This window comes from Sciurus carolinensis, chromosome X, assembly GCF_902686445.1.
Source record: "Sciurus carolinensis chromosome X, mSciCar1.2, whole genome shotgun sequence".
Taxonomy (NCBI): domain Eukaryota; kingdom Metazoa; phylum Chordata; class Mammalia; order Rodentia; family Sciuridae; genus Sciurus; species Sciurus carolinensis.
In genome coordinates, this window is record NC_062232.1 from 40518060 (window position 1) to 40655154 (window position 137095).

Sequence of the window (137095 nt, forward strand, 5' to 3'; positions counted from 1 at the left end):
AGCCAGACAGCCATCCCTTATTTCTGAGACAAATTCTTGCTAAATTGTCAGGCTGGCCTCTAACTTACAATCTTCCTGCCTTAGCCTCTGGAATAGCTGGGGTTACAAGCATGTACAACTCTGCCCCACTGACAATTGCCTTTTTAAAAATAATTTTTTCTTGGTTGTAAATGGACACAATACCTTTATTTTGTTTATTTATTTTTATGTGGTGCTGAGGATCAAACCCAGTGCCCCACCCATGTGAGGCAAGCACTCTACCACTGAGCTGTAGCACCAGCCCCAGCCTAACAATAGCCTTTTAAAAATATAATTACTTGGAAGAAGCAAAGAAATTTTACCTGAGGGGCTGAGGTTGGAGTTCAGTGGTAGAGCACTTGCCTCCTGTGTTGAAGTATTGGGTTCAAGTCTCAGTACCACGTATAAAGAAATGAATAAAATAAAGTTCCATCAAAAATTTAAAAAAAGAATTTTACCTGAGTCAGACAACACTGTTTACCACCAGGCAAAAGTTTTGGGACTAAAATAGGGGCAAGTGAACTGGATCCTTTATAAATTAGAACTCACACATCCAATCTGTGGGTAGAAGCCTACCTTCTTGACTTGCATCAATAATTTGCTCACATATAACATATATATATACGTATGTATATATATATACGTATATACACACACAGCTATATATATATATACACATATATAATCATACACACACACACACACACACACACACACACACATACACACACACGCACACAGTTTGCTGAGGATAGTTTCTGGGAATCTGTTCTTCACCATGAATCAAACAGATTCCACTGCTACAGTTCTCAGTGTGTTAGTCAGTTTAACCACCACTATGATGAAATCCCTGAGATAAGTAACTTATTATAAAGGAAAGGTTTATTTTGGCTGTAAGTTTTGGAGGTTCCAATCCATGACTGACTGCCTCATTGCTTTGAGCCTGTGGCAAGGCAGCATAACATGGTGGGATTATATAGTGGAGCAAAACTACTTACCTCATGAACCAGGAACAAAAGTGAGAGAACAGGAGACTAGAGTCTCACAATTACCTACAAGGGCATGCCCCCAATAACTCAAGGACTTCCCACTAGGCCCCACCTCTTAAAGGTCCAGAACATCTCTCAATAGTGCCACCCCAAGCACCATGTGTTTAATGCATGGACCTTTGGGGGACATTTAAGTTCTAAACTGTGGCACTCAGGAAGTTGTTCAGAGATGTAGCATTACAGATTCCACAGTGTCTGTCAGGGGACACACTTCACAATTTCTATATTCCAGAAATGAATTTGTGATTGTTTGGGTCATTTAAGTTGTCTACTGTACTGTGAGCAGGAAGGTGAGGCTGGCAAATGAAATGGTTCCTACCTCAGTCAGCAAGGTTTCCACACTAATTTCAACTTATAATTTCATCTACTAAATATTTAAAATGGTTTTTATTATATATTCAATTCTGGTAAATATTAGGTTTGTTTCCAGATTCTCTTCTGGTTCATCCATCCATTCCCCTGTCCCTGCCCTGCAGGACTGCACCGCAAGGGAGAATGAGCAATTATCTTCTTGTATTCTTGAAGGCAACTTCATCAGACAGTACAAAACTGGCAACAGCCTATGGGTTGGTAGTGGTCCCATGGGTCAGTCTTCATCTGAGTCACTGGGGCCCATGTATTGACAGACAGCGTCATAGTGTAGCTCTACCAACTGATTATCTCTCCGCAGTTGCACCAAAGCCCGGCTCCTTGCTCTGTCTCGGCCCATCAGGTGTCCCACCTAGAATAGTTGTGAGATGAAGTCAGCAAGACCAGCCTAGACTCTGGGACATCCCTTGAATGACCACCAAGACTCTATTTCCAGTTTTGGGACTTACCCTTCCAGCCTTTGGCCCCAGTACCACCATCACACGGTTGCCTTCTACCTTGGGGACCAGGGTCTCCAGCATGTCTTCCCTCAGGCCTGCAGATGGGGGGAGAGGGGAGTGAGGCCTGCAACAAGGGCTAGGCCAGCCAGGTCTACCAGAGAGGTCTTTTCCATATTCCCTAGAGCCACTCTACACCCGGTTGACAGATGAGGTCCCACCACACCCAGTGAACAGGTGAGGAAGCCTAGGGAGCAATTCATAGAAATAACTGTGAAAAGGCTGGGTGCAGTGGTGCATGCCGGCAATCCTATTGATTTGGGAGGCTGAGGCAAGGGGATCACAAGTTCGAGGCCAGCCTCAGCCCCTCAAAAATAAAATCTCAAAAAATAAAATAGTAGAAAGGGCTGGGGATATAGCTCAGTGGTAAAGTATCTGTGGTTTCTCCTATGTTCATATATGAATACATAACCAGTGTAACTCCACTCCACATCATGTTCGACCACAAGAATAGGATCCAAATTAGAATAAATTATATTCCATATATGTATAACATGTTAAAATACATTCTACTGACATGTATATCTAAAAAGAACAAATAAAAAAAATTTTTTTAAACTCTCTGGTTTCAATCCCTAGTACCAAAAAAGAAAACAAATAACTGTAAAAAGGAGCGTTTATATACAGTGTGTAAGACAGTTTTATTTGACTTTTTAGTACTGGAGATGGAACCCAGGGCTACATCCCCAACCTTTTTAAAAAATTTCACTTTGAGACAGGGTCTTGCTAAGTGCCCAAGTTGGCCTCAAATTTGAGATCCTTTTACCTTAAGACTTTGGAGTAGTTAGGATTACAAGCATGTGTCACTGTGCCTGGCTACAAATTCTGTTTATTGTGGGCATGCTGTCAGCCCTGCACTTGGAGCTCAATACATTCCTGTAGGCATCAGTCAACAGAGGAAGAAATAGTAATTTCTATGCTAACTTGACAGGTGGGGAGAGCTGGTTTCATATAATCACTCTCATGAAATGCTGGGCCTTTCCAGATTTGTGTGTGTGTGTGTGTGTGTGGTGTGTGTGGTATGTGTGTGGTGTGTGTGGTGTGTGTGGTGTGTGTGGTGTGTGTGTGTGTGTGTGTGTGTGTTGCTAAGGGTGGAACCCAGAGCCTTGCTCATGCTATGCCTGGGCAAGATTCTTGGCCTCAGACACTCTTCTTGATCAGCCTCCAGGATGGGACTGCCCCAGCTGCCATGGCTCACACTCACCTTCCAGGACTTGGCCTTCATCTGTCCGACACACACAGGTATCTGGGCTCAAGACATCTTCAATTGTCATCTAGGAGAAGGGTGAAGGGAATGAGAAATGTTTAGAGAGTTAATGGGCCCAGTCCCTGGGTGAGGAATGGTCCTTAATCTGTGGGCTTTTGCACCTTGGTGTTGTAATACTGGCCACCCTTGTGCAGCTTGTCCACAAACCGCACACGTAGGTCCCTGTGTAACCAGTGCTGAGTCATGGGGGCTGCTTTCTTATTCTTGGCTGCAGGCTCATCCTTCCTGTGGAAAAAGGGCCAGCACCAGTCTTAGCTCTTTATCACACACATTCCAGCTACCCTACCTTTGCCTGTGCTGTGAAACCCACTCATGTTGCTAGTTGCTAGCTGCATCTCTGTACCCTCCTCCTTGCACCAGAAGCCTTCTCTGTTTGCTCAAGCCTTCCCACAACCCTGCCTACTTCCTCCTCCCCAGATGCCCAAGGTCCCACCAGTCTGGAGGGTGTTTCCGCTTCCTTTCTGAGTCTTCCCACCGGACATGGAGGTCTTGATTCTGGAGGGCCTTCCATGATGAGTTTGTTCCATTCTGTTGTCCCAATGAAGTTTTGCTCACCTGGCCTGTTCAAGGGGGTGTAGGGAAAGCCAGGAAAAAGCCTCAGTGTCTCACTTTTATTTATTTTTTTTGCTGGTAGTGGGAAGTGAACTCAGGGTTCTTTACCACTGAGCTACATCCCTGTCCTTTAAAAATTTTTTTTTTGAGAAAGGGTCTTGCTAAGTTGCTGAGGCTGGTCTTGAACTTGTGGTTCTCCTGCTTCAGCCTCTTGAGCAGCTGGGATTATAAATGTAAACCACTGCACCCAACTCTCACTGCCCTTTCCTTCCAAGGCCACATCTCACCCTATGGCCATCTCCCACCTGCTAAAGCACCCCTCACCCCACTGTGCCTTTGCCAGGACTATGAGAATGCTTTTCCCCTTCTGCTCCACTGTTCTGGCCTTCTTCAGGAAACTTCTCTCAGCCACCAAGCCCATGCTGAGCGCTCATCAGAAGTAGCCACCTAGTGTGCACTACAGAGTCTTGAAGAGCTATCTTCATCCATCTGCCAAATCCCTCCTACTGTCAGCCCTTCCCTGGGCTATTCTGCTGGCCTCCTTTTGTCACACCTTAACTGTAGGTCTCCTTTCCTAGCAAAAGAGAGCAACATCATCCCAAATAGACAAGGACCTCCCAAGAGTAGGAATTGTTTTCCACACTCATTTCTTCCCCCTTAGGGAGAGGACAAAGAACCAGGGGCACTAGATCAATCTTTCTTCAATCACATTGAATAAACTGGGCTGAGGGTGTCACTCAGTGGTAGAATGCCTGCTTACCATGCAGGAGGCCCTGGATTCCATCCCAGCACTACCAAGCAAAAATATGAGTAAAATCCTCATGTCTTGACCTCTGATCAGAAGTAAAACCAGCCAGGCAGACCACTGGCCATGGCCCCTACAGATCAAAAACCCACCCCACAAGACAGGCCTTGCCCTCCTCCAGTGTTCCTCCACATCTCCCAGGTATGAAAGTGGCTCACTCACCAAGATGAAGGGAGTTTGTGTCAAACTCTTGCTGGGAAACAGGCCGCAGACAGTATTCACTAACAGTCACCATGCGGCTGCCCACTGCTAGACGGACCATGGCCCGCACATTGTCAGGATCCAGGCCTTCCACCTAGAGTCAGGGGAGGGAGAAGACAGAGAGGGGTTGAGTGGACTCCATCCACATTCCTAGGATCAAGCTGTCCACACCTTACCTCCAATAGGCTTGAGCCCTGTGTACCTCTTCCACCAGGCTATGACCCTTGAGGGCTGAGAGCAGGTCTGGTTCCTCTGTCTCTTCTAACTGTGACCCCTAAGAATTGGCTGGGTTCCTATGTCTGTCTCAACAGACTGTATGACTCAAATATTCTTTATTTAATCCTCAAGTACCCTGTGGCATTTGATGTTTCTCTCTCCCCTTTAGTTGGGAACTGAGGCTCATAAAAACCTACCAAATGGTCCTGAGTTACCTAGTGAGGCAGTGGGCGAAGCAGGCCTGAAAGACTAACTCTCAGCCTTTCTACTCCAAACCCAATTCTTCCTCCCTTTGGCCCTCAAATCCATCTCCCCTGCTTAGCTTCAGGCATATCTTGGTTCCTTACCTTTCCATAGAGACCTCGGTGAGGGCCAGAAAGGACAACCACAGCTCCTCCAGGCACGAGCCCTTGAGGCTGGTCTTCCTTATCTTTCTCTTGCTCCCCATCTGACCTCAGTAGGCTCTCAGAACCAGTGGAGGTCAAGGCCTGGGCCTCAGTCAAGTTTGCACCCAGCCCTAGCCCCTTGGGCCTCAGTGAGTTGACACGGGGCTTCACTACTCTGTAGAAAGGAATATAGACTTGTTGGAGGATGCAACAACCTATAGTGCTTCATTTTACTTTCCATCATCCAAGCCCACCCCATCCATATTATCAACAATGTCCTTTTGTTTGTTTTTTGCTACAGGGCCTTCTTGCACATGCTAGGCAAGTGCTCTAATGCTGAGCTACATCCCCAGCCTGTATCTATATTTTTATTTATGTAGTGGTACTAGGGATTGATCCCAGGGCCTCATGCATGCCAAACAAGTGCTCTACTTCTGAGCTACAGCCCCAGCTCTAGGAATATTTTTTAAGGTTTTTAAAACAGCTTTATTTATTTATTTTTAATTTAAAAAAATTTTTTTAGTAGTTGATGGACCTTTATTTTTATTTATTTACATGTGGTGCTCAGAATCGAACCCAGTGCTACACACATGCTAGGATAGTGTTCTACCACTGAGCCACAACCTCAGCCCAGGTTTCATTTTTTAAAAGTTAATATGTGCATTACAGGACCTAGGAATTTTTTGATATATAAAAATGGCAATTTCTTTTTATCTATTTGTGGTGCTAGGGATTGAATCCAGGGCCTCATATATATTAAGTACATGCTCTATCACTTAAATACACCCTAGCACTCAAAATGGCATTTTCATTTGGTTCAACCTAATAACACTGTGCATATACCATCCATTATCTAGTATCTGTAGTGGGATCTAAGTCGGGTCCTTGTAACCAAATACACTAATAGTTCCACAGGAGAAATCATATGAATATGCATACCATGCAGGTGAGAGAAGGATTTTTTTTTTTGTGGTGCTGGGGATTGAACCCAGGGCCTTGTGCATGTGAGGCAAGCACTCTACCAACTGAGCTATATCTCTAGCCCTGCATACCATGCAGGGGAAACAGGCTTATCAAATGTTCATTACTAATTCCAGTCATTTGGCTGCCAAATGGGGGTTTATGATAAAAATATTTGGTTTTGAGAATTCTTTGGAGTTTGCAATTGCAAAGAAGGGATTTTAAAGCTGGGTGATAGTAGCAAATGTTTAGTCTATGCTTACTGTGGGCCAGGGACTACTGTATATGCTTCATGAATATAATTACATCTAACTATCAAAACACACTTGTGAATTCAGTACTATTACCTCATTTTTTAGATGAGGAAAACCGATGCTGAGAAGTTAACTTTACGTAAGTAGGATCTTCTTATGGAGTTATGAAAGGAAATAGGATACTGAAAGAAGTAGAAGGGGCTACTTAGAACTGGTTAGAGTGATAATGTATCCTTCCTCCCTGCCTGGATAGTTCTGGGTTGGCAGCAACTATGGGGGTCTTCTTGTTCACAATTCATTCATTGACTCCCTCACCCCTACCCCATAACTCACTGATTGAAAGTGCGACCGATGCCCTCACCAGGTTTCCAGCCCATGCCCCGCAGCATGGCCAGCCCGTAGGCTTCGACAGGGACTGCCTCATAATCAGCTTCCTCTGGCACCTATATGTTTAGGCAGAGGAAAGAGATCAGGTTTTGCTTATGGCGGGCCCTCTGTTGGAAATGTACTTGCTGTTGCTGGGGAATCCTGTATGCTTCTAGCTCTTGACCAGTCATCTCACGGCAAAGTTTTGATGTCCTCTCACCATCCCTCACTATACTCCTCCTTTATGTTCAGCCCTTCAACAAATATTTGCAAAGTACCTATTCTGTGGCAAGTACTAATCTACTTGGCAAGTGCTGAGATGAAGCAGTGAACAAACCAGAAAAAATCTCTGCCCTTGTGGGGTGTATGTTCTAGTTGTCAAGATATATAATAACTCAAATTCAGAGAACATGATACATCAGGTGGTAAGAATTTTTTTTTTTGGGGGGGGTACTGGGGATTGAACCCAGGAGTACTTTGCCACTAAGCCATATCCCCAGTCCTTTTTATTTTTTGAGACAGAGTCTCACTAAGTTGCTTAGGGTCTCACTAAGTTGCCAATGCTGGCCTTGAACTTGTCATCTTCCTGCCTCAGCTTCCTGAGTCATTGGGATTACAGACCTGTGTCAATGCTCCTGGATTTTAGGTGGTGATGAGATTTATGAAGAAAAATTAAAGTAGTGCTGGGTGCAGTGATGTGTGCCTGTTGTTTCAGCTACTCAGGAGTCTGAGGCAGGAGGATCACTTGAGCTCATAGGTTTGAGGACAGCCTGGGCAACATAGCAGGGTGCAGTCTCCAAAAAACAAACAAACAAACAAACAAAAAGTAGGTTAAGGGGATGAAGAGAAACAGAGTAGGAATCCCACTGAGGTGACATTTGAGCAGAGATAGGAAATAACAGAAAGAGCCATGAGGATATGAGAAGGAAGTATTCCAAGCAGAGAGAACAGTTAAGAGTGTAGGCCAAGGCACAGCAAGATTTGGTGTGTGTGGTGAGTATCATGAAACTCGATGTGACTGATGTGGAGGCAGAAGAGATGGTTAAGAGGTTAATGAGGAAAACTGAGCAGGAGTCAGAGGGCCTCAAGTCAGCTGGAAACCACAAGAGGGACCCATGAAAAAGTTACTGCAATAGTTCAGATGAGAGATACTGGTGCCTCAGCCTAGCGTTTTGGTAGTGGTGATGGTGAGAAATGGTCAAATTCTAGATACACTTTGAAAAGGGAGATGATAGGGTTGGGCTGACAGAATGTATATGAGGCATGAAATAAAGGGGAGAGGCAAGAATGACTCTAAGATGAATTTATTTATTTTGGCACTAGGGATTGAACCCAGGGATGCTTTACCACTGACCTATATCCCCAGTCCTTTTTAATTTTTATTTATTTTATTTTATTAATTATTTGTCTTATACTGGGGATTAAACCCAGGGGCACTTTACCATGGAGCTATATCCAAAGCCTTTTTTATCTTTTAATTTTGAGACAGCATCTCCCTAAGCTGCTGAGGTGGGCCTCAAACATGTGATTCTCCTGCCTCAGCCTCCTGAGTTACTGGGATTACAGGTAGATACCACAAAACTCCTAGCAAGGTCAATAATTTTTTTTTATTGTTGTTACTAAGAACTGAACCAAGGGACACTTTATCACTGAGCTACATTCCCCAGCACTTTTTTATTTTTATTTTGTGACAGGGTCTCATGAAGTTACTGATAGCCTTGCTAAATTTCTGGGGCTGGCTTTGAACTTGCACCCCTCCTGCCTCAACCTCCCGAGTCAATAGGATTATAGATGTGTGCCACACCTGGCTATATCAAGATTTTAAAACTGAGACGAAGGATGTATGGAACTGGGATCAAATGAGACACAGAAAGTTTTGGGAGGAAGCTTTTAGAGAAATGAAGCCAAAACTGGAACAGGAAAAAGAGTGATGGGAGGGTTGGGGACACAGATCAGTGGTAGAGCACTTGCTTAGCATGTGCAAGGCCCTGGGTTCTATTCCCTGCATGGAAGAAAGAAGAAAAAGAAAGAAAGAATTGGAGTGAAATAGTGAGATTCTTTTTTTTAAAGATAAAAAAAAGAGCACATCTGAAGGCTGTTGAGAATAGTTCAATTGAAAGAAAGGATGTTTCAAAGCTGTAGGAATAGGCACCAAAGAATCATTGCAAAAAATTTATGAATGAAGAGGTGGAAAATTGGGTCCATGCCATGCATGGTAGTGCATGCTCAATGGTAATACTCACCTGTGTTCAATACCCAACACCAAAAAAAAAAAAAAAAAAAAAAAGAAAGAAAGAAAGAAAAGGAAAGGAAAGAAAGTTTGATTCAGGAGTATGAAAGACAGACTTTGGTTATTTCCATAGATACACCTCTCCTGTTGTTACCTCCCACTGTCACTCCTTCAATCCATTACAATTGCTGGATGTATCACAAATTGCCTCACTAGTATACACACACCACACTTATTTCCTCCCACTGTGCCACTGCTTGTGCTGTTGATTTCATTAAGAGTACTCCCTGGACTGGGCATGGTGGCCCATACCTGTATATCCCAGCAGTTCAGGAGGCTGAGGAAGGAGGATCATAACTTCAAGGTCAGTCTCAGCAACTTAGCAAGGCCCTAAGCAAGGTCCTTAGCAAGGGCCTGTCTCTATATTATAAAAAAGGGCTGGAGATGTGGCTCAGTGGTAGAGCACCCCAGGGTTCAATAAAAAGTATACCCTGGGCTCTTATGTTTCTCACTGAACCTTATCTATCTTTACAGGCCTCCCTCTTACCATTCTGATGGCATCCTCATCATCTCTATCATGGACTACTGGTCTCCCTACTTCCACCTTCACTTATTAGTCTGTTCTATTCATAGCAACCAGAGAGATCCTGTCAAATCATAAGTCACAGCCCTTTCCTGCTTAGGGCCTGCCAATGGCTTTCATCTCACTTAGAGTAAAACCCAAAGTCCTCGCCCCAGCAAAGGCCCTGATTGGTATAGCCCCCTCTGCCTTCATCTTACTTTTCCTCCCCCTCATTCATTCCACTCTAGCACACTGATCTCTTTGGTGTTTCTCAAACACTCCAGGCCAAAAAAAAAAAAAAAAAAAAGAAAGGAAGGAAGAAAAAGAAAAAGAAAAGAGAGAGAAATCAAACACAAAAACCACTCCAGGCAGTATGTACACTTATGGCCTTTACATTTCCTATTCCCTTTGCTCTCCACCTTATTCAGATAATCCCAGAATTCACATATTCTTTTCACACCCTAATATCTATTCATTTCTGCTTCCAAAAAGAATGGAAGGAGGAAAGGATAGGCAGCAGTCTTCTGGGATACACACATATTTCCCCTGCTATGTGCAAGGAAGTAAGCCTGGCAGACTGGACGGAGAGGGTAGGGCAGGAGGGGTCAAGGGGCAGCTCACTGTCTCAGCCCGGGGTTCGCTGTCTGCCCCTTCCCCGTTGGGGGTGCATTCTTTCTGGATCATGGGGATAGCGAGCGTGGGGTTGACACCCGCATTCTCTCTCTCCTCCAGAGACTTCTTGGATTCTAAGGAAGAACGGGAGGGAGCAGTGAGGTCCCACCCTATCCTTCCACCTTCCTCCCCTCTTCCTTCACTGGCACAGGGCAAAGGCGGGAGGTCACTCACCCTCAATGAGTTCCTTCACTGCCTGGGACAGCACTCCATCCACCAAGGCCTCAGTATCTGTGGATGGCCCAGTCATCTGTGTCAGCGTCTGCCTGCGATAGCCATTCTGGATCAACGGGATGACCAGTTCTTTGGGAGCTTCTGTGGGCTTCACACTGATGTGGACACAGAGGAGTGAGGTTGGGAGAGTAGTAGTCTCAGTGAGTTCTGAGTCACACTCCTCATTCAGAGAAATACAAGTCAAACTCACTCCCAGCTCCGTGGACCACGCCCTTCTTTCTGCTTTCTCTCTCTCCAGTTATGTCTCTGACAGTGCATTGACTGGATTCTCTCCCACAGTTCTCCCAACTCTTAAATGTCAGTGTCTTCCAGGAATTATTTCTAGATTATTACTGATTCTTTTCTGGAGGTCTCAGGCACTTGGGAGTCTCCTTTACTAACTAACCTGAAGATGGCCTCCCTGAACCTGAATCTCCAGCTCCATCCCGTTCTCCAAATCGGAGAGAGGCCCCAATATTTCAATTGACACACTAGGGGCCCTGTCATGTTCCCCTCTTTTCCCTTTCTCAGAACGCACATACCGCAGTGTCCCCATGTTCTAAAATTCTCCCTCCCAGTAATGTATCATCTCTTCTCAATTCCCATGGCCACCAAGCCCAATTTTCCCACCTCTCCTACAGACTCTCCCTTTTCGCCTCCATCAATTTACTCAGGATGCGTTTCAGGATTTCTAGGTCACTTTCACCAGGACAATAAACTCAAATTCCACCCTCCCGCTTGTGCCCACTGCACCGATTTACACTGGGTGAAAGACGCAGCGATTCACCTCTGCAGCTCCCTGTCTTCCACGGTCTTCAAGAAATCCTTCTCTGGGGCCGAACCTTCGCCGTCTTTCGGGTCCGCCAGACGCCTCCGGGTGGACGTGCGAGTGAAGCCGAAAGAAATTGGGGCAGCTAAAGATGCCGCTGGCTGCAAAACATCGTCTTCTGCATCCGCCATCTTGCCCGGGTTCCCAGGTTGGTGCGCTGCTTGCTGGGAAATTTAGTTTGAAGTCAGTTCGCTAGCGGCCAGCCATTGAGTACTAGAACTACCTTTCCCATACAACAGTGCGGCATCATCAAGCGAAGGCGGACTAGGGGCCCTGGGAAGCAATCGTCGCTTTCTTATGCTTCACAGGAGCCCTCCGAGCTTAGCCTACCAGAAAATATTATTCAGAGAAGTAGTGCTGGTGGAAAGTTGATTTATCCTTCCCAGGTATTGATTCTTTTCGTGAGTTTGACAAGTATTTATTATTGTGTGCACCTTACTGTTCCCTACTGATGGAAGAAGTATAGATGAAATAAATCATTAAGAATTGATCTCAGACCGCGCGTAGTGGTGCAAGTCTGTAATCTCCGCGGCTCAGGAGGCTGAGGCAGGAGGATTGCAAGTTCGAGACCCGCCTCAGCAATTTAGTTAGACCCTGTCTCAGAATTTAAAAAAAACAAATAAAAGACCTGGGCATGTGGCTCAGTGGTTAAGCACCCCCCCCCCCCCGCCCAGTAATAAAAGAAAGAAATGCCCAAGGCCCTGGGTCGTTGGGTTCCCTAGTCCCGCAAAACAACAAAACCAAACAAAAAAGCTGGGCATGGTGGCACAGGTCTGGAATTCCAGGTACTCTGGAGGCAGGAGACTAAGGTAGGAGGATCACATATTCAAGGCCAATCTAGGCAAATTGGTGAGAACCTGTCTCAAAATAAAAAAATAAAAAACTCTGAGAATGTAGCTCAGTGGTAAAGCACCCCTGGGTTCAATTCCCAGTACTGGAAAAAAGGAAGAAAAAAAATCAGGATTGGGCTGGAGATGTAGCACTTTCCTATCATGGGCAAGGTCCTAGGTTCCAACTCCAGCCCTGCTAAATAAAGAAAAAAAAAATCGAAGCAGACAAAACCCCCAAAACTCAGTGAGCAGTATTTGTATAGAATAATAAATAATATATATGTAAACGGTACCCACTAATGCCAAAATTGAATATACACTGGATTAAATTTAAAGCACTGGATTCAAATTGAAATAAAATGGGTTGTTTCTATAGGGCCCCTAGTCCAGGGGGAGACACTGACTTATTTTGCAGTTCAGGGGATCCAATCTAGTGCTTCCCATGTGCTAAGCAAGCACTCTACCACTGAGCTACATTGCCAGCATGGAAAAGTCATGTCTAAACAGGTATTTTAAAAATATAACAATAGTAAAGATTTTGAGAGCCAACTCCTAAGATTTCAAAGATTAATGAGACAGATATCTCATATGTAAGACTTTAAGAATTTGCAGTGCTGGGGGTTAATTGAGGGTCTTGGGAATTTGGGGCAAACACTTTATCACTGAGCCACATCCCCAACCTCAAGAATTTCTAAAGCAGAAGAGAGATACTCAAACAAATAGTCAAGAGTAAGAATTCGGGGGAAGAGAAGAATGAAAGAACTTTGGATGGTGTAGAGGAAAATGGGGCGGGAGTGGTGGGGGGAAGGAATATAGTATTACCCTATGTATATGTATGTATATGTATGATTGCGTGAATGGTGTGAATCTACATTGTGTACGACCATAGAAATGAAAAATTGTACCCCATTTGTGTACAGTGAACCAAATGCAATCTGTAGAAATAAAAAAAAATTTTTTTAAAGAGTAAGAGTTCTATAATTCTAATACAAATTCATTCCAGGGAAACAGTGGAAGATGTGCAAAATTATTTTTATGAGTCATCATTGTATTATTTATTATGGAAAAAGCTTGAAAGCCTCCTAAATGATCAGAATTGGATGGATAAATGAATTATGATAGCACACCACTTGGATGAAAGGAATGTGCTAGATCATTTAACATGATTATACAAATACAATTAAATAAATGGGGATACAATCACAATGTTTTGTGAAATTGAATGTTGGTTCAGCAAATGGTCTTGGAAATAGACTATTGCTCCATCAATTCCACAGTCATGTTTCTCATGGCCTAGTAAGGTCTGTGGATTTCAATTTCAAAGCCACTATGGTTTTCATTCTGTTTGTGGAGTGCTGAGAGGGAAAGAGAGAGAGAGGTATGCTGGGGTTTGAACCCAAGAACACTCTACACCTGAGGTACAACTTCAACCTTTTTTTTTTGGTACCAGGGATTGAACTCAGAGGGGCTTTACCACTGAGCCACATCACCTGCCCTTCTTAATTTTTTTTAAATGTTGAGACAGGCTCTTCCTAAGTTGCTTATGACCTCGCTAAGTTACTGAGGCTGACTGAATTTTCGATCCTCCTGCCTCAGCCTCCTGAGCCCAGACCCAGCCCTTTTAAAATCTTATTTATTTAGGTACTGGGAATTGAACCTAGGGGCGCTTAACCACTGAATCACATCCTCAACCCTTTTTAATATTTTATTTCAAGACAGGGTCTCGAAAAGTTGCTTAGGTTCTCACTAAGTTTATGTGACTGGCTTTGAACTAGTGATCCTCCTACCTCAGGCTCCCAAGCCTGTGGGATTACAGGCATGTGCTACCACACATGGCTTAAATTTTATTTTGAGACAGGGTTTCTCTAGGTTACCAAAGCTGGCTTTGAATATAGAATCCTTCTGGGTCAGCCTCTCAAGTAGCTAGGATTACAGGTGTGTACCACTCTGATTTTCAATATACAATGATAAAATTCTTTAGTATTTTATTTAGAAATAATTTTAAACTTAAAGATTGCAAAAATACTGTGGAATGCTCCTATATATCCTTTATCTAGATCACCACATTTTATATAACAATAGTATATTTCAAATCATGAAATTGACAACATTGGTGCAATACTGTTAACTAAACTGTAGACCATTTTCTCTTCCAGGATCAAACTTAGGATCTCAGCTATTACAATATAATTATATGCCTATTTTTTCTTCTCCACTCTGAGTTCTTCAGGTTTTCTTTGTGTTTCATGCTTTTAGCATTTTGAAAAGTACAGGTGAGTTATTTTGTAGAACATTCCTCAGTATTGGTTATTCTGATGATATCTCCTAACTAGAATGAGATTATGACCTTTTGGCAAGAATGTCATGGAGATAATATGTCCTTCTAATCACATCTTGGGGGTTCATGTTTTTTCTGTGGCTTATTAATTTTTATTTATTTATTTAAAAATTGTTATTTATTAATTCATTTTTGTAGTGCTGAGAATCAAACCTAGGTCTTCCTGTTTGTAAAGGAAGCACTACCACGTCCCTACATCCCCAGTCTCTTTTAAAATTTATTTTTATATTTTTGTTGTACTGAGAATTGATCCCAGGAACAGTTTACCATTGAGCTATATCCACAGCCCATTTTATTATTTTGAGACAGGATATCTCACTAAATTCCTAATGCTGGTCTCAAACTTGTGATCCTCCTGCCTCAGTCTTCTCAGGTGCTGGGATTACAGGTGTGTGCCACCACACACAGCCCAAGGTAATCTGGGATTCTGGGAAAAACAGGAATTAAAAGTGTGGTTATAACTGAAAACACAGCTGGGAGTCTAAAGCAGGAAGGTCACAAGTTCAAGGACAGCCTCAGCAACTTAGTGAGACCCTGTCTCAAAAGAAAAGATAAAAAGAAGGTCGGGGAACTGGGGTTGTGGCTCAGTGGAGCACTCGCCTAGCATGTGTGAGGTACTGGGTTCGATTCTCAGCAGTGCATATAAATAAATAAAATAAAGGTCCATTAACAACTAAAAGGTTTTTTTTAAAATGAAGAAGACTGGGGATGTGGCTTAGTTGTAAAGTACCTTTGGGTTCAGTTCCCAGTAGCTAAAAAAAAAAAAAGTAACATGTATGAAAAATATGTAGTCAATATCCTCAACATGCAAAGAGCTCCTGCAGTTCGAAACCATAAAAGGTAAGCATTCTTCCACTGAAAAAATGAGCATTGAACATAATCAAGTGATTTGCAACAGAAAAAATACAAATAACTATTAAGCACATGTAAAGATTTTTAATCTCTAATGGAGCACGGTGGTTCACAACTGTGATCCTAGTTACTTAGGTGACTAGGTAGGAGGGTCACAAATTCAAATTAGCCTCAGCAACTTCGCAAGGCTGTAAGCAACTTCTTTAGACCCTGTCTGTAAATAAAATATAAAAAATGGTCTGGGGATGTGATTATGCATCTCTGAGTTCAAACCCCAGTACCAAAATTAAATAAATAAATAAATAGGGCTAGGGATGTAACTCAGTAGAGTAGGTACAGTTTTCCTGGGTCCAATCAGCAATACCACACAAAATGCACACATGCATATGTACAAACATACACAAGATTCTTAACCTCAGTAATAAAGCAGTACAAATAAAAGAATAATGAAATGTATCATTCTTTAAATACATTAGAAAAGACCAATAGTCAAACCAGCAAATACTTATTTGGTAGAATCTCTCACTACTTTAAGTACTTTTGTCCTCCAGGGGACTCTGTGAGTTGAGAGCAATTTTTAAATTCACTTTACAGATGAGGGGACTCTCTCAGAGAGACCAAGTTGGTCAAAGACTCAAATAGTAAGTACCGTAGGTCATATCCAGAATAGCTAATGATCGAATAAAGTAAACATTTTTATACACTGTGGATAGAGACACAAAATGATACAACTTTGCTCTGGTTCCTGATTGCCATACCCTGAACTTCTTTCCTCTGCCATGATGTTCTGCCTCACCCAAGGCCCAAAGAAATGGAATCAGAATCTATGGAATGAGACCATGAGCAAAATAAACTTTTCCTCCCCTAATAAAAAATGACTCAACCTATATTAGATAAAATATTGTAATATGTATAACTTTTCTGACCCAGTAATTCCACTTTTAAGAATGGAATTGAAGGAAAGAATGGAAATCTTATAATAATATTATTTTTCAGTGTTGGGGATCAAACCCAAGGCTTTATACATGTTAGGCAACTACTCTGCCACAGAAATATATCCCCAACTCCTTTTATTTTATTGTTTAATTAATTAATTTGCGGGTACTGGGGATTGAATTCAGGGGTCCACTATCACTGAGCTACATCCCCAGCCATTTTTTAATTTTTTTATTTTTTGGTACTAGGGATTGAACCCATTCATTTTTTAATTTTTCATTTTCAGACAGGGTCTCACTAAGTTGCTGAGGCTGGCCTTGAACTTGCGATACTCCTCCTTCAGCCTCCTGAATAACTGAGATTACACGTATGTACCACCATGCCCCATTTATTTTTGAGATAGGATCTCACTACATTGCCCAGGTTTGCCTTAAACTTCCAGTCCTCTACCTCAGACTTCCCAATAGCTAGGAATATGGGAATGCATTACTGTGCCCAGCTGACAGGATATTTTTTGTATAAGGCTTTTAGTCTAGGGTTTTTTCCATTTAAATATTTTTGGAGATACCTTTTGGGCTGCTGCACAGAGGCTACTAGTGAAACAGTTGAGCCAGTTTCTGGGGAGCTAGTGTCCATGGCACATGATTATTTTCTCCCTAAAGAGTCACTTTGCAAGCCTTGCAACAACAGTATTCCTAAGGAAAAAGTACATGATGCTTTTTGATAAACAAGACAAAGGAATGTGAGAATCATAATATCACCCAAATAAGAATATGATACATATTAGATAAGTGGTTCAGGCCATTAGATCCAATGAATATAGCTTAAGGCTAACCAGTAAAGACCAAGGCAGTAGAAGACTTTACCAAGGAAGTACAATTAGAAATGGATCTGCAAAGTGTAAGCAGACAAACCTGGTATGGTGGCATTCACCTATAGTCCCAGTGACTCAGGAGGCGGGGGTAGGAGAATCACAAGTTCAAGGCCAGCCAGGGTAATTTAGTGAGACCTTGTCTCAAAAAAAATGAACAGAGCCAGGCAGGTTGGTCCACTCCTGTAATCCCAGTGGCTTGGGAGGCTGAGACAGTAGGATCACAAATTTAAAGCCAGCCTCAGCAACTTAGCGAGGCCCTAAGCAACTCAGTGAGACCCTGTCTCTAAATAAAATATAAAAAAGGGCTGGGGAGGTGGCTCAGTGGTTAAGTAACCCTGGGTTCAATTCCCAGTACAAAAAAAAAAAAAAAAGAAAAGAAAAAAGAAAGAAAGAAAGTAAAGAAAAGAAAAGAAATGGTTTGGGTTTAGAGCTCAGTGGCTCAGTGGTAGAGTGTCTCTGGGTTCAGTCACCAATATCACAAAGAAACAAACAGAAAAGATTGTGGGTGGAGAAGGACATAGATTGGCAACCTGATACTAAGATAAGTTGGATCACAAGAACAACACAATATGTTGAAATCTATTACAAGCTGATTTCAATTTTATCAATTGACCCATAGTCCCTGAAACACCAAAGTGGATAACCAAATCTCTAAGTTCCAAGAACATCTTGAGGAACTCAAGATAGATGTCTTGGACCCAGAAGAACTCAAGTCAGAATTGGTGAAAGGGAAGTGGAAGTCATTCTGCTAGACATCTGAAGGGTTTGTGGAGGAATTCACCTATAATGTTTTGCTGCAAGTAGGTTGTTCTCAGGATCACACTGGGCACAATGTTTTGCCACTGAAATTGCTTAGAACTGGGAAGGCTATAAAAAATTAGTTTACACTAGGCCATTTGGAAATCATTTCATCTCACCAGGTGCCATGGGTCACACCTGTAATCCCAGACACTCTGGAGGTTGAAGGCAAGAGGACCACAGTTCCAGGTTAGCCTCGGCAATTTAGGGAGACCTTGTGTCAAAAATAAATAGAGCTGGTGGTGTAGCTCAGTGATAGAGCACTTGTGAGTTAAATCCACAGTAACACTTACACCAGAGCAGTTCATATCGGTGTTCAGAACAAAAGAGAAAGGAGCCACCAATGGAGGAGAGAATAGAGAAAAGAAAGGAGCTGAATGTTGAGGAAAAAAAAAGTAGTCAACAGAAAAAAAGAAGGGCTGGATATAGCTCAGTTGTTAGAGTGCTTACCTTGCAAGCGCAAGGCCCTAGGTTCTAATTCCCAGCACTGCAAAAAAGGGGAAAAAAAGGAGAAGAAAATTAAAAAAAAAACCGACTAAAATAGGAAGTTACTTGAGAAGAACTTATAGTCAGAATAAGAACCGATAATAATATCTTTTCATTTACCATGCCATTAAAGACTCTTTTTTCCCATTAAATACTCTTGACAAAACAGAAAACTCACAAGGAGGATAAGATGATAAAGCCAAAAAATCGAGATAAGTGGGGATAGTACTCTTATAGCTGTTACTCAAATGGGCCACAAATACCATGATGCTAGTTATACTCCTTTGGTTACATGTATGTCCTTTTGCAACTGAAGGACATTCAGAAGGATATCTTTCTCGTCTACTAATCAGGAGGAGAACTGATCATTCCCTTGTAATTAACTGGCTTAAAGATTATTAGGAGGGCTTAGTGTGGTGGTGCATACCTGTAATCCCAGGTACTGGAGAAACTCAGGCAGGAGCATTACAAATTTGAGACCAGCCTGGGCAACCTGGCAAGGCCCTGTCTCGAAATAAAAAAATAAAAATGTTGGGGATGTAGTTCAGTGGTAGAGTGGCTCTGGGTTCAATCCCCAGTACCAAAATGACAACAAGGAGAAAAAAAAAATTACTAGTAGGGTCTTGTTTCTTGGCTCTTACTATTGGTCAAGTAAACAATTTTATAAATAAATTTCTATTTTTTGGAGGGGTGGATGCTGATGACTGAACCAAGGACCTTGTCTGCTTATCACTGAGCTACTTCCAGCCACTGTAAATAAATTTCTTCTGGTTCTTGAAATATTGGCGGAAGCTAGGGATGGAGCGCAGTGGTATAGCACTTGCATAGCATGTACAAGACCCTGGGTTCAATCCCCAACACCACAAAAATATATATTGGAGGGGCTGAGGGTGTAGTTCATTGGTAGAACACATGCTTCCCATGTGTGAGGCCATGGACTCAACCCCCAGAATGTGTATGTGCGAATACACACCTATATAAAACAATCGAAATTTCCCTAGATTCAATCACCAGTAACAGGAGAAAAATTAGTGAACGTATGTTATACTATTATTTAAAAGGTATAGTTCTTTGTGAATTGACAGGGAACAATAGCTAGAATATTTTGTTAAGTCAAAAAAGCAATTTGAGGAATGTGCAGGGGACTTTTGTGGAATTAGTCACATTCTTTTACCTAGAAGTACACAGGTATTAATTTTACAATTTGTTAAACTGTGCATGTATGTTTTATGCACATTCTTCTCTATTAGTTATATATCACCATCTTTAAATATAGAGAGGGCTGGGCATGGTGGCACATGCCTGTAATAATACATATTTTATATAAGTATATATATACATACATGCATATTTGCACATATATATGTATATATATAGAGAGGGGGGGCTGGGAGCCAAGTGTGGCAGGTCATGCCTTTAATCCCAGCTGCTAGGGAGGTTGAGGTAGAATGATCCCAAGTTCAAAACCAGCTTCAGCAATATAGCAAGACCTTGTCAGCTGGGAATGTTGCTCAGTGGTTATGCACTCCTGGGATCAATCCCCATAGCCCCCCACAAAAAAAAGGAATGAAGGATAAGGAGGAGGAGGAGGAGCAGAAGAAAATAAAAAATAAAGACAAATACTTCTAGAATGGTAGCATGAGGAACTTGGACATTCTTCCCAACAAACTAACCATAACCAGTGAATATTCTTTTAAAAAGAACAATCATTTAGCTCGGTGTGGTGGCACACACCTGTAATCCCAGTGGCTCGGGAGGCTGAGACAGTACCATCACAGGTTTGAAGCCAACTTCAACAATTTAGTGAGACTGTAAGCAACCTAGTGAGACAGGTTCTCACTAAAATTAAAAAAAAATTAATAAAAAGGGCTGGGGATGTGGCTCAATGGTTAAGTGCACCCCTAGGTTCAATCCCTGGTAGCAAAAAAAGGACAGAGGACACAGGATTTTGAATGACCCTAACACAAAAAACAATAAATGTTAAGGTGATGGATATGCCTATTATCTTGATCTGTAATGTTTGCATCATTACACTTCATGTACATGAATTGAAATGACATACTGTGCCCCATAAATGTACAATTATTGTTCAGTTAAATTTGTTAAATATTTTAAAAATTAGTGGAGGTTAACAGAAAGATGTGGTACAAATACACTCAGACCAGATAGAAAAGAGAGGTCAGGGGGAAAATGAAGAGAATCTAGTTAAAAGCTAAGTCATCCACATTACCCTATGTAAATTTATGATTACACAAATGGTATGCCTTTATGCCATGTACAGACAGAGAAACAACATGTATCCCATTTGTTTACAATAAAAAAAAATTAAATTAAAAAAAAAAAGCGAAGTCATCCGAGGGTGACTGCACTTATGCTCAAGGCTGAACCTTCTGAAAATTTGATTAAGAATCTGAACATGCATTTCTCCAGAGAAAATATATGAATGACCTTCAGGCACAATTAAAAGATCCTTAAAATCTGTATTAGTTTTCTATTAATGATTCATCAAGTGATCCCATATTTACTAGCTTAAAACAAATGTATTATCTTACAGTTCTATAGGGCAGAAATTTCATCAGGCTAAAATCAAGATGTCAGTAGGGCTTCATTCCTTCTGCAGGTTCTGGGGGTGGATCAGTTTTCTTGTTTTTCCAATTTCTACAGTCTGCCTGAATTCCTTGACTCCTGGTCCCTTCCTCTGTCTTAAAAACCAGTGCATTAGCATCTTCAAAATTTTTCTCTCACTCCTGCTGCTGTTGTCAAATTCCCTTCTCTGATTCTCCTGAACCCACTTTCTTTTCTTCTTTTTGTGGTGCTCAGGATTGAACCCAGAGCATGCTACACTCTCAGCCCCCTTTCATATTTAAGGACCACTTTGATCATATTGCCTCCCAGGATAATCTCCTCATCTCACAATCCTTAATTTATTCACAACTGCAATGTATATTTTCCCATACAAGGTAACATTTACAGGTTCTTGCGACTGGGCTGTGGACAATTTGGGGGGCTTAATACTCTGCCCGTCAAATCATGTTTATCTAAGGCACATAAAAACATAATTATCTATTCAGAAAATGAAAGTCTTCCACAATGACATATAAATTCACAAACCCACTAGTGTGTCCACCTTAAAAAAAGGCAGAAAAGTCAGGTGTGTAGGCACATGCCAATCATTCCGGTGGCTCACAAGTTCCAAAGTAGCCTCAGAAATTCAGTGAGACCTTTTCTTTAAAAAAAAGGGCCAGAGGCATAGCTCAGAGGTAGAGCATCCCTGAGGTTAATCTCCAGTATCTAAAAAAAAAAAGCACCAAAAATTCGTACACAAATGTTCAGAGTACCATCAGAGCACTATTATTCATAATGGCCAAGAAGCTGAAACAATCAAAACATATCTACCAATGAATAGATTAAAAATGTGGTATCTCCATACAGGGGAATACATATTGTCAAAGAATGAAGTACTGGCCCATGTTACAATGTAGAACCTCAAAAACATTATCCTCCTTTAATTCAATTTTTAGGAAATGTTAAGACACGAATCCATACAGATAGTACATTAGTGATTTTGTAGGGCTGAGGGGTAGGGAAGGACAATAGAGAGAATGAATGTTAAAGATTAGGGTTGTTTTAGGGGGCAAAATATGCTAAATTTATATTGGGATGATGATTACATAACCGTGTGAGGCCCTGTCTCTAAATAAAATATTTTTAAAAAGGGCTGAGGATGTGGGTAAGTGGTTAAGAGCCCCTGGGTTCAATTCCTGTTACCAAAATAAATAAATGAATAAATAATAAATTGCTGGTGGTGTTGCACACCTGAAATCCCAACCAGTTGGAAGGCTGAGGCAGGAGGATCAAATGTTCAAAACCAGCAAATTAGCAAAGCCCTAAGCAACTTAGTGAAACCCTGTCTTGAAATTTAAAAATAAAATAAAAAGGTCTGGGGGTGTAGCACAGTGGTAAAGTGGCCCTGGGTTAAATTCCCAGTACCAAAGAAATAAAAATAAAAATCCACAGTCACAGGGGCTAGGTCTGTAGCTCAGAGGTAGAGTGACTGCCTAGCATGCACCACAACCTGGGTTTAGTTCCAGCACTGCAAGAAACACAATAAACAGCTACCAAGCCAGGCGCCATAGCTCACACCTGTAATTTCAGTGGCTTAGGAGGCTGAGACAGGAGGTTTTCGAGTTCAAAGCCAGCCTCAGAAATGGCAAGGTGCTAAGTAACTCAGTTAGACCCTGTCTCTAAATAAAATACAAAATAGGGCTGGGGATGTGGCTCAGTGCTTGAGTGCCGCTGAGTTCAATCCCCAGTAATCCCCGCCCCGTCCCCCCAAAAAAGCCTGCTGATATGTCATTTTTGATTGTGAGTTTAGCTCAGTGGCAGAATGCTTGCACAGGGTGCACAAGGTCCTAGACTGGATCCACATTGCCTCAAAATAAAGGCAGAAAGAAGCGGTAGGTACAGGGAAATATAGTATACACAAGTCTGATTATTTTTCTTTCTTTTTTTTTCTTTTCTTTTTTTTTTTTTTTTTTTTTTTTGGTACAGGGGAATTGAACCCAGAGGTGCTCAACCACTGAGCACATCCCCTACACAGTTCTGATTCTTAAAATATAAATGTATTCTTATGACTGGGTAGCAAAGCTTTTCACAAAGAGAGAAAATGGCATACAAAAAGTTAGGAAACAGGTACACATTTGAATCCGCATTGCCAGAGAGGAGTCTTCCACGATTCTAGACATTGACTCAGGCCTTGTGCTTAGATTCACAACCTGGGTCTGCCACCGACCTTCTTCAACACTCATCCTCCTCTACCACAATAATCCTCCTGCACCCAGGGTCCCTTAAGGTACTTTCCAGCACCATGGACTGTTCACAGCACCCCAAATTGGCCCAGGTATACACACCTTACTAGTATTAGTATTTACCAACTAAGAACATCTGCTGCGGAGGCAAAGGGATCTTGGAGCAGGTCACTATCCATAACATTGGCTTTAGAGTCCTGCATGATAATGGTTGCGGAAGTGAAAGAGACTGAGACAGCAGTAGGGGATTTGTCATAGCAACTACAGAGGCCCCGCCCCTAAATTAACATTCTACTCTTTTGAACTTACATCCGGGTCGTGTCCCCAGTTTATTTCAGCACTGCCCACTAGGTAGTGACGCAAGGTTCCGCCTTCTGATTTATTTACTTATTTATGTATTCGTTCATTTATTTATTTATTTATTTTTAGGTAACGGAGATTGAACCCAGTGGAGCTCTATCACCGATTCCCCTACCACGCTTTTTCGGTACTGGGTGCTGAACCCAGAAGCGCTTTATCACTGAGCTACATCCCCCGTCGTTATTTTGTTTTTTAAGTGTGAGAAGAGGTCTTATTAAATTGCTTCAGGGTCTCGCTGCATTGCAGAGGCTGGCTTCAAATCTGGTATTCTCCCAAGTCGCTGGGATTACAGGAGTGTACCATCGTGCCCAGCAAGGTTCTGCCTTTTTAGCAAATAATCCTGGGTCAGCTATTTGTGAATAATCCTGCAGACCTCCCTACCTGATGATAACACGCAGACCCCACGCCTCACAGAAGCGACAGTGGAAGCTGCTAGTTGAGGATTGGGCTCTTGAACATCTCAGGCCCCGCCCTCTAATTAGCCTCCAAACTCCACCCCATTCCTCACGTTTCAGGCAGCACCTCCAGGCGCTCAGAGCCTCCACCTCTGGATTAGCATTCAACAAGTACCCGCCCCCAGCACGCTCCAGGCTCCACTCCCCAGAAATAACCTTCCAAGCTCCGCTGACCAGATTAACCATTCACTCCAGCACCCTCAAAGAGTCGTCTGGCGCTCGCCTAGCTCAATAGCCCTACAGGAATATGTTAGAATAACCCCAAGGCCCTGCTCCCTCGAAGAGCCCTCTGAACCCCGCCCTCCCGACCCAATCACACCCCTGGGTCGCACCCAGGCCCGTAACTGACAACTCGGGGGCCAGTCACCTCCAAACACAGCCCATCCCAATCCCGTCCCACCCCCGCCCCTCCCCGCTCCCTCCCCGCTCCCTCCCCGCTCCCTCCCCGCTCCCCGTCACGCACCCTCCTTGGGGCGCAGGCGCAAAGTGGCGCCCGCCCTGCGTACCAGCGCCGACAGGTCCGCAGCAGCTCTGGCCGCCAGGGGGCGCGCGTCCAGCCGCCCCAGCAGCCGCCGGGCTCTGGGGCCAGCCGGCAGGGGAAGGCCGCGGCCTGCGCGGAAGAGGGGACAGGTCAGCGCACACTCGGAGCTTCCAAGAATGCCCACGATTCCAGAAGTCCTGAGACCTAGAAATGCTCCTCAACAGGCCCGGAGACTCCTGGCCACTCCCTTCATTGTTCCGAAAGTCGCCGACTGTCCCTCTCCTCTTTTGGGACCCCTGACCGTCGCCGGTATGCCGGGGGACCCCCGCCTTGTCCACACCATGTCCCTGCAGGTAGCCATTTCACTCAAGTAATCCCGGACCCCTCCGATCACCAGATCGATTTCTCGGGAGCTCCTTGACTGTCCCTTAAATAACTCTAGATGCCAAACTTCTCCCACCATGTCTCTAGGGACCCTGCCGGACACCACACACACACACACACACACACACACACACACACACACACAGCCCTGGGATGCCCGATTTCCCCTCCACATCTCCTAAGCAGACCCTGCTACTCCTAAGAGATCCCTCAGAGGCCCATTTACCCCACATGACCCACATACCTGTAGATGCCCCCTCCAAAGGTCCCTAGAGATCCCCGTTCTGCCTCCCCAATGCACTAAGACACTGCGTGGCCAGGTGTCCCCAGCAACCACGGACAGGCATACTTTCCAAAGACTCCTGACAGCCTCCTTCCTATCAGCTGGGTCTTTTGCACCGCCTCTCTGCTTGGGTGGGGGGAGGGTTGGGGTGAATAGAAGGCCCTGGAGCCCAGCCACTGTCTCTGGCCCCAGGCCCCAGCCTCTGCTGCTTGTGCACCAGAGATACTTTGTTTACCACCTTAGGATGGAAAATGTGAGGAGGAGGTAGGTGGGGCGTGGTTGGCAGAGGATAAGTCCCCTCCCTTCCTCACTTCACCTAGTTACCTCCTCTGCTCCCCCTAGGGTCCCCCCCCCCCGCGTGCACATGGCTCCATGGCCAGTATTAGATCTGATGGATGCATAGTTGCCTGTGATGCTTTTGGAGCACTAGACGAGCTCCCCTGGTGATCCGTCCAGTCCTGGATACAGGTCAGCCAGTCCCAGGCTTGTTGCTCCAACCTGTGCAGTGACCTACCTGGCTGCAGGCAAGAGACCTGACTGTGGGAATAATTAGGAACCCTTGGCTTTTTATTACCTCAGGTACTGTCCCTGTTAACTGAGAACCCTGGACTGGGCTTTTCTTCCCACACAGGGGATGCTGTTATTCTAGGCATAGGAAGTGAAAGTTGAGGTCCACAAAAGTTAGGGTACAGTGAACTCAACTAAAAACAGGAACAGAACAGCCCAAGTTTATCACTAAATTCTGCAACCTCCCACATAAATTTGAATAGCTCTCATTAAATTTCTATTTTAAAAGTTTGCCTAAGATAGTCTGTATTGGGGAAATGGAAGTATATGATGGGGCTGGAGGCTACCCTTTGAGCTTTGGGAGCCATGTGAGGTTTTGGAACCTTGAGCATCATGAATTCGGAAAACTCAAAAACTGAGATGGGCCAGTGACCTGGAGCGTAAAGGAGAGGTGGTAGCCCGTAATTGAGGAGGCTCTGAAGGCACTGGGGTGGGATGGGACACCAGTCAAAGTCAGTGGAAGAATGAGGCCCGTCCTAAGTTTGAAGAGTTTTGTCTAGGGACATAGGCCCCAATGAGGGAGCCATTGGGCACAGTTTGATTGTAGGAGGAAGGAGGAATGGAGTTGTAGTGAGTTAGGGCTTGTGACCATCCCTTTGTAGAAGAAACTAAGGGTCTGAAAGGCTCAGAGACATGTGCAGTGCACCATAGTTAGCCAGCAATGCTGTTCTCTGGGAGCTTACCCTGACTTGGTCGGTGATGGTTTTACTATGTGTCATGGTTTCTCGGGTCCTGACATGTATGGACAAGTGTTGTCATAGGCAATAAACAGTCTCTGCTTTCATTCCTCCTTCAATCCCCTGCCCCCATCTCTGACTTGACCTTGTCTGAGTGAGGCCATGTTGGACCCCCCTACACTGCTCTACCTATATTCAATAGATATTTATTTATTTATTTATTTATTATTTGTATGTGGTGCTGAGAATCAAACCCAATGCCTCACACATGCTAGGCAAGCGCTCTACCACTGAACTACAACCCCAGCCCCTGTGCCCACTTTTTGTGGAGACTTTCAGCTCCAGTAGGTGAACAGGGCAGCTTCCCACTTGGGGTTTGGACATTCAGGAACTTGAGGGTGGGTAGCAGGCTGCTTACAAACTGGAGAAAGGGAGCTTGAGGCCCTGTGGCTCCATGGATGGGAGAGTCTTGGAGGTGGAGGTGTTGCCCAAGGGGTGGGACATGTGGACTGTGAAGGGAAACTTCCAAACACCCAGGGTAGGGAGCTTGCCAACTGGATGGAATTGGGGAACTGCTTCCAGACTAGGAGATACTCAGATTTGGGGGGCTATGAAGGATTGGAGGGTCTAAGTATGTTACCAGGGATGAAGTACAAGGTTTGGAGTTTCAGGACACTGAGTAGGGATGCACAGAGAAGCCAATGACAGCAGGGTCACAATTCCGGGGCCAGGGACAAAGCCTGGGACTGAGGAGGGGTGCTTGTGTCACCGAGGCTGCTGAGAGGGTAAGAAGTTCAGATGAAATACAAATGGGAAGGTGGAGCCCCAGCCACTGTGTCATCTGGAGCCCTAATGTACCCCTTTGGAAAATGGGGGCGATGAGTTGTGTGTGTGGCAGGATTGCCAATGGAATTAGTAATAAAGCTTCCAAGTCACCTGCATTGTGCCCATCTAAGCTGTTTGGTAGTAGTGTTGATACTTATCTTTAATTAATATTGATTACAATCACACTAGGAAAGGCCAAGCTCCCTTAATCCTTGTGATTTTGAACCAATGCTCCTCTCAGCTTCATCCATTCACGAATATAATAAAACAATTAACCCCTTTAAGCTTCACTTCATTCATGAATTTAAGTCAATATCTCTCATAGTCCCACCCAACTTATTAATTTTTTTTTTAATTTAAACTTTGGGCTGGGGATATAGCTCAGTTGGTAGAGTGCTTGCCTTGCTTTCACAAGGCCCAGGTTCAATCCTCAGCACCATAAAAAAAAAGAATTTAAACTTTATTTTTATTTATTTGTTTCTTTTTAAAAAATATTTATTTTTTAGTTGTAGGTGAACACAATGCCTTTATTTTATTTTTATGTGGTGCAGAGGATCGAATCCAGGGCATCACGTGAGCTAGGCGAGCGCTCTACCACTGAGCCACAACCCCACCCCAATTTATTAATTTAATCAAACCTTTCTAATAGTGGAACCAACATAAAATTTGATAGGTTTTGAATGTAATGTGTACATTTGTGAAACAAGTACTATCAGGATTGAGAACCATCCCTGTGAAGCGTTTTCCCTTGCCTCTCTTTTAATTTCTCCTTCCTGTCTCTGGCTCCTCCTCCAGGTAACCACTGATCCATTCTGTCACTATATATCAATTTATGTTATTAGATACTTGTATAAATGGAATCTTACAAGTTGGGACTGGTGGTGCATGCAATCCCAGCAACTTGGAAGGTGGAGGCAGGAGGATCATAAGTTTGGGGCTAGCCTCAGCAACTCAGCAAGATTCTCAGCAACTTAGCAAGACCCCCCTCTCAAAATAAAATTAATAAAGACTGGGGATGTAGCTCTGTTGCAAAATACCCCTAGGTTCAATTCTGAGTATAGAAAAAAAAAAGGAAGAAAGAATCCTACATTATATGTGTGTGTGTGTGTGTGTGTGTGTGTGTGTGTGTTGTACCAGGGATTGAGCCCAACCACTGAGCAGCATTCCCTGAGCAGCATTTCCATTCCTTTTTATTTTGAGACAGTGTCTCTGCTAATTTGCTGATGTTGGCTTTGGATTTGTGAGCCTCCTGCCTCACCCTCTCTAGCCACTGGGATTACAGGTGTATGCCACCATGCCCCAGTTCATGAAATCTTTTTTTTTTTTTTTTTTTTTTTGGTACTGAGGATTGAACCCAGGAGTGCTTAACCACTGAGCCACATCCCCAGACCTTTTTATTTTTTGAGATAGGGTCTCATTAAGTTGTTTAGAGCCTCACTAAGTTACTGAGGCTGGCTTTGAACTTGCAATCCTCCTGTCTCAGCCTCCTAAATTGCTGGGATTACAGGCATGCACCACCATGCCCAGCTTCATGTAATCTTTTGACAGGGGGTGGATGTAGCTTATTTTACTTATTTTGCTTCTTTGTTTATTTATTTTGGAGGTAATGGGTCAGAACCCAAGTGACTCTACCACTGAACTACATTCACAGCCCTTTTTATTTTTAATTTTGAGACAGTGTTTCTGTTAAATTGTCTCCTAATTGCCATCCTCCTCTCTCAGCCTCTGAAGTAGCTGAGATTACAGTTGTGGGCCACTACACCTGGCTCATAATTATTTTGAGGAAAAATTGGTAGTGCTGGCGATTGATCTAAGGGCCTCACTTAGTGTGTTCTCTGCCATTGAATTATACTCCCCAGCCAATAGCATAATTATTTTGAGCTCCATCCAAATTGTTCACTTCTTTTTTATTGTTGAGTTGTATCCCATTGTACAAATATACCAATGTGTTAATCATTTACCTACTGATGAACATTTGGGTTGTTTTCAGTTTTGGGTCATTAACAAATGCTATGGACTGAATTGTGTGCCCCCTTCCCCTGATAAATTCACATTAAAGACCTAACTACCAGCCCACCTGCAAGCCCACTGATGTGCCCTACACCCCACAATGTGCCACACAGTGCCACATCAGACACACTACAATACCTCTACCTTAAACTACGATAACCCATACACTCTGAAATATACACAGGGGAGTCCTGATGGCTAATCTGAGTTGTTCACCTTCTTAGATCAAAAAGATGCCTAAGATTAAGAGACTTCAAGGTGTGTCAGTGAGGGGGAGACACACCCTAAATGTGGGCAGCATAGTCCAATAGGTTGGGGGCCTGGATGGAAAAAAAAAGTAGAAGCACAAGCAGATGCATGCTCAATTCTTCTAGAGTGGGTGCTTTGATTGCTGTTGTGATTGCCTGAAGACATCAGACTCACTCTGCCAAAGTGGACTCTTAATGGTGACTCTCCAGAGACTTTCCAGGCCTTCAGTACTGGAGTAAAGATGCATCATTGATTGTTCCATTTTTTTTCTGAAGCTCCAGATTCTTGAACTGTGCAGTTACTGGTTTCTCCAGGTCTCCAGCCTGCAGAAGGCCATTGTGGGACTATCCACAATGGTCATGTAAACCAATCTAATAAATTCCCTTTTTATAATAATAAAAAACTGTAATCAACAATGTGACGGTATCTGGAGACTGGGTCTTTAAGCGGTAATTTAGGTTAAATGAAGTCCTAAGGAGGGGCCCTAATCAGATAGGACAATAATATAGCCTTACAAGAAAAGGAAGAGAGGGCTGGGGATATGTCTCAGTGGTGGAATGCTTGCCTACCATGCATGAGTCCCTGAGTTTGATCACCATCACTCCCCCCCAAATTAAAAAAAAGGAAGAAAGAGAGAGGGATTCTGTCTCCCTCTGATCTCTCTCTTCAACTGTCAACTCAATGTGAGGACAGAGCCAGAAGGAAGCCATCTGCAAGACAAAAAGAATTTTCTCCAGCAGCTGATGAACCAGCACCTTGATCTTGGACTTTCTAGGCTCTAGAACTGTTAGAAATTAAATTTCTGTAGTTTCAGCCACCCAGTTGCTGTAGTATTTTGTTATGGCAGCTCAAGCTGAATATGACCGGAAATAAAGGTGACATTTATGTACAAATCTTAGTGTAGAAGTCTGCTTTAAAAAAAAAAGGTAAATAAATACCCAGGCTGGATCACACCTATATGTTTAACTTTTTAAGACACTTCCAAACTGTTTTCCAAATTTGCTATGCCGTTTACATTTCATTCAACAGTTCCATTTGAGTTCCATTTCCTCTATATCTTCTGCAACTGTTGGTAAGGTCAGGCTTTTTAATTTTAACCAGGGTCCTCAGTTAATAGAAGCAGTGATGCCTCAGTGAAAATGAGGTCAAGTGCTCCTACTGGCTCCTACAGCCAGGCCTCGGTGCCAGTGGCCAGGTAGGTCACAGCGCAGGTCGGGGCTCCAGGCATGGAACTGGCCGGCCTCAGCCACGTCCAGGCTTGGGCAGGCCGCCAGATCAGCGTGCCCCTGTGCTCAAAACTAGTTGCTGGGCAGCTGAGAGTCCACCCCGCGGACTACTGGCTATGGAGTCGCGCTCAAGGGGCGCTGCAGACCCTAGGAGGAGCAGAGGAGGTATGGGAGTAGGGTGGGGAAGGGAGGGAAGGGTGTCCCATGTCATCTTTGCCCCGCCTGTCTGCTCCTCACCTTTTCTATTCTACAGGTGGTAAACAGCAGCCCTGGAGGCCAAGCAGCAATGGTTGTGGGCAGGGTCTCAGAGTCAAGGGCTGTGCTCCAAGTCAGCACCCCTCACAACACAGTAGAGGGGCGGCACACCAGGCATAGGTGGAATAGTGTCCTAGGGGTCTCTAGGGGAACGTGCACCCAAGGGTCTGGGGACACCATAGCTCGAGGCCCGCTACTCACACATCCCCTCCACACACACCCAAGCAGAAAGGCGGTGCAAAAGACCCAGCGGGAATCTCTGGAAGGTATGCCGGGCGAGGTCCGTCCGTGGTTGCTGGGGACACCTGGCCACGCAGTGTCTTAGTGCATTGCCGGGGCGGAGGGGTAGAACGGGGATCTCTAGGGATCTTTGGAGGGGGCATCTACAGGTACGTGGGTCATGTGGGGTAAATGGGCCTCTGAGGGATCTCTTAGGAGTAGCAGGGTCTGCTTAGGAGATGTGGAGGGGAAATCGGGCGTCCCAGGGCTGGGTGTGTGTGTGTGTGTGTGTGTGTGTGTGTGTGTGGTGTCCGGCAGGGTCCCTAGAGACATGGTGGGAGAAGTTTGGCATCTAGAGTTATTTAAGGGACAGTCAAGGAGCTCCCGAGAAATCGATCTGGTGATCGGAGGGGTCCGGGATTACTTGAGTGAAATGGCTACCTGCAGGGACATGGTGTGGACAAGGCGGGGGTCCCCCGGCATACCGGCGACGGTCAGGGGTCCCAAAAGAGGAGAGGGACAGTCGGCGACTTTCGGAACAATGAAGGGAGTGGCCAGGAGTCTCCGGGCCTGTTGAGGAGCATTTCTAGGTCTCAGGACTTCTGGAATCGTGGGCATTCTTGGAAGCTCCGAGTGTGCGCTGACCTGTCCCCTCTTCCGCGCAGGCCGCGGCCTTCCCCTGCCGGCTGGCCCCAGAGCCCGGCGGCTGCTGGGGCGGCTGGACGCGCGCCCCCTGGCGGCCAGAGCTGCTGCGGACCTGTCGGCGCTGGTACGCAGGGCGGGCGCCACTTTGCGCCTGCGCCCCAAGGAGGGTGCGTGACGGGGAGCGGGGAGGGAGCGGGGAGGGAGCGGGGAGGGAGCGGGGAGGGGCGGGGGTGGGACGGGATTGGGATGGGCTGTGTTTGGAGGTGACTGGCCCCCGAGTTGTCAGTTACGGGCCTGGGTGCGGCCCAGGGGTGTGATTGGGTCGGGAGGGCGGGGTTCAGAGGGCTCTTCGAGGGAGCAGGGCCTTGGGGTTATTCTAACATATTCCTGTAGGGCTATTGAGCTAGGCGAGCGCCAGACGACTCTTTGAGGGTGCTGGAGTGAATGGTTAATCTGGTCAGCGGAGCTTGGAAGGTTATTTCTGGGGAGTGGAGCCTGGAGCGTGCTGGGGGCGGGTACTTGTTGAATGCTAATCCAGAGGTGGAGGCTCTGAGCGCCTGGAGGTGCTGCCTGAAACGTGAGGAATGGGGTGGAGTTTGGAGGCTAATTAGAGGGCGGGGCCTGGGATGTTCAAGAGCCCAATCCTCAACTAGCAGCTTCCACTGTCGCTTCTGTGAGGCGTGGGGTCTGCGTGTTATCATCAGGTAGGGAGGTCTGGAGGATTGATCATATAGCCTGCCCAGCACTGTTTTTAAGAAGGCTGGGTCATGATGTTTATTCATAAGAGCTGAGACTTTTAGATTACTGTGGAGAGGAAACTGGTCCCTAAATAGTTAAATGGTGGGAGTCTGAGAATTATAGTGGCCAGGCAACAAGGCGAGGCCAGAATATTAACTAGGGGCTGGTCCTAGCTGTGTCCCTTGATAGCCCTCCACCTCTTTCGTCCTTCAGCCATTAGTGTGCTGGACTCTGCAGACATAGAAGTCACAGACAGTCGCCTGCCTCATACCAATGTTGTGGAACGCCGACCTCAGGTACCACCTCACCCTTGTGTTTGAAGTCATCTTCTTTAGGGCAGGCAGTCAAAGTACGTTTTGCGTCCTTATTCCAGCATCGTCAGACAGAGACTCTGGGTATGCGTACTGCGCCACCTCGAGCCACCCAGTGTAAGACAAGATGTGCGTCAAAGTCACTCCAGGACTCTGGTCGGTTCTCTGTGGAGCTAGTCCGCGGTCCCACAGGCTTTGGACTCACCTTAAGCGGGGGCCGAGATGTGGGTGATGCTCCACTGGCCGTGCGTGGGTTGCTGAAGGACGGGCCAGCACATCGTTGTGGTCATTTGCAGGTTAGCTCTAAGCACCCTCCTTTCATAGGTGTGATCACCTTTGTCCAGGTGCTCTCCATATGCCCTTCCTACACCACCACTGTTTTGCATTCTTGCAGACCGGTGATCTCATTCTCCATATCAACGGAGAGTCAACACAGGGTCTTTCCCATGCCCAGGCCGTGGATCGGATCCGCGCTGGAGGTTCCCGGCTCCACCTTGTGCTTCAAAGGCCTAATGAGACCCAACCTGGCAAGCAGGAGGGGATGGGTGGGTCCCAGAAGGGATGCAGTTGGTTTTCCAGGGAAGGGGATTAGGCATCTATGAGGGGAAGAAAAGGTTAGCAGGGTAGAAGGGGTTTGGTGGTTTCAGTGGGGAGGATCAGTGTTTGGTGTCTGAGTGGGATTAGGATATTTTTGAAAGTAGGGTGGGAGGGGAGCCTTCCCGAGATAGGAATTTCAGAGGGGAAGCATTCTAGGTCGGGAAAAGAAAGGAAGAGATCTGGGGTAAAAGCAGGTAGGTGTTCAGTTGGACATGGTGTCCCACACCTGTAATCATGGCAATTCGGGAAGCTGAGGCAGGAGTATTGAAATTCGAGGCCAACCTTAGCAACTTAGTGACACCTTGTCTCAAAATTAAAAAAAAAAGATAAAAAGGGAGTACTAATAATAAAGCAGGTGTTCAGAAGGAACGGTCTTAGTCCTCGGAGGGCAAGGCAGAATCAGATTTCATCTGGTAGTACATGGGATGGAGATCTAGAAAGTAGAGAGTTTAGTTCTGAGAGACAAAGGGTTGATAAGGGAAAAGTTGGGAGTCGAGGTGGGATGAAAGGGAATAGTCAAAATTCTTAGACTGGAGAGATTAATAGTCCCAAAGCCAAGGTTATGGTTTGATTTCCTTTAGGGATTATGGGAAGTGATTTCTGTGCCAGGAGGGGGGGTCCCTAGATTAAGACAGGGAAGGGTCTAGAGAAAGGAGGTGTTGGGACTTCTGAGGGGTGGTACTAGCCACTGAAGGACACCTCCAGGGCGGTGAAGGAAGGTTTCTCTAAGGAAGGGGGTCTCTGTCTCCTGCCGCCCTTGGGCTCTCCAGGGCACCCTAAGCTATGGGACCTAATTGCTGTTTTTCCACTCCATTTATCTAAACTGTAGCCCCGCCATTCCCAGATTGCTGTCCAGATGCTGGGGGTCGGGCGATGATGATGTCTCACAACGCCGGTATTTCCCCAGTTCACCACCCTCAATTCAGGAGGACGCCAAATACCAGGGGCAGCCCTGAGCCTAGTCCAGAGACAGCGGCCCACGGTCCTGCAGTTCCTCCATCTGAGCACCGCGCGGAGGACCCGGACGACTGTATCCCTGGTTCCCCAGGGCCCTGGCTGGTGCCGAGTGAGGAGCGGCTCTCACGGGCCCTAGGGCTCTCAGGGGCTGCGCAGCTTGCTCAGGAGACAGCAGCTGGAAGGAGAAGGCACTGAGCAGACCACACAGGGCTCCGTGCTCACTTATGGTCCATTCTGGCTCTTGTGTGCCCTGACCTCAGTGCACTAGCACTGGGGCCAAGAGCTTCCACTTGTCTGGTCTTCTCTCCCACTGCAGAGTCACTGTCCCACACTTCCCTCCAGGCGTCAGCGGCCCGGTCTTCCCAGACCCACTCAGACCCACGCTTCTTGTTCTGGGCGGGGGATGTAATAAAATGGTTCGATCTAGTCTTGACTTGCCAGGTGTTCCAGGAGGGGTGGGGCTTCCCAGTTCACGCTTGAAAGGAGGTGGCGAGTCGATCCGGTTTCGAGGAGGACCTCTGACAAGCTGCGGGCAGTTTCTTTGAAGTCTCTAGATGAGTCTTCACCTCGGTCCATCCTCACTCAGCCCAGCGCGCTTGCTCCCCTTTCGTTTTCTCTTTGCTTACTCCTGCTCCTCTCCCCACTCATTTATTTCACTCGTTAGGAGACGTGAAAGGCTCTCATATATGCGTGTGGCATGGGGGATGCAGACGTGGAGCTCTTATGGTAGTACCCTCAGCTTATACCTGCTGTCCAGGCTCAGAACCCTTCACACCCTTAACTTACATAGGGATAGCAAGTCTAGAAGCAGGGCGACTTTCTTTGCCAGGAACCTGCGGTCTCCCATTTCCGGCCTAGAGGCCAGCTTTTGCTGGCACGTAGACTGCCACCCTCAGGGTACAGGCTGGGGCCCTGGAGCCCCCTTTGGGACAGGAGCTGGGAAGGTGTGAGTCAGCGCCTGGGGTTGGGCCAGGCTAAAAAGGGCAGTAAGAACCCTTTGGACACGCCCCCTTTTCCATAGATGGTGACGAACTGCAGTGGGGCTTGTGCGAACACGCCATATGCTGGGCGTTCCGGTTCCCTAGAGAGACACAGAATTTCCTCCACCCTGGAAGCGCAGCCCCACAGCTGGGGCTTATTAGGCCAGTGGGATTCTAACTGGGTTAGACCTGAGACAGATGCAGGCTGAGACCAGAAATGTCAGGTCACCTTTGCTGTCACCACATCCTGAACACTCAGCCCCAACCTCCCAAGGAGGGAAGCTGTGGTCTGACCGGAAATGGCAACTTTCGCCCCTATGGGGAAGAGGTGTGGAGGGGGAGAGAGAAATTAAAGTGTCAGAGTGTGAGAGTCAGGGGTTGTACTGGAGCTGGATTATGAAGAACATTTGAATGGTTAGTACTGTACACATTGCAAGGCTGTGTGTCCCTATTCCTGCTACCCCTGACTCAGAGCCTGGGGAAGGTGTGGCTCTACAGATGTCAGGAAAGGGTTCTAGAGTCCCATTCCTATAAACACAGTCACACCCATGAAACTAATAACAGTAACCCCAGTCACATTGACCTAGCCTCATCCCTGCTAGTGGTTTTAGTGCAATATTTATTCTCATCTAGTTACCAGCCTACTCAACTAGCCTGCTAGACCCATTTCACAGAGGGGGAAAGTAAGGCCCCAAATATAAATAGCTTGAAGTGTGTGTGTGTGGAGGGGTTGAAGCAAGAGTTAATCAAAGCCTGATTTCTGAACCTGTCCTCTTAATCTCACCTATAATTAATAAGTATTAATAGAACCTTAGCTGTATACCTTGCATGGGAGTATTTTGGAGATACTTGTGGAATAAAACAAAGATTTCCATCTATAGGATGAATAAAGCTTATTGTTACATTTCCAAAAATATGTATTTCCGTCTGTGTGGAGCAGATATAGTGAGGGTAGGCATATGTCAGATAAGAAAGATAAGACCATTTATAAAAGTGGCTGGGTGCTGTGGCACATGTTTGTAATCCTGGGCTGAGGCAGGAGGATCACAAGTTCAAAGCCAACCTCAGCAAAAGTGAGGCGCGAAGTAACTCAGTGAGACCCTGTCTCTAAATAAAATACAAAATAAGGCTGGAGATGTGACTCACTGGTTGAATGCCCGGTACTGTCCCCCCCCCCCAATTTACAAAAGACAATTTCAGAAAGAAGTGAGAATTACAAAAATTGCCAAAGGAGGTTGTGTTGGGGGAGACCATGGTGGGCTGCTAGCTTTTTGGAAGACATAACATATGAGCTGGAACCTGAATGATCAGAAATCAGATCACTAGTTATGGGGGAAGGGCATTGAAAGCCACTGGAACAGCAAGTGCAAAGGCCCTGAGGTAGCTGAGTTTGTTTCCTTCAAGAAATTTGGGCATTCCTCACCAAAATGGAAAGCACACACTCAGCACTGGGGAAAATATGTTTCTACCCCTTCCACTATTCAGTCACTGTTTCAGCAACCTTAAATCTGTGTTTGGAAGAGGGAAAGCTGGCAGGTCCCTGGGGTGAATCCTATGAATCCCACTATGACTCTCCACCTCAAATGAGATGAGAATAAAACGAACATCCAGTCTAGAGAGTGTGTTCATCGGAACACCTTGGGATGTTGATTTCAGGTAACCAGGTGTATGTATGTCTCCTGAGCCAGAAGTTACTTGCTCAGGATAATAACTGCAAACGACAACTATGTCTTCAGCCTTGCACTCCAGGAGCCATGCCCTATCTCGCCAAGCTCCCAGTGATAAAATTGTGCTCCTTCCCCATTCCTCATCTAGGGCTACCTCTTCCCTCAGAACTGGAAACTGAGGTCTGGCACTTAGGGTCAAGACTTTTCTGGAATTGCACTGCACAGAATCAGACCCTGGGCTGTCCTGGCTCTAAACCTATGAACAATGTCCACCCCCATTTACTGAGCAGTTCCATGCTCATCAGGTCCTGCTGTCACTCAGCCTTTGCATCTGCAGGGTCTCATTCTCATCACTGCTGAGATTTATGTCACTCCACTATTCTTTATCCGAAATTCCAAAGTCCAAAAGCTCTAGAAACTGACTGCCCCATGACTGCTACAGGTTTGGTACCAATTGGCTATACAAGCTGACCTGATCTGATGAAAAACAATATTCTATCCTTATTTATCCCACTTGTTGTGAACATTCACAGCTTTCCTTGAGGAAATAACTTAAACACCCAAGACCTCACTGAGAATGTTAAGTAATATATATGCACCGGGAAAACTTTTTTAATATCTAAAATTTTCCGAATTCTGGAAACATACCTGGCCCCGAATCTTTCGTGTTTAACCATGACCTCGGCTGGTTTTCAGCTGAGGAAACTGAGTCACTCCCTCCCAAAGCCAGATTCCCGCAGTTCTAAGTGGAGGCAGCCCTTGTTTTGCACTTTAAAAAGGTGAAGGGTCTTGGTATTCCCGCGCCCGGTACTGGGAGCTGCAAAGCACCTTGGAGATGGGGTAGCCTCGGGGCTTGGCGCGGGGCTGGGACTGTCCTTGGCGGGCGGGGCGAGGGGGCTTCCGGGGCGGCAGCCACCTGGCCCGGCCCCCTCCGGCCCCGCCTGCTGGGGCTCAGCGCGGTGATTCACTCCTCCTTCGCCCCGGGGGCCTCCTTCCCGGCCAGACGGCGGGCACGACGGCTGAGTGTGCAGCGTCCTCGAGCCCGCGAGCCAGCGAGCCAGCAGATCCTCTGCGCCCGCAGGGACTCCAGCCCACGCCATGGCGGATTCCGAGCGTCTCTCGGCCCCCGGCTGCTGGGCCGCCTGCACCAGCTACTCGCGCACCCGCAAGGGAATTCTCCTGTTTGCCGAGATTGTGAGCGTGCCCGGGCCAGCGGGTGGGCAAAGGCGGGGTGGGGTGGCGGGACCACGCGGTGCTGGACGGTCCGGGGTGAGGCAGGCACGTGGTCGGGGCGCTGGGCCTTGGGGCGCAGGTGGCTGGGTTCGCGGCAGAGGCTGGAAACTAGGGGTGCAGCGGGAGTTGGTGGGACTTGGGAGGGTGCTGGAGAACTGGTGGAGCATGGGTGAAGCGAGGAGCCTATGACTCATGTGGGGGGCTTTGGCGGCGGAAGACCTCCTGGACTCAGTGAGTGGACTCGGCAAAGGGGTCCGGGGGCCTGGGAAGTGGGGTGCCTCCCGTGGCAGGGCGTGGCGCGGCCTGGACACTGGCGGGCGGGCTGGCAATGCGCCCAGAGGCGGGACCTGTTGGGGTGGGGCCCCGTGCACTAGTGTTGCAGGGTAGTGTGCCCCACCCTCCGCCAGTTCTTTCTTGCCCTTTTGGGACTGGGCGGGAGGTCCTCGGCTCTTCAGGCGGCAAGGTTCCCTGCCCCTCAAAGGGGGCGCCGCCTTTGAGTCACTCGTGAGAGTGGTGCGGCGCCTTTAACGGAGCCCTGCCCCTCCAGTGTCACTCTCACCGCTTCCCAAAGGGGTTGCTGGGGGAACCGCACGTTCCGCCTCCTTATGGTCTGGAAGCTGGCGCCTGCCTTGCTCACGAAACACCTGGCAGAGCCACTCCCCTCGGGCTGCCGATATCCTAGAAGGGAAAGCGGGGAACTGAGGCACCCAGCTCTGCTCCTTACTTGATGAGTGACCCTGAGAAGCCACTTGACCTCTCTGACTCACTTTTCTCATCTGTAAAACAGAGATACTAATAGTATCTAGCTCGTTAGGTGGTTGCGATGACTAAATGAATTAATATTTTTAACTTAGAACAACGCTTGGAACCCAGCATGGTGGCGCAAGCCTGTGATCCCAGCTACTTGGGACGCAGAGGCAGGAGGAGCACAAGATCGTGGCCAGCTTCAACAAATTAGCAAGACCCTGTCTCAAAATAAAAAATAAAAAGGGCTGGGATTGTGTAGTTCAGTAGTAAAGTGCCTGTGGGTTCAAACCCTAGAAAAAACAAACAAACAAACAAACAAAATAACACATTGCTCCAAGCACAGTGAGCAAACAGAAAGTGTTTAGCAATTATTGTGTGTCACTTTTTTCCAGGCCTGGTAGGTTTCTGAGAAGTGGACTTTTTGGGGGGCGGGGTGCTAGGGATGTAACCTGGGGCCTTGTGCATGCAAGCAGTCTATCTCTGAGGTACACCGTCAGCTCTGAGAAGTGGATTTCATTTATTTTTTCTGGTATTCGTTTAAGTTTGAGACCTCTACTCTCCCAATTTAATCAGTTCCCTCAGCTCCGGGAACTAACTGGGATGCCCTTTCCCATGTCACCCTTCCAGATATTGTGCCTGGTGATTCTGATTTGCTTCAGTGCCTCCACATCATGGTTCTCCTCTCTGTCTGTGATTGAGATGATCCTTGCCGCTGTCTACTTTGTCATCTACATGTGTGGCCTGCACACCAAGGCATCATTCATCAACTGGCCCTGGAGTGTGAGAAGGGGTCAAAAATGGCGAGGCTGGGCAGGGGCTTGGGCAGTTGGGATTGTCTGGGGAACCGTGGTTGCTGACTTCCCTCTTCCTACACCTCACAGGATTTCTTCCGAACTCTCATAGCATCGATCCTCTACCTGATCACCTCCATTTTTGTCCTTGTTGAAGGCAGAAGCAACTCCAAAATCACTGCAGGGGTAAAGGCTGTGGAGACATCTCCAGAGGATGGGGAAAAGGGTTTAAAGATCCAGGGACCATCTGCCTCTGCTTTTGGCAAAAACTGTATGACCCTCAGCAGGCCACACTTATTCTCAGAGCCAACAGGAAAGTCTGGCCCCAGCCATGGTTTATCTCCAAAAGATCATTTACTGTAAAGGCCTGCCTGTTGTCAGACACAGGACCTTTGTTGGAAGTATAAACATGCTAGATTGCCATCTGTTAGAATTTTGTCTCAAATGTAGGATGAAATGTGCCCCCTACATGTGGCTGACTGTCCTGTGTTGAGAGGTACTAGGGGCAGAGTGGGGTAGAATCCAGCCTCCTGGCCATTCTCTGTGGCTCTGGGGCTTCCCAACCTAGACTGGAATTACCGTCCTGCATGGGGCAGTCCCTCGAGGTGGTGGACATAGGGAGTTAAGAGGCTGAGTGGGCCAACCACCTAATCCAACTCCCTCGCTCTCACCTCCAACCCCAGGTACTGGGACTGATAGCTACGTGCCTCTTTGGCTATGATGCCTACTTCACCTTCCCTCTTCGGCAACAAAGACATACAGCAACCCCCACTGGTAAGTGTTAGTGTGTGTGTGTGTGTGTGTGTGTGTGTGTGTGTGTTGCTGAGAGAGCAAAGAAGTAAAGGTATCCCCCAAGGAATAATGCCCTTATGCCATAAGCTTAAGCATTCCTGTCTGTAAAGTGGGCACATGGCTCCATCCAATGTTTTCTCTCTTTTCCTCCTGCAGACCCTACAGATGGCCCGGTGTAGGTGAACTCCCTCATTTTTCTCTGCAATTTGAAAATAACTCCTCTTGGGAAACACTTCTTCCCACTCCCACAACACTCCCAGCCAACCAACTTCTAGCCCCCTGTTGAGGTAACAGTGCCTTTTCTGGAAGAATTTTTTCTTCCAGACTGCCAATCAATCCTCCTGGGTATGGTCACCTTTATGGTATGCCTAGGTCCCCTTCCCTTTTGCAGTATTCAGTTTTGCCTGGACCATACTCCCACCTAAACCACAAAATAAGGGAAGTGGGTGCCTAGGATTTCAGAGTGTACACTCCACCTGCTGACCCACTCCAAATAACCTCCTCATTGTGTGTGGGGGCGGTTCTGTGGGGAGAGAAATAAATAATAAACATTGTTAAAATCTATGATGATGAATAAATTAATCCTTTGATCAAATGTGAACAAATCTCAAGCATCCAAGTGGGGGGACCTGGAGTAAGGAGGCAAAGAAGCCAGGCCTGTTTTACAACAAATATTAAATTACTTCAATAATACAAACAGAAGAAAGAGGGAGGAAGAAAGGGTATTTGACTTAGTTTGGGGGGGCATCATCTACAATTAGAGAATGGACCCCCCTCCAGAGCTGCCTGCCTTTAAGCCACGATGCAGTTCTTGTCTCGGGCCTGGCGAGGCATCCCTGTGCGAGGGTCCCCATGGAGCTCTGGTGTCACAGAGCTTAAAGTCTCAGTTGCATTGTCCTGAGAGGTTGTGGGCCTGCGCAGATGTGGGGGCAGTGGAATACGTTCCCCTAGGAAGAATCCATCATCCTCAGAGGATTCAGAACTGGGGGTGGAGGGTGTGCTGGAGCAAGATCCTGAGTCCGACCCTGATCCCATGTCACAGCGATGGTGACCACGTCGGCCAGGGTGGCGGTGGTGATGGTGGTGGTGGTGGTGGCGACGGCGGCGACGGCTGGGGGCCCTGGGTGGGGGACTTCGTGGCCTGCGGCGCTGGGCTGGAGGTGCACTCAGGGTCCTTCGTGGACCTCCCTCTGACACCAGTGGGTCACGGAAGCTGACACGTGGGGTGCTTTGGCGGCCAAAGGCACTATCATCAGGACACAGGTCCGGTTGCCCCACAGACTCCAGGGGTTGCTCAGGAGCATTGCGGAGCCCCAGCTCTGGCATGGAGTGGCGGTGGGGAGCCCCTCTCAGAAAGGGAGAGGGCTCCTCAGCTCCTGTAGCTGGAAAACAAGAGATGGAGAGACTTCCTGTATCTGCAACCCCACCTGCCCCCACCTGCAAGGAGGCTTGTGGAAAGGCCTTCTCCTTTTCCCCCCACTAGGATTGGGGAAGTGAGGACAAGGGTCGGTGATGGGGAGCTCAGGAATTCTGAAGCCTGGTGCAGACTGGGTGGAGAAGGTAGGAAGAAAGAATGCAGAAGGACGGAGGTAGGATGGTGTATGGGGCGTGGCCAGGGGTCCGGGAAGTCGCTTAGAAGTTGGGGAGGTATGGGCTGGAGTAGATTGGGTTTACCACAGAATAGAGGTGGGGCCCAAGTGCAGAGGGTGGAGGGTGACAGGTTGTAGGAATGGAGGAACTTGGGCTCCGGCAGAGATGAAATGGAGCAATTCATGCACTCTGTACAGAAGCAGGGCGGACCCATGGTTCAGGAGGCGGGTGTAGCTGGGGCAGGAGACCTGGCTTGGGGTGGTGTGGCAAAGGAGGCTGGGTCAAGCTGTGGGCGGGGCCTGGGCGAGTCCAGGGGAAGGGCTCAGGTTGAGGCGGGGGACCAGGCTGCGACTGGGCGTGGCTCTCACCAGGCGCTGCCTCCGTGCAGGTGCCTTTGGTGGCGGTCTCTGAAGCCGCCTCCGCGGCAGAGAAAGAGGATGTGGAAGTTGCAAGCCGTGCGGTGACTGTGCCTGCGCTCCAGCTGCGGCGGCCGGGTCCTGGAGCCATGGGCTCAGACCCAAGGCTGCAGGCTCGCGAGCAGAAGATTAGGCCTCGTCGAGGCAGGAAGGGACGGCCCAATAGGGCTCGACCGCAGCGACTACAGCAGAAGCAGCGGTCTGAAGCATGCCAATGCTGGCCCTCGTAAGCCATCTGACCCTGGTCCAGGCCTGTGGGGATCAAAGTCGGGGGTGGGGACTGAGGCAGAACGGCAGGCATACTCCCAACCCTCATGAATAGGGCCTTCCTTGGGAAAAGGGGGATTGGAGGCAGTGCGCCCTGATTTCCCTCCCCCATCCCGAAATGGTATCATCCTCTGGAATGGGGTTTGGTCCACACCCCATGGCTCCTCATCCTCCTTCTCTCCTGGAGATTGGCAGATGTCTCACTCACCCACCTCCCTTTATTGCCCAGGGTGCCCCCTCTGGGAGTGGGGTTGATTATTGGACTCTATGATGTGAGACAGACTTAGACATTAAGCGGGGGTGGGGGTCGGGGGTGACTTCAGGTCAAGGTGAGACAAAGGTTGGGCCTCAAGAAGAGGTCTGGGTGGCGGTGGCAGAGCTTAGAGGGTATGGTGTCACTAGAAGGTGGGACCTAATCTAGGCTGATACAGGAAAGTGGAAGAAAATGGGGTGTAGGGCAGTAGAGGCTAGACTTAGAGGGCTGCAGCTGGAGGGTGCACTGCTAGTGGGTGGAGACAGGTAGTGGTGGCCTCACCTGTAAGTAGGCTTTCGAAAGTGTGGCAAAGCTTGGGATGTTGGGGATGGAACTTGCAGTGAAAAGCACTGGACTGTGGTGCTGGGACTGACTTAAAGGACAGAGTGTAGTGGGGGATGGGGCCTGGTGAGGTGTGGCTGTGGCCCAGCTATACACACATCCCTCCATCCAGTCCCATTATGTTCACCCACCGATGTGCTCCCCACAGCCATCACAGTACTCCGCATGTCGGGCCTCATAGCAGGCACAGCAGTGGGGGCGGCTTTGCCGCATGACATAGCGCTGCCCTCCTAGCGAAGCTTCACACTCGAAGCAGCAGAAGTGACCCATATGCCAGTGCCGGCCCTCAGCTTCTGTGCACTCAGGGGAAAAGATGATCTGGAAGGCGCAGGCCATCTGTGGCTGTCAGAAGGGTCTGCCCTGGCCCTTTCCACCCTCCACTCCCACCCCTGGGCAGAGAAGCACAAACCTCATCACAGGCTTGGCAGCGAGGGCGCAGGCGTTCAGCATGGTGACGCCCACAGTAGACCTTGCCAGCATGATAGAAGTAGATGAGGTCAACAAGCAGCTCCCGGCATGTGGTGCACACAAAACACTGTGGGTGCCAGCAGGCACCCAGGCCTGCGCGGCTGGCAAACACCGCAATGTCCCCACCTCCAATCTGCTTCCCGCACTGCCAAATGACAGACAGACACAGTCACCATCACCAAAACAGTCAGATGGATTGGGTCAGCCAGATATGTCGCACTTGGGCCTTTCCCATGGTGAAGTTTTATGATTGGCCCCACCTATAGGATAACTTTTTTTTTTTTTTTTTTTTTTTTTTTTTTTTGGTAATGGGAATCAAACCCATGGGTGCTTAACCACTGAGCTACATCCCCAGCCCTTTTTATTTTGAGATAGGGTCTTGCTAAGTTGTTTAGTGCCTCGCTAAGTTGCTGAGGCTGACCTTGAACTTGTGATCCTCCGGCCACAGCCTCCTAAGCCACTGGGATTATGCATGTGTGCCATTCTGCCCAGCTGTAATATTTTGAATCACTTACAGGGTAACGGTGAGACAGTTCTCACTTACAGGGGTGACTTAGTGACTGACCCTGCTCACGGGAAAAACCATAGAAACAGGCCCTACATGTTGAGGGTGACCTTACAGGCAATCGTCTCACATAGGGGGATGGGGCAGACATATAGAACAGATTGAGCAGGGGAACCATAGAGATAGCCTCTACCCACTAGGACCTTGTCGACAGACTTCAATAAACAGTAGGTTCTAAGGACAGGCTCAATCCACCAGAGAAAGCCTTAGAGATAATTCCACTCACCACTTGGTTTTGGACACAAGTCCTGCCACTGTGGGTCAGTTTGTTTGTGCTGGGAATTGGATCTAGGGCCTTGGGCAGACTAAACTATGCTCTGTCACTGAGCCATACCTACAACCTATGGATCAGTCCTCAAGCACAAGTACTGACCATCAGAGGTCAAGAGAGATAGCCCATGGCTCATGTCTATTATTGCATGGAGGGAAGAAACCATGGAGAGGATATACCAAGGCCTCCTTAGTGATAATCTATACCCAACTGTGGCATCCTAGGGACAGGTCCTATCTATCAGTGGGCTCTGGAGACACATCCAGTCCAGTAGAGGGGACTCTAGAGACAGCCCACTGGGGCTCGAGTGACAGGCCTCAGCTTTGCAGGGACTGATAGGCGGGCCCTGCACCCCAGGTCCTTCAATCCAAGGCCCTTCATAATTTACCTCCTCACAGATGGCCCCAGTGATGGTCACTGGGAAGATGCGTACAGTGCCACGTCCCAGATTCTCCCGTTTCCGCTGCTGGCTGAAGGCTCTTAGTTCTTTCTTCTCCTCCTCTTCTAGTGCTGTGCAATATTGTGCCTGGGGAGAGCAGGGCTCTTCCAGACTTCACCCACACTCACAAAATTGACTTCTAGAATTTTCTAGAGCTGGTGCCTCCTGCCTTAAATACCTACCCCTTCCTCCTTCTTCCAAGGCCAAGCTGTGGTTTTGCCAAGGAATGTTCCCTGATGGCCCCTGCCTGTTCAGACCTCAGCTCAGCTCAGTTTACCTCTCCTCCTCTGACCCTGCCCATTTCCAGCTGTCCTGCATTTGCCCAGGCTGTACTCTCTACCCGGCATGCTCTGTCTTCTCTCTCACCTCACTGTCGTGTGGGGGCAGCTGGTGCAGCAACTGCTTGATCCTGTATTTCTCCCCAGGACTGTTGACATAGGGGACCTTGTCCTCTGGGAGGCAGCTGAAAAACTGGTATACCTGGGAGGACATGGTGGGGGGGTAGGAGAAAATAATTGAGATTGGGTGGGTAGGGATGCAGTGAGATGGTGGGTCCCTGCTTCTCTAAGAAAATTAAACTCGACAGAAAAGAAAGTCTCTTGATTCTCCCTTCTTCCTGACGCTCCCAAACGTGCTGAGAGTTCCCATATGTCTTGACCCCACTTTCTCCTCCAGCTATGCTCCACTTTTCTCCATTTTCTGTATAGCAAAACTCCTCACAAGAGTTGTAAGCGCTTACATGCACTCTGCTTCCTCTCCTCCCATTCTTTCTTGACCTTACCATCTCGGACTTCCGGCTCTGCCCTTCCTCAAAAGATGTTCCGGTCATTGATGATGTCCATATTGTTGAAATCATTGTTCAGGTCTCAGTACTTACTGGAGTTGACCTTTAGTAGCCCTGGGCCCAGCTGATTACTCTCTCTTCCTGGAAACAGTTTCTTCCCTTGGCCTCCAGGACGTCACACTGTGCATTTCCTTCCTACCTTTCCAACTGTTCTGCCTCTGTCCCTTTGTTTCCTCCTCAATTAGCTGACCCCTGAATGTGCAGGGATCCTAGGGCTCAGTCTCTGAACCTCTTGCCTCTGTCTACATTCACTTCTTGGGAACTGCATCTCCAATCTCAGAACTGTAAAAATTGTCAGTTGGCTAAAATGTCACAAATACTTATCTCCAGTCCATACCCTGTTCCTTGAGTTCCAGGCAGTGTGGCCACTTTGATCTCAAACAGGTACCTAAAACTCCAGATGACCAGAAACAAACTTAAGCTCCTCAATCTGCAACTCCCTCTTTTATTTATTTTTGGTACCAGGGATTGAACCCAGGGGCACTTAACCACTGAGTCACATCCCCAGCCCTTTTAAAAAATGTTTATTTTGAGATAGGGTCTTGCTAAGTTGCTGAGGCTGGCCTTGAACTCGAGATCCTCCTGCCTCAGCCTCCTGAGCCACTGAGATTACAGGTGTGGGCCACTATAACCAACTGGCAATTTTCATACCAGCGAATCCATCTACCTATTCTTTGGTCATCTTTCACTCTTTTGTTTTGACCCCCACAGGCAAGTTCTCTCATCCTACCAGCTCTACTTTCACAATATACTCAGAATTGGGGATGGGGGTGCAGCTCAGTGGTAGAGCTCTTGCCTAGCATATTCAAGGCCCTGGGTTCCATCCCCAGCACTGGAGAAAAAAATATATATATATTCATTCTCCAGGATTAGATGTGCTACTTCCACCACCAGCACAGTCACCAGGTGTCGCAGTAGTCACTTGCCTCCTCCTCATTCTTTTCCCTGCTTCCTCCCTCATTCCTACAGGCTGACACAGCAGTCATAGATCCTGTTAACTCCTAAGACAAAATCATATCCCTCCTTGCTCATAACCCTCCAGTGACTGCCCCTTCATTGAGAGTTACAAAGCCCTCTCCATGGCCCTGCCACCTCTCTGGTCTCATCTCCACCTGCTGTCCCCTTTGCTCTCTTCCTCACACATATCTGCCAAGCACACTCCTGCCTCTGGGTATTAACACAGCTACCTGGATTGCCATAACTTCAGATATCTGCAAGACTCACTTCTTCACATCCTTTGGAGCAGCTCAGACATTAAATTCTTTTTTTCCCCTTTGGTACCAGGGATTGAACCCAGGTGCACTTTACACTGAGCCACATCCCCAGCCCTTTTTATTTTTTATTTTGAGACAGGTTCTCACTAAGTTGCTTAGGGCCTTGCAAAGTTGCTGAAGCTGACCTTGAACTTGCGATCTTCCTGTCTCAGCTTCCCGAGCTGATGGGATTGCTGTGATTACAGGCATGTGCCACCAAGCCTGGTTCCCCTCTTTTTTTAAAATTGTAAGACAGGGTCTCGCTAAATTGCTGAGGATGGTCACAAACTTGCAATCCTCTTTCCTCAACCTCCCCAGGTGCAGGAATTTCAGGCATGAATCACTATGCCCAGCCAGACATTAAATTCTCACAAAGGCCTACCTGAGTTCCTTATAACGATTCCAGCCTCCACTCCCCTTCCTTGCTATTGTTTTCTGGTACTGGAGATTGAACCCTGAAGCCCTCTATCACTAAGCTACATCCCTAACCCTTCTTATTCTTGATTGAGACAGGGCCTTACTAAACTCTTGATGCTGGCCTTGAACTTGAGATCCTCCTTTCTTGGATTCTGGAGTCACTGGGATTATAGGCCTGAACCACTGCATCTGGCTCCTTCCCTGCTTTTTTATTCCATAGCCCTTAGACCATCTGACATAATTTTATCCTTCTGTATCTGCAAGTTCCACATCATCAGGTTCAACCAACTGTGGATCAAGATTTGAAAAAAAAATTGCACTTGTACTAAACACATACAGACTTTTTTTCCTTGTCATTGTTTCCTAAGCGATACCTCTTTTTTAAGGTGCTGGGGATCAAACCTAGGGTCTCGGACTTGTTAAGGCAAACGTTCTACTATTGATTTATACCCCCAGCCTGTAAACAATACAAATATTTAAAGAGCATTTATATTGTATCGGGCATTACAAGTAATCTAGAAAGGATTTAAAGTGTGCGGGGGGATGTGTGTAGGTTATATGCAAACACTACACCATCTTATATAAGGAACTTGAGCATCTACTGAGTTTGTTATCCATGAGGGGTCCTGGAACCAATCCCTCAAGGATACCAAAGGATGACTGTATGTTTATATGTTTGCTTATTGGCTATTGCTCTTTTCAGGAATCTAACCTTCATATGGGAAGATATGTTTGGTTTTTTTGGTACTGTGGACTGAACCTTAGGGTGCTTTACTCCTGAGCTACATCTCCAGTCCTTTTAATTTTTTTGTTCTTTTTCACAATTTTGAGACAGGGTCTCACTAAGTTGCTTAGGGTCTCATTAAATTGTTGAGGCTGGTCTCAAACTTGGAATCCTCCTGTCTCAGCCTACTGAGTCACTGGGCTTACAGATGTGTGCTACTGCACTCAGCAAGATATATTTTATCATTTTGTGTGTGTGTGTGTGTGTGTGTGTGTGTGCACGCGCGTGCATGCATGTGTGTGTGTTGCACTGCTGGGGACTCAACCTTGTGCCTTGTGCATGCTGGCAAGTACTCTACCATTAAGCTACACCCTTAGTCCCTATTTTGTGTTTTCTTCACTGCTGTGTCCACAGTGCTTAGAACTGTGTCTACAGTAAATGCTTAATAATTATTTGTGGAATGAATCAGTCGTCAATGATGATGTGGTAATGAAGTGCTGTGATAAAACCTGGGGCGAGGGGTGCAATAAGAGTGGGTGAATAAGTCCTGGGGAACTGGTCCAGTGATCACTCAAGGGTATCTGTGAAGTGGGGAGGGAACTGATGCCCCCTCCGTCAAGAGGGGTCAGAAGGACAGTGGAAGTTTGACCACATACTCTAGCATTGCTCCAGAAACAGATTCCTGTTTGAGTGTTGTGTGTGTGTGTGTGAGTGTTTGTGTGCATGCCTGCAACCCACTCTCATTCTCCAGTAGTCTATGGTCACCTGCTCAGGTTTCAGGCCCGGGGGCACCCAGGCATACTCCTCTGATGCACAGCCTGAGTCATCATCCGAGATGGAGTGGCGCTGGAAGTCTGAGATTAGTCGGCACATGATGCGTTCCAGGTCCACAGGTACCGAATGCACTGCGTGCTCCTCCCGAGGGCATTTGCAGTGCTGGCAGATCTTTCTGAGGGGGGCAAGATGGGTGGTCAGTTACTAAGGAGTAGCCTATCCAGACCCTCCCTGGATCCCTTCACAGCCCAAATTCAACTAAACAGCAGGACATGCAGATTATCACCAAACCAAAGGCTGTGAGTACGGAGCTCTGGGCCTTGGGACTGGAGCTGACAGGAGGTGGGGCAAAGAGCCAGGGCCTGGCTGTGAGCCTGTGGCCAAGGTTGTGGAGACTGGAGTGCTGGTTATGAGGGGCCCAGCTTCTGGCTTCTGGCCGGGCTATAAGATAGGGGCAGAGGGAACTGGGGTTGGGGCTGTAGCCTGTGTGTTGTAGCCTGTACCTCCAGTCACGCAATGTGAAGGGGCTGTAGGGTCTCAAGAACATGATCTAACTTTCCTGTTTTGGGACTTGGATCAGACTCTCCAAGCAGCAGCTGTGGGTCTGAGAGTGGCGGGACTCCAGAACTGAGACTGGAGTTCTAAATCTAGGAACTTCCCGTCAAGAAAGGCTCTGTGCTTTGTGGGGGAACTCCATTTCCCTGGAGGCAGAGCTCCTGAGGCTCCAGAGCCTCCTGATGAGGCTCTGAACTTGCGTGCTGGGGAGGTGGGCTGTGGGCTCCAGTAGGAGGATAGGATACTGGGCCCCAGAGAAGAGTGGAGTCCTCGAGAAGGGGGATGGGAATGCACAGGCGGTCCTCAGAGCCAGGGTCAGAGAATCACCCGAGTCAGGCTTGGGGAGGCCTCTTTTGGGGTGGGGGCGGGACTGTGTAGTAGGCGGAGCTCTCCTGGGAACAGGAATCGCGGTAATGAGTTAGGGGCAGGGCTCCCAGCCTTAGCTTGAGATTCTTTTCCCTAGTGAGCTCTCCCTGTGGGCGGAGCAAAAGCCTAGGGACGTGGCGTAAGCCTCCAGTAGTTTTCCCTGAGGGCAGGGCTCTGACAGAGTGGAGGTCCTGGGAAAGGTTCACTTACCTCCAGCCATGCAACAGGAAGCCGGGGCACTGCTCCCTACAGGAGTTGCAGGGCTGGCCCCGGTCTGGGTCCTCTGCCTCTGGAGGCTGTAGTAGGCGGAGGCAGACGCAGGGCCAGGCAAGGTGCCGGAGCAGAGAGGGAAAAGTCAACGCCTGCCCCTCCACTCCCAGGCCCACGACCGCACGCTGGGGCCTGTCCCACTAGGGCAGCGCTGGGCAGGCTGGGACAGCGCCTGGAGCGCGGGGGAGGAAGACAACCGAGCCAGAGGCGGGGCAACTGAGGCCACCTCCCCGTATGTTCATTTTTCAAGGAATTACTCTCCTTGTGCTATTCTTGCCTCTCCCCCAGCCTTGGACACGTCCCACCAACCTCAGATCTCATCACTTCCCCCAGAATCAGGGTATTCATCCCACCGGAACAGAGTCCCTAATCTGGGCATCCCCTCCCAGGCTTCATCCCAGTCACTTCACCCAGAAGGCAAGCAGCCGTCTGATTCCACAGGGTAGAAATCTAAGACCCCCATCCTTCATGGGATCCCCACATAAAACGTGTCCCTCCCTTTAGAAATTCAAGAGCCTGTCCCCCAAACCCTGTCTTCACTCCCTCATATCCGAGAAACTGGGGACCATCCCCTAGGATCTCAGGAGGTCTCTGCTCCATCCAGAAACCCCCACCCCACGAAGGCTTGGCTTTTATCCCTCATTATCTACAAGGACTATTCATTCCTCTGGATCACCGAACCCAGACCCCACCTTTCCTGGTCAAAGGACTTCCTCTAAAGGAAAAGAAAGACCCTCCCATATGGGAAGTCAAAAGCTCCTAGGCTCAAGTGGGAGCCTGGAAGTCCTTTTACCTCAAATCTCAGTCTCTCCACTCTAAGCATGGGGGAACACTACAAGGGTAGGACCCCATCCCTCAGTCTACTTTCCCCAAAGGGGTGGAGGTCCCTTCTCTCAAAGATCAGGACGTTCCTGTTCATCCCAAGAGTCAGTCTTTTGACTCTCAGAATCCCCTCTCAGTTCCCAGGAAAAGGGACACAGCAGGACGCAGGGTTGCAGAGAGGTGATTAGGGAGCCTGGGCTAGCAGATCTAAATGTTCTTTCATCCAAACACCTCCAGAAGCCCCAGAGCCCAAGTCTGGGAGAGCTGGGTTAGGGTTTCCCGGACCCTCTGTGGGGCTTCTCCAGGCCATCCCTGTGCCCTGCTCCCTCACCTGGGCCTCAGTTTACTCCTGACCCCCACCGCTGCCCTGATTGTCGCTCACCACACGCCCGGAGCGGCGCCTCCGGGACCCACGCGCGAACATGGCGCGTCCGGACAGGGTCAAGCCGGGCCGGGTAGGGCGAATGGAATCCTTGCGGCCTCCAGGACACCGCGCGTCGGGCCTGGGAGCTCTGTTCCGTAAACCTGACACCGGCGTGGGAGGAGTGCGCCCAGTAGGGTCCGCCCCCGTGTCCCGTAGTCTCTCCGAGGCCAAAGCGCCCCCTGTCTGAAGGTGAGCTGTCCGCAGCCCAGGGGCGCCCTGCAGAAAAGCCCCCTGCCCTCTCGACCCCGTCCGGAGCGGGATGTCAGCGGGCACAGCCTCTAGAACCCCAATGTGCCACGTGGCCTCTAAGACTTGAAGGCTTATGTGGTGGAGGAGGGAGGGACTTGGAGGTGACTACCTGACTGGAAGGAGTGGTGCACTCGGCTGCTTTTATTGACGCTTTGTGTTGACTTATCTTGGATGTTTATTTGGGGCAGGGGTTAAAGCCATCTCTCTGCCCCTTACCACCAGTGAGGTTCCAAAGTTCTCTTTTCCTTAAAAGAATACTGCAGGATGGGCTGGGGTAGTGGCTCAGTGGTAGATTGCTTGCCTCTCACGTGTGAGGCTCAGAGTTCGATCCTCAGCACCACACACCACATAAGAATAAATGAAATAAAGGTATTATGTCCATCTACAACTTAAAAAAAATACTGCAAAAATGGTTCCCAGTCACATCCGCAGCCCCAGCTGTTGCTCCGCGACTCTCACCAGACAGCTAGACCCTCCCTATTTCCTTCTTAGAACCAGGATTACATGAGATTTATAGGGAGGAGGCTAAAGTCACCGGTCAGGTTCCATGGCCCTCTTCCCCACTCCCTTTCCATCCTTTTAGGCCCTGCCATCATACCCACTAAGTCCAGAGAAGTAGATCTTAAGTTTGCTTTCCCCACTCCCATTTTTTTCTCTCTCGGGTTAGATATCCTCTTCCCTGAGTTCGGTTCCTGAACGGGGAGTCTCTTCCTTGGCACTCTCAGGCTTCACTGTGCCTCGGGGCTGGGAGGAGGGGGTCCTGCGTCTGCAGTCAGCATTCAGAACTCGGGCGCCTAACCTGGGTCTCTAATTAGGCACCGAGGCGGCGGCGGTCAGTCCGGCTTTTCATCGTGGGCGCCAGGGACCTCCCTCAACACCATTACACACACCCGAGTCACCTCCCTCCCCTTTTGGTCCCCAGGAGGAGCCTGGGAGAGTGTAGAGAGAATGAATAAAAGAGTCACACCTCCCTGGTCACGAGGTTCTCCAGCTGGGGCGGAGTCAAGGAAAAGGAGCGAGCAGGGAATTGGGTGGGGTGAGGTCTCCCTGTGATGTCTCCCTAACCAGAGCCCTTGGGGATATATTTTATTTATTTATTAAATAAACACTGGGGAGCAAACCTAGAAACTCTTACATGCTAAGCAAGTGTTCTGACACTGAGTTACATCCCAGGCCCTTCCCATGGGGATCGGAGGATAGGGCGACACAGGGGCTGGGAAGGAGAGTGGCCAGAATGTGAACCAAACCCAAGAAGACACGTCATAGCAAGCAGGGCTACTCAGAGCGTGATAGAGAATGACTGGCAGGCGAGGCGCCTTCACAGAGGCTGTGGCAGTAACCTGAACTGTGTTCATCAGGTTTGGGTCCCACCCTCCTCTCCCAGTCTCTACCCTCCTCTGCCCCCCAAAAAGACACACTGAGAAACTGGAGCCGGTTGGACTAGGTGGTTGAGGAGTTTATTTGGGGGAGGAGAATTATTCATATTTGTTCTTCCTCTGGGAGGGGGTCTTCAAACAATACCAAAGGGCAGGGCATGGGAAATGGGGGGTCTGGAGGGGAAAGGGAAGGGCCACAGCCAGACGAAATGGCAACACACGATCACAGGCACTACCGACATCACGGACACAGCAGAGGGTGCAGGACAGGGGCTCCAGACCAGGCCTCCAACCACCTCAGGTTGGGTGGAAGTGTGGAGGGAGGGAGGGGGCAGGGGAAGGGGGAAGAGGGGTGGACCAGTCCCACAGACCTGCCTGGCTCTGTCCTCGGATTACCTAGCTATCTGGTCAAGGGGATGGACAAGGGTGTGGGGCTGTTCCTCTCTGGATCCCACCCCTCACTCTACAAGCCAAATCACTCAATTTTTTCCCAGGTCACCTTCCTTGGTTCCCAGCCTTAGCTAGGGCCATTTCCCCAACCCTTTACAAAACTCACCCTGCAGCTCCTATGCACCCCCCACCTACTATCCAAACCTGTTCAATATAAAACACCTTTTCTTTACTGTCCTATTGGGGGAGGGGCTGCCCTTTCTGAAACCACCAGGCTCACCCCATTTTAACCCCACTCCTTCTGGAACCCTGACTAGGATCATTCACCCCAAGCTTAGCCCATTCCTGAACCTCACTTCTTGCTCTACTTGAGATGGGTTCCCATTATATCAAGTTCAGATTCCTGAATGTGCCAAGTCACACACGCACCTTCTGTAGACTGGTTCCAGCCCAAGACCCAACCACTCTGGAGACCACTTGCTGGCTCACATAAAGCCCCACACCTTCTAGAGATATGCCCTCCGAGCCCCACCCCAGAATGCTTTAGGCACCCCTTTACTTTAGTTACCCCCTGCTGACTAGTCCCCTCCACTCCAGAGCTCCCTTACAAGACCACCTAAGATCCAAGCTGTCCTCTCTACCCCAAGATCCCAGGTCTCTGCCTTTTTCCTGCCCTCAGGGTTGAATTTTCCTTCACAGCTTTGTTCAGGCATGGCTGAAGGAACCAAGGCCAGAGTTGGGAGAGGGGGGAGAGAGGTGAGAGAGTCTGAATTCACACCCACCCTCCCCACACAGCTAAGGTCTGTCCCCTCCCTGTCCCCCTTCCAGAGTCCCCAAAATTCAGGGGACAGGGACAGGGATCAGAGAGGGGCTGAGGAATGCAGGGGAAGGGGCAGGAGTAGGACAGGAGCCCACTCAAGAATGGGCCCCTAGTGCAATAAGGGAGTAGTAGGGTGAGGGCAGGGCTCAGACAGATAAATAGATATTTATATATAATATATATATATATAAACAGCAAAGACAGTTAGGGTCTCCTGGCTTGAGGGGTGGAGACCTAGGATGTAGGGGCAGGAAGGGGGGCAGGCCTTCTCCTGAGCTCTTGCCCACCCATGGGGTCCTCCCGGGCTGCACTGACCTGTAGAGACAAAAAACACAGAAAGGAGAAAGGGTCCAAACACAGGTGGCACCCTTGGGAAGGAGTTGCCCCCTTTCCCTATGGGCTGCTTTATCCTTCTTTCTTCACTCCCAGCCCTGGAGTCAGTTTCTTTCCAGCTGCCTTCATGGGGTTCCTGACTTTGAGCCCACTGGGTTAGGTACTGATGCCATTAAGGTCCCCCATTCCCAAGTAAAAATGTCCATTAACAGCTACTGTTCCAGCCATTGATGATATGCTGTACTGCGAAAAACAAAGATCCCTGTCTTTATGGGGCATACATTGTGGCAGGGGGAGACAGACTTCTGTCAATGATGCATAAATGAATTATGTAGTATAACATAAATTCATAAAAATGAACTAGAATGAAAGTGGAGTGAACAAGGGGAAGAGTGGTAGGTGATGTCAGGAATGGGGTCTCACGGGGCCTGTGGACCAAGTTGTGAAGACTCCAACTTTGCCTGTGGATGTGGTATGAGCCATGGAATGGTTTTGAGCAGGGAAGAGTAAAATGAGAGTAAATGTCTCACGTTGTTTCAATCATTTACTCAATAAAATGTTTCATAGCATGAAGAGTGCTCTAAGTGATGTGTGTCCAGTATGAATAAGTTATGGTCACATTCCCCAGTCTAGTGGTAGAGACAGTGAATAAACATATACACTAATAATTTTAGATCATGATAAGGAAAAGCACAGGGCACTATGAGAGAGATGACAAGGAGGGATTTGTTTTAGACAGGCAAGATCTCACTGAGCAAGTGACCAAAAGGATGAAAGGAAGCTGGCTAGATAAATATTAATTTGTGTGGGTGTGAAACTCCAGGAGGAAAGTAAGTTTAAAGACCGTGAAGTCAGATTGTGCTTGATACACTGTGGTGGCCAGTTTGACTGAAACAGAGTGAGTAGGGGAATGGTAGGTGAGGTCAGGAAAGTGAGATGGGGGTGGGGGGCTAAATGTGTAGGGCCTTATGTACATAGTGAAAACTTCTGGTTTTAATTTAAATGAGATGGGTGAGATGGGAACTACAGCTGACTTCTAAGCACAGGAGAGCCATGCCTAATTTAGGATATAACAGAATCACTCCAGATGCTGCATAGAACAGAATGAGAATGGGGGTGCACACCTGTGAAGAGGTCCAGGGGAGATGATGGTAAGAAGTGGAAAGACTATGAATGTATTTTGATGGTAAGGCCCACAGGGCTCTTTGTTGAATTTGATGAGGGATGCTTTAATAAATATCCTGCCCTTTGCATCCTGGCTAACCCAGCTCCAGAAACTACCTCAACTCACATGTTGCCACCTCCTTGCCTTCTTGGCACCCTCCATCACCTATATCTGCCCACTTCCCCCAACCCAGGGAAACTCTACCACTGAATTACATCCCAGCCCTTTTTATTTTGAGGCAGGGTCTCACTAAGTTGCAGAGGCTGGACTCAAACTTCCAATCCTCCTGTCTCAGCCTCCACAGTAGCAGGAATTGCACCACCACTGATGGCTCACTTCTCTTTTAAAAGGCACAGCAAAAAGGTCGGCTAGCCTTGGTGAATATGGTTGTGCAAGCCTGTAATTCCAATGCTCTGGAAGACTGCAGCAGGAGGATTGCAAGTTCAAGGCTAGCCTGGACAATTTAACGAGACCCTGCTTTAACATAAATAATAGTAAAAAATAAATAAAAGAGCTGGAAGTGTGGCTTAGTGGTAGGCCAGCCCTGGGTTTAATGCCCAGTACTGCAAAAATAGTAAGTAAAAAAAGTGTCAGTCCTACCCCTTTTCCTCCTTTGAAATTCCACACCACATACTTAATCTCGAAGACTGGGGAGAGGTGGCAGATGTATCACCTCCTCTGGCATTGGTGAGCTCATCTGACCTTCAAGACTCAAGCCATTTACACTGAAAATCTATTGGCTTTACCGCCTATTGGCTAACCTATCACTTCTAAGACCCACCTCTTCCGCAGCTCCTTCATTCTGCCGATGTTCTACTGCGCAAGTCCTCCTGTGATTCTCTCCTTTCATTGGCTTCTCTGCCTATTTGTTTCTCCCCTTCCTTCCCGCGGAGCTGCACTTCTCCCTCCCTCTCATTGGCTTGTTATTTTGCTAATCTTCAAGCACTACTGATTTTCTCCCCATTCATTGGCTAGCTTTTCTGCTGCGGTAATTTTATTGGTTCCTTCAAACTTCGGTCCTTACTCGCGGGCAAAAGTCCTAGGCAAGGTCCATTCCTGACTCTTATTGGTTCACTGACCCGCCCATCTCCTTTCAAGTACCCTCCTTGGTCACGTCACCCGCCAGTCACTCACCAGATTACATCTGATTGGAGAAGGAGGTGGGCGCACCCTGCGGGCCGTAGCCTTGCTGCCCATAGTCGCCCTGAGGCCCGTAGCCACCGCCACTGCCGCCGGCGGGCTGCCCATAGTCGGGCTGGTAACCACCCTGGGGCCCGTAGGAGTCCTGGGGCCCATACCCGCCGGGGCCCTGCCCGTATCCTGCATCTCCGTAGGCGTCCCCAGGTGCTGGTTGCTTCTCGGGGGCGCCAGGAGGTGCCCGCAGGAACGGGGCGGCCCAGCCTGTCTCCTTAAACACGAACCACAGGTTGCCGACCCAGAGCACCAGGTTGAGGAAGCCGAAAACCTGCAGGGAGAAAAGGCCTGGCTGTAGTCCCCTGCCCATTGCCTTGGTGGTCCCAGGGAACTTCAAGGCAATGCACACAGGAATGGGCACATAGTGCATATAGTGCATGAATTTGTGGACTCCTGGAGGGTGGTTTCTAAAATCCTGACTGAGTCCCAGGGTTGAACGTCAATAGACAAAAAATCATCTTGGACATGGGGTGCACGTTAGAATTAAGATTCCTGGGAATGTGGCGCTGTATCAGTATTCCATACACAAGTATTTATCTATTTGCATATATTACATGTTACATGTGTATAAAATATAGTAAATTTAAGTTTGTAATATGTTTATCATAAGATACAAGCATACATTTTTTTTTAAACTGGGTTCCGAACCCAGGGCCTTGAGTATGTGTGCTTTACCACTGAGCTCCAGCCTTATTTTAATTTCAAGACAGGGTCTTGATTAGTTGTCCAGGTTGGCCTCAACTTGGGATCCTCCCGCTTGTTTCCCTAGTAGCTGGGATTTCAGGAGTGCACTACCACACCTGACTGTAAGCATACATTTTTTATTAAATATACCACTAACAGGGCTGGGAATATAGTTCAGTGGTAGAGCCCTTGCCTAGCATGCATAAGGTCCTGGGTTCAATTGCCAAAAAAATAACAAATAGGCCACTAACACCCCCCCCACATACATGGATACACAAATATGTGTATAAATTCATAAGTATAAAATATGTAATCATATGCTCTCATATTAAAATATAAATACATGGGAGCCAGACCCAGTGGCACATGCCTGTAGTCCCAGAGACATGGAAGACAGACAGGTGGACCACAAATTCAAGGCTAGCCTGGGCAACTTTGTAAGAACCTGTCTCAATAAAAAATAAAAATGACAGGAAATGTACCTCAGTGGTATAGTGCCCCTGGCTTCAATCCCCGGTAGAACAAAAACAAAACAAAAACATATAAATATGTTGACTGTGTAAAAAATATTTTTAAAAACATGAAACATTTGATATGTCTTTTGCTATATGTTGAGCCTACATCTAAGTACTTTACATGTTATTAATTCACTTAAAATTCTTTTTTTTTTGGTACTAGGAATTGAACCCAGGGGTGCTTTACTACATTTCAGAACTTTTTATTTTTTCATTTTGAGACAGTGTCTCAGTAAGTTGCTTAGGGCCTCTCTAAATTGCCCAGGCTGGCCTTGAACTTTCCATCTTCTTTCCTCAGCCTCCTAAATTGCTGGGATTACAGACATGTGCCACCATCTGCAGCAAAATTTCATTTTTACTTTTAATTTTTTAATTTTTAAAAAATACACATATTTTTTAGTTGTTGATGAACCTTATTTTCTTTATTTATGCATATCAGTACAGAGAATTGAACCCAGTGCCTCACTTATGCTAGGCAAGCGCTCTACCACTAAGCCACAACTCCAGCCAAACTTTCATTTTTAGACAGGAAGTAAAATCTCCATTTTATTTTACTTAACATTTTATTTATTTATTTATTTATTTATTTATTTATTTATTTATTTATTTATTTATTTATTTAAAGACTGGGTCTGGCAACGTTGCCCAGGCTGACCTCAAACTCCTGGACTCAAGTGATCCTTCTGCCTCAGCCTCCAGAGTAACTGGAACTATAGTCCCATGTTACCATGCCTAGTTGATATTTCTATTTTATTTAATTAATTTACTTGGCCCTGGAGATTGAACCCAGGGGCACTTTACCACTGAGTTATATCCCCAGCCCTTTTGATTTTTAAAATTTTGAGTCAGGGTCTTGCTAAGTTGCTTAGGGCCTTGCTATGTTGCTGAGGCTGGCCTCCAGCTTGCAATCCTTCTTGCTTCAACCTCCTGAGTTGCTGGGATTACAGGTGTTCACTACTATGCCTGGCTGATATTTCCACTTTTAAATTTTTTAGTTGTAGATGGACACAATACCTTTATTTTATTTATTTATTTTTATATGGTGCCTCACACATGCTAGGTGAGCACTTTACCACTAAGCCACAAACCCAGCCCTGATATTTCCATTTTAAAGCAGACAAAATTGAAGCCCAGAGAAGCTAAGTTGCCCAAGGTCTCAATCAGCAAGTGACAGAAACGTAACCTGTAACACTTATATGCAATTTACATTGTGCCAGGCCCTTTTCTAATCACTTTGTATTTTATTAGTTCATGAAATACTCAAGTTTGGAGCAAGACCAATTAGTAGTCTTCAATTTACATGCTCAAATAGATCCTCAAGTGGCAGTGTGACTAGCTTTAGATCACATAGCTTACAAGTGGCAGAGCTAGGATTTGAACTCAAAAGTAGGGAAGCATTTCAAATTATTCTTTCCTTTTGCACATAAGAAAACTAAGGTCCCAAGATGATACTGAGTTGTGGGAGATTCTACATGACGAGGTTGGGCCTGGGATCCAAGTTTCCAATTTAATGTGGATGGAAGGCTTCCTGTTCCCCACTAGGGGACAGTATGTGGCATCACAGTGGCTATCACTGTTATCTCATCCTTCAATATTCTCTTGTTGGTATGCCTCCTCCAGGGAGCCTACTTGGATCTCTCCTGACCTTCCTCTCATTTTCACTCTCCACCACTCCCTATGCCAGACTGTAAGATTCCCAGCCTCCCTCCTCCAACAGGCCCAGTTTCCCAGCACTTACCACTGAGGTGTTGAGTCCTGAGGTCACAGGGTCCCTCAACTCCTTGCATGTGTTGCCTGTTTGGCGGCAGACACCCATCTCCTTGATAATGTTCTCTGGGTCTGTGGCCATCTTCACATCTGAGAGCCCCTTGGCCCAGGCAGATGAGCTTACTAGCCACATGAAGGCAAACACTGCTGTGGCTAGAAAGTCCTAGGGTGGACAGGGGTGAGGAAGGTGGCATTGTGAGTGGGCTACTTCACACTGAGCCCTCCTGGGGTCAGAAGCTTTCTTGGGAGGTGGGTCCCCCAGAAGAGGCCTCTTTCTTCCCTGCCTTTTTAGCTGTGAAGCCTACAATATTTTCACCTGAAGGTGGCCCTGCCAGCTTTAGTTAGTGTATGTGTATGTGACACAGAGGATATGGGAGTTTGATTGTGATGTGTGGGTGCAGGTGTTGGGGGAGGAACTGTGTGGGATGTTTCCGAATTTGTGGGAAGTGGTGTGTCTTTCCATTTTCATCTGCATGTGGGAATTTGTGTCATTTGATGTCTGGGATGAGGGTGTGTGAGTACAGCTGTGTAGGAATCTGTCTGTGTGGCAGGATGACATGCGTGACTGTCACAGTGAACTGCATACTCCTTCCTTTGATCTAGACTGCGTGGTTGTGAGAGAACTGGTAGGTTCACTGGTGTAGGCCTGTCTGGGATTTTTTGTAGGCTGTGAGTGTGTCCCCAGGACCCTCTGGCTTCGTCACTCCGTGATGCCCAGTGGGGACTCAAAGAGACAGCAGCAGCAGTAACGTGTGGCTGTTATGATGGCTGCTTCCATGTGGGCCTGTCTGGGAAGCTGGTGTGTCCTATGAGCAAAATGAGCTGTGTCCCCCACTCCCTGCACGCAAACAGCTGGGGACTCACCATCATGGGTCCTTTGTTGTTCTCTCGGTATTTGTTCTGCAGGAAGATGTAGGTGGCCAGAGCCCCCATGGAGTAGAGGAAGGCAAATACAGCCACGGTGACAAAGAATTCAGCGGAAGAGGAGTAGTCCCCCACTAGGAAGACCTTGGTGGTGCCCCCTCGGCAGGTGGGTGCATCAAAGTACACTTGGTGCAGCCTACAGAGAGAAGTGGGCAGGTGTGGTACAGCACCTAAGAATTCCATCAGCCCTCTGCCCAGTCATGGGTCTATTAGATTCTGACAAGATCCCAGGAAGAGGAGGAAATGACCATTCACAAAGCACCTGTGATGTACCCAGTCACATTTCATTGACAGCTAGTTCAAAGCATCCTAGTGAGAGGGGTTATGCATGTTCCACTCCAACCTAGGCACTCTTGTCTCTTGGTTATTCCTAGAACTTTCCAGTTATCCTCTTAACTCAGGATCTTTGCACCAGCTTTTCCCTTTGCCATGAATGATCCTCTCTTAAAATTCTTCATATCTTACTCCCCCATCTTCTTCAAGCTTTGCTCCATTGTCACCTCAGTGAGACCTTCCCAGAAAACACTATTTAAAAATAAATTGAACCATTTCCTTCCAGTATGCCTTAGCCCCCTTCCTTATTCCATTTTTCTCTGAAGCAGTGATCCCCACCTAACACACCAGGATTTTTGTTTTTGATTTTTGTTTATTTATCTTGATTTTTGCTGTAATTACAAGAGGGCAGGGTTTTTTCTTGTTTCATTCACTGCTGTATCCCCAGGGTCTGGAGGACCCTGGAGCACATAATAGGTTTTCAAGCAGTATTTACTCAATAAAATGTACAGAGGTACAAAAAATCTCTGAGAAGTACATTAACTTGACTAAAGTCACACAGCTGGCAAGGGAATGGCAGAGTTGGAATTTGAATCCTGTTTGTTTATATCATGTTGACTCTTCTCCCCATCCCACTTCAGGTTCCTGAGAGAAAAAAAAGGTATGCATAGCAGAGGAGAGCCCAGTGTCTACAAAATAAGAATAGTCAGAGAGAAAGGAGGGTAGAAGGGATACTGGAACAGGATGTAAGTATATGAGGCGAAGACAGTCTGGGTGAAATGGAGGAGGAAATTGTAAGGGCAAACTGTATGGGGTAAAGGCCTGGAATGGGGGCCTAGAGCTCTGGCCTCAGATTGGGGGCAGGATTCTGAGACTCAGCAAATGGTGCCAGTGTCCTTATATAGCAGAGTTCCTGAAGGAAGGGGCTTAACATTTATTGCTCATCTGCTAAGTACTTTATATAACTATCTTATTTAATGATGCCTTTCCTGCAATTTCTCTAAAGTGAACATTACTAGACCCATTTTACAGATGAACAGAGGTTTAGCAAGGCTGTTACTTTCCCAAGGCTGTACAAAGAATTGAGTCTGGGTTTGAGTTTCTGTGCTTCTAGTGGGCTGAGTTGAGAGAGGGCATATCCAAGGGAGAATGAGGGATCCTTAGGGTGTATCAGGACAGTGAGGAAGGGACAGCAGGAATTAGGACAAGACTTTTTTGAGGGAGACTTGTGAGTAAAAGGGCAGATCCTTCTGACCTGAGGTTCTAGGCACCAGGGAGTCCATAGGGAGCTTTTGTGATGTGGCTTTACAAAGGGCCAATTTTAAATAGTGTTCTATGCTGTCAACTACCACTCCTCCCTGGTTTCTATGAACCAGTGGATCCCTGTTTGCTCCTTTACCTCTCAGGTCATGCTTTCCCAGTGCTTTCACTTCTTTCTATCATTATTCAGAGTCTGGGCTGGGATTTCCTCTATTTTAACTGTTTCCTCTTCCCACTGAGTGATCTCTTGGCCTACATTTACCCTTAGTGTGCCAAAAGCCCTAGTTTCCAACTCAATGCCTGGCCTCCTTCCTGTGTTCCTAAAACTGATTTCTTTTACTTATTTAACCAACATTTATCGAGCAACTTTTTCAGTATTTAACCCAGGGTCTTGTGCATGCTAGACAAGTGCTCTGCCACTGAGTTACACCACCAGTCCTTCTTATTTTATTTTCAAACATGGTCTCAATAAGTTGCCCAGGCTGGCCATGAACTTGTCATCCTCCTGCCTCAGCCTCCTGAGTAGTTGGGATTATAGGCCTGCACCACTATGACTGGCTCTTAGTGAGCATTTCCTGTGTGCCTGGCACTATGCTAAGCACTTTGCAAGTATTAACTCATTTATGACTTGCCAAAACCCCTGGAATAGGCATTATCATCCCTATTTATAGATGAGGAAGTTGAGACTCAGAGTGATTATGTGATTTGGCTAAGTAGTAGAGAATCCTTATTGAAAATTGTGTCTATAGGTCCGTCTCCCCACCCTTCAGGAAGTCGTGACCATACCAGGTGGCTCGCTCTTGGACACCTAGGATCCTGGACAAAGCCCAGTGAACAGTGTAAGCTCAAAAAATGCCAGAATTGTTTAACTGGGGATCATTGTTCCCTACATCTAAGCAGCACCTGCTCATTCTTCACCATCAGAAAATCCTATACGAGGATCCCCTCCTAGATTCTCTCCATCTGCAATTATCCTCTCTATCAATTTATTTGTTATCATATAGACTCCACATGGGTAGGGAGAATGGTCTGTTTTAGTCACTTTTACATCCCCAGTACTTTGAGCAGTACCTGGCAAACAATAGTTTCTCAAAAAATGTGTATGGAATAGATGAATGAATGGAGAATAAACAATATTGACTAAGTGAGCACCTACTGTGTTAAGATATATATCTTTTACTATTTTTGTTGTTGTTGTGCTGAGGGACAAACCCAGGGGTCAGGCAAGTGTTCTACCACTGAGCTACATCCCTGGTCCTGTGTTTTACATTTTTTCTTTGGTGGTTCTAGGGATTGAACCCAGTGGTGCTCTATCACTGAGCGACATCTCCAGCCATTTTTATTTTATTTTAATACAGAGTCTTGCTAAGTTGCTTGGGCTGGTTTTGAACTTGCAATCCTCCTATCTTAGCCTCCAGAGTAGCTGGGATTACAGGTGTGTTACTTTTTATCTTATTTTCTGTCCCTTACCCCTTCCCTTCACTAGGACAGAGCCAGAGGGTGACAGCCTATGTCTGTCTTGCTCACCATATGTCCAGAGGAGTGCCAGGTACACAGCAGGTGCTCAGTGCATGGGCAGTAATCCCAGTGGTTGTGACCTCTTGAAGTAGGGGCTGGGCAGAAGCCACTGGTAGGAAGTATTGGTCAGTCCCACCCTACCCCTGCCTCTCCCAGGTCTGTTGGGATCCCAGGGTGGGGGCACACCTGAAGGGGTACTCAAATTCAACCTCGATGCTGAGGTCACTCTCCGTCTTGTTGGCACACTCCACGCTCAGCCGGAGCTCCCCGTTGTAGCTGCCGCATGTGGCAAAGGCGAAGATGGCAAAGACCTTGGGCAGTAGGGATGGGGATGGTCATATTGAGCCTGTCTGCATGTGGGAGGGGGGTGCCCTCGTCTGGACAGATGGGGGCCCAGCACAGGCAGCAGCAGATGGAGAGGTCCCCACCCCCATCCCCTAATCAGGGCTCATCGTACAAGCTGATTACAGGGGTGTGGCTGTCTCTTCCTCTTTCTCTCTTTCCCTGTGCCTCTCTGTCTCGACCCCTCTATGCTCTTATGTCTTCCTCTTTCTATGTGTTTTACTGTGTCTCTATATCTTTTGGTATCTCTGTTTCTCTACACATCTTTGTCTTTCTCAGATGTCTGTCTCTCTGTGTCTCTGATTTTCTGCCTCTCTTATATCTAGGTGTCTCTTTTTGCTTTCTCTGTATGAGTGTATGTCTATGTCAGTGTCTTTCAGTTTCTTGGTCTGTTTGTCTCTGTTTCTCTACTGTCTCTCATGAGGTCAACATATGGTTCTCTCTGTGTCTCCCTTGTATCTTTTTCTCTGTGTTAGTTTCTCTTTTATTTCTGAGAATCCCTGTCTCTCTACCCGACCCCATTTTCTTTCCTCTCCCTGTGTCCATTTCCCTTTGCTTCTCTGTTCTCTGTGCATCTTTGTCTGACTCTCTTTTCTTGTCTGTTTGCCTTTCTATCTGATTTCCTTTTTTCTCAATATTTCCATCTCTATCTCCATCATTTCTTGTCTCTCATTCTCCCTGTCTCTTTCACTGTCTCTGGGTTTCTCTGTCTTTGCATCTCTCCCCCAGCAATCAGCTTCAGGCTCCACCTCCCCCACCCCTCCCTCACTTCAAGAAAGGATGTAGGACGTCACAATATGTCACTTCACGACGGGGGTACCCTCAGCCCTATGTGACGTCACAGCCCATCCGTTCCTTGGCTTCAAACCCCTGGGACCTCACCCTGAAGCCCACTTTCCTCATCCCCTTCCACTGTCCATCCATTCCTTGGCTCCTACCCCTCCTCCTCCTCCTCCCTGGCTCTTCTGGACCCCTACTACCTCTGGCTCTCCCTTCAGTGCTCCCCACAACCCAGATCACACTCACCCATTGCAGCACCTTCACGAAGCCAAGGGGCTCCTTGACCACCCGGAACTGACCCCCAGCGACCAGCTGAGGAGAGAGAGTGGGGTGGGGTGGGGTTGGGAGGAATGGACAGGGAGGTGAGGGGAAAGGCTACCAGGTAATGACCCCTGGGGATAGGCATGTGACCTCTGGGAGGGGGTGGCATTTGGAAAGGGAGTGAGAAGGAAAAAGTGGCACCTTGGGGAAGGTGTGAACACCAGGGTCTCTGTGAAAAGACCCCCAGGGTTCAGGTCTAGTGGAGAGGTCTGAAGTGATGGTGGGTCAGATGGCAGAGGTCAGAGGTGAAAAAGACAGGGATGGGGTCGGGACTACTTAGGGAAGGTAGGTGTGAAATCCTTAAAGGTGAATCAGATAGGGAAGAAGGTCGGAGAAGAGAGTGAGGAAGAAGTTGGGGTTCACTAGGGCGGGGGAGGGGGTCTTGAGTGGTGAAGGTGAGTCATAGTAGGGCGGGAGGTGGGTTATCTAAAGTGGGGTAGGGGTCCACAGTGGTAAAGGTGAGTCAGATGGGGGAAGTCTGAGGAGATGAGGATAAGGAGGGGTTGATGTTGGTTAGGGAGGGGGCGAGGTTCGAGGTGGTGAACCAGAGTGAGATGGCGGAGAGGGTCTGAACTGGTTAAGGTGGGGGAGAGCTAGGACATGGTTTCACTGGATAAGTGTTGTGGGAGAAGAGATTGGGGGGCTTGGAGAAGCAAAATCGGATGGTCCCCCTAGGTTTGCTCTGGGGAAAGGAGTGGTCATCTACCGGGGTGCAGTCTGTTTGGGAGGGGCGGGTGCCAGCCCTCCCCCACCCCACCCCCACACCTTCTGTCGCTCTATTTCCTAGCTCATCCGCAGCCCCCCCTGAGTCTTCCTTCCACTCTCCCTCCCCTCCCCCTTCCCTTTCCCCCAACCCCAAGACCCCTCATTCTTCCCTCGAGGTCACTAGTAACGATCAGGGCTTTTGGCGGCCTCCGCTGCGGCAGTGAGGACAGCCCTCGCTGCGGCAAAGAGCTCACTCCTTTTTTCCACCTCCCTCGTCCTCCCCTCGCCTGCCGCAGACCCCCAGCCCCAGCACCAGGGAACGGGTCTCTGTTGCCAGGACCCTGGCCACCACCTCTCAGAGTCGGGGCGCCAAGGCGCCCCGGGTCCGGAGGCCTGGAAGCAGAGGGCTCTGTCCGCGGTGCTGGAGCGCGTACCTGATTCACCACGTCCATGTCTGCCAGCAGCAGCATCAGCAATGCAGGGGGCGGGAGGTGCCTGCTAGCAAGGGCGGGCGCGGGGCGCGGAGGGGGCGGCGCGCGATCGTTGGAACAGCCCAGGCGGCGGCAGCCCCGCCCCTCGCACCCCCACCCCTCGCGCGCCTGCGCACAACCAGCTGTTTCCTGGTCCCTCTGGCCGCCATTCCAGCCTGGAGGCTGGCGACCTGAGAGCGTTCTGGGAACAGCTTTCTCTCTGAAAAGACAGCTAGAGGTCTGGGGAGAGGAGGACCGCTCATTCCTACAGTATTATATTTTTCCAGGCCCTTTCCCGAGTTTGCTAAATGTTCACTCATTTAATCCCTGTGTAGGAGGTACTATCAACCGTGTTTTTACAGATGAGGAAAATGAGTCCCCCGGGAGGCTAAGTGACTTGCACAAGGTCACCCAGCTAGTAATTGGCAGTGCTCAGAGTCGCTGCAGTTTAAACATAGTTCAAGGTCCTAAGGGTTCCTTTCCGAAAGTCTGAACTTTAAGTACATCCAAAAACCTCTTCCTCCTCCTGTCATCTTATTTTCTTGTCCTCTTGGTCAAATTCTTGCCTACTCCAATTCTGCGGTTTACTTCCTCTTTATTCCTCAGTACTACTCCTCCATGCTGCTAAAACTAGGCCTATCAAGGTCAATAGTGATTGCCATGTTGCAAAATCGAATGGATGAAATGCAGTTGGGGCTTAAGATGCTCAACTTCACTCACACTAAGAGGAGTGCACATAAAAATGACTAATACTAAATGCTAACAAATTATTACATCATTTTACCTGATAACACTAGCTGCCACTAGAGGAAAAAGAAACTTTTCAATTTAGACACTTTTGTAGCTTTTGAATTTTGAAACATCAGAATGTATACTTATTTTTATAACAAATCATACAAATACGTAATGGATGCTTCCTAGTTGTTGCCTTATGGAGGGAAGCAAGTGTACAGGATGGGTGAAGAACATGGGATTTAACATTCAGCTGCTGGAATTTGAATCCCATCTCTAATATTTATTCCTCTTTGACCTTGGACAAGGAAGAAGGTTTAAAATGGTGTATATAGGGTTGTTGTACTGATTAAACACAATAACCACTGTAACATACTTAGCACAGGGCCCAATAAATGGTTAATTTTATCTCTTTCACTTCTCTGGAATCCATTCACTTCTTGCCATCTCCTCTGACACCTTCCTTAGCTAAGGCAACCATCATTTCTGCCAATTTTAGCATCTCCAGTCTCTTTCCCCTCCCTTCTGTTTTCAGCACAGCCATCAGAGCATCTATTTAAAATGCAAAGTTAACTATGTCACTACCCTACTCAAGTCCCTCCCATGATTCCCCGTGCTCTAAATCCCACATTTTGGGTCCTAGCATTCAAGGCTCTGCATGATCTGGCCTCAGGCAGTCTCTCATACTTCATCCCTTAGCAGTCTCCTTTCACTCTCTATGCACTGCCCAAGACTTGCTATCCCACCAGTCCAAAACTTCAAGCCTTTGTTTCAAGGTCTAGCATAACTCTTTGGAATTCCAGTCTCCAATTCTGGCATTCCCCAAATTTCAGTCCTGATGTGATTGACACAAATGATACAAATGAGAAACCCTTGCTCTGAGATTGAAGAGACCCTAAGTCAGACCCTCCCCAGTTGGCCCCATCCTGCATCATTCACTATGATGCTTCCAATGCCCTTGGAGAGGAGCTCAATCCTGCTTTGGATAAGCCTTGTCTCATGTCTGAGGCAGCTCATATTTCCCTGAGGGAAATCCAGAATGGTGCCTGGCATACAGCAAATGCCTATAAACCTTCCCTGAATGAACGAGACCCCAAAGGTGGAATAATGAGTAGAGGTAGAGCAAGAGGCAGAAAAAAAAGAGCTTGGGGATCTGTATGGGAAGGAGAGTGAGTGATTCTCAGGTGATTTGGGGGAGGAAAGGGGGCCAATGAGTGGGTTCCCTGGGGATGGGAGCCCCACCCTTTGCTGTCATCTATATCTTCTACCAATGAATTTAGGTCTTCTCTTTCTTGGGCAGAAGGTGGGAGGCAGAAGACAGCGTGATCCTAGTTTAGCCTCCCTGAAATTTCTGATGCTATCAGAGAACTCCTCTGCCTAAGACACATCACATCCAGACCAACTCCAACTTCCAGGCCTTACCAATAGCAGGACTCTCCTATGGGTTTCCTTATCCTTTCCCTCTCATCTGTGTGTCCTTCCTCAGCTTCACTTGACTGACTTCTTGAGAATCACTACCCCCCTAGCCAGGCACCACCCTTCACATCCTCTCTCTCCTCCTTCCTTCATTTCTGCCCAGTGCCCTCCTCCTCCCCTACCACCTCCACTCTGTCTCCAGCTTTTTTTGGCTGCTTTCTCTTCTTCCTCCTCCTCCCTCCTTCCCTGACGCTGAATAATCAGGCCTAGCTGTCCTGGTTTCTGGAAATACCCATGTGTAGGCAGTGGCTCAGGGCTGGAACCAGGGATAGATAGATGGATAGGGACCTCTGGGTAGCCTCAGGCCCCCAGAAAAAAACACCAAAGTATAGCAGTAGTCCATGCCTGTCTTCCTCTGGGGAGGGGAGGGCAGGAAGTTTATTGAGCAGTGGCGGAGGGGTAAGAATTCAGAGGGCATGGACACAGGCCATCTCATCTCCCAGGTCCTCCTCATCAAAGCGGGAGAGGATGGACTCCTCATCGCTATACAGTGAGCTGGTCCCTTGTGCCAGTAGGTCACTAGCAGCACTGTCCATTTCATCCAGTGTCAGGCGACATGCATCTGCGATCTCCTTCTTGGCCAGGGCCACGAAGCGTGGGTCTCGGGCAAAGAGGCCCAGGCCCTCAGAGATGAGCACCTGAGGGCACAGGTGGAATCAGTGTGACAGTGTGCACAGAAGGGTCAGTGTGGATTAAATGATGTGTTCATGAGGACATATAGGAAACTCAGTAGGTGACAGTGGTTGTACATTATGCTGAATGTACACAATGCAGCCTGGGGACTCTTTCCCCTCCTCCTCCAGCTCCCACCACCTCCCTTTTTCCCAGGCCTCTTGCCTATACCCCCTCTGTACTCACGGCCTCCACTAAACTGTCAGCACTGCCTCTCTTGCCATGGCTTGGGTCTGAGCGAGATCCAGGCACATGCAGACAGGTAAAGGTGCGCAGTGGACCACTGGGTTTGCCGAGGTATCCCTCCCCTGCTGCACCCTCCTCCACCAACAACAGTGGGGCGTATAGGAGCCGACCCCTCTGAGGAGGGGTTGCCCAGGAACCCTGGGTCAGAATAAATATCAGAGGGTCAGGGATTGATGGGTGGGCATGAGGGTCTAGGACTCACTCCTGTGAGTGCTGTCCCTCTCCCCCAATGCACGACTGGAATCAAACTGAATGGGTGCAAATCAGACTTGAGTTTATTTATGTGTTTATTTGCAGCACTGTGGTGGGCGGAATGGTGGGCCTTGAACAGGTTAGGCAAGTGCTCTACCATTGAACTATATTTCTAGCCCCAGAACTGAGTTTATGTCAGAGCACAAGATACTGAGGTTTAAATTTCAGCTGTCACTTACTATGTGATCTTGGCTGAATATATTTCTCTGGGCCTGTTTCCTCATCTGTACACTGGGAGTAGTAATACACACCTCACAAGATCAGTGAGAATTATGTGCATTCCTCCATGTATGCCCTGTTCAAAAGGGCCTGACATGTAGTGTATTTGATAAGTTCAGCCTAGGCTGATCCCACTCCTGCAGACCCCAGGACCCCCTCCCTCGCCTCACCTGAGCCCTGCTGGGCCCTGAGTTTCGCCCACGATGATAGGTGCCTGGTATGGGTAAGTCTTCACAACTGCCCTGGCGCTGCAGACACTGGATGGTGAAAGAGGGCTTCCGACCTGGTGGCAAAGAACAATGGCATTGTTTCCCTGGTTCTCTTTTCTGCTGGTCCTTCAGGGGGGTGGCCCTAGAGCCCATCCCCACTCTCACCTGCAGGAGTGGGGGGCAGGAGACGTCTGCGTGGAGCATTGTGCCCATTTACATATCTCTGGGGTTGGTGAGGTGGCATAAGGGCCGGGTGCCGGGGAGCCTCTCTCTGTTCATCCATGTAGGAGAGTCTGTGCACAAGGGGAAGCTGGAGGTGAACCCAGGTCTGGAACTTGATGTTGGGGTAAAGACAGTCCTGCCCTCTCCCCCACAACTCATGGGCTCATCCAATGTGGCATGGCCAGTGTACCTGTCGGGGATTTCCTCTTCCTCATCCTGCTTGTTTTGCTCTTTAGTTTCCTTGGGCTGAGAACTTCCTTCTTCTGGGATGGTGAACATGAAAACCTCAGAGCTTCTCCTGGAGAAAGTGAGGCATTGTAGGCAGATACCCCCAAATATATGACCCTGGGTCCTTGGTTACTATCATATCATGTCCCATCATCTATACAAATACTGGACTTAACACTTCACTGAAAATTCATGTAACATAAAAGTAACCATTATTATTATTATTTTGGTACTAAAGATGGAATTCAGGATCTTGTGCATGTTAGACAAATACTCTACCACTGAGAACTGAGTGCTTTACCCCCAGCCCTTTGTATAATTAATTAATTAATTAATTAATTTTGGTACCTGGGATTGAACCCAGGGTCACTGAATCACTGAGCTGCATCCCCAGCCCTATTTTGTATTTTATTTAGAGACAGGATCTCACTAAGTTGCTTAGGGCCTTGCTAAGTTGCTGAGGCTGACTTTGTCCTTATGATCTTCCTGCCTCAGCGTTCTGAGCTGCTGGCATTACAGGCGTGTGCCACTGCATTGGGCTCTCTTATTATTATTATTATTTTGCAGTGCTAAGGATTGAACCCAGGGCCTTGTGTTTGTGAGGCAAGAACTCTACCAACTGAGCTATATCCCCAGCCCTATTACTCATTTTAACATGAACACAGGCTTACTTTTAATACATATTTTTCTCATTAGAGGAACCCAAAATTTAAAAAAAATCAAAATTGGCCTGTTGAAGACACAACTTCAACACAGAAACCGGGAGTATGTTGGGGAAAGTAAAGACTGGATCCTTGATGTGTATGACCTTGATTTATCCTTTCATTATCCCTATGAAGTAGGTGCCATTATCATCCCCATTTTGGAGTTGAGGAACTGAGGATCATAGAAATGAAATGATTAGCCCCAGGTGTCCCTTAGCAAGTGACAGAGCCAGGATTTGAACTAAAACCTATTTTGTTCCATATCAAGTGATTTTTTTAAAACCTTTATATTACCTTTCTCATATGACTCTCTTGTTATTTCCTCTTCCCACTTAAGCCCTTGAAACATCTCCATGCTCCCTAGATTTCTACTCAAAGATCTCTAGGTCCTCATGCCATGCTCCCTGATACAGTGTCTAGTCCCTGCCTTCCTTCACCACTTCCCCCAGACACTTGACCTTACCTTTGGTTGTGGGATCCAGCTGGGTTCACACTGGGCTGTCTGGAACTGGAAGCCCCCCCATCATCATCACTGGGTCCAGGGGAGAGTGAATCTGGGATTCTGCCTCCAACAGGCAGAGACACAGAAATTCTGGAGTTCCTACGAGATGGGGGCTGGGACTCCGTGGGGGCCTGTGGAGAGTCATAGGACTGAGTATTGCAGCAACATTATAGCTAAATCAGTTGGTCATATTGTGTGTATCCCTCACTGGTTAATAGGCTCCCCAGGAGCTGAATCTGGGTCCTGCCCTCTAACAGCCCATGGTAGGTAGTGAAGAAATATTTTTTCCATTGTGGAAGGGCTCCATCGGAGGGCTTTTTCCTAGAGAAGTGTCAAAGGCATCAGGGGATTGAGTGAATATTTTACGATCAAGTATTCCTGAGGGATGAAAATTAAAGGGAGATCAATAGAGGAAAGCGACCAGGGAGGGGAAGGTGCTGGGGAGGGATATTGGCCAAATTATATTGCTATATTGTGTGCACATATGAACATGTAACACATCCCATCATTATGTACACCTATAATGCACCAATAAAAAATGTGGCAAAAATTCCTGGAGGAGTGAAAAACAGTGCTTACTTTGTATGCTTCTGGGTCCTTTTTGGCTTCTTCCTCTCCTTCCTGCCCCTCTTCCTCCTCCTCCTCTTCCTCCTCTGTGTCACATGTGAGGGCCTGCCGGATCTCAGGACCCAAGTCCTGTAGGCTCCTCAGACCAGCCTGTGGGTGTAGAAAAATAGGGAAGTGGGAAATTCAGGGTCTAAACTTCTCCATGAGTTGGCTTCCCATGAAAGAGAGTGTGTGTGTGTGTGTGTGTGTGTGTGGGTGTGTAGCTCTCGGTCATCCCTGACCCTCTGTGGGGTCCAGGGCTTCAGTTTCCTTATCTGTGACATGGATTTCATGAGATCAAGAGGGAGGTAAGCCTCAGCCTCAGCCAAAGTAGACCCTGCCCTGAAGACCTGAAGGACAGAGGACGTGCTTGAGGGGGCCTCAGTTCCTAATAGCCCCTTTTCTTTCCTCCTTCGGAATTTTCGGAAATAATCTTGGATCAGGAATGTGGCATAGAACTTGCCCACGGTGACTTCCTCCTCTGGGGACAAAGGAGAGAGGGCAAGGTTACACAGGGGTTGTCTCTCCCACCACTGCCTCCCCAATTCTTATCCACCAGCAGTGATCCCCACTAGCCCCAGGCCAATGCTGGTTTTATGGTAGAGAGCAATCACCAGACACTTAGGTCATCCTCTGATGATTCAAACAATTATCTGGGTTCAAGGAATTCGGGTGGGGACAGCTCACCATCCGGAGGGGGAATGACTTCATCCAATAGCTTCTGCTTTATCCGCTTCCAGATCTTTTTGATGACCATCCGCAGCTCCTGGTTGGCTTGCTCCAGGTTCCCTGCATTGGAGGAAGATGTGGGGCAGAGGAAATGGGAAGAGCTGCTCATCATTGTTAGTGGGGGACATTAGAAGCTATTTTTTTTTTGCAGTACTGGGACCCAGTACCCAGGAGTACTGGACTTGAACCTCTGGAGCTATATCCCAAGACCTTTTATAAAATTTTATTTTGAGACAGGGTCTTGCTAAGTTACCCTGGCTGACCTTGAATTTGCAGCCCTCCTGTCTTAGCCTCCCTAGTAGCTCCAGAAGCTTTGACTACAGCTGTGCACTGCCCCCATTGGATGGAATGCACAGGCCTGGAGAGATCAGAGGCACCCATTTTGAGGTTTGAAGTGAGGTCCATCACTCTATGAGTCTGCTCCCTGTACCTTCTCCAGGAACTGTCTTACTCCTGCCCCTACCCTCCCACACACCCCACACACCTTCTGTCTTAATCTTCAGGGATGTCCGCACCAGGGCAAAGAGTGTGGCATTGAATGTCACTGTCCCATCTGAATTGAGGGGCACGTTCATTGCCACAAGTCTCTACAAACACCAGAGATAAAGAACCCACTCTGAGAAAATGCCAGGTATTTGGGCATGAATTCCTGGGGCAAAAACATTCGAGAATGTGACCAAACACATGTCCCCACCCAAGGCAGGTCCCTATCCCCACATGTGATGGACAGCCCTCCCAGAGGTCATGAGAGAGTGGGTAGGTGCACAGACCTTGCAGGCCACTCGATGTGGGCACAGCTTCCCAAATCCTAGTGGGGGCTGGATACGTCTCAGCAGGGCAACTACATCCAGGTGCTTGATTCGGCCTCTAGGACAGTTGGGGAGGCTCCCCTGGATTGGTGATACCCTCTCTATCCCTTTATCAAGACCCCACCAGCTCATCACTACCTCCCCCGACCAACACCTTGAAGCTTTCTAGGGAAGAACTGGGGGACAGTTGGAGAGGGCAAAGGACAGGGGCAGTGGATTACTCAGGGCATTTATTGACAGGGTAATGGGATGCATTGGTCAAAGGTTCTGGGATTAGGGGACCATGGAGGGGAGTGCATTGTCCCCTGGGATTCTGAGTAAGTGGTTAGAAGGCATACTTGGCCCCAGGGTCATATTCAGACCAGATCCTCTTGAATTCATCAAGATGATGAGGGCCCAGGATGGACCAATCTCTGGTTAGATAATCAAAGTTGTCCATAATCACAGCCACAAAGAGATTTATGATCTGCGGGTCATTGAGCAAAGAGGGTTAGGTGAAGGGCAGGTTAGGATTGCAGGGGGCTTGTGGGAGGCTAGGGTGATCTTGGTTACTGGGTCACAAGTCCCCAAGGTTGAACTTATTGTCAGGTCAGCCCTCTCAATATCTGGGTTGCCAGCCGAACTTGGATATCTCTGGGCCCTCAGGGCCAGCCCCTATGGGAGTGGTAATGATCGTGGGGAAATGGTTCTCACCAGGAAGGCACAGAGCATGAAGAAGCTGATAAAATAGGCAATGGCAAAATTGCTACCACAGGTAAACTCCTCGCCAGGGCCAAAGTCAGACTCAGGGTCACACCGATTTCCAGGAAGGCTGGCAAGCATTATTTCCTGCCATGCCTCACCAGTGGCACACCTGAAGGGTCACACAGGGATGGAATCCTGAGAAGATGCCCTGAAATTGTGTCAAGTGGCACTGTGGGGGATTAGGGAGCAGGGAGATGACCTAATCCTTGCCAGAGGCTGCATCTGGCAGTGAGCATTTCATTGTTTTAATGGCTAAAATGTCCATGTTGATGACAGTCATTTTTGCATCTTACAGATGAGGGCACTGTAGATTAAGAAGGGGGTGAATCTTATACTAGAAAAGGAATGGCTGAGACTAGAATATTCTAATACTCCTCAGGTCATGCCCAGAAAAGGTCTCAGGCTACACAGAGCCTCAAGTTGATCTAGTATTTCCAAAGAACAGGAAGTCTGGGGACCACAGAGGATGTGGGGACCAAGGTGGCATGGAAGTGGGGAGATGTCACCTGAACAGAAGCAGCACAGCCTGTGGAAATGTCTGGAAGTTGTTATTTCTGTTGATCTGTGTGCCATCCTGAAGAGCCACCTTGCCGAACATCTGTGGGCACACAGGGTCTGTGTTGGGGGATAAGCCCATGCCCTCACGTGTTCCCACCCATTTCAGACTTCCCAATACCTAAATGAGACTCAATCCTGACAAGCAGGCACTGCCGATTCCATTTCACAGATGTGTAGACTGACCCGCGGTCATCTAGTTTGTCCATCTTTCCACCCCCACCCCACTATAGGGCTATTCCTAACCAATTGTCCCCCTTGTGCAAAGAGGTGCAAGAGGGATGCTCCGTAGGATTCTCACTTACCTGCATGCCAATGACTGCATAGATGAAGAATATCATCGCTATGAGAAGAGCCACATAGGGCAAGGCCTAGAGGAATGGGGAGAATAGATACTTAGGTGCAGGCAGAGAGTTATAAACTCCAGAATGCACTCTCCCCCCACCCCTGGCCATGGTTTCCTGGGAGATGTAGTCCATCCTAAAATGCTCAGGACTACCAGAGTCTCCCAAATGTGGATGTAGTATTAAATAGAATAGGGTAAGGTCAGTGAGGCCAGGGGCATGTTGGGTATTGAAAGCACAGCTGGAGAAAGCTAGAAAGCTGGGAATCATTAAGTTGGAAGTGAGTATGGCAATTCTGGAGAGGTGTAGTTCTAAGGGTAATAAAAGGGCAGGCTGAGAGGGATGGGGTTGGGTTGAGGTGTGGCTAAAGGGGTGCAACTGGGGATTACCTGGAAGGATTTGATGAATGTCCAGAGCAATGTGCGTATCCCTTCACCCTTACTGAGGAGCTTGACCAGACGCATGACTCGGAAGAGGCGAAAGAAGGTGATAGATATGCGAGAACTGTCCTCAGAGCTCTGGAGTTGAAGATGCACAGTTCACATGAGCCCCAGTCACTTCCCTGTCTCATGTCTTTGTCCTCCCAGCTCCCTGAACCCTCAGAAACCAGGCCCTGGATGGTCAGGGAGTATTTCTAGGGACTTTTGGGAAGAAAGGGAGGGAGAGAGGGTAGAAAAGGAGAGTGTCCCTGTGGTGGTGGGGTACTACCTCGCCAAGATGGCCGCCATTCTGGAGGAAGATATGGCCAAAACAGAGATGATAGAGATGATGAGACCATTGGCCCAAATGGACAAAGAGTTGAGGAGAGACATTGGAACCAATGGAGGAAATGATGGAGTCAGAGTTTTATGGAGATGATGGAGATGAGGACCGGTAGATGACCCATTGGAGAAGCCAGTGGTGGAGATATGGAACCAGCAGCGTTGTCAGTTGAGGTTACAGAATCACATAATACCCAATGGAGGAGATGATGGAGCCCATGTCGCAGTCATTGGTGAGATGGAGATGATAAAGTAGGTTGAGGAAACGGAGTCAATGGGGCCGTCAGAAGGGATGATGAAGCCAAAGCAAGAGTCAGTGGACATCATGGAGCCAATGGAGGGGGAAGGTATAGGCAAAGAAAGAGATAACAGAAATAACAGGAAAATCGTTTCAGGAGTTGATGGATCCAGTGGAGAGGATGCAAAATGAATTAGGGGACTATACAGAGGGGGTCTTCGACTGAGTCCAACAGGGTCTCATTGAGAGATAGAGTTAGAATCGGGAGTGCTGAGTCCCCAGTGGTAGGAAGGATGTGAGTGGGAGCCACCTACCCATGTGAAGGAGGGCCCTAAGGTAGAGGTGGGGGAAGGTTTTATGGGGAGAGTGGGTTAGTACAAAGGCCAATCCTCACATTGACTTCAGTGACAGCAATGTCCACGACGCTGCCCACCACAATTAGAGCATCAAATGTGTTCCAGGCATCAGTAAAGTAATGCTGTAGACAGAAGGAAAGCAATGTTCTATCTTCTCTGAGCTAGCAGGGAAGGGTAGGGGGTCCTGGGGAGACAGGGCCTGGCTTGGGCCACAAGATGAGTCTGCACCTGGAAACCTCTCACTCCCTAGTCCCATGACTCCCTACTTGCTGTCCCCCTGGGAACTGTGGAATGTGGTCCCTTCCCAAGGAATTCACCCACTTGGGGGTGGTTCTGGGGCTATGGGGCACCTTTGGTTTGAAGGCGATGATTTTGAGCACCATCTCAATAGTGAAGAGGCCAGTGAACACCATGTTGAGGATGTCCATCGCATAGTTGAAGGGAGCAGTCTGCTCATAGTGCTGGGGGAGGAAATAAGGTGGTGACAGCCTAAGGTAAAGAATCCCCATTCCCAACCGAATTGTTCCTAACCTGGGCTGAAGCGAGACTGGGGACATGGTAGCACTATGGGTGGACCAAACCCCTTATATTATCTCCTTCCTAATATGGATACTAGAAAGCCCAGGTCTCAATTCCTAGATTTTCTTGCAGATGGCAAGGCTAGTTCTGCTAACACAAACATAAATCTGATGCTGGTTAAAAGCTTCTGTGAAAAATATTTTGCTCTCCATTAAAATGCTCAAATGAGGAGAGTCCCTTGGGGCAACTCTCTCTTCTTTTTCCTGCCTTGAATATGGTTTTGATGTCTGGAACTACGGCAGCTATATTGTGACCATGAAGCAACAACCATGAGAATGAAAGTCAACTTGCCAAGAATGGTGAAGCAGAGACAGATGGGGTCTAGGACTGTAATCAACAATGAGAAAACAACCTACATCTATGCTTTTCATTATGTGAGATAATTACTATATTTCAGTGACTCTCTTTAGAATCTCCGAAACTGGAGTGCATTTTATAACCAGTGGCAACTTACAATGGCCATGAATCATTGTTTTCACATTCATACAATGTGAAAACAATCACATTGTTTTTAATGTGACTGAAATGAAAATATAATTTACAATTATTGGCCTTAAATTTGAAGAAATGTGGCGACTGTCTTGATAGCTTGGGTGTCTGTCAGTTGGGGGATTTTGTTATTTGTAGCCTAGAGCATTCCTAATGGTTCCCAGGGGATTGTGTGGAGAGAATAGAAGCAGGTGTCTGGCATAGATCAGGATGGGGCACTCGGACCTGCATGGCTAGGGCAACCGTGTTGAGCAGGATAAGCAGGAACATGAGGTATTCAAAGGCAGCAGAGTTCACAGCGGCCCACACTCGATACTGATGGGGGTTCTTGGGGATGTATCTGCGGAGTGGCTGGGCCTTGAGGGCATACTCCACACACTGGCGCTGCATACCAATACAGAGCATGAGTGAGCAGGGGAGTCCCAGGGCAAAGGGGGAGGGGCTGGTGGCCACAGGTCAGGAGTCGGGGGTCAGAGGTCACCTGATTCTTGTCCAGCTCACAGTTTTGATACTCCTGCTCGCCTTGGGCACGGAAGGTGATAATGACAAAGCCCACAAAGATGTTCATCATGAAGAATGCAATGATGATGATGTAGACAATGAAGAACACGGAGATCTCCACGCGGTAATTATAGATGGGACCTCGGTCTTCTGCATGCGCATCAATGGCCTTATATAGCAGCCTGTGGGAGCCAGTGGAGAGTAGAGGCAGGGGCAGGTCAGGAGGTATCCCAGACCCTCAGACCTGACCCCAGACCACCTATCCCAGATACAAAAGAATCTCTTGTGTGGTACCCCAAAGGCCCCTAAATCCCCAACTTAATCCCTTGGGACCTCTATATGTCCTCGTCAGGACCCCAAAGATTCTCAAATGCCTTGACCCACAGACCCCCATACAGCTCTCTGAAGGATTCTCATTCATGCTTGCAAAGACCAACACCCCCCAAATTCCCACAGCCCTCCAAATCCCCTTAGCCAGCCACCTGGAGACCTCCATGCAGTGCACCAGAACTTCCCCCACAAGTCCCTAAAGATCTTTAAATCCCCCATCCCATTATCAGGAATCCCCTGCCCCATTTCCCCTAGAGATCTCCAGCTAGCACACCCAAAGACTTGTGCAGCTCCCTAGAAATCCCTGAATTCTCTGCTCCACCTCCTTGGAGACCTTCTTTCTAATCTACACAGACCTCTACTCAGTCCCCCCAAAATCCTACCCAATCCCTTCTCAACTCCTGCCTAGGCCCTCAGAGATTTCTACACAATTCCTGGAGACCCCTCACCCAAGTCCTCCAAAGAACTGGCAGCCAACTTCTGGAAGACCCTCCCCCCAATAAGTCCTTGGACACAACTACCAGTCTCTATAAACCCTATCCAGACCTAGAAAAAGATCATGACATGAAAATAGCAGGGAAACTATTAGAGAAATAAAAGATGATCAGGGGGTGGGGGGATCTGAGGGTGAGGGAGGTTATAGGGATGGAAATGATCAAAGAATGTTATATGTGTGTACAAATATCCCACAGTAAAGTTCATTATTTTTTCTGTATTAATAGTATGCATTAAAAGACCCTATCCAGTCTTGAGAGACCTTCATTACACCCCCATGTGATCCTAATCATTTCCAGAAGATCCCCAGCCAATCCCCAGAGAACCCTGCCCAGTCCCCAGTCATCCCCCGTGGCCCTGCCCCTCACGCAGGCCAGCCTTCGAAGGTGGAAACAGTGAACAGGGCCATCATGGCTGAAAGGACATTGTCAAAGTTGAAATCACTGTTGATCCAGAGCCGCTCCCGGACCAGGGGCCGTGACACATCTCCATCAGGATAGATCAGGAAGGAGCCCCTGTGGATGGTACAGACAAGCTAGGTGGGCAAGGAGGGGTGGAGGCTGTGGCAAAGGTCTGGGATCTCTAGAATGGAAGCAACAGGGCATACTGGTAGAGCTCTCCAGTCTGGGTTCCAATATTACCCTTACATTTCCTGGAGCGGTGACTGGTCATTTAACCTCACTGTGCTTGTTTTCCCCCTCTATGAAACGAGGATAACAGCAAAACCCATTTCCTGGCTTGTCACAGGATAAAGCAAGTCAATAAATAAAATTCATGTCTGACCATAGTTGGCGCCCTAGCCTCACCAGTATCACCAGTCAGGGAAAAGTAACACTAACACATAGTTATCAGTGCTTAAGATATGCCAAGCACCACGCTGGGTTTTCAGTGTAGTAACTACACCATGGCATGCTTTCTTTCTTTCTTTGTTTCTTTTTCTTTTTCTTTCTTTCTTTCTTTTCTTTTTTTGGCACTGGGGATTGAGCTCAGGGGCACTCAACCACTGAGCCACAGCCCCAGCCCATTTTGTATTTTATTTAGAGACAGGGTCTCCCTGAGTTGCTTAGCACCTCTCTGTTACTAAGGCTGGCTTTGAATTCACGATCCTCCTGCCTCAGGCTCCGGAGTCACTGGGATTACAGGCATGTGCCACCATACCCGGCCTTTAATCCCTCTTCTAAAGGAGTCTCCAGATGGAAGCTGGAGGCTTGCAGCAGGGGTGGGGATTGCTTGGGGATCTGGAATGGAATGGAATGTAGGTAACTCTGGAGAATGTGGATGGGGGTTTGAGGGAGGAAATGGGGGACTTCTGAGGGCTTGATGATCTCTAAAGGCCTCTGTGGTTCTTGGAATGTATCTTGGGGTCTTACGGAGTTTCGGGGGCTTTGGGGGTCTTAAGGAAATATGGAGTCTCTACAGTTCTCAGGAAGAGGCTCTAGGGGTTTCAGAGATGTTGGTGAGGTCTAGAGGCCCTACAGCTTTTAGGAAGGGTCCTGGGGTCCCTGGAGGGCTGAAGACACTCACTTGCATTCTTTGGGGGTGTGTTTGGCCTCATCAGTACAACTGTAGAATTTTCCCTGTAGAGAGAACATCTGTCAAGCAGGTTTGTCCTTTATCCACTGTCCTGACTCCTGCCCAGTCCTCCCTCCAGCATTTCTCACACCTTGAAGAGCTGCACACCGATGCAGGCAAACATGAATTGCAGGAGCGTGGTGACGATCATGATGTTCCCAATGGTCCGGATGGCCACGAACACACACTGTACCACATGCTGCAGGCACCCATGCATATGGCTGATGGATGCTGCAGGCCACAGTAGCCATGGGGTGGGGAATCTGATGATAGATGCACCTTGGGGACTTTGGGCACATGTGGTTGTGGATCAGGAACATGTGGTCAGAAACACCTGGCCAAAAGGCAGCAATGTGGGCTAGGGATGTATAGGCACCAATCAAGAATGTTTGCCAGGCAGGTATATTTGGCTATACACCAGGGACCTGCACTAGAGAAATGTGACCACTGCCAAGGAATGAATGGTCACTTGTAAGGAACATGGGTCAGGTCATATGGTCAGTAGTCAAGGATTTGTGACTACTTATGACTGCACAGTTATGCATCAGTGCAAATGGTCAGCTTGATCAGTGTCCCTGGCTCCAGGGGCAGGGCAAGGGGCTGGGCCCTGTGGGTTTGGGTAAGGTGGGCTTACCTTGAGTCCCTTGGCCCTATTGATGGCTCGGAGGGGCCTCAGTACCCGGAGTACTCGAAGAATCTTCACGACAGAGATGGCACTAGAACTGGGGAGGGGACAGTCCTTAGGCCCTGAACTGGCCCTGGCTTTGGTTCTGGCAGGAAAGGAGTAGGCAGGGGGAGGTGTCACTTACTGGATGCCAAAAGATATGAGGGACACACTGACCACCAGTAGATCCAACAAATTGAACCAGCTACGGCAGAAGGATCCACGGTGCAAGAAAGCCCCAAACACTGTCATCTGGGGACCAGAGGACATCAGGCTAGATGTCAGACCTGAAGATAGTTGGGGGAAAAAGGGGACAGGGACCAGAGAGGTACACTTGTGGGGATGGGGTAGAAAAGAAGACTAGAGGCTGGCTAGAACCACAGGAGCTGGGCTGTGAGAGCAGATGGGGATGGTGGGGGTAACTCAGGGTATGGTTGGAGTCCATTACTCACCTTTAGTAGAATCTCCACAGTAAAAATGGAGGTAAAGGCATAATCAAAGTACCCTAGAATCTGGGCAGTGAGAAAGAGGGAGAGCCACTGAGTTATGACTGAAGGGGAGCATAGGTGAATGCATGTGTGCCTCTCTGCATTAAGTTTTGCCCTCCCACTGGGCACAGCACACGATTGTGATCCCAGCAGCTTGGGGAGCTGAGGCAGGAGGATCACAAGTTCAAAGCCAGCCTCAGCAACTTAGCGAGACTCTGTCTCTAAATAAAATACAAAAAAAAAAAAAAAAAAAAAGGGGGACCGGGGATGTTGCTCAGTGGTTAATACCTGGTTTCAAATCCTGGTACCAAAAAAAACAGTTTTATACTCCCTCTCTCCCTTTCTCTCTTCCTCTTCCTCCTCCCCCTCTTCCTCTTCCTCTTCATTATCAAGACTTCTCTAAGAGTCAAAGGATTTGGCCATTAGGCAGACTAGGGTTCAAATTTGGGTTCCTCTTACCCAGTTTACATGAGTGCCCTTGGCTTGCTTCATCTCCCTGATCACAGGTCCCCTCCACCCCAGTCAAAAACGGATCCCCTGCCTGGCGCTTCCTCAGATGAGTTGCACACACAGTAACTGTTGCCATTGTTGCAGCTGACATCATTGATCCTCTTTCTTAACCCAATTAGAGGTTTTCTCCCCCACAGACACCCCTTGGGAGAGTCCCCCCACCCTGCTGCCCACAGCGTCAAGCCTCACGTGGTTGCGGAAGGAGTGGGCGCGAATGGGGTCCTCAGCGGCCAGGGACACACTGCTGAGGATGATGAACACCAGGATCAAATTGGTGAAGATATGATGGTGGATTAGGGTGTGACAGGCCTTCCTCAGCCTGGGGAGCAGGAAAAGGGATGTGGTCAGAACCCAGGATCACTGAGATGGCGGGAGAACCTGAGGAGTACAACTCTGTCCCACCCCTGCCTTGACAGCTCCATGGCCTTCCACCTGCCCTAGCCCCAGGGTCACTCCCAGTGCTCACGGGTTGGTTTGGCTGAGGCAGAAGAAGGCACTGCCTTCTGGGATGGGTACCACTTTCTCCTTGGGTACAACTTCCTGAAGGAGTTCCACATGCCCTGCACCCCCTTCCTCTTCTTCTTCTTCTTCTTCTTCTTCTTCCTCTTCCTCTTCCTCCTCCATGCCTGGCATGGAAAAAAAGAGCAAGATATAATTCATTGAGAAAATTGATGTAAAGTGCCTGGAACAGTGTCACATGACAAGGTCTTTCCATTTTCCCTGCCAGAATGTCCACTCTGCAGGAAATTTTTTAATTTTTTGGCACCAGGGATTGAATCCAGGCGCCTTAACCACTGAGTCACATCCCCAGTCCTTATTTTTTATTTGGAGACAGGATCTCACTGAGTTGCTTCCCGCCTTGCTAAGTTGCTGAGGTTGGCTTTGAACTTGCCATACCCCTGCCTCAGCCTCCTGAGCAGCTGGGATTACAAGTGTGTACCTGGTAGAGAAGGGGTGTTAGTCCATTTTGTTCACTGCTATGTGCCTGGTGGGACAAGGCAGGGGCTCAGTGAGTGTGTACTGAGTGAATGTGTGTGTGTGTGTGATTTTATAATAAAGGCCCTGAGAAATTCTGCAGTAAAACAAAAATGTCTTTTTCTCTTCTTTAACCTCAATGTTCTCAAATGTTGTTGGCCAATTCCAAGTCCATTCTTTTCAGGATGATCTTGGCAAAAGCCACTACATGGAGAGAAGGACATCAGGAGGCAGGAGCTCTGTGCCTGGACTCTGTTCCCAAGGTCCCACACCAGGTCCCATTGCCTACTTGCCTGTTCCTTCAGTCTTTGTACCCTCCTCTTCCTCATTTTCCCCACCAGGCACCTGGGGACAAGAAGCTGGGAGTCAATGGTAGTGGGGAGGACAACAGAGGATGGACACAGGAGGCATGGAAAAGATGTGATGAAGGGGGAATGAACAGGTAGAGGGTGGCAGTTAAAGCCACTCACACAGACACGTATGGGTGGCAGTGGCAGCTATAGATAGTGCCCAGGCTTTTAACTCACCAACACTCCATTCTCTTTTGGGACATTGTCTTCACTGCTCTTCTCCCTGTGTGAGGAAATACAGAGCGACCGTCACGATGGCAGCAAATGGACAAGTCTGGAGAGGAGTCACTGCAATTAGAACAAACCTTTCTTGCACCCCTGAGAACCTCCCTGATTATGCCTGACCCCCACATTCTGTTCTCATAGCAACCAGAAGGAGCCTGTCTGCTCAGTCTTCCCATGCCTCCCCTACCAAGAGCTAAGGCCAAAGTCTCACCTTGACTCAGAATGCCCTCACTCTGGTTCCTCTCTCCTCTTTACCTTTTGACCTCACCCACTACCACTCTCCTCCCCACCCACTAGTGGGTGTTTGTAGGTTCATTTTTTTGTTTGTTTTTTGTTTTTGCTTTTTGCAGTGCTGGAGATGGAACCCAGGGTCCCACACGTGACAGGCAAGCTTTATGGCACTGAGCTATGGCCCCAGCCCTAGTGTTTTATTTTAAAAGTGCTAACATTTGCACTTGCTCTCCCCCTGCTTTGAATAGTTCTCCCCCAGATACTTGCACAGCTTACTCCCTCACTTCATTCAGGTCTCTGTTTAAATGTCACCACCTTTTAGAGCCCTCCCTTGACTATCATAACCAAAAAAAAAAATCTTGGTTTCTCTTTATCCCTTCATCTGCTCTTTTTCTTCATTACTTACTAGCATATACTTAAGTTGTATTATATGTTCATGTGTTTTGCTTGCAACTAGAAGGCCAGTTCCATGAAAGGCAAGAACTCTGTCTGCCTTGACCCCTGCTGTTTCAGTGGCATCTACATTAGGGCCTGGCACAAAGTAGGTGCTCAATAATTGATTGTAGAATGCATGAGCCCTGGCAGTTTGTACCTGGAGGTGAGGATTACCAGGGAGACAGGAGGCATCTTTAGTATGATTGTATGTGGGATTCCCACTCAGGCACCTCAGAGAGTGGCTGTCGTGGGGGTGGAGCCAGACCTCACCTGCCCTTGTCCGTGGCAGTGCCTGCATCCCCGCTGGCCAGGTTATCCACAGCAATGGCAAGAAACACGTTCAACAGGATATCTAGTGTGAACTCAGGCTGCAAAGGTGGAGAAGCAGCCTACCTGTGCACCACCCAGGTCCCCATATCTACCCCGAGGCCCCAGCCCCCAGCCCACCAAAGATCTGAGGATACAGTTGCCACAGATGAAGAGAATGATGAAATAGATGCACACCAGCATCCCTGGGAAGAAGGGGCCACCGTAGGCCATGATACCATCATACATGACCACATTCCAGTCCTCACCCGTCAGGATCTGGAGGTGGGACATCACCATGAAGCTCTTGGGACCCCCTCTGACTCCAGAGTTTCCCCAATCCACCTATCCCAAGGTCTCCCGGCCCCACCTGAAAAACAGTGAGCAGTGCCTGGGGGAAGGTGTCAAAGGTGCTTCGCTTGGTTTGGGTCTGGTCAAAGTTGAACTTGCCCCCAAACAGCTGCATGCCAAGCAGGGAGAAGATGATGATAAAGAGGAAGAGGAGAAGCAGCAAGGATGCAATGGATTTCATGGAATTGAGCAGGGATGCCACCAGATTGCTCAGAGATGCCCAGTGCCTGCAGCAGAGATAGAAATGGGTAGGGATGACACCATGTCCACTGAAGAGTCAGGAGCCAGGGCAGGGCTCCAGCTTGAGATGTGCTGAGGCCATCTGGTGGAAACGGTTTTGGAATTGGGGTGTGGTGACAGAAAGGAGGGGAAAGCTGAGTTTGGGGCTAGGGCTGGCATTAGGGCTGCCATGGGAGATGAGGTAAGGACGGAGTTGTAGACGAGAGTTGGTGAAGGTAGAGTTGGGTTTCAGTTTGGGACTGGGATTGGGGGTGGGATTGGGGACATTTGGGGCTGAAGGTGGAGCTGGGGATAAGGTTGTGGTTGAGGGTTGGTACGGGAGAGGGAGTGGGGAGGAGATTGAGGCTGGGGCAGGGAATGGCTCTGTACTTGGAAAAAGGGTGATGCTTAGGGGTTGGGGATGTGGGATTTTGTTTGAGGATTGAGGGCGGCAGTGTAGTTGGTGGTTAATGATGGTGCTGGGGCTGGCGATGGGGCTGGCTTTGGTAGTGGATGTTAGTGTTGTAAACAGGCCATGGACAATGAATGGTGGGGGCTGGAGTTAGAGATGGTGTTATGGTTGTGGGTGGGGATGGAATTTAGCTTGAAGATGAAGGTGAACTTGGAATTAACTTTGGAGATGGACTTGGGGCTGATGTTAGAGTAGGAGTGGAGGTGGAGGAAGGGGATGGGAATGGAGTGGACACTCTCCCCAGTGGAGTCAAATCTCCATGAAGGCAGGAACTTGGGTCTACTTTGATTCCTGGGGCCTGGAAGTGTGCCCAGTATGCAACAGGTGCTTAATGGATGTTTGTTAAATGAATGGTGATGCAGATGAGATTATCATTGGAGTTGGGATATAGGCTGTCTGGGCTATGTATGGGACTCCAGTCTTCCCCCACATACACACCTGGTGACCTTAAAGATCCTGAGGAGACGCACACATCGAAGCACTGAGATGCCAAGGGGCTGCATGGCACCCACCTCCACCAGGGTGGTCTCTAGGATGCCCCCACAAACCACAAAACAGTCAAAGCGGTTGAAGAAGGAGGAGACGTAGACAGAGGGGCCCAGACCATACAGCTTGAGAATCATCTCCACAGTGAACAAGCAGAGTAGAACTTTGTTGGCATACTCTGTAGGGACAGAGACATGGGCGACTGGACTGATTGGATTCCATAGGGACATATGGAGAGGTAGGGGTCATGGAGTCATTTTGGGTTAGCTAGTATCAGGCCAGGTGCAGGCTGGGGGTGAGTTTTTTGAGGGGTCTAGTTTTGGGGCAAAGGGCAGGAAGATGCCAATTTAAGGGTAGGGCTAGCATCTAGTGTTTACTATTTTTTTTAAAACTAATTCTTTTAATTTTTTTTAAGTTGCAGATGTGCACAACAACTTTACTTCATTTTTAAATTTTTATGTGGTGCTGAGGATCAAACCCAGTGCCTCACACTTATTAGGCAAGTGCTCTGCCACTGAGCTACACCACCAAGCCTCAGGGCTTACTATTTTTTAATTTGTTTTTATTTTGTAATGTTTTGTCACTGCAGATGAACCCTAGGAGTTCATGCATGCTAAGTACATGTGTAGCTAGATCTATCACTAACCTCCATCCCCAGTCAAAACTCTAGAATTTAGTTGGGGTTGGGGTATGTTTGGGGTTGGGTAGGACCCATAAACTGGTTGTGATGGTGCACACGGACTGAAGCAGGATGATCTCAAGTTCAAAGCCACCCTCAGCAATTTAGCAAGGCACTAAGCAACTCAGTGAGACCCTGCTTCTAAATGAAATACAAAATATGGTTGGGGTTGTGGCTCAGTGTTTGAGGGTCCCTGAGTTCAATCCCTGGTACCCTGCCCCACAAAAAAAATAAAAGGGCTAGGGATGTGGCTCAGTGGTTAAGTACCCCTGGGTTCAATTCCTAGTAGAGGAAAAAAAGAAGTGGGATCTATAATCAGTCATTCAGTTTATGTGGGCCTCACAATGTTCTAAGAACTTTCCATTTGAACTCATTTAATCCTCCCAATCACTCCAGGCTGTGTATACTATCATTGTCTCTATTTTGTGAATAGGGAAATAGAGGAAATAGAGGGAAATAGAGGCACAGTGTAACTTGACCAGATAGTATGGTGTTAGGAGCCTGGATTCTGCCCATGTGGAAGTGCATGCCTGTAATCTCGGCTACTTGGGTGGCCGAGGCAGGAAGATTACAAGTTTGAGGGCAGCCTGGGCAACACAGTGAGACCCTGTCTGAAAATAAATAAAAAGGACTGAGGGTGTAGCTCAGTGGGAGAGCACTTCTGGATTCAATCCCCAGTACTGGAAAAAGAAAAAAAGCAACTCAAGACTCTGGGGCTAGGTTGCCTGTGTTCTAATCCTGGTACTGCCACTCACTTGCTGAGTGTAGGGATTAGTTGCTTGACTTTCAGCACTGTGGTGATCCGTACCCTGAGCCTCAGTACTTAACTTGTACAGGTTGTGGTGACGAGAGATGGGAGTTGGTATATGTGAAGGGCTGAGAACAGAGCTTGATTTACACAGGAAGCATCACATAAGTGTAAGCAACCAGGTAGAATGGTACAGGATAAAGTTTTTGTGTTTATCTGGCCAGGAAGGCACTGTATGAGGTTCCCTAGAGATTCTGAATGTGAGCTGGGCATGGTGGCACATGCCTGTAAATCCAGTGGTTCAGGAGGCTGAGGCACAGGAGGATCGCAAGTTTGAGGCCAGCCTCAGCAACTGAGTGAGGACCTAAGCAACTTAGTGAGACCCTGTCTCAAGGAAAAAAATAAAAGAAAGAAAGGTGGGAACTGGGGATGTGGCTCAGTGGTAAAGCAGCCTTGGGTTCAATCCCTGGTATGAAAAAAAAAATCATGGATTTGAACCTGTGGAATGGAGGGAGCAGGGACCTGGGGGAGAGGGCTGGCAGGCTGGGTACGCACCCTGGATCTGGGTGAGCCAGACCGGCTGACCATGGTGCTCTGAGGCGATTGTCAGTGTGTTGAGGAAGACGAGCAACAGCACAGCCCAGTAGCAGGCATTGGACTTCACGGCCTTCCGGCAGTGTGCCCGCAGCCCCCGGTTGGCTCTTCGAAAGCGGCGGCTGGTGGGGAAAGGAGGAAAATCCACTGCTGTTATCGCCCCCTAAGCTGGGGCAGAAGCTGGTGAGGGATCCCAGAGGTCATGGAACGCTTGGAGGTAGGGGGTTGTCTCTAAGTCATGGGGTCAGATAGTCACACAATTTTCCCAACTCACCAGACCCTGGTTTTCATGATCTTGTTTCTGGAAAAGAGGGGATGGGAGGTAGGTGTCATAAAGGACTGACAGGGAGTCAGCAGCTGGGGCTGGAGGTCAAGGTTTGAGGCTAATTTAAGGAATAGGGTCAGGGTCTAGTCTGGGTGCCAGGCTGGTCAGGGTCAAGGGCTGGGGGCCCTCACAGGCAGCGAGTACAGCTGGCCAGAGCCCCCTCCTCCTCCTCCTCTTCCCCTGGGGTCTCTGCCATGGAGCCGGTGTCACTGGCTGGGAGGCTGGCTGTGGGCAAAGTGAGGAAAAAGGTCAGGACTCAAAGATCCTATGTCCCACCTCCCTTCTCCTGGCCCACTTGTCCTGGCCCTGCCCCCATCCCAGCATGGCTGGATCCCCACCATGGCTGCTGGTGGAGTGTGTGGAGCGAGTGGAGTGACTGAACCAGCGCAGACGTCCACGCCTCCTATTGGTTAGCTCCGCCAGATTTGGTCCTGTGGGGACAGAGAGGACAGTTGGGGAGGACAGTCTAGGGGCAGAGTTGGGCCCATGTCTACGGGAGGGGGTGTTATCTGGAGTCTCTGTATCCAAGCTGGGTCTAGATTCTGTGTCCTGAACCAACACTGAGGACTGTTCCTAGAAAAGTTGCAGGCTGGGGCTGGGTCTCAGGAGGGTGGACCACATCTGAGGCATGACTGGAGCAGGGAATGAGCTAGATTGAAGGTGCCTACGATGGCCAGCCCGGCCCTCTTCAGCCATAGAACCAAAATTGCCATCTCCGGAGGGCTCCTCGAGATCCAGCTCCTCAGCCTGTGTAATCCAATCCAGGTAACCCCGCAAGTCCTCTTCCATCTGCTGCTTCTCCCGAAGCTTCTGGAAGTCACCTCGTGCTTTTGCCTTTTCTCGCTCCTTGGAGAACTCCCTAAGGGAAGAGGGTAGAGGGCTGGGGAGGAAGCCACCAGACCCTTGTATTCACCATTCTAGTCACACTTCCCTCCTAGCTCTTCTTTCAATATGCCAAGCACATTCTAGTCTCTGATCCTTTGCACTGGCTGTTCCTGTTTCTTGGAATGCTCTTCCCTCAGATAGCCACATGGCCCACTCCTTTATCTATTACACATTTTTATTCAAATAACAACTTCTAAACCAGGCTTGCCCTGATGTTTCTATTTCTAATTGCAAGCTCTCCCCATTCCTATCTTTTTCTTTCCACAGCACCTGTTCCGTGTGTGTGCAGATATATAATGTATCATGTATATTACTGTTGTCTGTCCCTGCCCTTCAAGATGTAATATATCCAAGAAGGCAAGGGTTTTCATGTCTTGTTCCTTTCCTAAAACAGTGCCTCCTATATGGCAGATGTTTAAGATCAAATGAGTGAAGGAGCATTTCAGATGGGTTTTGCAGGACACCTAGGAGTTTGCCAGCATGAAGAATGGGTCAGGGGCTGGAGAAGGGCCTCTCACCCACTCAGGACACCAAGCACAAGGTTGAGTACGAAGAAGGACCCAAAGATGACTAGGCTCACGAAGTACACCCAGGGTAGCTCATACCCCATGGCATCCTGCATCTGTGAAGAGAGAGAGCATACTTTCCTCGGGGTATGTAGACATGCCCATCTGAGCTTGGGGAGGAAGGGCAGGTGCATCCTTGGAGCTGTGTTCCCGCTGTCCACCTCACCCAGTAGAGGACATCAGTCCAGCCTTCCATGGTGATGCACTGGAAGACTGTCAGCATGGCGAAGAAGAAGTTGTCAAAGTTGGTGATGCCGCCATTGGGCCCTGGCCAGCGTCCGCGACACTCGGTCTGGTTCAGAGTGCATGCACGCCCAGAGCCTGAAGATGCACAGGGTGACGGGTCCTCTTCTGCCTCCACATCTACGGGAAGACTGAAATTTGTCAACACAAAGCATACCCACCTGGCCACCTGGAAACTCTGAAGCCCCTCCCACCTGAGACTGGGGATTCTAGATTTTTCTTAGGCAAGTGCAACCCCTTGCTCTGCCTCTAGGGCAGAGCCCTAGGAGCTCCCACATTCTGAACCACTGGAAAGTTGTGTGTCCTACCAATAGGGATCTGGGGAAGCTGGACTGTAAATCCTGGATAGGGTTTCATAAATAACAGGGAGGCATGAGGCTGGAGGTGGGATCTGGTGAATTTGGGAAATTCTACAAAAGAGAGTGGAGGAAAGGCTTGGGCTTGGATCCGTATTAAAGGGCTTAAGCATGTGGGGTCAGCGGTGGAAGATGATGTCTTAGATGAGGGGCAGGGCCTTGGCGTGTGGGTGGAGTCTTGTGATAGTGGCACAGTTGTAGTTAGGGACTTAGGGCAATCTTGAATATATAGGAGTGTGGTTTGGTTATCTAGTGGTGTAGCCTGAGCCTGGGGGTGGAGTCTTGTGAATTTGAGAGGATTTCCTGAGCACAAGAGGCGGCCTAGGAGCCAGGGAGGGGGCGTGTCCTATGCCAGGTCGGGTGGGCTGGCTGACCAGATCCAAGGAAGTAGCACGTTTTGTGCATGCGGCCAAGGAATAGCTCCAGTCCGATGATGGCATAAATGATAATGACGAAGAGCACAAGCAGTGCGATGTGCAGCAGCGGCACCAGCGCCTTCATGATTGAATTGAGCACTATGTGCAGGCCTGGGGGAGGGAGAGGAGGGTTTAGCCCAGTCCCCGTCCCATCTCCCCACCTTCAACTCCGAGGGGCGTGCCACTTACTCGGGACACCAGACACCAGCCTCAGTGGCCGGAGCACCCGAAACGCCCGCAATGCCTTCACATCAAAGCCTCCCGGCTTCCCCCCGGTATGCGGGGCATCGCCTGGCCGCCCAGGTCCCTGCTCCAGTAGCACGCTGAACAGTCTGATGGGGAAGAATGGGACAGGGAGGTGGGGGTCAGATCTTGGATGCCCCCTCCACTCTCCTTTCTCCCCAGGAAAGCACAAGTCCCAGTAAATGGAAATGCACATGAGTTTTAAATATGTTAATATATCCGACTGTGGTTGCTAAATAGGGGCGGTCTGAATCAGTCACTTCCCTGGGTCTGGAATTCAATGGGCCTAGGGTTAGCAAGGCGAACTAGGATGGGGTGCCTCCCCCACCGCCGGGCAGATGCGCACCCCACCACGACGATGATGAAGTCCAGTAGGTTCCAGCCATTGCGGATGTAGGCGCTGGGGTGGAGCACCAGCCCATAGGCCACGATCTTGAGTACGGTCTCCACAGTGAAAATCACCAGAAATACGTATTCCACTTGCTCCTGGGGGCGGAGCCGACACGGGGTGGGAAGTCGGGGAGTTATTTGGGGGCGGGGCCTGTCCGGAAGGGTATGGGGGAAGGAATGCACAACCCAGACGGAGGGTGGGGCTGGGTGGGTGAGAGACGGGAGACACCTGACTGGAAGGCTTGAGGCGTGGTTCTCCTGGGGCTGTATCTGGCTGGGGATGGGGCAGGGCGGGCCTCACCAGGTTGTGGTTGGCAGTGTTGGAGTCGTCCTCAGGGAAGGGGATGTAGACTCCCAGGGCCACACAGTTGGCAAAGATGGTCAGCAGGATGAGGATGTCAAAGGGCCTCAGGTGGACACAGTCAAGGACCCAAACAGAGCAGCCTTGGGATCCCCACACTCCCTTAGGGCTCTTCCACCCAAAGCTGACCCTTGACTTCAAGGTGTCTGGTTCTGATATTCTCAACCTTTACTCTGACTCTTGACATTGACCCTCTGCCCCATAGAAACTTGCATCATATCAACTCTTGTTTTTATTCAGCCCTTGACTCTTATCTGGTGACTTTTATGAATCCCTCCTCTAATCTAGTTCTTATCCCTGGATCCCTGATGACCTTGGCCCTCCTCAGTTCCTGATCTGATTCAATCCTTGATTCTTAGTACCCTGGTGACCCTTACCTCTGAGTCCTATTCCTGCCCTTCCAGGATACTTCCACTCCACGATGCTGATGCAGGACCGCCGAAGGGGATTGGCCAGGGTGAGACAGAATAGTGCCCGAGGAGACCGCTGGGCACTGGCCACTGCCACTGTCTTGTGTTTGTTGTGCTGGGCCTTACGCCTAGGGGTCCCCAGGCCCGAAGTTCCACCAATATCACTCCCCATGACTGGAGGCCCAGGGCAAATCCCCCATTCTGGACCAGGGCCTGCCCCATTGGCTGGACTGGGCTCTGGGGTGGTATCTGTGTAGAGAAACAGTCAGGGAAGGGCAGAGAATTGGGGCAATTATAACCACTTCCGAAATGATCCCACCCCTGTTGAAGGAAGGAGAGGACATGTAAAATTAGAGAGTTGGGGGTACTCAGGTTGAGGATTGTGGGTAAGAATTAGTGTTGGGATTAAGATTGGAGGTAGAGTGAGAATTTACAGGGGAAAGTTTCCTTGTGAAGTAGGGTTTGACTGGGGATAGACTTTAAATTGTCACAAGGTGGGCTTCAGTTTATAGCTGGAGGCAAATTTTAGGTTAAATTTGAATTGTAGATCTTGGGTCAGTTGGGGTTAGGTTTAAATATAGGAGTGGATTTTGGATGATATTTAGGGTTAGGACTGGGTATTTGATGAGTTCGAATCAGAATTAGGATCAAGGTTAGAGTCGAGGATTAGTTTTGAGTGTGGTTTGAATTCTGCATTGGGGTTTTCAGCTAAGGTCATTTCCAATTGCCATGGCCTTGTTTCATCCTGTGAGGGGCAGTAAGTTGGCCTGGTTAAAATCCCCAGCTTTGGAGGAAATAAGCAGTTTGAATTTAAATCCCGACTCTTCTGTTTGGTAGCTATGTGTCACCTTGGGCAAATTAGTAAATCCCTTTGAGCCTCAATTTCCTTATCTGTATAATGGGATGATAATAAGGGTACTGGCATTGTAGAGGTGTCTTGGGGATTAAATGAGTTCAGCATTCAGAAGAATGCCTGAGGTGTAGTATCATTCCATTTTGCAGAAGAGGACATCAAGGTAAAGAGGTTAAGTGTCTTAATGAAGCTGCTGAATCAGGAGTCAAACCCAGGCAGTCTGACTCCAGAACCCTTGTGATTTAGTACACCCCATCAGGTGTGTGTTCTCTGTATTTGTTTAGTCTCGTTTTGTTTTTAAAGATCTGTACACTTTCTGTAAAGTCACAGACTACACTCACTAACAGTACCAGCATCTAGGGGTTGCAGATGAGGTTAGGTGACTTTAGCGCTCATAGTAAGTCTGTAACCAGGGTGGGGTTTGGATTCTAATGGGGTTTGCATTTTGGTTAGTAGGGTTTATGTTAGGATTCCATTTGGGACTGGCTTTGCAGTTAGAATCTGGGTAGGCACCAGGACAGGGGTCCGGGTGAGGATTGAGGTTGGATTTAATTTGGGAACTAAAGCTATGGATGGGGCTGGGAGACCAGGGGACAGCATCTGGGTCAGGCTGAGAGTCTGGGCTCAGGTGGTAAAGAGGTTGTTATTTAGGGTCTGCTGGGATGGGAAGAGGGAAATGTGGCTTGGTCCCCCAGAGGTTTCCAGGGTTAGGATTCAGGTGGGCAGTTGATGGGTTGGAGAGGTGAGGGTGGAGCACAGTTCAAGCTTGCTCCAAGGGTCTGCAGGGGTAGATGGTTCCTCTCACCTTTCCCAACTTCAGATTCCGACATCCTCCTCTGGAGATTGAAGGGCCATCTGCACACAGGTCCCCTCTCCTCCCCCAGCTTTGAAGAGATTAAGGTCACAGGGCGGGGCTATAGCAATGTTGGATGGGAGGGTGAAACGGGCTCGAATGGGAATTTTGTGGGCCGGAACCTGGCAACAGAAAAGACAATTGATTAAATGTTTACCAAATATATACCCACACCATATAGTCGGAAACTAAAATAAGAAAAATGATATCATTTTCCAATAGTATATGAAATTTGAAGCACATAGGAAAAACAGTATATGTGTAATATCTCTATGGGGAAAAAAAGGATCAAATATCAAATGTTAAAGGAGACCTAAAAATGGAGAAACAATGCTCACTGATTGAAATATTGAACATTAATAAAAAATGAAAAGGGCAGGGATGTAGCTCAGTGCTAGAGTGCCCCTGGGTTCAATCCTCAGTACTGAAAAAAAAATTGACATTGACATAATGTTGAATTTTTTTTTTTTTTTTTTTTTTTTTTTTTTGGTATAGGGGACTAAACCTAGGGGCTCTCTACCACTGAGTTACATCCCCAGTCATTTTTTTCTAAATTGAGACAGGGTCTCCATATGTTTCCCAGGCTGGCCTGGAACTTGCTATTCTCCTGCCTCAGGAGACAATGTCAATTCTTCCCATAGTGTCCTGGAGATTCAGTGGTATCCCAAAAAAATATCAAAAGATTTTTTCATGGAATTTGACAACTGATTCTGAAATGTATATCAATGTACAAAGGACCTAGAAATGCCAAAATCCTTTGAAAATCAAGTTGGGAAGACTTGCCATATCTAATATCAAGGCTTGTAATAAAGGTACACTAATTAAGAACAATATAGTTAGGACACTGAGCCATGTATACATATACACGTGGTTTATGAAAAATCTGGGTAGAAGAGACAAGATGGGCTTTTTTTCCCCTTTGAGATGGAGTCTCACTATGCCATTCACGTTGTCCTCAAAGTCTCAGTCCTTCTACCTGTCCCAGAGTAGCTGGGATTACAGGCATGCCTCACAACCCCCTGCTCAGGAACGACTTGTCCATAGTGGTTACACGGAAATTTGCTGTGTCATTATTCTTTGGAGTGTACAAATATATATATATATATATATATATATATATATATATATATATATATATCATAGTAAAATGAGGCATGTATTGAATCCATAAATAGTTACACTAACAACTTAAACTATAACTTAAGTAGTTACTCTATTACGTGTCAGGCATATAGTACTCTTTTACTCTATTATGTGTCAGGCATATAGTACAACATGCTTTACATAAAGTAATTGTGTTTTAATTCTAGGAAGTAAGTACTTTCAATAGTCTCATTTTTCAGATGGGGAAGGCAAGACGCAAGGACTCAGTCTCAGTTGCTTTGTGCTAAAACCCCTGCCCTCTTGCCTAGCGTGCCTGAGGCCCTGGGTACAATCCCAACACTGCAAAATATATAAACAAACAAACAAACAAATCCCATATCTTTCACTTGTACTCTTTTATAGCCTAGAAGATGAATGCTGCCTTAAATGAAGATCCTATTTGTCCAGTCCCTCTCCTCCCAACACCGCTCGTTTTCCCCTTTAAATAGCCCAAGTGGCCGCTAGTAAAACTACAATTCCCAGCAGCCATTGCAAGATTGAAGCTTGCGCGCGCGCTCATTAGCACCCGCCTCTAAGAATCCCGCATAAGACGCGCTCGCTCACGGAACTACACTTCCCAATTCTCCCCGCTTGTCCCGTGACGCTCATTGCACCGTGAGCCCAGAGCGGGGTTTCAACAACTGCGCCCCACTTTCTCAGATCCGGTGCTGAACCCAGCCCCCGGCTCCGACTGGGCTCCACCATGGAGGAGGCAGACCGAATCCTCATCCATTCCTTGCGCCAAGCTGGCACGTAAGTACGCAGCCCCCTCGCCCGCAAATGACCACATCCGGGACTCCAAAACCCAGGACCCCCGTTACCCGGGAACCTTAAAACCCGGGATGATATCTAGGGCTCCAACTTCCAGGGACCTAAGACCCCAAGCACACACCCCAACCTTAGGGTCTTTCCAAACCCATTCACCCCAACATTGGGTAAACCCAAACTCTGGGACCCAGACACCCAGAGACCGTAAAACCTTGGAACCTCAAGACCCGGGACCCTGAAATCTGTGGGTCTTGATATCAATATGCTGGGAACCTGATACCTTCAGACTCAGACACCTGCACCCTGAGAACCAGCGTAGTGGGGTACTCCCAAAACCCTAGTACTGCAAACTTCAGAAGCTTCCAAGTTTAGTTTCCCAAACACCTTGGACTTTTAAAAGCCCAGGACATCAGCACATCCGGTGACATCAGCACTTGGTCACTTCTGACACACCAGGACTCTTCCATTTGAGGGTCCTAAAGACTCAGGATAGGAAAATAGGATACCTGATTTTTGTTTTGTTTGAAACTTAAAGGTCATAATATCCAGGAATCTTCACATCTAGGGACCTGACATTTGAAACTCCTGGAAACCCCAGACTTTGCAACACACAGTCTTCTCTAAAGCTCAGTAGCTCAATATCTAGGGGTTCCTGACTTGTAGCGAATGTAATTCTGGGGACCCAGAAATACAGAGACCATGCCACCTGGGCTCTTTCACCTTTCCAGACCCCCAAAATTTGAAGTTTTGAATCCTAGAGAAAATCTGAGATTTTTCTAAACTGAGATTCATTTCATCCATCATTCTCATATACCCAGGACTGGAGGATTTAGCTAGGTCTTTTTTTTTTTTTTTTCCCCAAATGAAGTCACAGTCACCAATACTTAGGATTTGTTTGAACTTTTGAACTTGGGCACCCTTCCCAACCTGTGTCTATTCTAGGGCTTTCAGAGGGCTGCATGGTCCAGCCTGATCCCTGTTTCCTGACTACTGCCTCCATAGATCCTGCCTCTTTCTTCTCCAGGGCAGTCCCTCCAGATGTGCAGACCCTACGAGCCTTCACCACTGAGCTGGTGGTAGAGGCTGTGGTACGCTGCCTGAGAGTGATCAACCCTGCCGTGGGCTCTGGCCTCAGCCCTCTGCTGCCTCTAGCCATGTCTGCTCGGTTCCGTCTGGCCATGAGCCTGGCTCAGGCCTGCATGGTGAGTGCCCTCTTCCCATTACACACATCTTCTTCCTTCCTCCTTCACAAAGTAACCATGCTTCTTTGAAACTCTTGCTTTTCCTCTTTGCCATCTCTCTCTGTGGCTTAGCATTCATTAGTGGTTAAGGTTGCTGGCTTAGTGACCAGACTATGATGAGTAGTTCAGACCTGGGCTATACCACTTGCTAACAGTATGACCTAACCCTTCTGGGCTTTAGTTTTCTTATCTGTGAAGTGGAGATGATAAAAGTAAAGTTGTTATGAGTATTAAATAAATAGATCCTGTTTACACCTGGGCTGCCCTTACCTTCCAAATTTTAAGCTTAGCATCAATATATTTGCCTCCATATAGTAGCCATTTATCAGTTCCAGGAAAGGCCCTGCTTAGGTCACATGCTGTCTCCTAAACTAATCACTGTGTGCCCTGATTGGTCCATCCTGAATTGATAGGACACTGATTGACTGCTCCTTCAGGATCCTATGGATATATGGGAAGGATGGTTACCCAAAGAAAGATATACTGGTTAACTCAAACAATGTCTCTTATAATCCCCTTTGGCAACCACATGTATCCTGCTTCTCATAGCAATTCCAAAAATATCTCTCTGATAGATCAAGTAAGGCACCTTTCCAATAATGCCCTCATCCCTCCCCCATTCAGAGCTATGTCCAGTTACTATATTAGAGAGGGCTGAGTAATGCTATTTCTTGTGGCTCCTTGACTCTGTGACTTTGGGCCAGTCTCTTAACTTGTGGTCCTAAATTTCTACATGTAAAGAAGGGTGTGAGAATTGTGCCTACCATGTAGACTTGCTATAAGGATAAAAAATAAGGGGCTAGGGCTGGGCACAGTGGTGCACATCTGTAATCCCAGCTCCTAGGGAGGCTGAAGCAGGAGGATCCAAGTTTGAGGCTAGTTTCATCAGTTTAGCAAACCTTCAAGCAATTTAGCAAGACCTTGTTTTAAAATTTAAAAACAGTATAGAAAGGATTGGGAATGCTCAATGATTCAGTACCCCTGGTTTCAATCCCAAGTAGCACCTAAAAGTGGGGAGAACTAAGGGCATAGCTCAGTTTTAGAGTGTGCTTTGCATGCATGAGGCCCGGGGTTCAATCCCCAGCACCAAAAAAAAAAAAAAAAAAAAAAAAAAAAGTAAAATCGAGTTAATAAAATGAATAAATGGATATATAAACTTTGTGTCAGTGACATCATTGGATAGGTCTGATGGGGATACTTGCATTTCAGCAACCTGTGGCTACATGGTGAACATAAAGACTTCCAATATACCTAGTAAGTATGTGGTGGCAGAGGGACAGTAGAATAGCTTCAGTGAAAGCTTCCATTTAGACTAAAGGGACAGGGTGGTCAGAGATGTTGCATTTGGACCATGCTTGTGCACTTTGTCTCTTTCTCATCTCTTAGTTCTCAGGTTTACCTTCCTGAGTTCTGAGTCTTCTATTGGGGCTCTTGGTGGCCTCATGAGGCAGACAGTCTGTTCCCTGGCCTGGGGTTATGTCCTAGAGGATGGTACTCTAAGGGGGAAATTATGTCTTCTGTGGTTCATGGAGAATGCACAGCAGGAAGTGCCAAGTAGGCGTCAGACCTTTGCAATATCTGTTCTCTTTTCTTAGTGCTGTCTGCCACTGCCATTTCATGTTTACGTACTTTGGCTTACACTAACTTTAGTGTGGGTCAGAGAATGTGGCTTTTTTGGTGGTCAAGCGGTACGTGGAATTGTCTAGCCTTGGTTTGCCAGTGGCAGGCAGAAAGGGTCTTACTCATTATTGCTGCATTCTTATTTATTCCTCTGCATGTGCCCTGCTTCTTGTACCCATTTCTGTGCCTCATCCAGCCCTATATTTTGGCATCTGCCACCACACATACCTTACTCCTGGAACAAGTTTCCATATTAGTCAGAACTCTTTGATTGCTGATGTAAAAAAAAACAAGTGGCTTGAAAGCTAGTGGTTTTCACAATTGTTTTGACTGTGACCCTCCAAAATAAATAAAATTTAGAGAGTGGGCCAGACCTTATATACGTATATAATAAGGATGGCCTTTGAGTGTGTACTTTGTACCAGGAACTGTGGCGACACATTTCATTCTTATGACAATCTTCTGGGGTAGGTACTTTGGTATCTCTTTTTTTCAGATGGAGAAAGTGAAGCACAGAGAGGTTAAGTGATTGGCCTGAGGTCACAAGGTTTTAAGAGTCAGAGCGTGAGTTTGAATCCTGGAAGTTGGCTTTCAGGATCCAATAGCATCTCTGGTAGAGCAAGTTTTTCTTTCTCTCAGGGCCTGTTTCCCAGTCCCACCTAGAACTCTTAGGTGTCCTTTCATTCTATTCTATTGTGTGCTGGTCTTTTTTTACCCTGTTTATATCATTTTATTTTTTTGCAGTGATGGGGTTGGAACCCATGGCCTCATCTGTGCTGGGAAGGTGTTCTACTGAGCCACATCTCCAACCCTGTTTATTTTTAGTCATTCTTTATATAATAGGTAGATTCACTACTTGCCTATGATAGGGGCTCCAAATATTTTTTCCCAACTCGTCATGACTCTTGATTTTGCTTATTTTATTTTCTGGAAATTGTTTATTTCTTTTCATATTGACAGAAATCCCATCTTCTCTTTATGGCCTCTGGATTTTGAGTCATAGTTAGCGAGGTCAGAGCTTTAATCTCCTTTCTCGCTCTCTATAGCATTGACTGTAATCACTCTGGAGTTCCCTGGGGACCCTGGAGGCCTTTGGGAGCCAGGAGCAGGTTGAGAGGGTAGTGGCTTGTGGAGAGCGTGAGCAGGTGTGACCTAGACCCAGGGCTCCCAGGGCAGGAGGATCCTGCCTACCTGACTGATAGGGGCCAACGTCCCCAGCCAGTCAGTGTCCTCTGATTAACACCTGATAACCTTCAGGACCTGGGCTATCCTTTGGAGCTTGGCTATCAGAACTTCCTCTACCCCAGTGAGCCTGACCTCAGGGACCTGCTTCTCTTCTTGGCTGAGCGTCTGCCCACCGATGCCTCTGAGGACGCAGACCAACCTGCAGGTACAGGGGCCTAAGGGGTGGGGGTGGGGGAGTGGAGTGTGTACCTGGGGTGGGAGGGGCTGTGAGAGGCAGCAAAATGGTTGCCTGCCAGGTGTGTAGGGGGTGTCTTTGGGAGATCTAGGCAGGAGGATTGGGGTTAAAGGGGATGGAAGCATAGCAGGTCGCACAAGGCTGGGGGCTGGGCTGACCCAGGTGGTGAGTGAGTACTTGGGTGGCCTTCCCAACTCACCTCCTGCACCTTCCTCTTGGCTCACTCTACTCTCAGCATGGTGCACCAGGCATGCTCCAGCCTCAGGGCCTTTGTAGGGCCCCTATCATCTTCCCTCAGACCTCATGGTTTACTCCCTTAGCTCTGTTCCAACATCACCTCAGGAGGCCTTCCTCTCACTGCTTGGTGGAATGTTCCAGCCTCCTCTCAGCAGACCTCTCCTGCTCGCCATCTTGATCTAGATCATTCTTATAATCCTCATCATGAACTGTCTCCTCTACTAGCTTGTGGGCTCCTCGAAGATGGGGACCTTTATGTCTTTGTTCCCTGAGGTGATCCTAGTGTCCAAAACAGTGATTGGTCTCTAGTTTGTGCTCAGTAAGTGTTTGGTGAATGACTGTGAGAATGTTAGCTGAATTGATCTCCATCTCTGGCTGAGGAATCAGGAGCCATGGCTGGTTTCCCAGAGTGTGCACTTTTGGATCTGTGCCATTGTCATCTGATGAACACTTCTTCCCCAACCCCCCATAGGTGACTCAGCTATTCTCCTCCGGGCTATCGGGAGCCAAATCCGGGACCAGCTGTCCCTGCCCTGGGTCCCACCTCTCCTTCGAACACCCAAACTCCAGCACCTCCAGGTGGGACCCCCGACTCCTGTCTGTCTATGCCTGTCCCCACCTTGCCTTTCTTGTCTCTATCTGGTTGCTCAGGTTATCGTCCCCCCCCCCCACCAGTGACCCCTGTCCCACTCTAGAGGCTCTGACTCTGCTCTCCCTCCAGGGCTCAGCCCGCCAGCATCCTTTCCATGTCAGCAGGCTGGTCATGCCTGAGTTGAGTTCCAGAGAAGGTAAGACTGAGGCTTTGGGGAAGGTTGGGGAGCAGAGTAGAGGTAGGTCATCATGCGGGAGGGCTGGCTGACTCTGTTCCTGTCTCCAGAGCCACGGGAGTTCCAGGCAAGTCCCCTTCTGCTGCCAGTCCCTGCACAGGTGTCCCAGCCTTCTGGGAGGGCAGCCTCACTCCTTGAACACCATGCCATCCAGCTCTGTCAGCACGTAGGCCGGGATCGCCCAGGGGAGGAGGACTGGGTACGCCGCGCGCCTCGCCTCCCACCCCAGGTATAGCCCAGTGCCTCTCATGATCAGATTTCCCCAGCTGTCTTGAAACTGTGCCCTTGTCTCTCTCTTGCCTTATCTCTCCTCTCTCTAACTCTGTCCCTTTCTTTGCCTTGCTTCTTTGATTTTTCTGTCTCTGTTCTGTCCCCCACATCCTTTCTGTGTCTCTCTGATTAGGGGCTCCAGGCTTCTCTCTCTTCCCACATCTTCTCCAGGGTAGGTGGAGAGAGGTGTGGCTGTGGCGAAGAGGTCCCTCCCTGTCCTCAGGGAGCCTCAGTGGAAAGGCTGGGAAAAGGGTGTGACTTGTTAGGTGGCCTCTGGAGGAGGCAGGGCCTTGGGTTCCAGTAGGCTTCAATATCTCCTGTACCCCTGCCCGCTTTCTACAGGAGGACACCCGGGCTCCACGGCAGCGGCTCTACAAACAGCTGGCTGAGCACCTGCGCCAGAACTGGGGCCCACTTGCAGCCCCCACACAAGCCCGGGACCTGGGAGAGCTGCTCCAGGGCTGGGGTGCTGGGGCCAGGACTGGTGCCCCCAAGGGATCCCGCTTCACACATTCAGAGAAGTTCACCTTTCATCCGGTGGGTGGGCCTGAGTGGACGAGGGGATGCTGATAGGGTGAGGTCTACTTCATATATAAATGCAACTTTTATTCACATAGGGTCCCATATACCCTTTCCCTACAGGGGGAAGGTGTTCAGAGAGCTCTCCTAGCTTCTTGGGACATCAGTGGAGAAATAGCATATAGGGGGGAGGGAACCATGTAAGCATATGGGGTGCTCTTGGTACAAACCCCACCTTTCCCCAGGCACTTTTCCTCTGGGCATATTTTCTCTCCTTGGATGCTCACCCAGAGGGGCCTTCGTCTTTCTCATGGGCATTTGGGGATGCTGCATTTGGGCCAGGGATATTTTTCTGAAAGCAGACACTCTACTTGGAGGCTGCGCGTAGTGCCTTTACCCTTGTGTAGTCATGGGCTCACAGCTGTCAGTAGTTGAATGGATGTGGGTACAGCACTGGGAGGAGCTTTGGGTGTTGAGGCCGGGCCATAAGAGGCAGGGCCTTCCCTGATATCCAGGTTGCCCTTCCTCACACCCTTAGGAGCCCCAGGCCCAGGCAGCCCCAGTGTCAGATGTGACAGCTACCTCCAGGCAGCTTGAACAGGTGAGCAGAGCAGTCCAAGTGTGTGTGTGGGGTTCCTGGTCCCTTGTCTGTCTTCTGGGTCTGACACTTCCACCTGGCTGGCCTGTGCCTCCCAGGACACGCGGGCAGCTCAAGAACAGGAGCTAGAGTCCCTTCGGGAGCAGTTGGAGGGCGTGAACCGCAATATTGAAGAAGTGGAAGCCAACATGAAGACTCTAGGAATCAGCCTTGTGCAGGTGAGGGGCTGTGGGAGGGGCCACGGGCTGGGTCAGGTCAGAAGTAGGGCCTTGAGGGGGCCCAGAGGAGCTCTCTTGAGGTCCACAGATGTCAGTAAGGCTCATGGAGGATATTGGGAACCTCTGGGGCTCTTGATGGTTCAGGAGAGTGTGTGGGAGCAAAGGTATATGTGGGTTTGGGGCCTTCTTAGACCTCTGGAGGTTAGAGGCACCAGTGGGCATCAGTCAGGCCTTATAGGTGGCTTTGAGGCTCTGTGAGCATCAGTGGGGCAAGATGGATCAGCGTGGGCAGGGGCTTCTGCGATTGTTCAGGGCTTCTGGGCATCAGTGTGGATCTGGAGGGTCAGAGAGGCCTGTGGGGCCTTGGTCTAGGCCAGGGCTTCTTGGGCTCACTGGGGACTGTAGTTTGTGACTGGGGGTGGGGCTGATGGTGTGCCAGGTGGAGACAGAGTGTCGGCAGAGTGAGCTCAGCATGGCAGAGCGTGAGCAGGCCCTGCGCCTGAAGAGCCGGGCGGTGGAGCTGCTACCAGATGGGGCTGCCAATCTCGCCAAGCTGCAGGTAGGTTGGGACCAAGTCTGGGGCTGTGCTGGTGGGGCAGTGTTGGATGGGCCCAGCCTGTGTGACAGTGTCTCCACCCACAGCTTGTGGTGGAAAGCAGTGCGCAGCGGGTCATACACTTGGCGGGTCAGTGGGAAAAGCACCGTGTTCCACTTATTGCTGAGTACCGCCACCTTCGAAAGCTCCAGGATTGCAGGGAGGTAGGTGGTGGGGTCTGAGTCCATGGGTGAGGCAAGTCTGGTGCTGCTCTAGGAGGCTGTCTCTGAGCTCTGCTCACTGCCTCTGCCTGTGGGTCCCTGGCAGCTGGAATCTTCTCGACGACTGGCAGAAATCCAGGAATTGCACCAGAATGTTCGGGCAGCTGCTGAAGAGGCCCGCAGGAAGGAGGAAGTCTATAAGCAGCTGGTAAGGCCTGTGAAGGGGCCCTGGGTAGCAAAGATGGGTGGAGTACGGGTCCTTGGGAAATGCCTGCTGTGTTCCTACCTAGGTGTCAGAACTGGAGACTCTGCCGAGAGATGTATCCCGGCTGGCCTACACCCAGCGCATCCTGGAGATTGTGGGCAATATCCGGAAGCAGAAAGAAGAGATCACTAAGGTGCATTGCGGTGGCCCTGGTGGGTGGGTCTCTCACGTATGTATGTATGTACATATATGTGTGTGTATGTATAGATATATATGTATGTATGAATATATATGTATGTGTATGTATAGATATATGTATATATACGTATATACAAAGTATATATACTTATATATACGTATATATACTTTTTATATAGTGAAAATTATATACCCTTTTTTTTTGGTACCAGGGGTGCTTAACTCCTGAGCCACATCCCCAGCCCTTTTTATTTTTTTATTTTAAGACAGGGTCTCACTAAGTTGCTTAGGGCCTCACTGACTTACTAAGACTGGCCTCAAACTTGCAATCCTCTTGCCTCAGCCTCCTGAGCTGCTGGGATTACAGGCTTGTGCCACAGTGCCTAGCTAGGTGGGTCATATGGGCAGACAGGAGTAGGGTGGTCACATGGGAACCTCATGGCCTCTGCTAGGCAGAGCTGTCAGCACACCCTAGCACAGAGTAGTCCATTCCAACCTCCCTGATGTAGTGATACAGGCCCTGAATTTATGTGAGTGCATGCACATGAATACCCTCAGCTGGCCAGCCACCCTGCCTTAGACATGGGCTCATGGCCAACCTGGTGTCTGCCAGATCCTGTCTGACACGAAGGAGCTTCAGAAGGAAATCAACTCACTCTCTGGGAAGCTGGACCGGACATTTGCAGTGACTGATGAGCTCGTATTCAAGGTTTGGGGCAGGCTGGGCCTGGGTTTAGCATGGGGCTGGCCTGCTGTTGGCCCATCTGCTCACAGGCCAACTTGGCCCAGGCCCTCAGTGAGCCCTATAGACACAACAATTCTTGGAATTGGCTTTGCTTCATGGAGGGTGAAGGCAGCAGGGTGGTGGCATGGAGGTGGTGGGGGACAGTAGATAGCTGATTTTTTCAAGGTCCCCTCTGCCTGGTCAGGATGCCAAGAAGGATGATGCTGTTCGGAAGGCCTACAAGTATCTAGCTGCGTTGCATGAGGTGAGGAGAGCAGCATGCTTGGGGGGCTGGTTGGGGAGGGGCTGACTTGGGTGCAAGCCTTGTATTCCTGCCATCCCCAGAACTGTAGCCAACTCATCCAGACCATCGAGGACACAGGCACTATCATGCGGGAGGTTAGAGACCTTGAGGAGCAGGTGAGAGACCTGGAGGTGGGAGGGGAACTGAAGCAGGTCAGGGGACAGCTCCTTGACTTACACAGAGAGAGGCTGTGGGACCAGACAGTCTACCACTGGAGGCTCAGCCTTGTCACTTAGTACCTGCCCCTGGAACAGACTGGTGGCCTTCTTTGAGCCCTAACTTCTGTTCTGAGGACCTCACACATGCTTCCCAGGGCTGCTGGCAGAGGCTTTGGCTTAAGGCTGCTTTAGGTGGAGGGAATGACACCTGCAGAGGTCTGGCAGTGGGAAGGAGCAGGCCACTGTTGCAGGGGGTGGGAGGGGCCAGAGTGGCTGCAGTGGAGGGTGTGGTGAGTCGGAGCTGTGGAACTTTCTTCTGAGGTATTTTTTGGGCCCTGTGTGCTGAGGAAGTATGTGTTCACTTTGCTTTAGATCGAGACAGAGATGGGTAAGAAGACCCTCAGCAACCTGGAGAAGATCTGTGAGGACTACCGAGCCCTTCGTCAGGAGAATGCTGGCCTCTTGGGCCGGGTCCGGGAGGCCTGAGGAGCTCCTGTGGAGGGCTTCCCCAGCCACAGACAGGGACGTGGGGTGCTGAAGGTGGTAGCCAAGTGCTGCTTGCCCTAGCCATTCCCTCCATTTGCCATCAGTTCCTCCTGCTGTGACCTTAGTTCCAGACACTTACTCATTTGACCCCAACCCTGATTTGGGGTAATCGTCCAGCATGTGGGAGTTTGGTTGCAGTTTATTGGGGAGGGCACTGGGGGTTGGGGGCCTTGGATCCCAAATAAAGGAGGGGCTCTTCTGCAGTATAGGCTGAGGCATGGATCGGGCTCAGGGCCATGGGAGTGGGGTGGGTAGCAAGTGAGACATGGGATACATTTTTGTCAGGTGTTATGTGTCTTTGTGGGACTCAAGATACTGGGGGGCTGTGTGTGCACACGGGTGAGATGTGCAGGTGTATCCAACAAACTGCGTGATGGAACATGTGTCAGGAGCTGCATGAGCCTGTGTATGACCAGTTGAGTGTTTATGTGACTTTCTGGGACCTGTGATCCTGAGGGCACAATGCTGCTTCTGTGTGGGGCTCTGGGAACACCTGTGTGTGACCCTGTACCTGGGGCCCCAGAGACTGGAAGCAGGTGTGTGCTTTCAAGTTGACCAGGCTGGGCTTATGCATGATTGTGTAACTGTGCTAGCTTTGAGGGTGTTTGAATGTACCAAGGTGGGCTTTGTGATTCAGAGTTTATGTTGAGTACAGGGGACAGGATAGTGACTGTATGTCCATGTGACTTTCCCCCACCCCTGATGTGAGAGTGGCTGAGGCAGGCTGTATGTGTGGCTACTTGTGAGGGCTCTGATTGGCTGGAGAACTGAACTGGGGGACTTGGATGGGGGTGGGAGCTGGGCTGGTTCTGGGGCCCCTCCAAGCAGCCTTGGTGCAGAAGAAATGATCTGGGAGGGCAGCCAGCTGGGGAGCAGGGTTCCTGGCAGGCAAGACAGTAGACATTTCACTTCTTGGTCTCTGGGCATGTTTAGTGCCTGTCACCCCTGCCATGGGCACCTCTGCCCCCTATTTTGGCTCCTGTCCATCCTTCCTCTTCTTGGTTTTGAGGTCAGGGGCCGGGGGTAGGGTTGGAGCACCTGCTGGGCCGCTGACTCCTTTTCTTGCGGAACTCAAACTCATCCACGGTCCACACAGCCCCCTTCTCACTCTCCACCCGAACGAAGCACTTGTGCAGGCTCAGGTTGTGGCGGATGGCATTCTGTGGAAGGAGGATCAGCAGCCTGAGGTCAGCAGCCCGAGGTCAGCAGCCCCTGTCAGCACTGACCTGCTCCTTTCCCACATGCCTCTGAACCCAGCCTGTTTCTGCACCATGTTGGCACTTGAGGCCATCCCAACCACCACCACCTCCAAGAGGCACTCACCTTCCAGGTGGCAGGGTGGTTTCTGAAGAAGGCGAACATGCGTGTGAACCAGTGGTAGATTTCATTGAGTGTCCGCTGCTTCTCGGGAGCTTCCAGGATGGCCTGGAAGTTGGGGTAGGGTGGGCTAAGAAGATCATTCCCCCAAAGTTGGGTCTGAGGGGCAGTGGCCTGCCCTGGACCTTCTGTTCTGGGGGTTGGATTGTGGGGCAGGGGTGGGGAGAAACTGAGATGGGTTGGGAGAAGGGTGGGGGCGGGGCTAGACATGGGGTAAAGCATGGGGTCAAGGGTAGGTTTTAGGTTCATAGTTTGGCTTACACTGACCTGGATGGCAGTTTGGGTTTGGGTTTAGGGACAGGATTGGGGTGAGGCCAGCAGGAGGATCGTATTTGAGGCTTGGCTGGGGCATCTCTGGGCTGGGGTTTGTTAATGGAGAAGCATGAACTCTGAAGTTGTTCAGAGGAAGGTGGGAGTCTGGGAGGCAGGCACCCCCATCTTCCTCTTCCTCCCCCTTGAGCTTGAGCTGCCCTACTTACCCAGCGGATGAGGGTGGCATAGGTGAAAGGGGGCCGCATGTTGTGGAACTTGAAGTAGTCCATGTTGTGGAAGAACTCTGGCAGAGGGCGGGGACAGATCAGGCCCTGTCCAGGACCTCCTCACTCCTTGTCCCGCCCTCTTCTACACTGAGTCCACACGCCTGAACTCCTACCATCAACCCAAGGGGAGGGGCTGTGGTCACACTGGTACTGTAAATTGTTCCTTGCTCTTTGGTCATTTGTGACTATAATAGGGGACTTTCAGGCCATAAAAATCCTGAGAGGAAGCTTTTGCAAGCATGTGCATTTTCAAAGTCTGGGTGGTGGCGGTGGCAGTAGGGCAGGGTCTATATGGAGTTCCTTTGCACCCCCCCCAGCACCAGGTGGGATTAGGAATGTAGGGTCACTGGGTAGGGTACAGACCACTCTTACCTGGGAAGGAGCTGTTTCCGTGGCTGCCCCAGAGGTGCCTCCGCACTGCAAACAGGCTGTCAGAGGCCTCCTGAGGGCTGGGCCAGGCTGGGGCAACACTTCCCTGGGTGCCAGTGGCTACCATGCAGCAGGAGCCCTTGTCAGAAGATGCCTGGGGGAGGCAAGAGGGGCTGGTGACCCAGAGGTTTAAACTTTCCACTCTTTTTTTTGTGTGTGCGTGTTTGTTTTGTTTTGTTTTTTTGGTACCAGGGATTGAACCCAGGGTTGCTTAACCACTAAGCAGCATCCCCAGCCCTTTGTTTTGTATTTTATTTAAAGACAGGGTCTCGCAGAGTTGCTTAGGGTCTCACTAAGTTGCCGAGGCTGGCGTTGAATTCATGATCCTGAGCTGATTGTAGGGGTGTACCACTACACCCAGTTCCACTCTTATTTTTAAATCAGTGTTTTTATTTTTTTTTAAAGAGATAGGATATGGTATACTGCCCAGGCTGGCCCTGAATTCCTGGGCTCAAGTGATCCTCTTGCCTCAGCCTCCTGAGTAGCTGAGACTATAGGCATATGCCACCTTGCCTGGCTAAATCAGCGTTCAGGGGCACCCTGTTAATCCCAGTCTGACTTGGAATCCCATGGAACAGCATGAGCCATACATGTTAAAGTACTGGTGTGGGTTTGTAGCCACAGATGCTGGGACCATGAGCTAGTGCTGAATAGGGCTTCTCCAGTGCCCAGCTGTGACTTTGGGAGAGTCAACTAAACTTTCATAGCCTCAACTGACCTCATCTGTGCATTGGGGATGATAGGGGTAGCTACCTTACAGTGGCATCCTGAAGCCTGAATAAACATAAGCAAAGTGCTCAGAAACAGTGCCAGGCACTCAGGACTAGTTTTATGAGTGTTTACCTGTGCAGTCACACCAGACCCCACTTTTTTTTTTGGGTGCCAGGGATTGAACCCAGGGGCTTTTAATCACTGAACCACATCCCCAGCCTTTTTTGTTTTTTATTTTCAGACAAGGTCTCAGTAAGTTGCTTAGGGTCTTGATAAGGCTGAATTGCTGAGGCTGGCTTTGAAATTGTGATCCTCCTGCCCCAGCCTCCCAAGCACTGGGATTATAGGCATGTGCCACCATGCCTGGGTAGGATCCCACACTTGAATGCACTGAGGTTGCCATCTTGAAGTTTGAACATGGAGCCTTGCATTTGCCTTTTGCACTGGGCTATCCAAGTTATGTAGCCAGTGCTATGGGAACCACACTGGCTTAATTATTTGGCTAGGTACTGGAGGCTGAACCTAGGGGTGCTTAACCACTGAGCTACAGCCCCATCCCCCCCCCCTTTTTGTGGTACCTGGGATTGAACTCAGGGGCACTTAACCACTGAGCCACATCTCCAGCCCTTTTTTTTTGTATTTTATTTAGAGACAAGGTCTCATTGAGTTTCTTAACTCCTTGCTAAGTTGCTGAGGCTGACTTTGAACTCATGATCCTCCTGCCTCAGCCTCCTGATCCACTGGGATTACAGGCATGCCACACCACCTGGCCCTATTGCTTTAAAAAAATAGTGTTTTTGTGGTGCTGGGGATTGAAATCATGGGTGCTCTACCACTGAGCTACGTCCCCAGCCCTTTTTGTTTTGATATGAGGTCTTCTAAATTGCCCAGGCTGACCTTGAACTTATGATCCTCCTGCCTCAGCCTTCTTGGCATAATTTAATTTTTTGTAATGTTGAGGATGGAACTCGGGGCCTTCTGAATGCTAGTCAAGTGCTTTCCCACTGAGCCTCAGCCCCAGCCCCAGCCACAGTCCCTGCTATTGCTTTGAAAATTCAGAATCAAGATGGGTAGGGTCAAAGGATTTGTATGTGGAAGGGGAGAGATTCCCAAGTGTGGCATGTATGCAGCTAGGGACAGGAGCTCATAGACCCCAGAGGCTGTGTGTGAGGACAGGTTCCCATGCACCCTACAGGACCCCCCAGCAATCTGGTTCTGCTGCCTTCAGGCCTGGGGTAGCTCACCGCAGCTGGAGCCTTGGTCAGTGCCATTTTTCCGGCCAGGTGGGCCTGCATAGCGCCCAGTTTCTCCTTCTCCAACACCAGCTGTGGGGATGGGCACAAAAATGGGGCCTCCATCTGGCCTTTCTCCACCACACCTTTGCCCAGGCTGTGTTCCTCCATGGAATTCCCCTCCTTTCCTTTCCTTTACACGACACTCATCCTGGGTGATCCTGGTTCCTGGCACAGTATGGGCATGTGGCTCACCCACCCACCACCCACATTTCCCCTGAAGGCATTACCTGCTGCTCCAGAGTCTGCACCACCTCTCTCTGGAGGAGACACTGTGCCCTTCCCTTCTCATCCAAGAGGTGGTCTGCCTGGCAGTGCCTGGGTAGGGGAAAGATTCCATGCAGGTAGCCATGGTGTGCCTGGCTCCGAGCTCAATCTTTCAGTTGCAGATGACCCACTCCCTCTGGGAGCTGCCACCCCTTCCCACAGGCTCTCCATCACTTCTGTCCTTCCTTCAACACATGTCCCTTGGCACCTACTGTGTGCCAGTCTTGATGTCACTCCTTGAGCCTGGCCAGCGTGTTAAAGATGATGTTGAAAGTGGGGTGAATGGATAATGGGCCAGGCAGGTAAGATCAGGGATGGTATTCCACATTTTGCAAAGGGCACAGCCTTTGCAAAAGCTTGGCTGTGAAGAGGGCAGGGCATACCAAGTTGCTAATAGCTGGGTATGGTTACAGAAGTAGAGAAAGGTGTGTGTGTGTGTGTGTGTGTGTGTGTGTGAGAGAGAGAGAGAGAGAGAGAGAGAGAGAGAGAGAGAGAGAGAGGGGACATAGGGCTGAGGGGAGGTAGCAACAGACATCTATAGGAACTGGGAATTTGGGGATCAATAGTGTGATGTGTTGGCATGAGGTATAGCAGGGCAAAGATGTTAGTCATTGAACCCTTGCTGCCTGGGTTCAATTTCCAGCTCTGTCACTAGGGAAATGGGTAATCATGATCAAGACACATCCTCTTTGACCTCAGTTCCCTTGTCTATAAAATGGAGGTAAATATCAGTATGCATCTTTATTATCATGCCCCATTACACATGAGGGAACTGAGGTCCAGAGAAGTTAATTACTTGCTCATGGTTGCACAGCTGTTGAGTGTCAAAGCCTGGATTTGAGCTGACGCTCAGCTTTTACCTCTCATCTTAACTCCTGTTGGGAGTAAGATCTGCATCTTACACCTATGCCCACAAACTAGGTCACTCACTTGAGGAACTCTTCTGGCTCCTTGAAGACCTTCTCGCATCCAGGCCACTTGCAGACACCATTTGCCAGTAGTGGGTAGGAACCCTGGGGTGCAGCTAAAAGGGTGCTAAAGGGACAGAGGGTGTCAGGGGAGGGAAATGATAGGGTGAGAGGGTCCTTCCCAGCCGTGCACACTCACCTGTCCTTCCTGGGTGTGCCAGGGCTTGGGAAGGTGCAGAGCAAGGCTGGCTCCCTGGACACCCACTCCAGGTTGGCCACGTTGATCCCTGTGGGTAGGAACAGGGCACATACTCACTGTGGATAGGTTCAGGGCACCTCTTTGGGCTGTGGGCCAGGCTCTGCAGCTTGGCCCACAAGGGCTCACACCTTCCTGAGTCTTGAAGACCCTGACTCCCAAGGGACTCTGCTGTCCCCACAATTCAGGGCTTCGGGTAGAGCAGCTCAAAGACAGCCATTGGCAGGTGCTGACATTTTGACTAACTTTGCAAAGATCTGTGGTTCTGTGATATTGACATTCTATGTCTTTAAGGTTCTTAATGTGACATTTTATGGAGATTAGAGTTTCTATGTCACTAAGACCTGAGCCCTCAGACCCTCAGAGGGGTCTTGATTCAAAACAGTCTATCTTGCATGTTCAAGGATTTGGGAACTCTCAGCTTCCCTGAAGCTTTGGGATACAGGCTAAGGTGTTACCGGGTGGTAGGCCAGGCCGGGCCTTGAGAGAGAAGACCCCAGTGGTGGCGGTGGGTGGTGGAAGGCTGATCATGGCTGGGCTTTCCAGTGGGCGCACTTGTAGCACAGGGGTCCGGGCGTGGGCATCCACTGTGGAGAGCTGGGGAATACATATGGGCCACGGCTCAGGCTCAGGAATTCCTCCCCACAGTTCTCCCACCTGCTCCCTCTTCCCGGTCTCTTCAGGGTCCATACCTGATGCATAAAATGTGGCCTGTCCTGGAGAAGTGCCTGCAAGTGTGGCGAGGGGCCCAACCTTGCTCCAGAGGGTGCCACCATGACTAGGGGCACTGTGGGCAGCTGGAGGGAAAAGGCAGGTGTGTGAGGTACCACCCTCATCCTCTCTGTTCTGTGTCGAATTCATATGCTTCTCACGATAGCCCTACAGCGTAGGTATCACGATCATCTCCACACGTGTGGAAACTGAGGCTCATGGAGACTGAGTGATTTTTTTCAAGATCATATAACTAATAAGTGGCAGAGCTCGACTCAACCCTATTACCTCACCTCCTTGGGCCCCAGCTATCTCCTCTTGTCATATGGGGATATGGACACATAGCTGTGCCCTCGGGACCATTATAGAGTCTCCTCTTCTCCTGAAATAGGGATTGGGAGATTGGGGAGAGCTTCGAATTTCTGAGGCATGGCAGGTGGGGACTTTCTTGGCTCTGCAATATCTGCATAAGTCACAGACTTGCCTGGGACCCAAAAACCACTTCCTGTGCCCCAGCCTGCACCCCTCCTGCTCAGTGCCACAGTAAAGGTCGGCACCTGTAGGGCCAGGTACCCCACCCTGCCTGCCCCATCCTGGGCCCTGGGCCTCACCTGCAGCTGAGATGTTTGCAGGGGGTTCAAGGAGGAGGAGGAAGAGGCATGGATCCCACTTCGGAGTTCCCGGCCCTGGAAGTTTCCTCCTGGGCCCCTGGCTCCCAGGAGGTCTGAAGTCTTGGGTGCAGCCCTCCAGCTGGGCGAGGCTCCAGGGGATGGGCCAAGGGCCAAGGAAGGGGCGGAGGGCTTGGCTGGCCTGGGGTTGGGCATTGAGTCCTTGTCCAAGGGCAGGCTGCAGGGACATAGTGAGAAGGAGTCACACATGTGCTAGGTTTGGTGTGAGATCCTCTGAACCACACAGACAACCCTTCTGGTCAGAGCAGGTGTTGGCTGGGATATGTCCTAAAGGGCCCCACAACCGCACCCCAGCTCTGGTCATGCTTGTGTACGTACACATACGTGGTTATTAGGAGCAGGCATGTGTACCCACATACCCCACATGCACAGGTCCAGCACCCAGCTTGCCAACACATGCCTGTGCTGTACCTGCTGTAGGAGTTCCCCCCACAAGGGCAATGGGCCTTTGGTTTGTGGGGCGTTAGCCAGGGTAGGTCTCAGCCCATCCTCCTATCACTTGAGGCTGGTCTTCAAGTCTCAGCCCTCCGGTACTCAGGCACCATGCATGGACCACATAACCTTTGCTGTTTCTGCTGGGACTGGTCTTGGACTCTTAACTGGCATTGAGGTACTCCAGTGATGGGTGGGTGTGGACTTAAAAATTCATCTGGCTGCTGTGATGGGGACTAGTTTGGAGGCTATAGTAACAGTCAAGGCAAGTGATCATGTTGGCACTGACTGGGATGGTGGCAGGGGCGATGGTGAGAAGTGTCTGAATTCTGAGTCTATTTTCAAGGTGAAGTCAGGAGAAGTTGCTGGCAGCTTGGATGAAGTGGGTGACAGAAGGAGGGCCAAGGTGATTTATGGGTTTTATCCTGAGCAGCTAGATGAACAGAGATGACATTATAAGGGGCATGTGGTAAACAGGGTTGGGGATGATAATCAAGTGTGGATGGATGTGAAGAGTCTGGTGTTGAACATATGGATGGATGTGCCAGATGTTGCTCAGGGCAGGATAGAGTTTATCTCTGAGCTCTTGTCCTGCATGGAGCTAGCATGGCAGGTGCCAGAAAGAACCAGGAACATGCTTTCTTGAGCCAGCCAGGGCCTATGGGAACTCCTCAACCCAGCCCCCATCAGTGGTCACCCCAATTCTTGCTCCCCAAAGTCTGCCTTCAGGCCCTGGCTCACACTATTTGCCATTCTTCTTTCCCAATTTGAACCACAGAATGCCTGCTTTTGTGCTAGTTCTCCTCTTGAAAGCCTTCCATAATGACTCTAGGCCCCTCTACTGAGCCCTTGCACTTACACTCCCCAAAGTTCATGGTCTCAGTTCCTCAGATTCCTATAGTCCCAGTCAGCAAGGAAGCCAGAGCTAGAAGGGACTGGGACATCCAGGTGCAGAGTTCCATGGTCCCATGCTCACCTGAGAACTCCATTTCTTTGTCCAGGAAGCATATGTGCCTGTGTGCACATTTTCATAATCCCCCTGCTCTGTTCCTGTGTGTGACAGACTCCCTGTCCCACTACACAGCACTAGGTTGGGCACACAGCTGTGGAGAACAGCCCACCGAGTATAGGAGATTTCTGGGAGGGCAGTTGTCCTTCCTTTCTTTGCTGTCACCTCATGGGGGCTGTCAGAGATGCCATGCTGAGGGAGATGGGTGCGAGAGTCCAGGTATTAAAGCCTTAGTCTCTCCAGGGTTTGAATATTAGTGTGAGAATCAGAAGTCCAGGTCTCTGGAAGCTCAGGCGAAGGGCCTGGGAGAATGGTGGAGAGATGAGGAGGTGAATGAATGAATGCCGGAACCAATGAAGGCAGGGATGAAGTGATGCTTCCATAAGCCAAGGAGGAGCAAAGATTGCCAACAAACCACCAGAAGCTGAGGGAGGACTGAAACAGATTCTCCCTCATAGCCTTCACAAGGAACTAGCCCTGCCAACACCTTCATCTTGGACCTCTAGCTTCCAGAACTGTGAGACAATAAATTTCTGTTGCTTAACCCACACTGTCTGTGATACTTTGTTATAGCAGCCTGAGCAAACAAATACCAATTTCGGCAAATGACTGGATATTTTCCACCACTATGGCATGGCCACATGGCTGGCCTGAAGCTGTCTGGACACTTGGCCAGAGCTTATTGAAAATCTCCTCCCCCAACACATCTGGAGTGGTCTGACTCAGGGAAGTATAAATACATTCTCAGAAAGGGGACCTGGATATGGTCTGTCTGGTGGTGGGGTACTTGGAGGGCCGGGCTGGCCAGCCGGCTTCCTGCACTGTCTGTTTAGGCATCCCTTTCTGACTAGGTTTCTCAGAAGCTGCATGGAGGATGTTTCTGGAACACAGATTATGTTTTCCTATCGGGGTCTGCATCTGCGCCCTGTTGTTACAGCCCCCGACTTCCCCAGATTTTTCTGCCATTGACGTCATGGCGGCCGGATGCGCTGGGCTTCATCGGCACCAAGGAGGAAGAGAAGGGGGCAGGACCTCACCCCACAGGTTTCGTTCCGAGAACTGGCTGGCCCATCCTGCAGCCGACTTGGCCCAGGTGGGGTGATGTGGGTGCTGGCGGATGTGGTGGGTGACGTCCATATGGCCACCATGACAAGCTCCAGGTTCTGTAGACCTGGCCTTTCTTGGGCCACAGTGAGGTCCCAGGTTGGAAGCTCAGGGAATGCTAGAGCAGCCCCATGAATACTAGGATTCCTGGGGTCTTCGTATAGTATATACCCAAATCTCCAAATTGTAGGACATCATTTCTTAGATTCAAAGAGGCCCAAGATCACAAAACCACAAACTCTGTGGGGTCCACAGATCCATTGGTATACAGGCCAATGCCCTTGACATTCAAACCAACTAGAACTGCCAAAAGGACAGGAATCACACTGTTTCAGAGGGCTTTTCACCCACTAGGCCTAGAATGGCAGCAAGTCTCCCCTCAGCTTCCCTCCTCAGTTCCATGAAGGCCCCTCTTCTCCCTTGAGCCTGGGGCTATCTCTGCCCCTGACTGTCTTCAATGCTCCTCAAATTCAGTATAAACTGGTACAGGAATAGGAGCCATTTTGCAAAGTTATTGCACATGAAACACTTAGCTAAATGTCAATGACTGGCCTCAGTCTCCCTGTACATTTTGGGACAATGTTCCCAAACTGAGAGCTCTTTGGCAGAGATGGGGATGGAAGGAAGAGGAGGATGAAGCTACTCAGTCTCTGGCTTGGGCCTCATGAAGGGAGCCCACTACCACACTACCAGGTTCTCTGGTGGATCCCCAGGAACCAGTGACAGCTCTGGTGACATCCAAAATGACTTATGTTCCTCCATAATCACCATCCTCTGGCCAACTGGGTCTCCTGACATGGGATTCATGACCCCTACCAGCCCTGTTCCTCCTAGGCTAGGCCCTATGTTGTGATCATGAATCACTGTACCCAAGTCAGGGTCCAAACTGTGAGAAGACAGAAGGGGGAAAGGCAGCCTAGGTCCCACTTTACCCTCCTCATGGATGCAGAAAGGTAAACCAAGGTCCACAGTGGGGGACAGAAACAGAGTCAGGGGCCCTCTGAGAGGTCTAATTTCTGATCTTGTATCACACCTCTGCCATTGTGTCTCTGTGAGGCTTAGAAAGGGGCACTCCTGCCTGCCTCTTGGCCTCAGTTTGACCTTCTACATGTGGTAAGGGAGAGGTGTGGGGTAGAAGAGGGCCAGAGACCATCTCCTCTGTGTCTTCTTGAGTTGTTAGGTGTCTACATGGCTTTGAGTTGACAACTGCCCTTCTATATAGGGGAATGGCTGAGAGACAGGGGTATATGGAGACAAAGAGACAGAAAGAGACAAAGACAGACATATACAAAGGCAGAATGAGAAAGAGACAGACATGAGGGAACTGAGGTACAAAGAACAATAGATTCAGGGAGATATGAAGAGAGACATGCGATGGATCAGAGATACAGACACAGAGTGAGAGACATTGACAGACACAGAGAGAAAAAGTGACAGAGAAAGAGAGAGAGAGAGAGAGAGAGAGAGAGAGAGAAAGCAGGAAGAGAGAATTTCTCCAAATAAGAACAAGAACAGTCACTGGCCTCTGGCTGGAGGACTGATGCTGCCTGAAATAAGGAAGGATAAGGAAGGACAAGGTGATGAGGATGCCCATGGCTATGGCTGGATATTGAATCATATTGCAAAGCAATATACAGCTAAATAGCACGGCCCTGGTACAAGGACCAATACAGAGGAACAGAACATAGTAGAAGAAAGTGTGGACACAGACTTGTGCATGGAGGGAATGGAATTTGTGATAAATACAGCATCTCAACATGGGGGAGGGTGGAGAGTGGATTAACAAATATTTCTGAGACAATTAGGGGGAAAAAAAGAACAATTGAATAAATAATCATTCCATGTTCCCACTGACACTTCCCTGTTCAGTCTGAAATGTCACCATCACCATATACTCTAGAATAAATTCCAGATCCATTATAGAGATACATTTTAATGTCTAATACTGATATTGGGTTTATTTTGTGTCAGGTCTTATGCTCAGCACTTACCATGATTAATAAACTTAACCTTGACAAAGACCCTTTGAGGTAGGTACTATTATGATCATCATAGCACATACGAGGAAATGGAGGTACAGAGTAGTTAAGTGTCTCACTAAAAATCACACTGATGGCTTGGGGTGAGGTTGGGTTTGTCCCAGACAGTCTGGCTCCAGTACCCACACTCTTAACCTCTATAGTAAATGGAAAAAATGAAGGCATAAAGGAGACTAGAAGCCAACACAGGGTGAACATTTATCTCATTTTCAAGTGGGAAAGAACTTTCTAAGCACAAAACCAGAGACAGAAACCACACAAGTGAAGACTAACCTATTTCACTATATAAAAACATCATGAGCATCACAAAAACCATAAACAAACAGAAAATGCAAATGATGAATTGGGGAAAAATATGTGCTGCATACATATGGTTGCTAGTTAATATCATTTCCAAAAATAAAGAGCTATGGCAAATCAACAAGAAAAATGATGAATATCCTATTAGGACTAAGAATATGACAGACAACCCCCAAAAGTACAAATGACTGATAAACAGTAAAAGTAATCAACAAATGTACATTTCAACAACATGGCAATGTTTTTTTCCTTACCTGTTAAGTTGGGAAATGATTTTCAGCGGGACAGGGTACCAGAGATTGAGTCAGGGGCACTTTCCCACAGAGTCACCTCCCCTGTCCTTTTTATTCTTTATTTCAAGACAGGGTCTTACTAAGTTGATGATATTGGCCTCAAACATGTGATCCTCCTCCTGCCTCAGCCTCCTGAGTTGCTGGGATTATAGGCATGTGCCACTGTGTTCAGTGGAAAATGATTTAAAAAATGATAATATCCACCCAGTATCAGCTTGAGTAGAGGAAACATAAAACAGGATAACCTTTTAGAAGAACAATTTGCAGAGAGGGTCAGAAACCTTAAAAATGCACATCTCTTCTCCATGGAAACTCCATTTTCAGGACTCCAAGGAATCAGTTAGGGTTGTTTATGAAGGAAAATTAGAGATGTCCTGAATGTCCAACAATTGGCATTTGGTCCAATCATAATTCATGCCGATGTGAGGACAGTCATGATAACCATGAACGATCATGTGTTCAAACATTTGTTTTTAGTGGACTACAAAAATGCTATTACTTGAATAAAGCAGGAACAAAACCAATATATAGCATGCTTATAATTTGGTTAAAATACTAATCTCTAATACTTAGTGAGTGTTTACTATGTACCAAGAATTGTGCTATGCTGCAGAAACAAACTCACCCCAGTCCTGAACAGCTTGCCTTCCTCCTGGACACAGACTCTGGTCACATGCACACAGTCCTGGAGTAGGACTATACCACACAGTAGACCACAGTTGATGATAGCATGAAGTGCCCCCCAGGAGGGTCTCCTCTCATGTGATGCAAGCACAAGTTCAGTTAAATTCTCACCCTTTCCTGACAGCTCAAAAATCCTCCTGCTGCTGGGGCAAACAGAACTGATGCCCATTCTTGTAAAATGTAAATGTCCTCAGCGACATTACTCAACCCACTATTAATAAACACCAGTTATATACAATTCTCTGTGTTAGAAGCTGGACGAAAGACAGGTGAGGAAAGGTGAGACAGGAGAACCAGAAGTAGGAAAGAGAGAAAAGGTAATAGATGTACTGTGGCCCAAGATGGAGGAGATGGAGTCAGGGGAGACGGTCAGAGCCTAGAGCCTGAGTTCAAGGGAGACAGAGAGATGACAAGAGAGAGAGAGGCAGAGAAACACAGAAAGGGAAAGAGAGGGTAAACAAAGAGACAGGGATGGAAGGTATCAAGAGGGAAGAGACGAAGAGAGATGCAGCTGAAATTTCCAGTTACATCTGGACAGCATTTCAAGTTGTTCAAAACCCTGAAATCTATAAAGACTGGCAGTTGACATATTTAAAAAAATCTGGCCCATCTGTGTATCAATTAATCAATTTATTTATCTTTGTCCCTGCCCAAGCACTGATTAAGTACTTCACCTACCTGGTATTTATTATGATTATTATATTATTTTTAAAAAGATCTTACCTGAATGGGCTCGCAGTGGCTGGGTGCGTCTGACTGTACTGGAAGGCCTCTGACCCCCCAGGTGCCTACCTCCCTGCCATCTCCTCCATTAGGGCACACATTTGGCGGGGTAGAGCAGGGACACTCACCTTGGTGGACTGACAGAGAAGGATCAACCTGGCTTGTGGGAAACTGTCACATATCAAAAACAACTTTGCTTTTATACCGAGAAGAAAAACCACGGCGTGGAAGCCACAGACCTCTCTTCTAATAATCCAATTTCGATGAGTGTATATGCTGATAATCACGGGGGGTGGGTTCTCATAGTTCTCTCTCTCTCCCTCTCTCTCTCTCTCTCTCTCTCTCTCTCTCTCTCTCTGCTCTGCTTCTTCTCTTCTTGATTATGAGACTTAAACGGAAATTTTGAAATTTTGGGTTTTTTCTTTGCCCTTTACGAGTCATCTGAATATATGATTTCTTCCCCTCACCACAGAGGTGAGAGGTATCAATGAGATAACAGGGCTTATGAGAAAACACAGTTTTTAAGCAAAAAGTGTATAGAGTCAGAAAAAAATAAAGGAAAAGAACTCAAATCACAGAGGCATCCTGAGACAGCAGAGACACTACTCTGTGCGTGAGAGTATATTTGAGGGTGTTTGGGTTAAGAGAGAATGTGAAGACCTATATGCGAAGACCTATCTGCGGACAGAAAACACCAGGGAAAGAGATAAAATAGAGTTCTGTTTCCAGAGGCTTCGCCTTGCTTCAGGTCTCATTTTCCTCTTAGGTATAACTGATATGGTCATTACCATTTGTGCTGGCTAGAGACAGGGAGCTTTGAACACCCATGCAGCCCTCTTTCCCACAGAGAGTAGGGGGGAATGTCAGGTATTTCATAGAGAAAAAAGTGGGAAGTCCATCCCTACCCCCCAATTCACAGAATTGAGGAGTCTGAAAGTCACTGAGTTAGGGAAGGCAGAAAAGTCTCACTTCTGAGACGTCTGATCCAGTGACCCCCCAAGTAGAAGGAATTAAATTTCACAATGAAAGCCAGAGGCCCTTTGGGACACTGGGCCTCTCCTATCATGAACACATAGCTGATGCTTCTGAGGTTCTCAGCCTTTGTGATTTTATACTTGCAAAAACCCCAGTTACCAAGGATTTAGATTTCCAAATATCACCTATCTTCCCGGCGGTTGACATTTATCTTGAATTTTCCACATGCCAGATTCAGGGCTGAATATTTCCCACAACCGATTGCATCCAATCCTCACTAGAGCCCTTTGAGGTCCATCTTATCATTACTGTATCGCTGTTATACAGATGGGGAAAATGGAGGCACAGAGTGACAGAGCAATTTGCTCAAGGTCAGAGAGCTGCTTCCTTGGTGCTAGACTTTGAAACTCCCAGTTTCTGTGATTCCAGTAGTCTCAGATTTTAAATTCTAGGGTGCCATGAGAGGGAGGTTCTGGGATCTGGAGATTCCTCAGGTGGATTGACACTGTGAGGCTTCTAAGTTTTCCAAGCTTCAGTGGCTGCATCTTCCCATCTCAGTTCACACTCCCTTCCTCCAACCACTGGACAACATGGGAAATGAGACTCCAGGGGCTTCTCTTGACGGACCGTGGCTAAGACTTCCAGCCCCACCCTGCCATTGTCCAGTGCTTTGTTTGGCCTGGGGTTCTAGTCATCCAATGTCCAGTCTGACTTTTCTGCAAGACTGGTTTCAGACCTGGGGAAGAGAAATTGAAAACAAATTCTAATTCATACGATACAAATCTAATGACCAAGACCCACCCCTTCACCCTTTTGCTCCTTTGCCCTTTCACCCCTTTTCCTCCCCTCTCCTTCTAATCCCTCAAAAAAAGGGCAAGTGTCTTTACTTAACTCGACTCACCTTTCTGGAAAAGCTCAGGGTTGACCTGATGGCCTATCTTTGTGAAGACAAGCGGGGGTGGGGGTGGGGGGAAAGAGTGAATAGAAAAAAAAAGACCTAAAAAAAACACCCAACGACAATTAAAATAAAAACCCCAACCCTCCCTTACCATTAGTTCAAAACAAAACTTTCACTGGTTGGGGCTGCAGGGTTGGTGGGACATGTCTATGACAATGATGAACTATGTGTGTGCTGGGCAGCTGGAGGAAGCACCAAGATGGGGTGAGGTCCTCCCAGCTGGGAGGTCTGCAGGGACCCTGTGTACAGCAAGTGCTTAACAGATGTTGTTGCCTGTTGGAGGGACCAAGGGAGGGGGTGAGGAGCATGCCTGTCAGGAAGGCGTCCCGGGGAGCTGACTGTTGGGATGCCCCCAAAGTTGATGACCCCTGCTCCTTGCAGACTTGGGTCTGAACATTCCCCATGCCTCTCTGTAATTATACATCAGGTCAGTTCTAGAAGCTGAGACCACCCTCCCTGCCCTAGCACTTGTCTTCTCCTGGGAGAGGGGCTGGAATTTTGTCAGGGTCTGAGGTGTGGGTTGCATCCTCCTTATACCTTCCCATGACCATCTCTCCTTTACTGCCACTTGCTTTGTGAGAGATTGGCTAGAGAGGTGGGAGAAAAAGTGAATGCAGGTGGTGGTCCCAAGTGTCCTAGGAGGTCACTTGAGTGAGACTCTGAGTGTGGGAAGGGTGATGCTAATGCTTCTGAAAGTCAGGATCTTTGCAGAATGAAAGCCAGGGCCAGGTGAACACAGAGGGGCGGAGGTCACTACCTCCTCCCAAAACTGGACTATACCGTCTTGTATAGAAGGATTCTGGAGGAGGGCATTGGAAGGACTAGGAGTTTGGGGAGCATAGGCAGGATCAAACAGGTTGGGGAAAGTCCCCAGAGAAGGGGGTCTTTGACAAAAACTTGAAGGTGAGATATCATGTCTGTCTATGGAACTCTAAAGGAAAGAGCCAGCACAAAGGCCCTGATGGGAGAGTGTACCTGATTTGTACAAGGAGGCTGGTGTGGTTAGGGTGGAGTGAATGAGAAGGAGAGGGATAGAAGCTGAGGCTGAAGAGGGCACTAGTGGGGTTAGACCATGCGTGACCTTATAGGTCATGGTAAGGACCTTGGCATTTGCCCTGACTGAGAGGAAACCATGGGAGGCTGGTGAGCAGAAAAAAGACATAAACTGTCTTAGAATTTAACAGAATGCCCCAGACTGCCAAATATAGAATGAAGTGCGGGCGGGGGCATTGAGGGTGGAAGCAGGAGGATCAGCCATAGGAAGATACTGCAGTAGTCCAGGCGACTGGTGCTGGCAGTGAAGGAGGAAATGAGAGGTGGATTAGGGAAATATTTTGAATAAAGAACACACAGAATTTGCTGAAGAATGAGAGTTTTGGGGCCAGACCAGGACATAGATGATGCCCAAAATGCATGGGCAGGAATGGAGTCCCTGGTCTTTTTGCCAGTTTGAACTTTTAGGGGAGGAAAAAATATATATAAGTTTCTGTCTTGTTTAAGATTTCTGATTTTTATGTAACCTGGAGATGAACATATTCTTTTCTGACCCATGACTCCATCCTGGACGCTGAAGCCTGAGGAGAAGAGAGGCTGCTGGGGGAATTGCCTCCCTCCTAGGGATGCTTTTGTTAGAAGAGCCAACAGCATTCTCATAACCTGGCATACAATAGGTGCTTGGTAAATCCTCCCAGCGTGGAAGGGGGAATATATGCACGAATATGTTCACTTGAAAGAGGCTATAGTTCAGTTACCACAGGAGATAAGGCCTCAAAGGGAGAGTGAAAACAGTTTGCTAATTAGAAGCAGCAGAAGGAATAATACTCTTGGGGCAAGGAAACAGTAGGAGCAGAGGTGGGAACAGAAAGAAGGGGGGTAAGGCCACTGAAGGGGTTTGGAGTAACATATTGGGCAAGAAATGTGGGACTTTGATTTGTGGTTACATTAGTCAGTGTCTATCAATATGCCCAATCGACTCCTGGTGGCATACAGTCAAGCTCAGTATTTGCTGAACTGAAGATAGAAAAACCTAATCTTTCAAAAAGTTCCATTTTTCATTTGGGCATCTACAGTGGTGAAAAGTCCTGGAGAATGCTAACGATCCATCAGGGACATTAACGAATAATCAGGGGCATTCTTAGTGACGCGGTTCAAGTAAAGGCTGGGAGGTAGGCATGTCAGGGGATACCCTGTAACAGATAAGAGGATCCTTTTTGGTTTTCTTTTTGGTCTCACGCTAGGGTGCAGTCTAGGCTTCAGGGTCTCTGGGCATTTCTGGGGCAATGAGGAGTCGTGGAAGGTTAGGAAGAAAGGAAAATCTATCCCCCACAGGCATATTTTTCCCATTGAATGCCTGCATTCTATGGTTCTGCTGCTTGACCACCCAACGGCCCAGACCCTGCCTGAACTCCTCCCTAGCTTCCTTATTGGCTACTCTTGCCTTCCTTCACACCATCCACCCCGCCCCCATTGGCTCTGCTCTTTCTTCTTGCCTACAAATCCTCCCTATATTCCTCTAGCTTTGGTATTGGTCAATCTCACACTAGCCCTGCCCTTTGAGCTCTCACTGGCTTCCCCTGACTCCCCCACTGGCTATCTGCCATCTCTCTACTTAACCCCTGCCTTCATCCCCATCCCCATTGGCTCTGCCCTGCTCGGTCCCACCTCTGTGGCGGCTCACTCTCCACCTCGTGGTCTCCTTTTAGTCTCTGTATTGGCTAGTTCCGCCCTGGCTCCTCCCCTTGAAGCCGTAGAGCCGGCTTACAAGACTCTGCATTGGTTCAGTTTGGCTATTATCGTCATCTTGCCTTTACGTCATCTGTGCGCGGCTCCTCATAGGCTATTCTCCGTCTCTAGCTTACGTCCCACCATCTACGCAACCCGCGGATCTCCCACTTTTCGGACCTTGGGTTCGCTCCCTTATTCCCCCATCGCCTGAAGCCATTCCACTTCCCCGTTGCCTACAACGCCGCTTCCATTCAGACTTCCCTGTTTGCTGTCCTACTTCTGCTCTCTGCCTCCTGGGCCCGCACCACCCCCATTCCGACCTCCCCATTGATTCCTCCATCATCCCGCCTCCCACACCGCCCACTCTCGGGCATCCCCATTGGTTGTGTCCTTCTCTTGCTCACCATTCACCACCTACGTCATCCGTGCGCAGCTGCCCATTGGTTCTCTGCTATACCTGTCTTCATCTAGCCGCCTACGCTCCCCGTGAGCTGTACCCCCCCCCGCACTGGCCTTCCCATTGGCTGTCCGCCCCTTCAGGCCCTGCCCCCGCCGGTCCCGCCGCCGGTGCCGTCGGTGCCGCCGCGGCCGCCGATATGGCGCGCACGGCCCCTGTGGAGCCCCCGCTGCGGCATCCCGCGCCCCCCTCGCCGGCCGCGGGCGAGCCCCGCACCTCGGTTGAGGCCGCGGTGGCCCCGCGGAGGGTGCTGTTCGCCGACGAGGCCCTGGGGCTGCCGCTGGCGCAGCTGCGCCGCTACCGGCCGTGGGGCGGGCCCGGGGCGGGCAAGATGGCGGCAGCGGCCGGGCAAGATGGCGGCGGCGGCGGGGCTGATGAGGACGACGATGGCGAGGATGGGGATGAAGGGGAGGAGGAAGACGAGGTCATTCCCGAGCCCTCGCCGCTCTGCCCCGTCCCCGCTGGCGGGGGGTTTTATCTGGTGCCCACATTTTCGCTGCCGCCTGCGCCGGGCCGTCTGGAGCGCTTGGGGCGCGTCATGGTGGAGCTGGAGGCGTTACTGCCGCCTCCCGGAGCGGTTCCCGGGGGTGCAGGGGTGTGGGTGCCTGGGGGGCGCCCGCCGGTGCTGCGCGGGTTGGTACGCGTGCTGAACCGCTCCTTCGAGAAAGCGGTGCACGTGCGGGCCTCACACGACGGCTGGGCTTCCTTCTGCGACCACCCAGCGCGCTACGTCCCACGCAGCCCGCCTGGTGCAGGAGCAGGAGGAACAGGAGCAGGAGATCCCATCCTGGATCCAGGTCTTGGCCTGGGCCCTGGCCAGGCATCTGCCTCCTCACCCGATGACGGCGGCCGCACCGACCGCTTTGCCTTCCAGCTGCCCTTTGCTGAGGGCGCGGGTGATGGGGCACGCCTCGACTTCGTGGTGCGCTATGAGACCCCCGAGGGCACTTTCTGGGCCAACAACCACGGTCGCAACTACACAGTCCTGCTCCGGATCGCACCCGCTCCCACACCCAGTGATGTCGAAGGGCTGCTCCAGCAGCAGCAGCTGGAGCCACAGCCTGAGTGCCAGGGTCCCGTGGAGGCTGAGGCCAGGCAGCTGAAGAGCTGCATGAAGCCGATGAGGCGCAGGTAATGTCGCCAGCGCCACCTCCGCCAAAGCAGGGCTGTATGTAGAATGGAGGGCAAGCATCCCTGCCCGGGAACCCCTCAGGCCTGCTCTTCACAACAGGGAGGAGCGTGCAGTCAGTCAAATAGTTGTGGAGGCCAACCATGTGCTAGTCACTGTTTTAATTACTGGGATTTTTCATTTACTGATCTCCACTGTAAAGCCCTGAACAAAACAGACATCTTCCCGCTCCTCAAGGATCATACAGGCTCCTGTGGGAGACAGTTTGAAAAAGCAAACAAGTAAGCAGATGAGTAGGTTTAAGGTTAGATGCTGAGAGGAAAGAAAAACAAGGAGATGAAGGAATGGTTGTTTTAGAGATTGTGTTCAGGGAGAGCCTTTGTGGTGAGTCCTAGATAATGAGAAAAAAGATGAGGGAAGAGAATTGGTAGAAAAGTGGACATGGAAGACTTTTCTGAGGAGGCACCATTTAAGCTGAGTCCTGAATAATAAGGAACAGTTATGTACATATAGGTAAGGAAGGTTCTAGGTAGAGCGAATGGCAAATGCAAAGACCCTGAGACTGGAATGAATTTGGTGTGAATGACGGGCAGTGTGCTGGAATGGAGAGAACTGAAGTGACATGGTAGTGTGGACCAAAGGCCTTGCAAGTGGTGATAAGGAATCTGATCCCCATCTAACAGCAGAAAATCAGGGTTCCAGAGGTGGAGAAACTGATTGAGGAAGTGATGGCGCCTGGTTATTTGACTTCAACCCTGTCTGACCTTGAAGTCTGTGCACGCTTTTTACTGTTAATGCTCTGTAATTTAGTTTGAGACTTGCAGAGGTGAGGGACTGAGGCCATGCTCTCAGGAAAGCGGTGGTTTTGGCAGAGACAGAAGCAGATGGAGAGTAGACTTGAAGCTCATGGCCCTTTCTATTTGCCACACTTCCAGTAACCATTCAGGGACTGGGAGAAAGAGCCGTCTATATCCCGGGAAGCCCTGATACAAGATTTTCCTCTGTTTCCTGTATTTTAAGTTTAAACAACAGCCACTAGGCCTGATACTTAATGTGATCATCTAAATCTAGCTTGGGATGAGTAGGTTTTCCCCCAAATGCATGCATTTCCCTGCTCCTGGGAGTACTGGAAGTGGGAAAATACATTTTTGGACCTTATATTTGCTTGATTAGATGTTGGTTGCAGCAAGGTGTTTGTGGGATCTGCTGGTCCTGGAAAAGCTTTAGGCTGTGAGTGGTTCAGGAAGGTATACCTCTTTCCTGGCACTATGGTACCTGCCTAAAGTACCAGCTTCTTGGGAGGCTGAGGCAAGAGTATCACTCAAGCCCACAAGTTTGAGACCAGCCTGGGCAAAGTATATCCTATCTCAAAAAATATTTGAAAGAAAGGTCTTTCTCTTGGCCAGTTGGCATATGTACCTGAGTGAGTGAACAAGCAGTCAAGTACCTGCTTACCAACCTATGACCCCACCATACCAGAGATTTAGTTTAAAAGAGGACGTTGCATGACTTTCCTTACATCATTAAGAGTTTGGATTCTGACCAGGCATGGTGGCCAAAATCCCAGCAACTTGAAAGGCTGAGGCAGGAAGATTGCAAGTTCAAAGTCAACCTCAGCACCTTAGTGAGGCCCTGTCTCAAAGTAAAATATAAAAAGGGCTGGGGATGTGGCTCAGTAGTTAAACCCCTGTACCAAAAAAAAAAAAAAAAAAGGGATTCTGGCAACAGGTTGCTTGGGTTCAAATCTCAGCCATGTCACTTACCAACTCTGTGAACTTGGCCAACTTATTTAACCATACTGTGCCTCAACTAACTGTATTGTCATCTGTAAAACAGGCAATTATGGGCATCTAATTCATAGGATACAAATAAAAGCACTCAGAACCAAGCCTGATTCAAAGTAGTGCCATGGAGATGTTAGCTAGTATTGATAATTACTCACATACAGTTCTCAGTTCTCCTACTAAACTCCACCATGCCCGTCATCAGCTGTATTGCTTTGCCTCAGTTACCTCATTTGGTAAAAGGTAATGACCATCATGTTGTGTGATTGAATTGGATGTAGCAAAAGTGGACAAGGTAACTGAGGCAGGTGGTAGCTACATAAGATAAGAGTGGCCAGCATTTACTGAACTCTGCTAAGAGCACCAGGTCCATTCTCTCCTTGAGGCCAACCATGCATACTACATGGTGTAGGTGCTGTGATGATCCCCATTTAAGATTGGTAAGCAGGGAACTCAGGTGAGCCATTTTGCTCAAAGTCACTCAGCTAGTGAATGACTGGATCAGGTAGAAATGCTAAGGATATTATTATTTTTTTAAAGTTTTGATCCCCTTTGAAGTTCTGTCAGGGTTCAGGGAAAATTCTGGATTTCATTCTTGGTGTTCTCAGTGTGTTTTGCCTTCCTTTTACCTTTTGTGTGTGTGTTGTTATGTTTTATTGAGGTATACCTACCTACAGAAAATGCACTGCTTAAGCGTATGGCCCAGGGGATTTGTACATGTGTATGCAGTTGTGTAACCACCTCCCAGATCAAGAGATCCAGTAGTTCCAGTGGCCCAGAATCACTTTCATTTCTGTCATTTTTCCCAAGTTGTCATCTTAGCCGGCTATCATGGGAACCCTTTCTGTAAGATATGACAGTTTGAGTAACAGAGTTTGGTCATTTTTAAGATTGTGAGAAGAAGGGGACAGAAATCAAAACCTTGCTGGGGCAAGGTGGGTGGAAAGGGTGTTTTTCTTTTAAAATACATGGGTGGTTTTAAGGAGAAATTGAAGCAGCCCGTTTAGACAATTGTTTTGGTAGCTGGCCCCAGGTCTGTGGTTCCTAACATGACTTGTGATATTATTTTAAGTGGGCAGATGGCTTTTTGATAGTTTCTTTATCTTTTGATCTCAGCTCTTGCAAAGGGGAGGCTGGTGCTCATTGCAAGATCAGCGATAAGGTTTTCTTTGTAGGTTGGTGGCTTTCCTGGCGAGTACATTTCAACTTATTATTGTTTTAAAACCTGTGTGCTGCAGCTGGGGTCTTGGAGCACTGTTGAAGGGCCACCCCCTGTGATCCAGCCCCCTGGGTAAATAGTGAAGGACCTCGGGATATCCTTTACCTGTGGAAGCCCCATTGTGGAGGGCTTCAGGAAATACTGGCTGCAGACCCCCTGTGCATTGGGTATTACCACATCAGGTGGGGGAAATGGGAGAAATCTGTGGTGGCCATTGGGATGTAATTCAGAAGCCCCAACGGCTGCTTTTCCTGGGTTGTAGGACCAGGCTTTCAGTTCCCTGTTAGGCTTACAGAGTATCCATCAACAAGCATTTATTGATAGCCTTCTTCATGCTGGGCACAGTGCTAGGTTCAAGCAGGGAAAATGAGATGCAGACTGGTCCTAACATACCCAAGGGTTTGTGGTGGAGCTGGGTGGGAGGGGCAGGTGTTGAGGATTTGTCATGTGAGACCTGGCTGAGACCATGCTCTTTGCTAGGCACTTCGCCAAATATTTTTGTGCAAAATTGTCATTACACCTGACAGTGGACCCGGTGAGCTACATTATTTTTAATCCCTCTTTCCTAGATGAGCAAACTGAGGCTCCCAGAGTCCCAAGTTCCAGGGCCAGTGTAGGAAGAAGCCCTTTTGGTCTGCCTTGGCTTAACACCCCAAGAAGGTCCCCGTTCCTCTTAAAAACAAAGACCAACAAAGCCTAATGATGGTCTTCAAGCACCTCCCACTCCAGTCTCCTAGTCTGGTTTCTGCTGTCTTCTGGTCTTACCTCATACTGGACTCTGTTCCTGAGTTCCTTTCAGCATGGTCTTTGTCACTCCCAAGGGTCTGGCTCCTTCCTGCCTCAGGACTTTTGCTCATTCTGTTTCCTTTACCAAGAGTGTTTGTCTCTAGCAATCTCCTGGTGTGGACCGTGAAGTTCTGTGAGGGCTTCCTAGGGAAACCCATCCACTCCAACCTCCTCGGACCCCTAGTTTTTTTCATAGTACTGGGCATCCTAGCAGGCAAGCCCTGTTACAGCATGCCACAGCCTTATGTTACAGCATGTTATAGCATGCATAGCAGATGAGCCTCACCCCAAATTCTGGATCATTTTCCACCCTGCCTGGCAGTCCTGCTGTATTTTTCTGATCCACTCTTGTCTCTTTTCTCATGTAACTTTTTCAAATGTTCTTTACCTTCACATTTTACCTCCCGCTTCCTAAAACACGATAGAAGCCATAAGAATGGAACTGTTCCAATTTGCAGCATCCAAGCTTGCACACTGATTCTCCTCTCCTGTGTTACAGGTGAGGAGGGGTCCCTTCACCTTTAGGCTAATTCCCCCTCCTGTGCTGCAGTTTCCCATTTTCTGCCACCTGCTGCAGAATATGAGCTCATCAGTCCCCCTTTTTGTCCTGGCAGCTTTTCTACTGTCCTCCCTGATCCTCTCTGTTGACCTTTCCCCAGGCCAGTGTCGCTGTCTCTTCTGATCTCCTCTCTGCCCTCAGCTCCTAGCCAGCACCTAATCACCCTCTACGTTCGCTCCTACCCTGTCTGAAGGATTCCCTGCACTCATTTTCTCTCCCTGCTCACCCCCATGCATTCGTCAGCCCCCTGCATCAACAACATTCCATAGGAGGTTTTGCGGTTTTCTTGAAGTGGCTGACCACTCCTAATTAAGTCACTTCCTTCCTTGGCCTTGGTATCACACTCCGCTGCTTTTCCTCTGAACTCTCTGGCCCTTTGCTTTCACCCTGGTCTTTTAGCTTTGTATCTAAAATTGGTGTTTCTACTTGACCCAGTCCTAGTGATTCCTTAAAGTAAACCTTATTTAGGGCTGCTTTCATCCCCTTCTCTCAGTGCTCTAGAGCTGCCTCTTACTCCCCTGTCCCTTCCCCTGCTTATTTTTATTCTAAGCATCCTTAAGCCCTCACCAACCCTGTGGTCTGGGCCAAGGTCCCTTGTTCCAGGGCATTCTTTCCTTTTTTTTTTTTTTTTTTTTAAGGCACTTACCTCAGTTTGTAGTCAGACATTCATTAGGGGATTGCTGGATGACTCTGCCCTGATAGACTGTAAACTCCTTGAGGGGTAGGGACACAGTCTGCTTTTGGTCACCACTGTATTCTCACAGGCCTGCCATGGTGCCTGGGACTTAGCAGGTGCTCAATAAATGTTTGTTGAAAGAACGAGTTTGAGTATTTTTTTAATGTTTTCTTTCACAGTGAATTGTAAGCTTCCTAGTCGGGTTTGATCACCAGTGTATCTCCAGGGTCTGTCACTGGGCTGGTGCACAGTAAGGCCTCAGTGGTGCACCTATAACTGAATGGATGGGATACAACTTGATAATTACTTGATAATGTGAGTTGGCAGCCTTAGGACTAATGGGAACAATTGGAGTTGAAACAGGATGGGTCAGAGTTCATCAGAGTTGTCTGGAGAGAGGATTTAATGGAAAATAATATCCATTTTATTCCACAGAAAAGTAGTAGGGCATCACAGTTAAGAATGTGGTCCTGAGTTCTGCATTAAGAAAGTGGCAGAGCTGGGAACTGAGCCTGGGTGGTCCTTCTCTGGTGCCCTAGTTCTTAACTGCTCTACCAGGCTGGGGAGTGTGTCTTACTAGCTGGGCACTGCTGGGCAGGTTACTTTCTTTTTCAGATCCTTAGTTTCCCTCAGTGTGAATTTGAAGGGAATTACTTTTAAGCACTTTGTAGACACTTTTTATATATTTCTTCAGTTCACTTAACTCACTGAAGGAGGAAATCACTATTATCCCCTTTATAGTTGAGAAGAGTGTGGCACAGAGGGGCTAAATAACTTGGACCAGGTTGCACTGCTGATAGGTGGCAGAGCTAGGATTATTAAAATTTGCATGTCCTGACCATTTATTGAGATGTGAAATCAATTTACTGGGTTTTAACATATTAAAAAGTGGTATAAGAAGTACAGAGCACGTTACACCATGCAGGAAAGGTAAGTATTGTTTCAAATTCAAAGAAAATCCATTTTTCAGTTATATATATATTTACACATGTATGGGTGTGCTGGGTTATGATGTAATTTTTTTTTAACTGGGTGAGCTGTGGCCAGGGAATTGTCCCTGCAAGAAATTTAGCTCGTGGCATGATAAATGCTTTCCTCCCTCCACCTCGCCATATTTTAAGTCTCAGAATTGAGGCTGACGTTTCTTGGGGGAAGGCAGGGCTGCGTCCCACATAACTTGGTGGCTTTCACAGCTGCCTTCAAACCCCATTCTTTCCCGAAAGCACGTGGCCTAGGGTAACTGTGATTCCAAGTATCACAGGGCAGCTTTCTGAAACTACCCTCAACCCCCCAACCTCCACCAAGAGTCAGCAGCAGTATCGGATTGGTCCATGGGAGCTGGGCACTGCTGAGTTTCCCTTTGGGTTTCAGTGCCTGACCCACTTTGGGCTGGCAAAGTTCTTTGAAGACGTGAGTGCTGGGGGCACTCACAGCTCTTGGGTGGCAGTGGTGGTAGCAGGGATGTACCTGCTCTGCGAGTCTGCTTTGCTTTTCTCCATGAGACTTGCCAGCCCTCTCTTGCTTGTTAACTCTCTGACCCTGGAAACTCATCTTTCTGTTGTGTCTCTGCTGGCCTGGGCAGGGGCCTCTCCAAGATCTCTCTTCCTGATTTCCTTGGGTACTCTGAATTCTGCAGTTTCCGGATAGCAGGAGAAATTTTCACACCCAGGAGACAGGTGTGCAGGCCTTAGATAGCTCCTTCCAGGCAACACTGACTTGGCCATTGCTCCCAAGCACTCCCAAGGTTCATACCCAAGACATCCCCAGCAATGGGTGCCCTGGCCCTCTACTGCCTGTTACCCTTGAGAGGATGCCACGTGGCATTTGTGAGACTGATGCCAAAAAAGTAGGTTTCCTTCTTGAAAATTAGCAGGCACACTGCAGGTACAGTTTTGTTCTTAATATCTCTCCCCATTTTTCTAAGAATCCTGTTACTGATCAGTGAGTCAGTATACACTTCTACTTGATTTCCCTTACTGTCTTCATTTTGACTGTAGTCAGAACTGCCTCTCAATTTTTATTGTGAATAATAGTTCAAGGATATATCTTCATTTTAGACCTCCAATTTTAGACACTGTCTTCAAAATGGAGCCTCCTTTGTATGTTATCAGTGTGGTGTGGAGTAAGTGTGCATAGAGATAGTTCCTTAAGCCTTACTTACTGTATTTGTAACGGGAAGGGTGCTGTTTTGAAGGATGAATGTGAAGATTTTTCAAATGACTTGGTGTATCAGTGAAAAGGGCCTGTTTCAGGGAGGAGGTGAACAGTAAATGCTGGTGCCTCCTGCTTTTATTTTTCTGACTTAGAGGTTAGGAGAACAACTTGTGTGCTTCTGTGGACTTTGTGGACCCTGAGATGGGCTCAGTTGCTTGACCTGATTTCTAGACGTTCCTGTCCAACTCTTCTGGAAGTGATACTCTGGCAGTTGAAGGATTTCTTTTGTATTTGTTTTTCTTCCCCTACTTCTTCCTCCAGCTGAATTGTGGAGAGCTTTGCCTCTGGCTGGCTGCTTCCTGAGTTCTTCCCTTTTCACTTGCACATCTAAGACTTTGTAGTGGCTTTTAGAAGCTTGGTTGTCACGCATGTCAGAAGTGGGCCAGATAGCAGGAAGGCTTGCCTAGTCCTGCCCTTGGGAGGGAGGGCTAGCTTTCTATCTGTTCAAGAGTCTTTTTGAAGAGGCTTGCTTTAGAAGATCCGAAGAAGATTATTATTTTTTATTTTTTTTAAAGGAAGTCAGTGCTGTTGGGCAGAGATTGTGTTGAGCCACACGTTCATATACCTGGATTCAAGTCCACTGAAGGGACTAGTGCAGGACTAGGGTGATTTGCTCTGAATCCCCCTTTCTCAACTGTGAGGTATAGGGAGTTGATCTCTGGGATCCCAGCATCACCCATCCATGGTCCTATGGTATTCTGATTAAGATGTCTCTCTGGTGGGATGTTTAAGCCCTAGGCCAGAGAGAATGATAGACTCTCCCTTTCAAGGCTTTCTAGACTCTGGATCCATATACATGGTTCAAGCCTCTTCCTCAAGGGTGCTAATAAAAAGTTCTGGCAATCATTCTGTCCTTATTGGTCTCCTAGCCCACATGACCATGGAGGCAGGGAAACCAGGAATGAATATGGGGGAGGGGTAAAAGGCAGGTCCAAAGAAAAAACTGGATGAAGGAAGAGGGAGTATCTTGTCTGTTGTTGATGCTTCCTTCTATCCATTTCTAGAAAAGTTTGGAAATGGAATTGGGTAAGAGCCCAATCTTTCTCATTCAAGAAGGGGCAGCTTATGGATTCAAAACCAGAAGGCTGGGCTGGGGATATAGCTCAGTTGGTGGAGTGCTTGCCTCTTATGTACATGGCCCTGTGTTTAATCCCCAGTGCCATAAAACAAAACAGAAGGCCTGTGCCTCAGTCGTGTCTGCACGACTGTGAACCACTTACTCCATCTCCATTCATCATCTGTAGGATGGGGATAATAGTACTGCATAGTTTAAAGGATTCGAAATACCTTTCTCAGGGCACTGTGAAGATTAAATTTACATGAGGCACACAGACCAGTGCTAATGCCATAGTACTATGTAGTATAGTCAGTGATATTCTTTTTTTTTTTTTTTTTGGTACCAGGGATTGAACTCAAGGGTGCTTAAACTGCTGCATCCCTGGCCCTCTTTTGTATTTTATTAAGAGACAGCATCTAGCCCTCTTTTGTATTTTATTAAGAGACAGCATCTCACTGAGTTGCTTAGGGCCTCGCTAAGTTGCTGAGGCTGGCTTTGAACTTGTGATCCTCCTACATCAGCCTCCTGAGCTGCTGGGATTACATGCATGTGCCACCACACCCAGCTTGATACTCTTTATTTGTGAAGCCAATTGATTAGGTGTTTTCACAAAGTTTCAGCTATTTCCAGGAATGTCAGTATCACCCCATTGCCTCTCAGGAAAAAAAGTCTGTAAGTGATTGCCTTAGCTTCTCTTATATCTCTGAACATGTAATCAATGCTTCCTTCATTCACCTTATCTGTACACATTTGATACTTATGAGAAAGTAAGAAGAGTGATTTCTACATGATGAGACCCCATTCCTGGCAAGGGGGGCATCTAGCTGAAATATACTTGGTTTAAGTCCCTCAAGTCAGACTTGACTGGTGAGAGAGCAATTGCCATCTCCTACTGATTTACCCCTGCTCTGTGCCAGGCCCTGATATATGGCTTTCCATCCTCATTCCTCTTGATTTCCCTGTGCTTCATGTGCACATACTGGCTTGTGTTACAGGTGAGGAGGTGACAAGACCTGGCAGGCTGATATGGGGATGGGCAAGGGCTGGTGAAGGAACTCAGGCCTTTCTGATCCCTTTCCTATTCTCCATTTGCTTTTCCTTTCTCCTCTCTGTTTCCTGTGTCCCACAGTCTTCTCCATCTGCCCTTTCTTGGAGAGGATGGCCTTCTCCACAAACAGGAATGCACCCTAAACAACTGATCCAATTTTTTTCTATTGTGGGATTAAACCCAGTGGCACTCTACCTCTGAGTTACATCCCTAGCCCTTTTCATTTTTTTATTTTGAGACAGGGTCTCACTAAGTTGCTGAGGCTGGGCCTCAAACTTGTGATCCTCCTGCCTCAACTTCCCGAGTTGCTGGGATTATGGGAAAGCTCCATTATGCATGGTGAACCAAACATGTTGATGAAGCTATGCACAACACTGTTTGCTGAAGTCTGCTTTGTGACCGAAAAGTAAAGGAAACAATCTACTCGCTTAGCAGGAAGGGAATGGCTATGGAAATTATGGCAAGCCATATGATATGAATATTAAGCAGCCATTTTCAATGTTTGCAAAAGCCTGTAATGTTTCTTAGTGATAAATGGACAAAGCCAGCTGCAAAAGTATGTCTGCAGAATCTAAACAGTTTCAGAGAATGTCTGGAATGAAATTTTCCAAAATGATAATGGTGGTTGCCTCTGGCTGATGTGTGTGATTGCTTTGTTTCCTGTATCTTTACACTTTCCCGTATTTTGCAAAATTTCCATGACTGTGTAGAGCTTTTATGATCAGGGGATAAATAGAGGCAGCACAAAATAGCAGCTGTCAGGGGAAGATGGGCCACGACAGAGGTGCAGAAGGTGCTCACAGGTGGCAGAACTGGCCTCTCAGGGT

The 137095-nt window shown here is 48.4% G+C and overlaps 9 protein-coding genes across 21 annotated transcripts in view; 4 read left to right on the forward strand and 5 right to left on the reverse strand.

Annotated features, from left to right (window-relative positions):
- Nucleotides 1-1437: 1437 nt before the first annotated feature.
- On the reverse strand, nt 1438-25449 carry Gpkow (G-patch domain and KOW motifs). Of its 5 annotated transcripts, XM_047535756.1 has the most exons (14): nt 25293-25446; nt 24647-24793; nt 18525-18561; nt 11405-11610; nt 10579-10733; nt 10354-10478; nt 6908-7017; nt 5322-5535; nt 4720-4852; nt 3634-3760; nt 3302-3425; nt 3138-3207; nt 1886-1971; nt 1438-1788 (listed from the first exon to the last, which is right to left on the reverse strand). In XM_047535756.1, exons 4-14 carry the CDS (start codon nt 11575-11577, stop codon nt 1654-1656), a joined length of 1452 nt encoding a protein of 483 aa, XP_047391712.1. In that variant the 5' UTR covers nt 11578-11610; nt 18525-18561; nt 24647-24793; nt 25293-25446; the 3' UTR covers nt 1438-1653. The 5 variants fall into 5 exon arrangements, with proteins under 5 accessions (XP_047391712.1, XP_047391713.1, XP_047391711.1 ...); XM_047535757.1 differs by lacking the exon at nt 18525-18561; XM_047535755.1 differs by lacking the exons at nt 24647-24793; nt 25293-25446 and adding an exon at nt 18988-19064.
- A 5406-nt stretch (nt 25450-30855) lies between these two features.
- On the forward strand, nt 30856-35034 carry Magix (MAGI family member, X-linked). 5 transcript variants are annotated; one of them, XM_047535762.1, is made up of 7 exons: nt 30856-31050; nt 31139-31406; nt 32025-32171; nt 32956-33038; nt 33116-33349; nt 33448-33598; nt 34495-35034. In XM_047535762.1, the coding sequence occupies exons 1-7, from the start codon at nt 30886-30888 to the stop codon at nt 34800-34802; spliced, it is 1356 nt and encodes a 451-aa protein (XP_047391718.1). In that variant the 5' UTR covers nt 30856-30885; the 3' UTR covers nt 34803-35034. The 5 variants fall into 5 exon arrangements, with proteins under 5 accessions (XP_047391718.1, XP_047391720.1, XP_047391717.1 ...); XM_047535764.1 differs by having other exon boundaries at nt 30857-31050; nt 33448-33580; XM_047535761.1 differs by having other exon boundaries at nt 30859-31050; nt 34480-35034.
- Nucleotides 35035-38220: 3186 nt separating this feature from the next.
- On the forward strand, nt 38221-41381 carry Plp2 (proteolipid protein 2). The gene is made up of 5 exons (XM_047536454.1): nt 38221-38448; nt 39862-40014; nt 40116-40211; nt 40709-40799; nt 40974-41381. The coding sequence occupies exons 1-5, from the start codon at nt 38353-38355 to the stop codon at nt 40994-40996; spliced, it is 459 nt and encodes a 152-aa protein (XP_047392410.1). The 5' UTR covers nt 38221-38352; the 3' UTR covers nt 40997-41381.
- Nucleotides 41382-41386: 5 nt separating this feature from the next.
- Nucleotides 41387-52152, reverse strand: Prickle3 (prickle planar cell polarity protein 3). Of its 2 annotated transcripts, none has more exons than XM_047536453.1 (9): nt 51836-52152; nt 50572-50657; nt 49432-49615; nt 45795-45908; nt 45378-45515; nt 44095-44298; nt 43817-44003; nt 42776-43075; nt 41387-42199 (listed from the first exon to the last, which is right to left on the reverse strand). In XM_047536453.1, exons 1-9 carry the CDS (start codon nt 51875-51877, stop codon nt 41610-41612), a joined length of 1845 nt encoding a protein of 614 aa, XP_047392409.1. In that variant the 5' UTR covers nt 51878-52152; the 3' UTR covers nt 41387-41609. The 2 variants fall into 2 exon arrangements, with proteins under 2 accessions (XP_047392409.1, XP_047392408.1); XM_047536452.1 differs by having other exon boundaries at nt 41388-42199; nt 51785-51885.
- Nucleotides 52153-53564: 1412 nt separating this feature from the next.
- Nucleotides 53565-67022, reverse strand: Syp (synaptophysin). Its single transcript, XM_047535448.1, has 7 exons — nt 66928-67022; nt 65714-65779; nt 64532-64656; nt 61235-61430; nt 60342-60533; nt 57345-57675; nt 53565-55027 (listed from the first exon to the last, which is right to left on the reverse strand). Exons 1-6 carry the CDS (start codon nt 66961-66963, stop codon nt 57349-57351), a joined length of 942 nt encoding a protein of 313 aa, XP_047391404.1. The 5' UTR covers nt 66964-67022; the 3' UTR covers nt 53565-55027; nt 57345-57348.
- Nucleotides 67023-69578: 2556 nt separating this feature from the next.
- Cacna1f (calcium voltage-gated channel subunit alpha1 F) lies at nt 69579-95144 on the reverse strand. Of its 3 annotated transcripts, none has more exons than XM_047535445.1 (48): nt 95120-95144; nt 93461-93710; nt 92992-93097; nt 92647-92786; nt 92247-92389; nt 92016-92168; nt 91209-91405; nt 90995-91098; nt 90293-90450; nt 89930-90022; nt 89723-89816; nt 89541-89567; nt 89228-89388; nt 87198-87423; nt 86088-86295; nt 85876-85996; nt 85682-85763; nt 84698-84743; nt 84464-84515; nt 83662-83821; nt 83385-83514; nt 82650-82709; nt 82343-82449; nt 82168-82255; nt 81625-81732; nt 81486-81538; nt 80330-80476; nt 79117-79318; nt 78861-79019; nt 77918-78028; nt 77606-77689; nt 76921-76941; nt 76602-76730; nt 76174-76239; nt 75820-75911; nt 75263-75422; nt 74908-75035; nt 74531-74627; nt 74245-74347; nt 73719-73820; nt 73382-73512; nt 73005-73142; nt 72387-72556; nt 71182-71289; nt 70935-71062; nt 70731-70843; nt 70030-70227; nt 69579-69809 (listed from the first exon to the last, which is right to left on the reverse strand). In XM_047535445.1, the coding sequence occupies exons 1-48, from the start codon at nt 95142-95144 to the stop codon at nt 69579-69581; spliced, it is 5910 nt and encodes a 1969-aa protein (XP_047391401.1). The 3 variants fall into 3 exon arrangements, with proteins under 3 accessions (XP_047391401.1, XP_047391400.1, XP_047391403.1); XM_047535444.1 differs by having other exon boundaries at nt 90260-90450; XM_047535447.1 differs by having other exon boundaries at nt 90260-90450; nt 93461-93478; nt 95083-95144.
- Nucleotides 95145-96861: 1717 nt separating this feature from the next.
- Ccdc22 (coiled-coil domain containing 22) lies at nt 96862-107124 on the forward strand. The gene is made up of 17 exons (XM_047535451.1): nt 96862-97063; nt 98103-98280; nt 101197-101329; nt 102069-102175; nt 102318-102384; nt 102474-102652; nt 103036-103230; nt 103751-103813; nt 103909-104028; nt 104468-104587; nt 104671-104787; nt 104891-104992; nt 105075-105182; nt 105801-105896; nt 106117-106176; nt 106257-106331; nt 106746-107124. The coding sequence occupies exons 1-17, from the start codon at nt 97014-97016 to the stop codon at nt 106857-106859; spliced, it is 1884 nt and encodes a 627-aa protein (XP_047391407.1). The 5' UTR covers nt 96862-97013; the 3' UTR covers nt 106860-107124.
- Foxp3 (forkhead box P3) lies at nt 106772-114341 on the reverse strand. Its single transcript, XM_047535452.1, has 11 exons — nt 114021-114341; nt 113391-113495; nt 113157-113295; nt 112642-112729; nt 112465-112569; nt 111498-111585; nt 111220-111300; nt 109208-109358; nt 108776-108852; nt 108243-108344; nt 106772-108079 (listed from the first exon to the last, which is right to left on the reverse strand). The coding sequence occupies exons 1-11, from the start codon at nt 114285-114287 to the stop codon at nt 107930-107932; spliced, it is 1353 nt and encodes a 450-aa protein (XP_047391408.1). The 5' UTR covers nt 114288-114341; the 3' UTR covers nt 106772-107929.
- Nucleotides 114342-125786: 11445 nt separating this feature from the next.
- The window catches only part of Ppp1r3f (protein phosphatase 1 regulatory subunit 3F), a 17919-nt gene continuing 6610 nt past the window's right edge, over nt 125787-137095 (forward strand). The window contains exon 1 of one of the 2 annotated variants that reach the window (XM_047535450.1): nt 125787-126927. In XM_047535450.1, the coding sequence (XP_047391406.1) occupies nt 125936-126927 (992 nt within the window). In that variant the 5' untranslated portion in view covers nt 125787-125935. The remainder of the gene's footprint in view (nt 126928-137095) is intronic. The other variant, XM_047535449.1, reaches the window with a different exon arrangement.

Excerpts from the sequence above, each read along its gene's own strand:
- Plp2 (XM_047536454.1), top strand. The coding sequence starts at position 38,353 with ATGGCGGATTCCGAGCGTCTCTCGGCCCCCGGCTGCTGGGCCGCCTGC. Across the intron at positions 40,015-40,115 it reads TCATCAACTGGCCCTGGAGT|GATTTCTTCCGAACTCTCAT; the intron begins GTGAGAAGGGGT and ends TACACCTCACAG. Across the intron at positions 40,212-40,708 it reads ACTCCAAAATCACTGCAGGG|GTACTGGGACTGATAGCTAC; the intron begins GTAAAGGCTGTG and ends CTCCAACCCCAG.
- Prickle3 (XM_047536453.1), bottom strand. The coding sequence starts at position 51,877 with ATGTTCGCGCGTGGGTCCCGGAGGCGCCGCTCCGGGCGTGTG. Across the intron at positions 50,658-51,835 it reads GGCGCCGCTCCGGGCGTGTG|CCTCCAGAGGCAGAGGACCC; the intron begins GTGAGCGACAAT and ends CGCCTACTACAG. Across the intron at positions 45,909-49,431 it reads CGGGCCTGAAACCTGAGCAG|GTATACCAGTTTTTCAGCTG; the intron begins GTGACCATAGAC and ends ATGTCCTCCCAG.
- Gpkow (XM_047535759.1), bottom strand. The coding sequence starts at position 11,577 with ATGGCGGATGCAGAAGACGATGTTTTGCAGCCAGCGGCATCTTTAGCT. Across the intron at positions 7,018-10,353 it reads GCGAACCCCGGGCTGAGACA|GTGCCAGAGGAAGCTGATTA; the intron begins GTGAGCTGCCCC and ends CTAAACATATAG. Across the intron at positions 4,853-5,321 it reads ACCGAGGTCTCTATGGAAAG|GTGGAAGGCCTGGATCCTGA; the intron begins GTAAGGAACCAA and ends CCCTGACTCTAG.
- Foxp3 (XM_047535452.1), bottom strand. The coding sequence starts at position 114,287 with ATGTGTGACTCCTTCTCACTATGTCCCTGCAGCCTGCCCTTGGACAAG. Across the intron at positions 113,496-114,020 it reads TGCAAACATCTCAGCTGCAG|CTGCCCACAGTGCCCCTAGT; the intron begins GTGAGGCCCAGG and ends TTTTCCCTCCAG. Across the intron at positions 111,586-112,464 it reads GAGCCAGAAGAGTTCCTCAA|GCACTGCCAGGCAGACCACC; the intron begins GTGAGTGACCTA and ends TCCCCTACCCAG.
- Magix (XM_047535761.1), top strand. The coding sequence starts at position 30,886 with ATGGAACTGGCCGGCCTCAGCCACGTCCAGGCTTGGGCAGGCCGCCAG. Across the intron at positions 33,039-33,115 it reads TTGTGGAACGCCGACCTCAG|CATCGTCAGACAGAGACTCT; the intron begins GTACCACCTCAC and ends TCCTTATTCCAG. Across the intron at positions 33,599-34,479 it reads TGGCAAGCAGGAGGGGATGG|CCCCGCCATTCCCAGATTGC; the intron begins GTGGGTCCCAGA and ends TCTAAACTGTAG.
- Syp (XM_047535448.1), bottom strand. The coding sequence starts at position 66,963 with ATGCTGCTGCTGGCAGACATGGACGTGGTGAATCAG. Across the intron at positions 61,431-64,531 it reads GAATTTGAGTACCCCTTCAG|GCTGCACCAAGTGTACTTTG; the intron begins GTGTGCCCCCAC and ends TTCTCTCTGTAG. Across the intron at positions 60,534-61,234 it reads ACAACAAAGGACCCATGATG|GACTTTCTAGCCACAGCAGT; the intron begins GTGAGTCCCCAG and ends TGTCCACCCTAG.
- Cacna1f (XM_047535444.1), bottom strand. The coding sequence starts at position 95,144 with ATGTCGGAATCTGAAGTTGGGAAAG. Across the intron at positions 89,389-89,540 it reads ATCATGAAAACCAGGGTCTG|CCGCCGCTTTCGAAGAGCCA; the intron begins GTGAGTTGGGAA and ends TTTCCCCACCAG. Across the intron at positions 70,228-70,730 it reads CAGGGCCCAGCAGGGCTCAG|GGTTCCTGGGCAACCCCTCC; the intron begins GTGAGGCGAGGG and ends ATTCTGACCCAG.
- Ccdc22 (XM_047535451.1), top strand. The coding sequence starts at position 97,014 with ATGGAGGAGGCAGACCGAATCCTCATCCATTCCTTGCGCCAAGCTGGC. Across the intron at positions 102,653-103,035 it reads CGCCTCGCCTCCCACCCCAG|GAGGACACCCGGGCTCCACG; the intron begins GTATAGCCCAGT and ends CGCTTTCTACAG. Across the intron at positions 104,029-104,467 it reads TAGGAATCAGCCTTGTGCAG|GTGGAGACAGAGTGTCGGCA; the intron begins GTGAGGGGCTGT and ends ATGGTGTGCCAG.